Consider the following 143662-nt stretch of genomic DNA (forward strand, 5'->3'; position numbering starts at 1 on the left):
GGTACACACTGCTGCCTCGCAGTTATGTTGGTAGCAATGCAACTAAATGCTTTCTTGTAAATCTTTAAATGGCGTATGATGGAAAACAAGCAAAGCATTTTAAATTTAAAAAAAAGATACATAAGTCAAAGCTTCAGGCATAATTTTGCAAGCTATATATTGAAAAGCATCTTTATTCACAACTATTACTTCTACTGACATCAGGAAAACTGCACACAACTTGATTTTTTTAACACAGGAAGTCTGTAGGATCTGGGTCTTACAAGTAAACAGTTCAGAGCTTATAATAATCCAAGTTTTCACTAGCCTTCCTTCTGCCTTACTCCTTACAACAGATCTAAACAACACATACTTTCTCAAAAAGACTTCTATGTGATTGGCAGGCCTGGTAGCATCTTCTGTCAGATGCTATTCTCACTAGCTAATTGCATCTCCTGGTTCTACAAACCTCATCATCTCATAAACCTTGAAATAAGTGCTTTAATTGTCAGATTTGCTCATAAATACAACAGCGAAATTATGAGGGACTGAGTTTAATGGAGTGATGGAAGAACATCAGCTCCAGGCTAAAAGTGTTTAGTAGGAGTGGGGCTGATGTCTTCAGAAAATCCATCAAATTCAGTTAGCTAGAGTGACTTTCAAGGAAATTCAGTAGGAGGTGGCTGCACAGGCAGTGTGTGTGGTGGTGTGTAGTCTACAGGAAAAAGAGAGATTTCATTACTGAAAGCTTATCCTTTATAATAACACCTTGTCTTCTTCCCACCGGTAAGATAGCAACAGCCATTCTCTTTGTGAATCTAAGAGTCTCTATCTGAAAGAAGGGTAGAAGTGTGCTGAGAGTTAGTCATTCTCTGTGGGTACAAAACTGGAAACTTTAATGTTCTCTGAATCGGTCGGTAGCAGAGCTGAGGAAAAAGCCAGGAGTCCTAGATGTGTGTGTACAGTTACAGAATTAAGATGAATTCAAAGTGTAAGTGAAAATTAATTAACCTGCTTCACCCTACTGCACAGTTTTTAAGAAAAAGAAACAAGATTACATCCAAAAAGCATGTGTTTCTTTTTTCTCACTCTTACAGTGCCCTCAGGATTTGTAATGGCACACGTAGGTCCCATAGAAGATTAAAAAGGGTAAACTGGAGGGCAAACAGGAAAGAACTTAAGTCAGCCCCAGTTTCAGAGGATAAAAGGAGTTGTTCTGAGGGGGGAAGCTGGAGGAAAAGTATGGTAAGAGTAGTATGAAGCACGGACCATGAGAAGAGCTCTTCCATGGAGGAACTGGGTGTTTAGGGGAGCCTGTGGACCTAAGTCTTCCAAACCTCCTTGCGGACCTAGATGAGGCTGGGTTCAGTGGTGTCGTTCGTAATAAAACACAAGTAAAGAGAGCTTATGCTTCTGCTGAAGGCAACCGTGAGATTGTTTCTCATACGTGCTGGGAGATGACTAGATACAGTTCTATTTTCGGTGCTATACCCCTGGCTGGGCTTACTGGCTGTGGGATGTGAGCGGGGCCTGGCAAACTCCCTCCTGGATGGGTGAGAACTCGACCAGATGAAGTGCTCATGGGCGAGATGACTCACACTACCTCATTCCTTCACTACTATGCAACTTGCTTTTTTTCCAGAGTAAGGTTTTCTTCCACATTCTTTCTGTGATTTTTTTCCCCCTTCAGCAAAGGCGCCTGCCTTTGTCGTGATTTCACCCTGAAACGGGCAGGGAATTCAATAACGCAACCTGGCAGGGTATCAAAGGTCCATTTTCTCAAGGGGAACAGGAAAAGGTAATAATGGTTTGAGGAACTGGAAAACAAATATGTCCTATGTAGGCCGCAATTGTTTCATCTAAGCGAATAAAAACAATGAGCTTTGAGCCCTGAGGAAACAGCGTGCGGCTCCAGCGGGACCAAAAATAGCCCGGGCGAGAATTTCTTCATTGTTAACCGCAGAATGGAAAAATAAGCTGTCTTTACGAGGCGGCGCGGGCGGCGAGGGGAGGGATGAGCCGCTGCAGCCCTGCAGCCCGGCACCGTGGGGCGGATCGGCGGTGCCGCCGGGCGGGCAGGGGCGCGGGCTGTCGGCGCCCGGCGGGACGCGGGGGGACGCGGGGGGACACGGCGAGGCCCCGACCGCCTCTCGCCGCCCCCGCCGCCGCTCGGGCTTCCCCCACAGCCGCCTGAGGGAGGCGGGATTTTTTACCCTCCTCGAGTCAAAGGTTTCATCCGTCTGCTGCGTTAATCGAGACCGGTGAGAGTATCAGTGCCAATTAGCTACGGCTCCTGCTGGTGAGGTGATCTCGATTCTCCTCCTTCACCGGCAAGAGTGACCAAAACCAAGTGCCGGAAGGTTCCTGTTATGGCTCACGTTATGGCTCCTATCTCCGGAGCGGGTCTGAGGGGAAGAGAGACTGCCCGGGGGCTGACACTGCAGCTCCTCAGCGTGCGTGGGCGACGTGCCCCTGGCACACCCATAATGAGACCTGCCTCGTTAGAGATCCCCCTCCCCAGACAGCTCTGGAGTTTGTTAACCTCTCCTCTTTATTATCCACGCAAACAAATTCTGGCACGGTACTGACAATTTAAGGATGGACACCTTCTACTAGGGTTAAGTAGGCAAAACAATTCATACACCGAAGGTGGGTAGAAAGGAAGCGTATTTCTTCGCTGGTAGCAAAGCAGCTATGCTGTACTAGAAAGGTTGAGACAACTGTGTGAAAATGGGGAAACAACCTTTTTGTAGCCGTCAAAATAGTCTCGCCATAACATATTTTACATAGGCATTCAAAATAATATAGGCAAATAGCGTGCTAGGTTTTTCTGAAGCTTATTGGAAAATGGTGGATTCCATTCAGTGTTTCAATCCCACTAGGTACCTGTCTGCAGTCCCAGGGACGTGCTCGCTTGTGTTACGGGCTTCAGTCCTTTTAGACTCCCAGAGGAGCACCATGGAGTCCAACGAGAGTAGATGCCGTTGTGGAGTAAGGGAAAGGCCCTGCTGGCATGAATTTGAGGTGGGCGCTTAATGAACATTAAAGCTGTGAGTGAATTATGTAGCTCATTCTATTGAGTGCTGGTTCATTGTTACCCCGTTCCCCATTAGCTTGCCACAAGTTACAGAAAAATAGATATAAAAAAAAAATCTGAGAATTACAAAACCTTTTATTGTGATTCTTTTTCAAATCTCCTCTTCCTGTAAAGCCAAGTGTCCTACTTGTTTTGAATACAAGGGTCAAAGCTGACTTCAAGAAAGATCTGAGTATTACTTGTCTGTCCGGGAACATTGTAGGTAGAGTCTTACCTGACACCTTTTAGGATCGAAGCTGAGAGTCTCCACTTCCCAGTGATACAAAATTTCAGATTCTACCAGCGGTGGAGCAGGAAGGCTTACGCTTAAGCAATATATATGTGCAGAATGTCCGTCATTCATACACTAACAAATCTCACTCTTACAGGCCCTTTCTGCAGCGTAGTTTGGAGGGAAGATACCACACCATGAGAAAGAAGGAGGCATGTATCCTCCAGAAGTTAATTACGTTTAATGTAATCTTTTGAAAACTATTCAGGTACCAATTAGACTCAAAGACACTCAACAGTCTGTAGTCTGGGACTGATCTGTGTAGGCTCACTCCATGAATCACGCTTCCCTCATTCTACAAAAGCTTCAGCTGTACAGTGAACTGTACAGTGCCTTGATGTGTGCAGGACCAGAACACACCAATTAAGACTGCCTATTAGGGAAAGAAAAAAAAAGTGAATAGATAATGCAAATTAATTCTGGAGTGTAAAGGCAGACTCCTGGAGATGGTTGCAATGGTGTAACATGAAATCCCTGCTCAATGGGTTGATGTCTCTGGCTGCCTATGGATCTGGTGCTGCCAGTACTGAGAGATGGCATCACAATAAACACATGATGTGTCTCTCTGCCCACACTAACTAAAAGATCAAAACAGAGTTAGGTCCATTTCCATGTAAGTACAAGGAAATCCCCTTCCAGTTGCCTTATGAAATATCGAATGAATACAGTATCATATTTGAGCTTAGTCACCAGGCATAGAGTAGACGCTATATGGGAAAATCAAGACAGAATATTTTCCAGTAGAGAGTCATACATTTGTTGAAAGAGGCTCCTCTAACTAATTCTGCTCAAGATTTAAACTGTGATTGCAAATAAAAGGAGACAGCAGGCAAATGTTGCCTATTCCCTCAAGACAACAAGGAAAAAAAACAATTACTACTGCACTGACCTAGTTGGTCTTATTTTAGATTGAGGTTTATTATTCTGAATAGTAAGTTAACCTACTAAATACAAATTAGAGAAAAAAGACATCAGCCTCAATCAACAAAAGGATTATTTTACTCCAAATGAAAAGGCTATCTATTTTATGTCCATAACTTTGTAATGACAGATTTAGCAGAGTTATGATTTGGGTATAAAGCTATGATTTGGATATGAATGCTGGTATCTAATGGATTTTGTATGTCTCTGTAAGTTGCAGGAAGAAAGTTTGCATCCATCTCCTATGGCTTGAGTTCAGATGCAGGATTCTTCATTTTTGTGCTGTGTTTCTGAAGCTATTCAAGGGTGGCTTCAGCAACCTGAAAACTGACCCAAAGGCTTTGTCTGACAAACTTAAAACCTAAACAAAACCACGGACTAGCTAATATCTTGTTTTCCATCTTGATTTTGTTATTTCCAAACAAAACCTCATTGCCCTCACAAACAAGGGAGACTTGGTCATTCCTTGGGCACAAGGCCTTGAAGAGAAGCCAAGGTGCTGCAAGCAGTGCAGAACACTCTGAGCAAGTGCTGCACCATACGCTGGCTGTGGCACTGAAGGATACTGTGCTGCTGCTTTGCTTTTCACACAAAACATAAAAAGGAAGATCGAGGCCACCAGCACCTATAAAGATTTCAGAAACCCTAAAGGTTTGCTGTAGTGTCTTTGGTGAACTTCAGTGGGAGCATTTGCATTGCACTAATCTCTATTCAAATAAGTTAAATTTTTGTTCCACGCAGTTGCAAAACTGTGGCACAATGTTGCCAGTGTGGCAGTGCGGTTCTGGTGTGCCTCTACAGGAGCAGCAACTCAAACAATGACAAATTAAACAGGAGCTATAAATGTGGCTTGGATTGAGATAATAGACAGTATGCAAATGGTAGTCATTACGAAGGCAAAGTTAAACGTTATTTCTGTTAGCTGTGTATCTTTTAGTGTAGGCAGAAATCTCGTTTGAAAGTCATCCTTTGTTTTATTTTTCTTATAGGGATGCTGATAAATGTATGAATGCTTTGCGTTACATGTGAAATTACACTGTGACCTGTAATAATAGTCATGTAATCATTGCTATATTTTATTATCAAAACAAATTCAAACTAAATTTAAAAGCCAAGTCTGTCTGTAAAATCTACTGGAAGCTCCCAGATTTTGGCCCAGATTTTCCACTCTCCAGTGTTTTCAGTCTTCTTTTATTTTCCAGGTCATCTGTTCTATGGAGAAAGAAGATACAGCCATCTGGGAGATTAGCATATATATTTTATGAAGCAGAGTAGAGCTCTCTCTTTTACTAACTCAGATGCTAAAGACCCAGATTTGCAGCCTGCCTGCTGGCTAGCACAGCACAGTTCATAAAGCTTCTGTTGCCAGTGGCTTACCTCTCTCCCCTGCATGAAGAACAAACCTACACTAAAGTGATGTTGGCAAAGCAGTACTGTTCTAAAGTGGGGAAAAAAACACAGTCCGGCTTTACAGCCATGCAGAGAGGCAATTTATAATGACGGAAGAATCCGCTTGTCAGTAAAGCTTACATTGTTTGAGGAGAAATTCTCAGCAATTGATCAAGCAACTCTGTTTACTGGCATGAGATACATCTCCAGAGTGGTGTATATGGTTATATCTGTGGATATAACCGTGGGACACAGCTGAGATATATCATCTGAAATGTATAAAAAACAAATGAGAGCATTAGTGCTGGGTTAATTTAAGATGCAATATAAATTACCATGGGATGTAAAAGAAGTGAGCTGCACTAAGCAGATGTGCCAAGGAGCTGCTTCTTAATCTTTTATACTTTCTTACTGTGCTAGTAGAGACGTGCTTTCATCGTAGCTATAGTTGGAAGTACAGTGGTTTTCTAGTACTGCGGTGTAGTTGGACTGTGCTGGTACTTCTTCTTTCTGGACATTCCTCTTCCTTTTTTTTTCTTTTTAGCATTCTGGTTTTTTCCCCTCACAGAGCACAGAGACTAGGAACCTAGAGTGCCAACATTTTGATATCCAGTGTAGATTTGTAACTACGGACTGGCACAGTGGTAACATGTTGTTATGGAGCTGCTAAGTCCAGTGAAAAGGGAGGAAAGGCATCCATTGAAAGCGAGAGTACTAGTTTAGTAATCTGCACAAACATCTGGAAAAGACAAGGCAAAATCTGAGATGATCATCCTACATTTACATGAATAATGGAACTGAATAAGCAGAGTACTTTCCATAGCTTTTTCAAACAAGGGCTGGGGATAGACTGGCCTTTTTGTTTATCCTCTAATAACTAGGTTTTTTAAAATGTAGATGCGAAAATGAGCATGAATTAAAATCCTTGGTCCAAAGTTCCCATTTTAGAGGAAGTTTGAACTACATTCAGTGTATCATCTGCATTTTGCAGATTAGACTCTCCTTTTCAAACATATTATAAGAAAATATATATCCAAACTTTGGGAAACACTTCTGAATACATGGAGTGTATATTCAGATACAGACTTTGAGAACTGGATCTGCTATATCTAGAATCTAATTCCCATTATTCAGATCTGCTGAATAATAATGGGCACATATATACAGTCTTATTAGAAAATGCGTAAGAAAAAACCTCCAGTGTAGCATTTAGGCTATATGTTCACCAGAAAAGCATGCACCATTTAAAAAATCTTTCTGTATCTCGCAAACGCTAAAATGTCATATTTCACAGACTGGATGCAGACAGTCTTCGATGTTCTTTTCTTCTGCCTTTTGCCAGTTACTGAAATATGAACTTAACATTTACTGGCTCTTCCTATTTACCTTGATCCTAAGAACAGCCTTCTCAATCTGGCCAAATGTTTTCATTCAGGAACCAGTCTCTGACATGGCTGGTAAAAGATGCCAAGGGAAGTCTGTGAGAATGGGGAAATCCTATCATGGCTCTTCAGAGCATTTCCCTGGACACTCTCCCAGCTCCAGGCACTGGCTGTTCTGGGCTTCCTGAGCCAGTCACACCGTCTCTGTAGAAACAAACACATCATTGGTGAAAAAATAAGGGGAAGGGAGAAAAAAAAAAAAAGAAAAAGAAAGATGTCTTTGAGAAGCAAAGCTGACTTCAATATCAAGGCGTTCCACAAGATGGCAGGGTTCTGTCTTGGCAGGTCACTACAGCAGGCAGCCCGAGCCTCTGCAGAAGTCATTTTTCTCCTATCATAGTTTTCACCATCGGTAATATAACTCTCTACTTTAAACCTATCAGTGCTCTATAGCAGTTATCAAAGTAAGTGTCAAACAGCTGAAAGGCAGGAGGCCTCCATTTTCTTATGTCTCACTCCAATTTTTATATTACAACTTTTAAAGCACAATATTCACATAAAGCATAATAATCCCCCACTGTGTGAGTTAAAGAAATCTTTCTTCTTCCTAAATAAAATTGGACAGAAAAGTATTGCATGCAACTGAGGCTGTTTTAACTAGGGACATTAACATCAGTCCTTCAGATTCTGTCTCAGTCATCTATTATTTGAACTCCAAAAATCATGAATACAGCTGTTTGTTACCCCGCGGCTTCATGATCAAGACAAGGTAACATAACTATGGGCTGTTGCTGAAAAAGCCGGGTCTGCTGTCCCTTTCACCCATCCTGTCCTGCTTCCTCACGTTGTGCTGGCTTTAACGACTGTGCTTACAGTCTTAACGCAAGTCAGATCAACCTAAAAAGCTGATTGAAAACTAGCTGCTTTTACTTGGCAGCTTAGCTTTCAGTTAGATACATGAGCTGAAATAACTCTACAGCCGTGCAGTCACTACTGCTGCAATCAGGAAAGCGGGTCAAGCATGTGACAAGGGGCAGGAAAGTCCCTTTCAGCAACAGAGTAATATTGGATAAGCTTACGCTAATTGTGAAAACACACCCTTAAGTAACCAAAGAATAGTGGAGAGGATGTGTCCTCAGCTCCACCCTCACTGGCAAGAGGAGATGGAGATACGGGAGAAAATCTAAAGCTCGTTTCTTACACAAGTTCAATTGAAAACTAGTGCTGCAGCATGCCTAAATCTTGCATGTGTCACATTGAAATGTTAGTTCCGACCTCAACTAGATATATTTTGCTCTTTAATTTATTTGTAAAATAAGGGTATTAATATACCAGCTCTTTCTAGGCAAGATATTTTTGGCTTCTGTCAGAAATAAAGGCTGTGAAGTTTGTGAAAAAAAGAACGGAACTAGAAAAATTCCAGTTCTCTGCAAGGTTCTCTGCAATACTTGTTACTACGTTTCAGTTGGGTGGTGGTTTTCCCAGAAAACAGACAAGCAAATTCAAATATTCTACAAAAAACGGTAAGGATTTTGAATGACCTCTTTAACTCGGAGCACGCAATTCTCGAGATCTTCATCATTCTTTTTAAAGACTAAACCCTGGTGCTTCCTAAGTGCAGCAGCATAGTGCTAACACAAGGATAGATAAATGGACAAAGCCCCACTGCACAAAATTGAACTATTAGCAGTTACTCTGTACATAAAACAGAACAAATGCCTCACCAGGGAATGGAGAATTTTTAGAAAATTCACCTTGCAGAGAAGCATTGTGTAACTCCATTTACAAAACACTAAAGGAAAACTAAGCCCAAGATTTCAATGTTAAGTGGGAAGACATCATGTGTGGTCAGGGTACCTGGGGTTCTCATTCAGCATCAGTGAGCTTCATTATGATGAAGCATGAACAGACTTTTCATTTCCAGTTTTACCACTGAAAATAGAATGAGGATTTTAAAGAAAACTGTAGTGAAATGGAAGGACAATCTCCCTTTTGTATCACCAAGTACGAACGGATTCTGTTTGCAGGATCTGGCAACCTTACAAGCTGTAAAAACGTTGGTAGCAGGCAGAAGGAATTTGTATTTGCAGGACCAAGAAGCTATACACACCGATGGCAAGAGTGAGCAATAAATTCTGCCGTTTCATTTTTACTAAAGGCCTTCAGCAGGGATGCACCCGTATTAACCTTGTACAAACCCCACGTAACACCTCTGCTTCAGGACGGCCTGACTGTGGAAGAATATGGAGTAACTGAAGACAAAGACCACCCCGGACCCTCCTCTGATGCCGTTTCTGGCCTAAGCCCCCGCTCCCGGCGACGACACCAGAGCTAGGCCGGCGTGCCGGAAGGGCGGCAGGCCCCGGAAGGGCGGAAGGCCCGCCAGGACAGGCCGCTCTGGCCACACACGGCCATCGCCCTAAACCCCGGCACCCACGGCAGACTCGCCCTGGCCCGGCACCCCTCGGGAGGCCCGGGCGGGCCCCCGGCGCGGGGCAGGGCGTCGACAGGCGGCCCGGCGGCCCTGGACGCCGGGCAGCGCCCTCGCCAAGGGAGGGCGATGTTAAGGAGCGCGCAGCGGCGTTTCCCCCGGGAGGGCCGAGCCGCTCCGCGCCGGCGGGGCGCTGGCAGGCCCCGGGCGCTCGCAGGCCCGGCCCGGCCCGGCCTCAGGTGCGCCGCCGCAGGGCAGCAGGCGGCGCCCCCCGCGGCCCCGCCCTCCGGCCGCCGGCAGGCGAAGGTCGCCCCGCCCACCCATTCGCCCCACCAGCGACCCTCTGCCGTGTCATGCCCCTTTCGCCAGCCAATGAGGGGCGGCGGGGAATGCGGAGCTCGGAGCGCTCGCTGACAGGCGCCGAGAGGCCCAATGGGAAGCGAAAGCTGACGAGGCGGGGGCCAATTGGGGGGACGCCGGTGAGTGCGAGACTGCGAGGCCAGGGGCTGAGCGGGGAGGGGGCGTGGCCAAGAGGGCAAGGGCCCTCAATCAGGTGAGGGCGGCGTTGACGGGCGGTAGCGGCGGCCAGTGGCGGCGAGGAGGCGGAGCCTCCCCTCCCTCCCCTCCCCTCCCGCCGCCGAAGCTGCCAGAGAGTCAGGTGGCTCCGGGATGCGCGGCCGCGGCGGCAGGCGGAGGCGGGCGAGGAGGAGGAGGAGGGGGGGGATGCGGCGGCGGCTCGGCGGCACGCGCTGCCTGCCCTCGCCTGTCCCCGCGCTGGGCTGAGGCGGCCCCGCGCCGGGCACCCCCCCCGCGGCGGCGGCACCTGCTGCCGGCAGGCGCCGGGCCGCATGAACAATAGGCGGCGGTACCGGCCCTGCCGCCCCCCGCAGCGCCCGGCTGCAGCGGGCGCCTCCCCCTATGGAGCAGCCTCGCCATGGAGCCCCTCACAGAGCTCAGCCAGGAGGGCGCGGGCGGCGGGGAGCCGCCGGGCGGCGGGCCGCTCTGGACCGCCGTCTTCGAGTACGAGGCGTGCGGCGAGGACGAGCTGAGCCTGCGGCCGGGGGACGTGGTGCAGGTGCTGTCCCGGGACTCGCACGTGTCCGGCGACGAGGGCTGGTGGACGGGAAAGATCGACCAGCGCGTCGGCATCTTCCCCAGCAACTACGTGAGCAGCGGCGTGCAGGGGGCCGGCCCGGAGCTGCGGGCCCGCTACCCGCCGCCCCCCGCCATACAGCGTAAGGCGGCCCGGGCCCCGGGGCGGGGGGGGGGGGGCTCGGCGCGGCCCCTCGCCGCCACCCGGCGGGGGGGGGGAGCCGGGGGAAAGGCCCGGTCCCGGTCCCCGCCCTCCTGTGGGCCTGGGCGGGCGCGGTCCGGCGGCAGCCGGGACCGGGGGGGTGGGGGGGACCCCCGGCCCGCCCTCTCGAGGTTCCCGAGGGGAGGCGGGACCGCCGCCGGCGCGGAGGGAGGCCCGGCCCGGCTCGGCCTTTCCGTCAGCCCTGACGGGAGCCGGGACCGCCGCGGCGGGGGGAGGACCAGCCCGGTGGGGGGGGGCGGGCCCCGCGGTGGCCCTCGGCACGGGAGCGGAGGGGGCTGCGGCGGCCCGGCCCCTCGCGCCCTGGGGCTGCCCCGGACCGGCGGCCCCGCTCGGCTGGGCTAGGCCCGCCCCCGCCCCGTCCTCCGGTCCGTTCTCTTCGCCACCCGCAGCCGCATTCCTGCTGCTCCAGTGCCCTTCTCTCTTCCAGGCTAGCGCTCCTCTCCGGGGAGGCCGAACCTAGCGCAGTGTTAGCGTTTCGCTGGCGCCGGGAGCGGTTGGGTCCCTTTGTCAAGCCCTGTGTTTCCAGGGGCTGATAAACCTTCACCAAACGGCTGAAGCTCCGAGGCGGGGCAGTCGTGGAGTCACCGAGGGCTTTGGTGACTCTCCCTTTAACACTATCCTTAAGGAGGAGGTTGCTGGGTAGGAAGCAGTTGCTTCCTGCAGTGTTGATTCACTGCTAACACTTGTTCAATATCTTCCTTTCTCCTAACCAAAAGCTTATTATTTTTGACTTAAAAATTCCTAAGTTGGCTTGTGTTACCAGGTTCCTCCGTAGCCCTTTGCCACCTTATGAATTCTGTTCTAAAATACCTGTGAATGAGTTTTACCCAAGTTTGGATATCTGGGCCTACCTGAGGGTTGCTTGGCGAAGTTGTGATGCTGAAGGCACGAACGGATTGGTTTGTTTCTGTGAGCTTCAGTGCGGTTTTGAAGCCTTTGTTGGAGCCAGAGAATAGGGCCATTTCATCTCTACTTTTTTTTTTTTTTTTTTTTGCCACTATGTACAATTGTGGAAAGAGAAACAGTGTGGAATGGTGGAATGACGGTTTCTAGATCCTGTTTATCTATCACTATTGGCAACTCGGGCAAGAATAAAGCTTTTTTCGGAGGGGCAGAGAAAAATCTTCAGACTAGTAGGCTTTTCTAGAAAGTAAAAGGAGTAAAAAAGATGCTTTGTCCTATCTAGGACGTATCTCCAAGGAATGCAACTAATAGCTTTTTTCTCATTCTATGTTCTGTTTGAAAGCATTTAGGTAAAAACTCAGTAGTTCATAGTATTGCCCTTGGGAATGTGAAGGGACTAGGCTGGGCAGTGGTGGTGCTTGCTTTCATGCTGGAACAGTATAGATGAATTATTTTTTTTCCCCACGTGCAGAAAACACTGTGAATGCTTGTTAGGTTTTGCCGTGGAGATAGTTAGGAGAACCGTTTCTACAGAACTTCTTGAAACCTCAGCCCCCCCTCCTGTTTTGACTGTTCAAGCGCAAGCTTTGTAACTCTGGATTCTCCTGCGTTATTGTACTTTCTATGGTTTGATAGTTCAGGAACAGTTACGGAGTTGCACCTTCCCCCTTTATCCTAGCCTTACCCTTCTAGTGCCATGACAGGACTACGCTACTTCTGTCAAGTCATCAACCATATGTTCATGATAGTAGAATTTATTGCCCTCCAATAAGTTTTTAATATGCTAAAGGAGTATGTTTCTTTTTTTAAAGAAACAATGCAATTTGGACAGGGGGTAAAGTTCGTTGCTGTTGAATTGGATTTTGAAGTTCAATGTCAGAAATCCCTTTGCAAGGAACGATACCCACTTTTAGAGCTGGTCATGTTAGTTTGATAGCTGTTTGGAATAACAGTCTACTGTTAACTTACTGGACTACGAAGCATTAAAGGTTTGCAGGAGTAATGCAAGGTGTCATTCCAGATGTGCACCTCGGCACAGAAGCTATTTTTAGTTGCTTTCCTGAAGTTTGTCTTCATGTTTGATGAAGATTTTGGAGTATAAGTCCTAGAGATTCTGCTTCCACTGAGAGCTGTAGTAGTATAGCTAGTAATTGCATGCTGTCTTTCAGCCATCCACATAGCGTGCTTGAATCTTACCTCGGTGGGGGTACCATGAATGATAAAAGTAGCCTATTGAGGCTGTCAGCGGTGGGCCAACTTGAAGGACCCTCATCTGCGCTATGGGCTCTTACACCCTACGGACTGAATTAAATAGCTTAATTGTATGGCATAACAAATGCCGATTAAACAACAACTACTTTGCAGTTGTCAACATGGCCACTGGTTCGTGGCGTACAGGCTCTGTAATTCCTTATCGGTCCCCAGAGCGATGATAGCACTCCAGTCCTTAATTCTAAGGCAGAAAATGCACGTTAAGCATTCCCGTTGCCCTTATGGTCCAGTACAGCATGTCTGCCAAATTAAACTGGAGTTTAGGAAAGGAGTTAGTGTGTTTAGAAAGGTGAAGAAAAACAAGTATTTTGTGCACTAACCTAGCTGTATAACTAAGTCTGTGAAAATGAAGAAACTAATTCAGCACAAAATACCTTCAAAGAAACCAAGCAAAACTTTTCTAAAGATGAGTTGTCTTTTTTCTGATTGAGCTACCCATGAGGGTGAGCTGGCCAGTCTGCCTTAAAGGAAACATACATTTTCAAAGTAGAGCTAAGGTCGTACTTGCAGATAAAACTTTGTTTGCAAAATAACTGACAGTGTAACACTTCAGCTTTCATCTGGGAGCATGAATCTCTCCGTTTGACGTCCCAGACTTGTTCAACTGGGCGTCCAGCAGGGGTCTGTTTTTCCTGCGGCGAAGCGGGTGACAGCACAGAGAAAGAGTTTTGCTTTTCACATCTTCGGCCTTCCTTTGCCCATCTCCTCCTGCCGCCTGTCGCCTTCCTGTCGCGCTTCTTTTCTGCACCAGCGGCCGGGGCGAAGCTCGGGCGGGGGCCCCGGGGGGCGGGAGGGGGGCCCGGGGCGGGGCGGGGCGGGGCCGGCCGCCGCCGGCGGAGCTGTCCCTTCAGCACCGCCCCAGCTGCCCGCCGCCCCGCCGCCGCTCCCCCGCTGAGCTGCCGGCCGGCGGGAAGCGCTCGCTCAGCGTGTCTTTTAACGCCTTCTGAATCCGTGAAATGCCCGAGGAGAACGCTGGTTGTGAATACCACCAGCATGTTGCGTGGCGGGAGCTGGGGGACGGTCTGTCGATCTTGCTTTCTGGCTTACGTTTTCGGTCTTTTAACTGACCTTGTCCCTAGGAGCAGCTTAAGTGGGCGTTCTACCAGTGCTGAAATTCTACTGACTGAAGGTGACAGGGCTCAGCATCTGATTTCTTCAGCTCTTTCATCAGTGAGAAATACCAGAGCTGCTCCCTTTGTGTATTCTCAGTGACAGGGTAGTCTCATATCTGGAGTTATTGTCTTTGCAGTCTTGTTCTAAAATTTCAGTGTTTCTGGTCAGAATCTACTTCATCTTTTCTAGTAATCTGTAGCTCGTGGGCATTTGAACAGCAAGGCTGCTACTGTAGGAGTGAAACCTTCTTTGTTGTGTAAATCCTTGATGTTCAGAGCATTACCCAAAAGATGTACTCGCAGTAACAGACAAATAAATTCTTTTTGTGTTCTGGACTGCAAAGGACCTCTCCTCCTTTTGGAATACTTTCCTGATCACTCTTCTGCCTTGTTTCCCATTAATCTTTTGTTCATGGAACACTAGGAAAAAGAGCACAGGCATCCTTATTACGCTAGCTAAGGATCTGCATATGTTGGCTGTACTGCATAGGAAGGTTGATGATATAATCCCTATACATATTCAACTCCTAGCTCATAGGTTTGACCAGCTTACAAAAGTAAGCCAGACTTTTAAAAATCATGTTCAGGGAAGATAGAGCTCAGTCAAAAAAAAAAAAACCCAAACCATTAAAAAAAAAAAAATCTGCAGCTGTGGACAGCAGAGTTCGTATTAACTCCATACAGTTTTGTGACCACGTCTGTACTATAGGCTTATACTTAGAAAAGACATTTGATTGGAGTAAGTAAAATATTTTACTTAAGCAGAATCTAACCTGCTCCCTTGCCTTGTATGACTATGTAATTTCTTTTAAAAACAGTGGAGAGTTTTATGTGTACAATCGGTAACTACAAAACCCAGTAATATAATACAGTACTCTGAACTAATACCTATATCAGGTAAGTCCATTACAGACTTAACTTCCTTTCTACTAGACAAAGCAGGGGAGTCATGTCAGCTTTGGCATTTCAAATACAGGAGAGTATTAAAAGTATTGGTGACTTTCTGCTTAAATCCTTGCATTATGGTGTTTTTCCTTTAAAGCTTTTAAAAATTTCTTTGACTGGAGTTGGTAACCACCAAAATATCAGAATAGCATCAATGGTATCTAACCAGTGGCCTACCACTACTGTAAATTCAGCTGTGTTAGCATGTTTTCAATGGTCAGTATGTGTTTTTTCCATTCTACATTAGTCAGTATTGGATGGGTTCTTTTGGCCATCTGTGAGCATAAACTATGTTTAGTGTACAGTTGTACAGGATATATTTTCTCACCGATGCAATTTTTTTTTCTGAATTAAGACATCTGCATCTGTAGATTTTTACTATACAATGCCAAGTAGCCACCAGTTACTGTGGCAGCCTGTAAAGTATAGCTGTGAGTGCATGGGAATGGAAAATGATGATTCTGTTATTTCATATAGTTTCTGTAATAAAAATGCAGTATGCATTAATCAAAAAGTGTTTTTCTGATTGCTAGCTCTGCATACTCAGTTTGTGGTCTGATCCATCTGTTTGTCACACTGTTGTCAGTAGTGTCAGAATTGGTTAACGAATCTCTTGTGGGGAGCGAATCTGCAAAGCCTGTAGAGGTGTGGAAGAATAAGTGTGATTTGGGAAGGACTAAAAGATTGTTAGTGGCGGTTGAATAAAAGACACGTAAGGGACAAATGCAGGAGCAGATGCATTTTGTGTTGAATTTTAGCTATGTCACATTAAGCACTGTATAGTGAAGTCAGTGGAGATTAGCCTGTGGGTGTGTTTTTCTTTTTTGGAATCTTGTACTGTCACTGAGGGCAGAAAATGAAGGGTTATCCTTAAGGGGGTGTCAGTGTTAGAAGGATTTAAGTGTGTTTAAGAGGAGGCTATTTTATTAAGTGTGTCATTCACCACCATTAGGTCTAATTTGTCACCATTCACAGTGAGTACTTCATACAGGTTTTATGATACTGCAAGATCTGTTTTACCATGTTATTTGGCAATGAAGGGTTGTCAGAAGGGACTGCTGCTTTCATTTGTATTGTTTTGGAGTGAAAATTGGCCCTTCCTCCAAGGGTAAGGGTGAGGCTGGGCAACACAGACCTTCAGCTGATGTACTGGCTGCATAGTTGCTAAATGTTTACGTCTTTTTTTTCCTCTTTCCCTAGTCCTGGAGATCGACTTCTCAGAGCTTGTTCTGGAGGAAATCATTGGCATAGGGGGCTTCGGAAAAGTGTATCGAGCTGTATGGATAGGAGATGAGGTTGCTGTCAAGGCAGCTCGCTATGACCCTGATGAGGACATCAGCCAGACCATTGAGAATGTCCGCCAAGAGGCCAAGCTCTTTGCAATGTTAAAGCACCCTAACATCATTGCCCTCAGGGGCGTGTGTTTGAAGGAACCTAATCTTTGCTTGATCATGGAGTTTGCCCGTGGAGGATCACTAAATAGAGTGTTGTCTGGTAAAAGGATACCTCCTGACATACTAGTGAACTGGGCAGTACAGATTGCAAGGGGAATGAACTACCTGCACGAGGAAGCAATTGTTCCCATAATTCACCGTGACCTGAAGTCCAGCAACAGTAAGTGCTACACAGTGAACAGCCAGGGTGCTGGGATATGTTTTTTCGAAAGAAATCGTACGAAGAGGGGAATAATGTTAACTTAGCGATCCTTTCTTGTGAACCACTGTATCCTCTAATTCAATCCCAGAGGGGTTTATTTTTCTACAGTATGGTGCTACAGACCACAGGAAACATGTAAATGCTTTCACTTTGTAGAAGCAACTTAAATGACTGGATGCAAAAGCAACTGTAAATGGAGCATGCTTCTCTAGTAGTTAATATATATATACAGTGTATCGGTTTTATTGGCATTTCAGCAGACTCCTGTAGGTTGGAAGGTCTTGTTGAACTTAAAATGTGTATTCTCCTTCCACTTTTTGGAAGGATAAATGCTCCTTTGGGAAGATAAATGCTCCCAAGCTTTCATTTTACTTGCTAGATTTTGCTGTATAGATGAGATGCAAGCCTGTTTTCCGTATGGGAGATTTAACCTGTCCCTGCTGAATTGGATCTTCTCTCTATCCCTCATAGAGCTGGAGTTGACAGAAACATTAACTCGGGTAAATGAAATATCCCAGTGGGTGCCCTTGTACACCCAGGACTTCAGCTGATGTTTGTGGTGCTTTACATGGGATGCAGCTGACCCATTAGAGCATGGGGACTGAACCTTGGTAGTTAGGATTCTGGAAATCATGGTGAATAGCTACTCTGTAATACTAATAGCGTTATCGTCTGCCACTTGGGTATTGTTTTTGTAGTGTGTCTGTTTTCCCAAACTTAAAATTGCCTTGAAGTCAAACACATGCATAGAACATTATTTATGAATGTGGGAGCAAACTGCTGCAGTGGTTTAAAGATCATCATCTCCTTTCCGATGCCTGCATGGAGCTGTTTAGCCTTTCTCTTTGCTTGTCTGTGTCTAGATGGCAAGAGCAAACACATAGTTGCGTGTTGGCTGCAGTGGTTTAGGTATGTGTGTTACTATGAACTCATTTTCATTTATGGCTTGAATTAATATGAACTGGGTGGCTGGGATGCAGGCAAATGTTCTCCTTTGCTTTGAGGGCAGTAACATCTAGCAAAGAGGTCTGACAGATGGCAGTTTTAATATCTTAAATAGATTCACTGGAGCTAGCATTAACCATTACAACACTGTAAATTTCCAGGCCTTGCAGAATCTTCCTGTGGTTTTTTTGGCCTCAAATCTTGTGGCAGTGAATTTACATAGTTCATTGTGAAGGAAAAAAACCCAACAAACTGGTATTACTAACTCTTGTTAGTGAGTTTGAAGATAGGAACTATAAGAGCTTTCAAATTGGTTTCTATAATATTATTCTTACACTATGAAAGTTTCCCTTTTTGTTAGAGTAAGGCAATCTTAATGTCTATAAAGATTTCCTAATATCTAAACCTTTCCCTTACAGACGGCACTATATATGGGCATATTGATAAATGCTATAAAATGAAGGATTGATTGGCTTGGTTAACGGATGACTGGCTGCATCTGTGAATAAGAAATAGTTGCCTTTAAGTGTTGGGCCTTTCCTCCTTACCTAAGAAAATATTTACTTGCTTGTTTTGCTAACAGGCCATTAAGACTTTCTTGCTTAATTTTCTAAGATAAAAAGCTGTTAGCTCCTAGTATGTCACTGTTTTATTCAGACTAGAGACTGCTAGTTGTGAAAGGGAAACATATTAAGCAGAGAACCAGCCCAACCAGTGGGACACCAGTGCACAGTATCACCAACCACAGATACGGATGCTAGAAAACATCTGTACTGTCAGCAGCAAGAGTAAATGTCTCTTGTCACAGTGAATCAGCAGTAGGTAGTTGTGCTGCACTGTAAATTATCAGTGAGAAGTTGAGGGTTTTGCTACATATATTACTAGAATTTTCCTCTTTTGGGAGAAAGCAATAGTAAAGGAAGAGGAAGAATGAGTGGGAATGCCTGTGGAAGGATTCAAAGATGTCCTGTGTTTGGAGGGGAGAGGTGGAGAATTTATGTGGTGATCTTGACCAAAGATACCATCAGATCTAGTACAGAAATGATGGGTATAGGAAAATTCTAGCCCAGCTAAGTCTTCAGAAAGCAGTATTGTATTTGGGAAACTAAATAAATGTAGAAGCTGATACTAGAAGGAAGGACTTCACATATTTTAAGGAAAATTCACTGTTTTGTAACTCTGTTTTGAAATAGGATGAATTAGTAACCTCAGGTATGGGCTTGACATTACAACAGCTGTTTACTTTAGTTTGGCAATATAGAGTTCTTCATTCTGTGCTGTGTGGTGGAAGAGAAATTTAAAATGCATACTATTTTAAACATTTGAAAATATATGTTCTTTTCTGGGTGTATCTATAAAGCAAGTATCATAAATATTAGATTATGACAATGATGTAGCTTTTGGGGGGGGGAGGGGCTGTTGGTCTTTTCTGTTTTGTGGTTCTTCCCCCCCCCCCCCCCCCCCCCCAAAAAAAAAAGTCTATATTACCTATACATGAAGGTAGACTTAATTCATTGTTATCTGTAGGATAAACAACTTTGGACTGTCCAAGTCATGTCTTTACTGAATACTCTGTCACTGCATTGTTGAAATCCCTTTTCCATTATATATAATAAGCATCCTGGAAATTCCCCTGCTCTGTTTTCTATGGAAAGCTTTTTTACAAGTTTTGTAAAGATTAGTGGACTAAGTATGTTATTGCATCCTGATTTATATATGGCTTGCGTTTTCTATATTTTTCTGATGTACTTAGTTTTCTCAATTACTGTGGATAATTGAGAACAGGTTATGTTGTTAGCTTTGTGCCTGTAGAATTACAAACTTGTAGCATTTTCTTTGCACAAGTTACCAGCCACCAACTGATAGGCAGTAATGTGTCTCTGGAGAAGGAACAGCTTCTGCTTGCAAGAACTTGGAAAAGATTTCTTTCATGTACTAAGCATCTACAAATACTGTAGACCTGTCATGGGAGCATCAGCTGTATTGATCTGCTGATTGGTACTGCCTATGTTTAGTAATAGATAGTGATTCTCATACATCTCATCTTGCCTTCAAGCACCAGCTGGGACCTGCACTATCCATCCGAAGCTGCAGGATGACTTAGTTTGGGAGTTAGGGAAAAAGATGGGGGAGTGGGAAAGAACAGAGTTGCCTTATTTAAAATAAAATTTTCTGCCAGAATAGAAGAAAATCAGAGAATGCCTTGCTTTCAGATGTCTGCCTATTTTTAGGCAGATACAGAATGCATAAGGACAGTACTTCATGATGAACCTTTTAAGAAGGTCATGTTACATTTTGAAGAGTAAAATAAATCAACTGGGCACCTTAATACAAGTCTGAGAACTTACCCCATTACATATGTATAAGGCTTTGAAAAAAAAAATCCTTTTTAATCTAAACTTATTGTAGCCTTGTGGACTCAAGTAATAGGTACCAAAACAACGCTCAGAATAGTTCTCAACATTTCTGATAGCATAGTGAAGAACATAAGGTTTTGATTGCTTTGGGAGGTAACTTCGCCTTGTATAGCGACTGAACTGCAGGGGATTATCTGAAGATTCCAGGAGGTGTCTGTTGAGATTCTCCTTGTCAAAAAGCACTGTCCAAACCAATTGTCTGTTTTCCTTTTAACCAAAAAGGTGGACATTTTTTCAGTTCCATCATTTTTCTTTCTCCTTTTCATTATCATAACTTAATGTTTAATGCTAATACATTTAGAGTGTAGGAAGAGTGCCCTGTACATTTTAAGTACTGTGTTCATTTGAGGCAGATTTTCATTGTAAATCTTGGAGGTTCTGAGGGCTCCCTGTTTCATTGCTCTGGGGATGCTATCAGGAAATGAGTACATAAAGATCTTTACAGAACAAATTGCACACCTGTGACTTAGAGACCCTGAAATTCTTTTGCTGGGTGTCAGTTCAGTTGGCAGTGAGGCTGGTAGGTGAGTGTTCCAGTGGCATTACCAACTCGCATGTCAGTCATATAACTGTACAAGAGAAAGAAGATAACCCAGGAAAGCTATTTTGTTCTGCTGTGTGAGGAGAATTTTTTTTTTTTTTGGCATTTGATTCAAGAGATTCAATTTATTCCATATGAAAATTAATCTTCTTAATCTGACAGAATTCTCTCTGGCTTCTTTTTCTTCTCGTGATCTGGTGATATTGGTAACCTTTCCCTCTGCAGCTGCATGTTGGTGTACCACTGAGCGTATGTTACAGAATTGGTAGTAGGCCTCTCCCAATGTGAACACTCCTAAATAATATAAATGCTGAGCTATAGAGAAAAAGCAACTAGGAATGCCCACTGAAGCCAACATCACTGTGTTTAGCATAGTTCTTAGAGTTTCCCTTTCTCTTATCTCTCACCTGTGACTTTGAGTCTCATTTCTGGCCAGAGGAAGGTGCTTGGCATATAATGCTTAGGATCAAAAAGGGCAGTCCTGTTGGTTTTAGTGAAGTATTGTAAATAATGAAGCTGGTCCTGTTTCTTTCTACTTGTCTGTCAATGTTAGATATGCCAGTATTGCTATAGGAATAATGCCAGTTAACTAATGCTGCAGAGAACTAGCAAAAGCATATTTGTTCTTTTTTTGACTGGCTCAGCAAAATACATTTGTTATTTGCACTACATTGAAAGATTTTGCTGAGGGTGTTCATGCCAGTTAGCAAAGTGCTTTATAAAAGTCACTATCTTTGTGTTCCACAGAGTGGCACAGAAGATTAGCAGCAAAGTGACAAGGCCAAGGTCAAAGAAAGAGGTAAGGACAGAGCTCAAAATAAACCCCAACAATTCTGATTCAGTCAAGTCAGTAGTTCTTCCCTTCTAGTTCTTTGAAGGTGTTCACCTCTCCTACTTCTTGGACCATCAAGGTAAGCTTGTGATATCCTGAGATATAGAAAGCTCTAGCTTTCTAAAGACTTCCAAACTCTGCTATAGCTTTGCTTATTTTATGCAGTTGTTAAGCCTTTTTCTGTTCGTAAAGATGCTAATAGAGCTGACTTTCACGTGGTCTCTGGACAGTTGTTCCTAGGACTTACAATATTCCTTGGTTTTTTGTTTTTTTTTTTTTTAATACAGCAGAATTTAGAAGCAGGGATTCCTTGCGACTAGTTCAAATCCAATCCAAGGACAACAGGACTTGAATGTTACATATCAGTCTTGATAACATGTCATTAGTTATCTCATTCCTTGTTGCAGTATTCACATCCCAATCCATTCATAATTGACACTCTTCTGTTGGCCTTTTCAGAGAAGGAAAAGTGCTTAATGTAAACCTCTTCCTCGGTCTGGTAATGTTGTAGAAGAGAGTTTTTCCAGGGTCTGCTTAAATTATGTTGGCAGAACAGTTTGGAAGTCTGCACTATTATTGCTGCTTCTGGTACTTCAGTCTAATTTGCTGACTAACTCTCCAACGTTGTACCTTCTATCAGAATGGATTTCCTTTGTCAGTGCAATTAAATGAGTGTGAGTAATGCTTCATGTAAAGTATAGTGAAACTATTTCAGTGGCATCTGAATGCTTTACACTGGGTGAATAACTGATCTGGCCTTAGTCGGGTGGTCCCTTGTCCTATATGAGGAAAGAGATAAAAATGTGAGATTTTGGTGGCAGGGGGACACAACAGCTGGGAGATGAATTTTGTGCAGATGTTTTTTGGTTCAGTTCAGGGAGCAAAATTCAGTAAACTTTTTTCCTTTTTCTTTTTTTTTTTTTTTTTTTAGATTTAAAAAGTGTATACAGTAGAAACCAAGCCATTCAAACAGCCTGAATATGCTCCTAAGGGTGATTAAAGGTGACTTTATGACTTTGCAGGTTCTGCCCTTAAGCAATTATCTGATTCTATGGACATGATATACGATATTGCTAATGGTGCATAACTCCTAGTTCTGGTTACTCTGCTTATTTCTCTGTCTCCCCAGCCTATCAACCTTAGTGCTGATACCCTGGTCACTTGTATTGTGGTTAAAAATATTCCAAATACCTATCATTTTTTGCATGTCGTAATACAATGATGAAATTCATGCCAGTAATACTACAACTTTCTGTTGAACAGAATGAAAAAAATATTTTAATTTCATGTGTTATTAGTTCAGAAGATTTAAATTATACCTGAAGGTGATGCTGATTTTTAAGCTGTTGAGACACTGGGAATTTACAGAAGTAGGGTGACAGTTTACTTTGTGTTTTTTTTTTTTCTCCTTAGCTTGTCTAAATTAGTGCAGCTGCTTTCCTTTCTGAGAGGATTGACAGATGCTTTCATGTTGCAGCCTTATTTTCAGTATGTTTTCAGTAGATTTCTGAGAGTTCCAAAATGAAAATAAATCTCCTGTAAATGGTTTGGTTTAGTTGCATATGAATTGATGTCTTCACTGTTAATTGCAAGTCAAAAATAGAAAGACTTTATGGAATAAGTTTGATGTCCACAAGAACACTTTGGTATTCTCCTGCCCACACCAAGTAGCAAAAAGGCAATTTCACAGCAATTTCACAAATGGAATTCCTTATCTTTGTAGACAAGAATGGAAAGAGTTCCTCTGATTTTTTTAAGTGAAATTGTGTTTATTACTTTTAAAAACCTATCTAATATCCTTTTCATGTCTTTGTGCCACTACATGTATTTTTCTGCAGGGTTCTTTCTGCTCCTAAGAAAAAAAAAATAACAGAGAGTTATGACACTAAGCACCTTCTCCAAATTGTGCGTATGGAACCATAGAATAGATAACAAGCAGACCTGAGCACCATCATGCAGGAAGTGTACCTAGGCATATGTGTGCTGCTGCCATGAATTCATCTGTGACAGAGCTGGGATAAATCTGTGTTTTTCTGAAATTTCTAAGGAGCAAGTCAAGAGTCAGAACAGCCTTGTTGTGGCATTTCTAGGAAGCTAGAATAACTTTTTCAGCTCTACTTTTTTTTTTTTGTGTTGCTCCCACCTCAAACTTAATTTGAATTCTGAGAGGTTTCTGTCAGTGGCTTCACTCTTGCTTTTCTCATCAAACAATTCCTTTCAGAATTTCAGTGCATCTGAAGCAAACATACTCACTCTGGAAGCATCAGAAGTTAAGCACACTCTTGCTCTTTGAAGTGATGATTCATCACCCAAGATGATTCCTTAATTTTAAGTAAGATCCCATTTTGAAGATGGTGCATATTCCCTTATGACAAGACAAGGAAAGCCTTAAGCTGTTGGAAAGAATACAGGATATAGCATGTGATTTTAAGTAGCTGCTTTTTGGTACACGTTTACTTTCTGATTCTAGGATAGTTTCAGTTAGATTGGTGTGACCTTGATTTCCAAAAGGTTGCTGAAGTTGACTGGCATATCTAATAATTGCTTCTTAATTGTCTGACTGCTGATGGAAAGGTAAATTCAGCCTTTCTCAGACCTGAACTTTTTCCAGATATGAAAAAGAAATAGTAACAGAACCTCATGCACGAATGTCCTGGTTTCAGCTGGGATAGAGTTAACTGTCTTCCTAGTAGCTGGTACAGTGCTATGTTTTGAGTTCAGAGCGAAGAATGTTGATAACACTGATGTTTTCATTTGTTGCTCAGTAGTGTTTAGACTAATGTCAAGGATTTTTCAGCTTCTCATGCCCAGCCAGTGAGAAAGCTGGAGGGGCACAAGAAGTTGGCACAGGACACAGCCAGGGCACCTGACCCAAACTGGCCAACGGTGTATTCCATACCATGTGACGTCCCATCCAGTACAGAAACGGGGAAGTGGGGGGCAGGGATTCGCCGCTCGGGGGACTGGCTGGGTGTCGGTCGGCGGGTGGTGAGCAATTGCACTGCGTATCATTTGTACATTCCAATCCTTTCATTATTGCTGTTGTCATTTTATTAGTGTTATCATTATCATTATTAGTTTCTTCTTTTCTGTTCTATTAAACCGTTCTTATCTCAACCCACGGGTTTTGCTTCTTCTCCCGATTTTCTCCCCCATCCCACTGGGTGGGGGGGAGTGAGTGAGCGGCTGCGTGGTGTTTAGTTGCTGGCTGGGGTTAAACCACGACAACGAAGAAGAGAAACTATCACAATGTATAAGGATTTAGAGTTATGTTGTTTGGTTTCATCAGTGTTTCTTAAGATCAGGGAGAAGAGGACTCACTCGCATAATAGCAAATCTTTGGGTCCCAGACTGCAGAAGAGTCGTTATGGTGGTAATGGCAGCATGGTGCAGCATCATTTAGGGTTCTCTTCAGAAGGAAGTAGCTCGAGGATAGACATCCCTCCTATGAGCTGTTCATGTTACTACCACAGACAGCCCTTCCACTCTGCTTTCTAAAAGCATTGTTCTATTACTCAAGCATTTACTATAACATCATTTTTTATTAAAAAAAACCCCAACCAACCCTCCCAAACCACCAAACTTTAGCTAATGTACACATAGATGACACATTAGCTCTGAAATCCTGTATGTGCTTTGAATGCTGTACTACTAAAGTCCTGGATGATTTTTAGAGTTACAAGCCAAGCTCCTAGTTAGCTGTATATCTTCCTCTGAAGCTTCATCAAACAGGCTTCTGGAATTTGCTTTGGCTGTTAAGAAATGTTAAGATTTGCTGCTTGTATTATAACTGGAAACCTTGATTTTAAATGTGAGCATGGCTTCAACCTTGCTGATTTATAGACTTACTGTTTAGATGTGTAGCAAATGATAGTCGTGTGCCAGTAGCTCCATTTGCTAGTGACAGGTAAGTATTTCTGCCACTAAGATTTTGCTTATCGCAACAATTGCTGTGCTTAAACTGGGGATTCCTGGGTGGTTCTTGGGGTACTATAAAGAAATGCTAGTATGGATAACTGTTGTAAAAATGGTACGTATGTGTAAGGACAGTGGAATGTATGTGAACGAGGCCATGTGGTCCACCTGCAACAAAAGTATTACAGGATTTCCTGTTGTTTCTCCTCTTTGAGTATGGGCCTAGGAAAAGATGTTAGAATAGTCTTGTTCAAGGATCCTGAATATAAGAAAAATCCCATAACTTTGATTAATAGAACTCGATATGCCTAATTCTGCTTGTTGAAGTGTTGACAGTCTTGCCCTTGCATTTATTGGTTTGCTTTTTCTTGTTTGAGGTAATCAGTCATATAGTGCGTGGCTTTGATGTGATTATGGTCATCTAGTAACTGGGGGAATATTCCGAATGCTTCATCAGGGTAATGTGTTGTCACTTACACTCTTTGATGACAGAGTAAGCTGGGTTAGAAAACTAACAGAAATCTAATGCATCAAAAAGTGAACAGCTTTCCGATAGCTTTACTGCATGAGCTGTTATCTTGCGTGGACTTTCATGTGCAACAGTGCAGGACTACCTTCTTTCTCAGCAGCTGGCAACTTGTTCTGCTCAGCTTAAGGTAACATTCTGCAATACTCAAGAAAGTCTGAATTTTGCTGTTGTCAGCTGTAGCTTGTTTGTTGATTGGGCATCTTAGAGCCTTTTAACATTTGTTCTGATTAATGGAAATACACCTCTCTTCCTTTTCCTAAGTTTTTTTTAATTAGATCTGATTTAAAAAAACCCCAAAAAACCAAAAAACAAACACCCCCCCCCCCCCCCCCCCAAACCACCCAAAACAAAAACCAAACACAAACAAACCACCAAAAAACCCCCAGCTTCTGGTGTGGTTTGTGCTGCAGCTCATGAAGTTTTTATGTCTTCCTTACCTTCTAGATTGCGGAGTACCAGCCTATTCCAGGAATGAATAGTACTTGGTGTTATTGGGTGTTTCATAGCGATGTCTTAATTGAAGCCAAAGCAAAACAGTTCTGTGCTACTTTTTTCATCATGAATTTCATGTTTCTATTTGCCTGGAAATGGCTCCCACTGAACCAGCACTATTATTAAATCTGTTTTCAGACAGTCTCTTGAGTGACAATTAGTTAATGTCGTTCATGTGATTCTACTCTTCCCTTTCCTTTTTTCATTGTTGCTTAATACACTTATTGGTTTGTTGCAAGCTTTCAAACTGATATGATTTGGCGAAGCACTGTGTTGGGTACAGATGTAATTATATTTTTTTCTGTGGAGCATTTAACTGATTATGAAGGGTACAATAATCCATGCCTGAGCTAGAAGGTTGTTCCAATGTAAGCAGTATGGTAGGATTTAGTCTGAAACCAGAGCTGAACAGCTCCATTCTTCCAGGAAACTCACCTGAGTGTTCTCCAGGAGCATTCAAAGTGTTTTGTACCAGATCACTAAAGCGGTAAGACTTTTTTCAGCTTGGCTAGGTGAAAGGATCGATTCTAAATATATCGTGGCTCTGGAGGCCTTTCCTATCCCCTCCCCCATTATGCATTAGCTCTTTAGAGTTACTGTACTGCACGGCTTAAAATCCAGGAACTGCTGTGCTGTCACATCCATCACCTCTAGGTTGATAGAAGAGGACAGTGGGCCAGCTTTATGGATTTGCTGAACCCTCATGTGTACCCAATAATTAAAAAGCTTTTGCTTCCAAGGTATATATTTTTTTAAATGTGTTGTTGCTGGATGGTTACTAATAAAGGAGAGAAAATATTTGCTTATTACTAGAGACAATATTTGTATTCTTTGTTTTTCCTTCTAAGATGTGAAGTTTTGAGTGAGTCTTAAGTTCTGTGCTCTACAGGATCTTATGCAACACTTAGCCTTCTGCACCACAAACAAATATTAGAATAAAGATGCAGTCCTACTGAAATGAACGGCAGAGTACCCAACAGAAGGTAGGTAAAGACTGCATGCGGAAAGCCCGGACTCAGTCCACGTGCAGATCTGTTAATCACTTTAAGTACTTTGAATGCAGGATCAAGAGCAGATTGCTTGTTATCTGGATACTTGTGAAGCAAAGCTGTGCAGGCTGACTATGGAAGGTAGAGCTAAAATTGCAAATTAGATTTTGGCAAACAGCTACAACGTGAGGTCTCATTTTGGAGCAAGTTTTTGAAATCCTTTCCCAAAAGCTTAGTTCTGTCCTCAAGGCAGTATGCCAGTATACTGCCAATAGGACTTAATAATTTAAAAAAAGGAACACCTGGCAAGCTCAGTCCCTTGTCCCCTTTGCAATAATGCTGCTTTTTTGACTTGTTAGGCAAACGGCAGACTTACTAGCTAGCTTCTGGCTCTCTGAGACCATGAGTCTCAGACAACGCAGCAGCATGAAGCAATATATTAAGGCTCTCTTTTTATCTAGCATCCCGTATTTCCCACCACCACCGTCTGACCTGAAATGCATTTTGGGAAGTTTTGCTTATTCGTGGGAGGGGAAAATGGGATTGGAACAATCATAGTAATTTCAGTGAAGCCATCTTCTATGCAAGAGCATTTTTGTTTGATCTATGGATACTTTTCTCTTTCAAATAAGGACTGTTCAAAACCCATAGGACTATGGTTAATATTTGCTATAACTATAGTACCTTCTGAATAAGAACCCTGAAGATTTCAGAATGCATTGCGTTTCTTCAGAGTACAGTGGAAGTTTTTATTCATTTTTCAGATAAAAAAGTATAAAAAGTAGTAATTGGACCATGCAAGAGGCAAAAGATGCTTATCTCATTTTTCTGAATTAGTCTCCATTTAAAAAATAAATCCACATTTGCATGAATTTCACAGCCTCCCAGTAGTTGAAAGTGTTTGGACTGGAAATAGATCTAGAAGGCAGTCAAAAGGACTTGGACAAAGTGAAGGTTATACGTAGATTGTGGGGAAATGGGTAAAAAAATACTGTAAACTGAAATTGGCTGTCCCAACTGTGAAATTCCAGGGTGTGTGTGTCAGGGAAGAGATTCAAATATAAGTGTAGTATTAATATTTTAGTGTTCATGGACCCCTCGGCTAGGAGTAGTTGTTCTCAGGAAGTGCCTTCAGAGCTGTCCTAGCTCGGATAACTTTATTCTGTGGTCTGAAAAACAAACTCTTAGAAAACATACGGGGTTGAGTGAGGAAATTCTTTGTTCAAGACAAGGTTTCCTGTAACAGATTGCCTTGGTTTTGGACACATTCTGCCATGGGTGGGTGGGAGAGTCTGGATCCTGTGATATTAATCAGACTTTTTTCTTCTCTGGCACACCTTCAGCTTCAGTAAGCCTTTAGCTGACTTCTGAAACTAGTGTAAAGAAATTTTTTGATAAATTTGGACTTGTTTGGAAATGGAAATATTCTCTGTTTCCTTCAACTCTTGCACTTGAGGCTTCTGCTGTAATGCTGGCAGGGAGAAGTTTAATAGTAGTACCTCCTCATACAGGTGTGGATTGCTCTTAAATTCTACCATGGAAAAAACTTGCAGCTTTTATAGCTTGAAACCCTGCTCATGTTTTGCATTTAAGGGTCTCAGAGTGAAAAAGCGTTGGTTTCCATAAAGGTTTTACTCTGTTCTTTTCTTTCTGTAAAGCTCTTGCACCTGGGATTTGATGGACTCAGTATCTGATACATCTCCTTACAGTACTTGAATTATCTAAATGGAGGAAGTGGATGGGCCGATGCTTATCCGCTATCTGACAAAACTTTTGCCATTTTGCATTTTGGTAAGTGAAGCCACAGTAAGCTGTTCTGTTTGCAGGATGGAGGAAGAAATAAAATGTGTCCAATATTTGCACCCACAATGAGTACTCAGCTGCAGCAATGGTCTTTCACACTCCAGCTAGGACAGGGTAAGCACTAGTTCTCTTTGTAGCTGCCTGTTGACCTTACTGCTGTTGAAAACAGTGATCATACAGTAACAGATGAGCAAAGGCCTATAGGACAACAAATCTGGTACTAGGCTGTTGTATCTATAGGTGGTTGAGTTGCTCTGGAGTGATGTACAAAACCACCCAATGCATGGTATTATTCTGGGAGAGAAAAGATGAGTTAGAGTGGTGTCATTCCATGTGAGTTTGAGTTCCTTTGCCATTTTTCAGCCTTTGAGGTCTTAAAGTAGTGGTTGTCTCACTTCTCTTCAATCTAACAAAATAAGAATAGGTATGGTGAAGCATTGGGACTAAAGGAGAGATCTAGTTGAGAGTCCAGATAAGAATACAGGAGACTGGGGAGGAAACTTCAGTAAGTCTGTGCAGGTAGTTGGATGCCTATTTAATGATTTAAATATTAGAATTAAATGTTTCTACACCAGTAAAATGACAAAAGTGACACTTATGCTATTTGTAGTCCTTCCTCTTGTCACTCACCCACCCATCGCTGTTGCTGCCATCTAGCTCTTGGACTGTGTAACCAGCTGATGTGGCTCTGAGGAGACAATAGTACAGCACAGAATAATGAGTAGGGGCTTTTGGGAATGGATGTGAGTGGGATATGCTTGCAGGCTAAATCCTTTTGCTGGAGTTTTTCCTCATGTCTTGATATGACTGCTTTCCTCATTCCTGAAATCTTGGATGGCAAAGCATTCGACCCACAGCAGTGCTAACATTGATGAAGACTAAAACAGAACTACTGAAGTGCACTGACACTTACAGGTATTCAGATATTTCCACCACCTTTGGGTTTTTCAGGCCTTCTCAACTCTACATCATCAAGTTGCTGTGTCTGTTTTGTAGCTGGCAGTCAGGGCCTTACCTGGGACCTCTACCACGCCCTCTGTTTCTAGGTCCAGGAGCTCCCGTTAAGCTCAGGCTAACTTGAAATACCTTCATAATCAGATTTTCTTATGTTTCTGGCAAACAAGCTTCTGATACTTTCTTCAGGTTGTTCTCCCAGCCTGTTTCAAAGCACCACTATCCACGCTAGAAACACTGTTAATGGTAGACGTGTCTATGAAGAATTGACAAATCTTCAAAATATAACAACAGAATGCATGAGTTAATGTTGCTTTGTCACTAGGTAGTAGCCCTGTTCTTTCATGGTCTGCCTAGAACTGTAGTATTTAAATAAAAGAATGGCAGGTAATCTGGCACTAAAATAGTGACTGTATTGTCTCAGTTGGGGAAAAGTTATACGGAAGTTAAATGTGAAGCCAGCAATCATCCATCAAGTCAGAGATATATCCTGGTGTACCAGAGACAACAAATCCAGCTTTTTTCCCCCTACAGTAGGGATCCTTCTCTTCTAGCCTGCTCCCTTCCATATTTCTTCCTGTATGCTTTCAGTTCATACTGCAGTCAGTTCCTCTCTTTTTTATTTCTCCCTTCACTTAATGATTGTAACCGTTTCCATCAGGCTTGATGTTCATTAGCTAATAGATTTCTGTTCTTGTGTGCCAGGTTTACTAAGTAGCATCATGGACAGGTAAATGACTTGGCGTGAACTGTAAGCTGGACCCTACAAGAGCCTGTCCTGGATTTTTTTGCAATTTCTTTTGTGTTTCTTAATACACATGCACATACGCTCTGGACTGCGAAACAGAGCATAAAGTTGCAATACAGCTGTTGTCATGAAATATGGAGGCGATGGGCACTTTGGTGGTTTACTGTTGTGGTGGTATTGCAAGGTAATTGTGCTTTCCTTGGTATTCTGTCGTCATCAATTTTTGCCTCAAGTCAGGAAATTCTTTGTTTTCTTTGTGTGCTGTATTGGGTTTGTGTCGGGGCGGTTTGGTAGCAGGGGAGCAGCTACAGGGGTGGCTCCTGTGACAAGCTGCTGGAAGCTTCCCCAGCTCCAAGTCAGAGTTGCCTCTGGCCAAGGCCAAGGCCAAGCCCATCAGCGATGGTGGCAGCGCCTCTGGCATAACATATTTAAGAAGGGAAACCTGCAGCGGAGAGAGGGGTGGGATGTGAGAGAAACCCCTGTGCAGGCACCGAGGTCGGTGAGGAAGGCGGGGGAGGAGGGGATGCCCCTGCAGCCCGTGGTGAGGCTGCAGGCTGTCCCCCCCAGCCCACGGAGGGGAGCGGGGGAGCAGACGCCCACCTGCAGGCTGTGGAAGGGCCCCACGCCGGAGCAGGGGGATGCCCCCCAAGATGGCCGGGACTCCGTGGGAGAGGCCGCCCTGGCGCAGCCTGCGACTGAAGATCGGCCCGCGGAAAGGACCCACGCCAGGGGAGTTCGTGAGAACTGCAGCCCGCAGAAAGGACTCACGTTGGAGACGTTCGTGGAGGACTGTCTCCCGTGGGAGGGACCCCACGGTGGAGCAGGGGAAGAGTGTGAGGAGTCCTGCCCCTGAGGAGGAAGGAGCGGCAGAGACAGCGGCGTGATGAACTGACCCCAACCCCCATTCCCCGTCCTCCTGCGCTGCTGGGGGAGGAGGGAGAGAAAATGGGGAGTGGAGCTGTGCCCGGGAAGGAGGGAGGGGTGGGGGAAGGTGGTTTTACTTCTCATTATCCTGTTTTGATTTGATTGGTAACAAATGGATTCCCCCCCCCCCCCCCCCCCCCCCCCCCCCCCCAAGTTGAGTCTGGTTTTTGCCCATGACAGTAACTGGTGAGTGATCCCTCCCTGTCCTTGTCTTGACCCGTGAGCTTTTTGTTATGTTTTCTTCTCCCCATCCCACCAGGGTGGAGGACTGAGTGAGTGGCCTCATGGTGCTTTGTTGCCAGCTGGGCTTAAACCATGACAGTGCTAAATAAATTGGGAATACAACAGCAGAGTAGTTGAAGAAGCTGAAGCCAGTACAGCCAGAAAATTTTGGTATGCCTGGCTGTTCATACTATTTTGTGCAGTAGACAGCAGCCCCTTTTCTCTACTTTCATATATAAAAATGGGCTATTTTTGTTGTGGATGATCACACTGTAGTAGTTCCTCCCTGAATGTTCTTCTGCTTCTGAAGTGATGAGTCAGCTTTTAGCACAAGCAAAGCAATGGAGTATTCTGTTCAGCGCTACGCTATGCAGATAAACCTAATCCTTTCTCTAGGCTGAGAAAGCAGAAAAAGGCAATTATACGACTGTATTTTGCTGCTTTGTCACTTAATTTTGACAGCGAGATGAAATGAGGAGCTGCTTCCTACCAGTTCTTTGATGTTACTAGCAACTGGATCAGCATGGATTAAAGTGTTTATTTTTCCCTGCTTGCTCTTTTCCACTACTTTGGCCCATTAGAGATTAAGAATGCTGTCCTAACTGTCCAAAAGTGTAGCTGAAAACTAGAATAACCTTCCCAAAAGAAACAAGCAAAAAATCTGACAGTGTTAACTGCCTTCCAGGGGAAGTTTGTTTGTAAGAGGAGGTTATAACACGTTTTTTGGCTCTGCTAGTATAGTACAAGCAGAACAGAGAATTAAAACAGCAGCTGTTCATTTTGTTGCCAAAAAAAATTTTCTTAATTTCCCTTGTGAAAACTTTCCTTCTGTGAAAGTAATCTACCTCTTTAAACTATCTTTTCATGCATACTGGAAGTAGTATGGTGCTGGATTAAAAATAAGAGGTGTATTACTGAGTTTTTATGAGTGACCAACTTAAAACCCAAGTAAAACTTTATCATGTTTGTTTTAGTGACCAGATTGAAAGATTCAGTGCAGATGGTTTATCTGTTTGTGTAGGGTAGAGGAGTGTGTTTTGAAGAAGAGTAGATGGGTTTGAGAAGAAGAAAATTAAAGGAAAGGGATAGAAATGTGTATATTCTGGCAGAAGGAAGGAGTTCCAGACCAATTAGTGCTTCTAGCATAATTGGAAAGAGGGAAAAACATGTTGTAATAGAAATAAGTTGGGTTAAGCAGAATGAAAAATATATCAACAATGCAGTTGTTTGTGTTGGAACACGATAATAAAAGTTGAGACTATTCCCAAAACGAAGTTTGCTCAGCAGTTTTAAACTCCTTACTGGTTAAGAAGCAGGAGTGATACGGACATATTAGATGAGCCCTCTTAGGGTTTATTAAACCCAGCCCTCTTAGGGTTTATTAAAATGTAGGTACAAGTAGATCAAAGGATATACGGCTTTATACCCCTATCTTTATCTTGTCATGGTGTATTTGTGCATCTAATCTTATGTCTTTCTGGTAGATGCAAGAGTAATGAAAATACAGCTGTTTAATATCTGGAAACAAGGTCCTCTGCAATAAGGCTTTGTGTGTTCAAAAAATATGTTCACCATTGACTTTTCAATTGATTCAGTGATCATTAAGGTGAGTGGTGCAAGATGCAATGAATTCTGACCTCTAGCTGCCTTTGGGCTAAGGGACAGTTTTACTTATTTAAGACTGATTTAACAGTAGTACCACTTTGACTTGCATTAGCTGTCCTACTAATAGAACAATGTATTTCTGAAAACTTAATTTAAAAGAAGTTCATAACACTGAGATAATCTTGCAACTATGAGTAAATTGGTTTTCACCAGATGGCTCTCTAACATCTGGTGTGTTGGGGAACTTCTCTAATTGAAATTGCTTACTTATACCAGACCACAGAGCTTCACGTGGTTTGAGTTTGGGCACTTAGCACAGATGTGCCTCTAGTCAAGAGAGGCTCCTGTAGAGTGTAATTCAGAGCAATGCTTGGAATCTCTTTCTGGAGAGGCTTTGTCTTTTCTGACTATGTTTGGAGCCTAGGAAGACAGCCTTCTGAGATGCTGCAAGTTTGTTTCATCCAAGCCAGCTTTCATTGTAATGATCCGTGAGCATAGCAGGAGGGGGAAGGGGAAAAAAATTCACCTTTTGAACATGTGAGGCTGTTGTAGGTGTGCATCTATTTCATGCATGCAAGACAGAATTTCATTTCTGTAGAAATGTTTATCACTTGCCTCCAGGGCAGCCCTTATGTAGTTTTATCTTATAGTTTATGGCAGAGTTAAAACTTGGCTAGCGTTTAATCTGTCAATTTTTTTTAGCTCCAGTCTGTATTCCTTCAGAATTCATTTGATCCTGTTTTGCCTGCTTAGAACTAACCAGTGGTTTGGGATACTAGTACAGGATGCCCGCAGTTACAGAATTTTAAAGCTGCAGGTTTCAGTGTTTTCACCACAGTGATTTCTCTTTCTGAAAGGACATAAAATAGTCCTACATACATATAGTCCCAATCCTAAACATGCTAGTGCAAGTTCATGAGTTGCGAGTGAAAGTTCAGTGTTATAAGATGAAGCTCCACCTTTGGAACTGTCCTTAAACGTCTTATTAGACCAACAGTGGCCTTAGCTCTGTCCTTCTATTAAGTAATCCTGCACTATCTAGTGCCCCACAGAGCAGGCATCTCCATAATGACTTGTGATGACAAGACAGAACTGAAGATCCAGTAGTAGCAACTACATGAAGGCTGAAGGATATAATGGTATCTTAGAAATCTTAATCAAGTTGCTTTTTGTATTGCTTTGAATACTAAGGCAGATGTTTTTGTCTTTCTAGTAAAGCATAATAATGTGGAATGGGGTGGAGTAGGAGGACGAGCTGACTCTGTCAGATACCATTGTGTCAGTCATACTTCAGTGGGTCTGTTTTTGTGAGGTCTATTTTCAGTACAAATCTTTGTTTAAACAACAGAAGCATCTGAGTTGGCCCTGGCTCTCAAAATCCTGCATTCTTCCGGATGTCACTGATATACAACTGTGACTCATGAAACTGAGAATCATCCCCTTTGGGATCTGTAATCACTGGGATCTGTGTACTTCTAAAGACTTGATTACTTTCAGTAAGAGCAACATTGGATTCTGTCAAAAGCCTGTTAGCTATTAATACACATACAGAATGGTACTTAAAATGGAGAAGGTATGCTGGCTTCACTTGACCTCAGGAAGTTGATTTCCATCACTTCCAACTCTGCTAGAAAAGCTGCTAGCTTGAATCACAGACAAGGATAAGAGAATCTTGGGTACATCATCAGTTCTCTGCCCCTGCCCCTTACTAAGCAACCATCATTAAATGGTGCCAGTATTGGCTGAGTTGGCTCCCAGTAATGGCTCCCCATTACTCTTTGTACAGATTGAGGCTGGAATGAGAAACTCCAGTTGTATCAGGAAAGCCTCTAATGACACTTCTGTTTCAGCATCTGGTGTTGCCTACTAACTGAAGAGTATTAGACCTGGTGAAAGATCTGGTTAATGGCCAGCATTCAGTGATCTGCAGAATGTACTGAAGATGCTCTTTGTAAACTCTATCAGTCTGCTTTGGCTCTGGCCTCTTAACTATTGCTTCAATAGTCAAAACAGCTAAATCAAACCATATCTTAAGCAACTGGACTTCTTGTGGAAATTATACTCTTCCACATTACTGCAACTTTGAAGAGGTAAATGCCAGGACTTGTTGACTAAGGATGATTCTCTGATAATATGGATCTTAATTGTCGAGTTCACTCATGGCAACAAAGACAAATTAAAGGACACTATTAAGAAAGGCTGTTTAGTAGCTGGTGTGGTCTTACAGCCCTGGGTGCAGCAGTTAGTAGTGTTGAGCATGATGGTAATTGTCCATGAAGTATCAAAGTCCCAAGCATAGGGTGTCCTAAGTCTTCAGAGAGTATGCTACCAACTGCCACCTATAGCTCTGAACTACTCAGAGACAACTGAAAATGCAGTAAAGTTAGTGATGAAACCAAGCCATGCAGTGCTGCCTTTCCTCTTTATTACTGCAACTTGTTTTGTCCTGAGCAGAAGCTAAAGCATTACATAGATGGAAACCTGTGTTAAAAAGTCCTGAAAATATAACAATGACAAGTTTTCTCATCTCTAGCAATACACAGTTGTTTGTTTACTTGCTGTAATGTCGGACAGTATGACTAAGGACTGCACCAGACTGAGTCTTGTCAAATGATCTTTGAATTCTGCCTTATACTGTTCTGCTAGTTAGTCTGTCTCATCATCAAACCAGTAAGTGTTGGCTTATTGCCTTTGGCTACCTTAACCCACCCCTTTGTTTATACGGTGCCTACTTCTTTCTCTGTACTTAAGGAAACTTTCTCACAAGAGTCTGGCATGAAAATATCCTTGATGCTTCTTGTAAGGCATCAAAGATGTTCTCAAAGAATATGGTGGAACCTCAATAGACATTTTCATTCCAAAGAAAAAAGACTGGTCTTCATCATAACCTAGGTAAGAGGAGGCCCAGTGTTTAATTTCTACCTTTGTATCTCTCCAAGCTCAGACCTAATGTGTCTTGACTGACTGTTGTCTTTCAGCACTTACAGTCTGCCTGGCCCTCAGAAATTAAAGTGGGGTCAAACCATTACCAGTAATGATTCTTGAGAGTCCTCATGGTAATAAAGTTCTTAATAAATTCTTAGTAGTTGAAATTACACATCTAAATCTGTATCTGGATGTCTGCTTGATCAAGGAAAAGTCTTGCTAGGAGAAAACAATGCCTATTTGGATCATATGCCTTTTTTGTCTCAGCTGGGACGACTTGAGATATGGAAGAGCTGTCTTGCTGGACAAAATTAATCTGAGCTGTAATTAATTTCTCAATATCAATGCTTATTTTCTGGAGGACAAGTTCCAAGTCTTTCAGGAGTATATGAAAATTCTGGATTATTACCCCTGTAAGCACACATGTGCGTGACACCCTTCACCTAAAGTTGCTAACAATTTTTAATGCTAGTTTAAGCCACCATGCTTTGCTTCGTACTTGCAGTATGCAAAGAGCATGGTATTGGTGATTTGCTATGTTAAGTTGTTTTGCTGTAGCAGTCAATTCTCAAAGCTGTCTGAATGTGCTTGTAAGACCCGGTTTACTTCATTGGTCCCTTTTGCAGACTGCCAGTTGGTTCCTACCCATGCTACTTAAGATCAGCTCTTAGCCTATGCTACAGAGGAAAAAGATGGTTTTGAGTTGTTAGGAGCAGTAGTATATAGCATACCTTCGTCTACAACTTGGCTGGCTCTGTGCATGCACACAGGAAGAGATTTCTTGCATGGGCCCTGCTAGAACGGGAAAACAGTGATCCACCACTAACAAACTGACACACATTCTGCATATTCCTGCTGATTCGGCTTTCGTTCTTCCCCAGTTGTCTGAAAACTAGGCCAAGTATCTTTGCTGCCAAACAGTTTCTCTTTTTAAGGTTGGGAATGTGAAAGATTGTCAATTCAATTCTCTACCTTTTTTTAAACCTCTTTATCTCATGCAGATCTTTTAAATCAACAGACCAGAATGAGAAGATTTACTGCCTTGGTAGATTAGCTGCATTTTTGGTGTAGGTGCTCTATATTTGTGTCTGAATTCTTTTTGTTAGGCTGATCATCTGGCCACTGTTAGCTCTGTCCTGAGTGATCAAATCTATTTAAAGATGGAAAGGTATGTTAACCCTCTAACTGTAGGAAGTACGTTGCTTATTTGTGTTTCATATTGTGGCACTTAATACGAGTGCAGAAGAAATAGCACTTGCAGAAGAGAACTTGCACTCAAAGTATTAAACGAGGCAATAACTGGTTGTAGATAAAGCTCACAAGCAAATGAGACCATGTTGATTAGCATGAGTAAAATGCATTTGCAGTGTCCTAGCAACCTGGCTTGTGTTCATAAAAGAGATTTTTAAGGAGGAAACTGAAAGGAATTCATATTTCACCTATTTACAATTGAAATCATTGAATCTGAGCAAACGCAAGAGGGAGAGTCAAGGTTTTTGGTTTGAAAATCTGACAGATGGGCTAGGGAGACTCCTAGAAGTTACAAGTGAGCCTGTTGATACTGACCAAGATAAGGAGAACTGAAACAGATGCTGGAGAGGTACGTAATTCTTAAAATTAATTTTCACAATTTTGGGTTGCAGGATTATTATCCCAAGCAGTTATTACAAGGAAATAGGAGGAGAGCCAAGGATGTAACTAAGGAATCAAGGACTTGCAATAAATCCAGCTCTTTCATTGTCCTTCTCTGTGGTCTTTTGTCATGGTAATTTACCTTACTTAGCCTACATCTGACAAAAGAACAAGGTCATGGATACAAAAGTTCGGTGTAGGTACTAATTATTTTGTTAGAACTTAATACAAATCAAGGTAATTAGATTTAAATAACCTCTTGCCAGGAAAGTATGTACAACCCAAGTGTGATATCTGTCTCTCTGTCCTGCTATTGAGCTCTTTCAGACAGAATATGATCTACCTTGTGAACAACAGATTTACTTGTTGCTCATTGTGGTTATGGAAGGAGACAAAAAAACCCCAAACCCTTTCTTGTTTCAAAGCTGTACTTTACCTTTACAACTTCACTGTGTATCTATATATTGCTGCATTTTAAATTTAAAATTAGATTTTATTATTCTGCCAGCTCTTTAGGCACAGTGGGTACATGCTAGAAGAAGAAACTTAGTACGTATTTTCTAGGAGGCTTTTCATTCTTGCAATCAATGAGTGACTTGTTAGCAATTTCTCTTAGCAGTTCTTCATCTCCTAGAAAGAAGGAAAAAAGTTAAGCTTCCTACAAGAAGAGGCAGAAAGGAAGCCTTATGTACCTTTGTTTCTTTTGGTGGCTCTGTCTACACTGAAGTGCGGCTATCAAAATACATATGCTTTTCTCAAATGAAGAGAATACCAACTCTAGGCCTCAAACTTCTCCTTCCTCTGCAATTAGGAAAATAGAGCATTCAGTAATATTAGAAAGGATTTTTGCAAAAGAAGCAAGAACGAAGAGCTTAACCATAAGTCTAGTTCATTCACAACTTGAGTTGGCCCACAGAAATCTTTAATGAGGTAGTATTTTGTGAATTTGAAGCCTTGAAGAAAGGGTAGCTGATTTTTTCTTTTTAATTGTCAGAGAACAGACCGTTTGTTTAACTTCAATAAAAGTAAATGCAGTATTTTAACGTTTAGATGTGTATTACTTATTATGCAGAAGGGTTCAAGTAACGCTTCTGGCATTTATTTCATGGGAAATCCCATTTTGATTATTGGAGGAAAGTATGAGAATGAAAGTAAGATATTTTTTACTTTTTTTTTTCCCCCCCCAAAAAAAGCTGTGTTAGCTTGAGACTGATATTTGAGTCTTTTCATGGACTGCTAAAAATGGCCCTGAAGATGATTTTTATATGTACTGTAATTATTTTTGCAATGCTTTTGCCTTTTATAGGTTTTGTTATGATCCGTGATTATTTGGCTGGGGGGTTGTTGTTTTGGTTTGGGTTTTTTTGTTGGTTGTTTTTTTTTTTTTTTGCATTGCACACACATACTACATAGAAAGGGAAAAAAACCCCTCTTGTTTTCTAAGAACCTGTGTCTGTATTGACATTAAAAACAGAGTAGCTCCATAATGATGTATTAGTGGCTTGATGCCTTTTGCTGTGAATTCATTGGACTAGTGCTAAGGCAAATATTTTATTCTTCGTGGCCCTTTACAATGTGGCTGAAAATCATTTCACAGGCTTATGGCTGTGTTAGTTATGGAGGTTTAGTGGCCTATTATATTCTGTTGCTTGATGTTACATTGCTGGCACAACTTGTGTGGTCACTTTACATTAAGATAAAGAGGATAATGAGGTGCTGCTAAAGCCGAGTGGATACTTCTGGCCTCTGGTTCACACTTATTTCACAGTGGTGTGACAGTACAGCTTTCTGGGTAAAGAGTAATATATGCCTTATACCAAAGCATTCTTGAGTTCTGCTGCAAGGTTTTTGAAAGTTCTTGGGTGTAGACTCCTTTACCACTGAAACACAGTAGAAACTTTGGCAGCTTAACTAAAAAAACAGTTTCATAATGATGGGGGAGGGAATCTATAACATAGTGCTGTATATGAAGTCTTGAATTGGGCATGTTATTACTGATCATCAATCTTTTTTTTTTTTTTTTTTTAATTGTGACTTTAAAAAAAAAAATCTGTGTACCTAGAGCTTCCACTCCTAACACATTTACATGAAGGGTATATCCAGCCTGTGTGTGTATCTGGATTTTAAAAAAAAGTCCTCTAAGCAGTTCAAGAAAAAAGATGCTATTACTGGCTTGCTGAGAGAGGATTAATTAGGAAATGTCTTCCCTTATCTGGATTTCTAGAAGTTACAGTGGTTCACTTCCTCTTAGCAGAGAATTATTTTACAGAATGACGCTAGGCACTATATTAAAGAATTATGTTATTATCTGTTTGTTCTCTGGGGCTTGGTATTTTGGTTAAATTTGAAGTTATTTGCTAGACAGCTGTTCACTTGTGAGGTGAAGGGATCAGCTTGAAATAACTTGTAACTGAGTGTGGTATGTTTGAATAACTAAAAGTCAGGGACAATCTTGAAATTTGGGAGATCTCCAGGAGGATCTTTTTTGCATAAATACTAGCTTTACTCTGCATACCTTTTATATTCCTTCCCCGCCTCCCCCCCCCCCCCCCCCCCGCTTTTCTCCAGTACTGATACTCGAAAAGGTGGAAAATGGAGATCTGAGCAACAAGATATTGAAGATCACGGATTTCGGCTTGGCCAGGGAATGGCATAAAACTACCAAAATGAGCGCAGCTGGGACATATGCCTGGATGGCTCCTGAGGTCATCCGCTCCTCCATGTTCTCCAAAGGCAGCGATGTGTGGAGGTATTGATTTGGCATTAAGTGATTGGATACTGAAGAGTAACTAGACCTGCCAGGAAACCTCTTTTATGTTTAAGAATGAGTAATGGTGAACCGAATTAGAATCCAAGTCTTAAGAAAACTTTATCCACCAGCTTTCCATCTGTCAGACTCTCAGACTACTTTGTATTAATTGTAAACTTTTTTTCACTGTAGAAAGTGGTGGACCAGCTCCTGCATGCCTCAATTTTTGTTGTTCTGTAAACTTACATTCAGATTATCCTGAGATTCATAATCCTAATTCCCTCTGTTTTATCTAAACCAAACTTTTTGTGCTTACTTGGCTATTGGCTGACATAATCAAAGGCCATAAAACAATCTGTAAAGTACTTAAAATTACTACTTTTTTACTGTTTTACCAACACTAAGATCATTTTATGTTTTGGTAGCAATCTGTCACTGATGTACATGTACACAAACACACTGTACCGAATCGAATTCCCTGTGCAGTTTCAGCCTGAATACAATGTTTTTCAGTTTCATAATAATCGTATTATTTCCACCCTTCTAGTCTTTCACATAAAATAATAAATCTCTTCTCTAGGTCCATCTGAGTATGTAATCCATAAGTAGCAATTTGCAAGTATATATTGTCTTTTCCATTCATGCACTGGGATTTTTGAGAATAGGAGCTGCTTTGGTGGGGAGGAGTGTAAGGGTCAGCCCGTAGACTTCCAGAAATTGAGTATGAATAAGACCATTAAGTGAATTGGTAAATCCAGAATTTAGTAAGTACCTCTAGGACAGTGACTTTTCTGGATGCTGTGTGACATGGATGTAGTACTGAACATCTGAAACAGATGAATTATATGGAATTTTGTTTTTCCTGTGGGGAGAGAGGTATTGAAATGTCAGGGTGACTTTGTCTTTACAGGAGTAAGATTCTGTTGCTGGCCAGTAATGCTCCCACACAAGTGTGTGCATGCTGTGAAATCTGTCAGGATAAAGAAATATCCCAGCTGGTAGAATTGTCTGGCTGTGATAGCAGAGATTTGGTGTATGGATTGTCATTTTCCCTGTCCAGTTTTGTTGATTAGATAATGTATTGCCTTGTGATAAGTCTGTGAACTTGTATTTTGCACACTAATGGTGTGGATAAAATTCTGACTCTGTAATTAAATGTGATAGCCTCTGTAGTTAATCTGAGATGAACTGAGCAAGAACAAGGCTTTTATTCTGAGTGAAGTCTGGCAGAAATGAAAACCTCAAGGCTGTGCACCTTTTCTGTGCACATGATGACAGTACTGGTTTGTACACAGCTTGTCAAGCTCAAACCTCAATTTGCTCTTCTCTGAAACGGTGCCCGGAATGGCCTTTAAGGGTAACCTGGGGGAGAGGGAGAAAGGAAGGGGGAAACAATTTCCCTGTGATTGTAACTTTACTAATCTAGGCACGCTGTGAACAGATCAGTAGATGTTCTGTACCAGTATGACCTCATTTTTAAAAAGGTAAGACTGAATAGGTCAGTTGGTGATTTTCATGAAGGTAGCTCAAGTAAGTGCCTCTCTACCTGGGCAAAAATACCAGTTTGGTTATTGACTTAAGGACTGTGAATCACTTGGGACTTAAGGATTGTAAATAAATTATTTGCTAGTTTTTCAGAATACTGTATTTCTATTTTTAAGATTCCTTCATCACTTTCTCTTTTTATAGTTACCAGTCTTCCCTTGAAAACAGGTTGAGTTCCTCTCAGTGCTCTTAAACAGAGGGTCATCACCATTAAGAGAGCTGTTATCCTGTTTCTTAATAAGCCTTCTCTCTCTGGTGGCCAAAACCTTGAGTCACAGTTAAATAAGCTGAAAAGAACATGGTGTTTGAGGCATGTATGCAGAGGACAAATACTTGCCAGTGCGGTTGCTACTAGTGTGTCAGTGGTTGTAAGCACTGGGTTTTACAAAAACAGTCATGGACATGTGTAATAAATCCTGTTCCCACCCAAGGATGCAACTTGAAATTCTTAACAGGATGAACTTTTTTATCCTATTAGACTTGCCCCTCCTCTTGTGCACTTCAACCTCTTGGTTAATCACTGGAGTCGAGGGAGCTTTTTGCCTGACAACTTTCCAGTTAGTCTGTGTGGCATCCACAAAATTGGCTGTGTCTGTCTCTAACATTCACAAACCCTTTTATTTCAACACCTTTTCTTTAAAGCTTATTAGAATAATACTGCTGGCTGAATTGTTGCCTAGCCTTTTAACAAGAATCTTGTTCTGCTTGTGTTTTTGCTGCACAAACAGGTGAAGATGCTTGCCAGGACTGAAATTTCCTGAGTCAGTCTTATCTCATCATAAATAACTGCCTCATGGAATTCCTTTCAAAACATATATTAAGCTCCATTTAAAAAACTCGATCTGTGGTGGTTGTTTTTTGGGGGGGGGGTTTGGGTTTGGTTTTTTTTTTTTTGTCCCACTCTAAAGGAGTGTTGGCAAAGAACTTACAAGGCTGAGGAATGCTCCCACACACTGGTGTCTATCACCAGGGTCTGGGCCACTGTAAAGCTTGTTGATAATAACAGTACTTAGTATATCTTGCTAGTGAAAATTTGTTGCTATGAATTTTGCTGTGCTGCACCTGCAAGCTTTAGATATACAGCAGAAACCTTGTGCTTATATTGCACGGAGGACAAAGAAGCTACGGTTTTATTTAAATATGTCAGCTCCTGTAAATCTCTTTGTGTTTGAGAGGGGAGTTATGTATTTGCTTTGGATTTACAGGAGTGAAGCTGAAGCGCAGATATTGCAGCTTATCCAGTGCTGTACAGCAAGCTAATGTTAGTAGGCATATAATTCAAATTTCCCTATCATTTTAACTGCTTAATTGTATTTCTTGTTTGCTGCACACTTCATTTTTGACTTGTGCTTCTTAAAAGACAATCATGTTGTCAATATGATTGGTGTGTGTAATATAAAGCCACCATACAACCTTCATCTGAGTTCCCTGTGTTCCTCAATTTAGATGCTTTTAAGATGTAGCTACTCTGAGACCAGTGAAATAATTAGGAATTTAATTTTCATTTAGGAATGGAATACAAGAACTACCTAAAACCATCTGATTAGCAGATCAGGATGTTTCAGGCATTCAGTGGTGGGTGTAGGAACTTCAGTCATTAGAATATTTCATTTGAATCAAGTGTTGGTAAGCACTTCCATCCACAACTGACTGCTTGCAGGCTTCTGTAGTCACCTGTGTGTAATGAAGCACTGGCAAGACTTCAGTACCTGGCAGATAAGTGTTGACTAGTAATATTGGTAGAAGCTCATGTGCGAGAAATGTACGCAACTGACTGTGAAATAAGCAGGAAATGTCATCTCTGGAACTGCCAGTCCAATAACATGCAAAATGCTGACTGTTAATAGCCATTAAAATGTAATGAAGTTTTCTTTCTCAACAAAAGTAATATTCTAGTATCTGTTGTTGCTGCAGTCTCCTTGTTGGGCTGATAGTTCCTTTGTTAGGGAAAGTGCTGAACCTAGGGAGGTGGATAAGAGGAACCTATGCTACACATGCCATTGAACAATAACAGTGAGAAGAAATTACTGGTTTTTTTCTAAGTTCACAGACTTTTAACGAGGGAGTGGCAAAATCACATGTGAAATCATGCAGACCTCCAGCTTCCCTCTCCCTGAAAATCCAGTGTGGAGGATTGAACCTGATGTTAAATGGCTTAAGGGATTACTGGATCACTGAGAGATGGTTAATTATTCATAAAAGTGTCAGTTGACTTGGTCACATGGTCTGTGTCACATGATTCATTTTGCAATTAAAGTCCAAAAATTAATACTGGGTGCTGGAAAAATAAATGAACTTGATCAGTTTTTCTTCTTCCCTGTGGAGAATGAGGAGAGGCCCTTGATTCTTTCTTCCTAGACCTTTTTTGTATAAATCTCTTCTGTCTCTGGCTTTTTCCTTTGTAATTCCCAATCCCCTGCTTGAGAGTTAATGGAAAACACTCTGTTCAGCACCTGTCTTGCTGTTTAATCACTTGAGATGATTGTTGTTCAAATGACACAAAGCAGTGTTTCCCTAGTTCTGTGGAAGCTGTATTCTCAGCAATGAACTGTAAGTATGTGAGGAAGAGGTGGCATTCAGTTTTGTCAGAAACCAAGTGACCTTTCCTGCAATATATACTTCTAGTGTCACATTAGAAGACACACCAATCTGTCCATTGTGTTTTAAAAACTACACTGCAGAAGAAATGCTTTGAGCACATCAATAGTGCTTTCCTAACCATTCAATTAAGAGAAATATGTAATACATGCTTTATCCAGCACTAGTGGTAAAGTAATAACACAACTCTTTGGTAGTTTTTCCTACCTTTTGATATCAACACTCACAGTCTCCAAACTGAAGACTAACATGAATGATCAATCAGATTTAGACAGACCAAATATATATTCAGTCCAGGATTCATTTTCTTTGAGTGTCTTCTGAATCCTAGAAGGCCAAAAAGAAAATGGGAAATCCTTAAACTCCTGTTCATTTTTTTTCAAATGAGGCTCTTGAGACAGTAAGAAATTGAGAACCTTTATGGGAAGAAATAATTATGATTATCGTTATAATATCAAGAATATGAATTGCATAGGAAAAATGCAAAAGATTGTATAGGTGAAAAAATATATTTTGCTTAATAAAGTAAACTAGCTGTGTTAGCAGCAAAGGTGGAATCTCTAGTGACTGAAATTCCATATCTAAATAGAAAAAGTAGTATTAAGACTGTCCAACTAAGGTGGCAGCAGTTACAATGGATGTTAAAGACTTGGCAGGGTGGGGGAGAGATTGCAAGAGTACAGGTTGTGATATAAAAATTTTGATTACTCCCAAATTGATAGGGCAATTGTTGCTTTGAAACAAGAAGAGATTAATCTTTTAGCTTCAGAAACGACTGTTTCATGGAGCAGCTATTCAGGGAGCTTTTAAGCAGACAAGCAGTTTTTCATTTGGTCTTCAGGTGTGCTTAGGAGGCCTTCAAAATTGGTCAAAATATATGTATGCTTAGATTCAATATCTTTGCAAGAGCAGTTAAGAAAAATTAGTCCATTACAGTAGTGTTTAATCTCAGAGAGATTAATGACAACATTGAGGAATTTTGTGTGAAAACGAAAGGGGAATGTGCAACATGGATATCTTTTAAGGACACTAGGTTAAAGCTCAGAGTGAATGCATAAGAAAGACTTTAAATGAATGAAGAAGATGATGTAGAAAAGACTACTGGAAGACATCCTTCAAAAAGTTGAACCTGTATTCAAATGAGGGAAAATTAGGCATGGACTTAAGTGCTGACAAGTTCAATGTGAAACACTCAAGAAGATTAAAAGGGTTTTGAGGAGAGTCTTGCGAAAAGCATAAAACCAGATAAATTGCTTTCAAATGCAGCACAGGTGAGAACCCTGCAGAAGAACATACAGCTGAGAGGTAACCAAGATGTAAGAGTGCAAAGATGATAAGGCTATAGCAGAAAAAACTTAGTAAGTGACTTGTGTCTGCTAGAAAGGAGCAAAGAGAGGCTTTTTAAGATGAAAATTTCTCTTTAAGGGAGCCAGGCTGGAGGACATCTCCTACTGAAGTACTGTCCACAGAGGTGTTAAAACTGACTGATAAAATGAACAGTAACAAATTGCTGGGATTTACAGTAACACCCAAGATTTCTACAGGAGTATGAGAGCACCAGCTGAGTTAATAGCTGTGCTGTGTAATCTGTTGCTTAAAGCTGCCCTAATGCCAGAAAAATGGAAGGCAGCAAGCAGGATGACAGGTCTTATAAGAGCTTCCTGAGGATCAGCAAGTCTGATTTTTCAGTTCTTCTAAATGGTAGAAAGAGCACTAAAGAGCAGGGAGCTGGTGGAGTATGAGCATGTCTGGGGAAGAGTCTGCTTTTGTAGAAGGAAATCGTATCTTGTGAAAAAATGAAAATTCTTGAAGGAGTTACTGAGTATGTGGGCAAGTGGTAAGATTGCTTATACCGTATTTGGATTTATAAAAACTTTCAACAAAATCTTTCATCAAAAGCTCTTAAAGAAAGTAAATTGATGTGGGAAAAGAGGGCAAGTCTGTTTCCCATCGCTTAGTCAATTCTTAATTACTAAAGGAATAAATCAGTTTTCATGGTGGGGAATTTTGTGTTCAACATAATCATAAGTGATTTAAAAAAGCAATAAATGGTTAGGTAACATTTGTTGATGATACCAGATTATTCAGGATAAGAAAAATTAATCTACTGCAGAGAGCTAAGGAAAAGTTTTACTACATGGAATGATAAAATAGATGAAATAGTAATAAATACAAAGTAGTACCCATGGAAGAATTTCACATGTACAATGATGGGCTCTAAATTTTACTATTATGATTCAGTAAAAAGATATTGGAGTTAGTGTGGGTAACCTAGCTCATTTTGTAAGGAGTCAGGCAAGTGGCAAATTAAAATTTAATAGGAAAGAAATAAAGAAAACAGGAAATACTGTGCCTCTCCCTATATCTTTAAAACTTTACGTGGTTTTGGTCATTCCAACAGAAAATGTCAAGGTCAATGAAAGATATGAAATGGCTTCTGTTCAGGACAGTAACTAGATTAGGATTTAGCTAGATTAGGATTTGGGGGGCTAGAAAGAAGATGATTTAGGCAGGATGTAGTGGGAGCCTGTGAAATCATGGATGGCATGGAAGGAGCTAATAGGGAACATATGTTCACTCTTCCTTGTACTGAAAGAACTACAGGGAAGCAAATGAAATTACCAAGTGACGAGCTCAAAACAAACACACACAAGAATTTTTTGGCAATGCATCATTAAATTTGTGGAGCTCACTACCACAGACCATAGTGCACGGTAAATGGGTTCAGAAGAGAATAAGACAGAACAATGGAAGAAAAAACCTGTCAGGTCACTAAGTATGAAGAAGCTGTCTCTGGCTCAGGTTTCCTAGAAGCAGAGAGAATATTCTGAGGATATGTTGTTTGTTGTATGCCTGGAGGGAGAACAGTCCTGGAACTACTTCCATAACTTCAGAGTTAATTATTTTATAGAACATCTTAAAACCAACTTAATTCCAAAGAAGTATTTTTCACTTATTTTTAAAAATCGCAACCCTTCTTCACATTTTTGAGAGTTTCACTGGGTTCTGGTTTGAACTTTACTAAATTAGTTAGAAGATTTATATTAATGTTTTTCAGATTGTTCCCAGTTTCCAGAGAGAAAATGATCTTTGCCTAAAAGGTGAAAATGGCATCTTCAGTCATATTTAAAAAAGCAGGTGAAGTAAGGCACTTCACCAGCTTGACAGCCATGATGAGCTTGTCCAGAAAACTGTAATTTCTTCAGTGTACCAGGCTCACCCTGATAGGTTCAGGTACTTTGTTGTTGCTTAACAAAGAATGTGTTAAGTCAAACGCCTATTCTCGTTTCTGTTTTCTTCCTGGTAGTTACGGCGTGCTGCTTTGGGAACTGCTAACAGGAGAAGTACCATTCCGAGGAATTGATGGTCTTGCCGTAGCATATGGTGTTGCCATGAATAAACTTGCCCTTCCAATCCCTTCCACGTGTCCAGAGCCTTTTGCCAAGCTCATGGAAGGTAAGCCAGCTGTGGTGTGAGTATGGTTTGTGCTGTTTCTAGAGTGCTGTTGAGCATTGCCTCCTTGTGTTGGTTTTGATACCTAAGAGCACAGATTTCTCAAGTGGCTTTATTCAATGGTGCAAGTTATTATGGGAGCTAGACTTGGCTGTTAGTGTGCTGTGACAGTTACTCTATGACAAGAGTAGTATGTGAAAGAAGTTTCCCTGCTGCTTTTTGTCAAGTGGCTTTATAGGAAAATGGGGGTTATTGCTGTCATCAATCTAGCTTGTTGTGTTCTAGTAGTGAAGACTCACCAACACCAAAACTTCACATATTTTGGTCTAGTTTGAAGTCTTCAACTTGTTTTGAAATTCATAGCTTGAACATCTTGCTAGGCAGTGTCAGATTGATTTGGAATGAAACTTCATCCTACTGACATTTCAGGGAGAGGGTTTAAATGTGGCTTTGACATTTGAAAACAGCCCAAATTTTCAGTCAGAATGATGTGATTTTCTGCTTTGTGTGTGCAGTTAGTTCATGCCCAAGGTGGGCTACATATGGATGAAAGAAATATAGGAGTTTGTCATCAGAGCTGCTGTGGTTATTAAAAATGATTCCATGAGGTAGCTTTTGGGGTGTACCTATGTGACCTGCTCTGCTGGCTATTGCAACTACTTACATATCTCCTGAGCTTCAGTTGTTCCTTCCTCCCTCCTTCCTTCCCTCTCTCGCAGTAGTACCTTTAGTGTTTTTTTCAGTGCCCCTATTCCCAAGGATTTCCAGGTGTTTATATGTAATAAACATTTTTACACCTATCTGGCAGAAGGAAAAACAGGTAAAGAGAAATCAAACGTATTTTATAGTCTTAGTGAGCAAAGAATGAGTCTGAACGTAGAACTGTTATTCTATGGCCTCTGGTGGTGTTTTTAGCCCCAAGAAAGGAACTCGATTCATGCAAGAAAATGTTTCTGATGGATTACTCTGTTTTTAGAGTACTTTTGCATTTCTCTGGTCTTTTCTATAGGTTACAGGCTTCAGTTAAGTTAAAGTAGAAAAACTCATGTACTGCTGTGCTAAAAAATAAATATACTACTGGATAGTAAACAGCAGCAGAATTGCAGGTACAGTAGCTTGGAAGCAGTTAAAGCAAGAAACTGCATCTGAAAGAGTTAATGGAACTACCAGCTCAGTGTTGTGCCAGGGCAGTTTATTTTGACATGGCTCCCTAAAACAAGGACCCTGGATTTCTTAAATATAAGTGAGGTATCTGCTGCTGGGGTTAAAAATAATGCCCTCTATTGGGAAAGTCAGGTAGAGGCATATGGCCTGCACTTGAACCCAGCAGCACAGGGGTGAGCACCCACATGGCTTTGGAACGCTTGGCTTCTCCATGTGCAGGGGGAAGAAGAGAACAAGAAAACAATTACTTTCTGCTCCTTCACCAAAACTGTTTTTCAAATAGGCTGTTTCCCGTCTCGGGTGAACTCTTGTTCCCCTAATGCTGCTTTTACTTTTGAATTACTGCCCTGGTGGTCTTCACTGAGACAACAAAGCTGAACTTTCCCTCTTCACAGAAAAGACTTGTATGTTACAACTGTCCTCATTAGTGCAAATAATGGCAGATCTAGGCCTGGGAAAATAAAAGCCATGGGCCACCTGCATAGTTACCCTGTTCACTCATTCATGCATTTGGCTGGCTGCAGCATTTTGTTTTACTTTGGGTCATGTTTGCTTTGCCATGCTTCAAACCTGGGGTAAGGAGGCAGGGATTATGGCACTGACAGTCCAGCTGTATCACCCGTTGCTACTAATTGGTCAGCAGCAGGGGACCTTCAGAGCACTCTTTAACATCCTCAGTCCTCTATTTTGATAAGAGAAGCAATTTGAAATCCATACACACAAATGTGTTCCAGCTTATGCCTCTTGGAACCTGGTCAGATGCTTAAATACCAGCATCTTGATACTAGCAGTTTTGAAACCAAAGCTCCCAAATGCAAAATCTCAGTAACACTAAAATCAAAAGACCTGCAACACCAAGCCTCAGCAGCTGCACAGATTTTGTGAAGAGTTACTTATTTTTTAATTAATTACAGCTGCTCCTTGGTGTATTTCAATCCACAAAACTGATGAATGAATGTCTTTCAGGACATCACCAACATTTTTTTAGGAATGTTTATTTTTTTTTCCAACTGTAAGGTCTAGGAAACTTTAGAACATTTTTGTAACTCTTGCCTTGTGCTACAGTAATGTGTGTCTTGAATCCAGTGGCTGTTTAGAGCAACGATAGTATGAGCGTATCAAGAAAGACCAATGTGTTAGTTTCTTCCATTCATGCACAAAAGCTGTATTCCCTAGAAATATACTTGAATGCTAAGTTTTTCTGTTTGGTTCATCTCAAACTTTGGCATGGGGGAGTCTAGCAGTACTAAAGAGAATAAGGATGCTTGTTGAACAAGAACCTGTGTAAGTGCCAGTATAGGACAATATAGAATGAGAAAGTGATGTTTTCTGCAAGAGTAGAAATAAGGGTCAAGTAAGACGGAGGACTGAACAAGTAAGAATTTCTATTCAAGTGTTAAGTCACACATTTTGACTTAATGGCTTCTTAAAAACATGTTCTTAATGATTTCATAGCTTGAGATGTTACTTCATGCCATTTTCTATTTACGTTTGTTTTCAGTGTTCAATTCCCATCACCGTAAAATGAGTACCTTTTTGTACTATTGCTAGTTTAATTGCCTCATGTGGTAAGATGCGTACCTTAAATTCTGCATTTTTAGAACTCTGCAATTGGATAAGTCAATGCATTAGATTGTAAATGAAAAAGCTTGTTTATCTGTGGTTTCTCTTGAAAGCTAAAGAAAAAAACCTGATCAAACAATTTTCTCTCAAATAATAAAAAGGAATCCTTAAAAATAAGAAAACTCCAAATGCACTATTTGGTGTCATTATTTACTTGAACCTCCTGTTTTCACTCAAGTTATGCCCAGTCTGCTTTGCAAGAGGGCTTTTCAGCTCTGTGGAAGAGATTCATAATGACTCAGCTTAGCATTAGAGTTTGACATTAGAAGGAACTCTGACAGATACCCTTCTGCAGTATGACGGTTAACTCTGCAGTGTAAATGTGATAAAAGAACTGTTTGCGAGAGTCTTGCATAGTATCTCCACTCTGTGAGCACATACAACTTAAAGCAAAATATTTAAGTAAATTATTGATGATTTTTAATATATGCCTGAAAATGTAACTTTCTGTAAAATTAGTAAACCTCTGTTTTACTTGGCATATTATTTATGAGAACCTAGAGACCAGGTAGTTCAAGATCTTAAGTGATGTTGGATATTGTATAAGCATGAAAGCATGGATTTCATATTTGACTTATGATCAGACAATAGTCAATGCAAGTGGGAAATGGGAAAGATGGGGTAACACAGATAGTGTGCATGCCACTCTTAGCCACTGGGGATCAGTAAAGTACTACTCATCCTCTCAAACCTCCATACTGAGATGCTTAACAGTTGCTTGTCTTTGTCCTATTCTAGATTGTTGGAACCCTGACCCACACTCACGACCTTCCTTTGCCAGTATCCTAGACCATCTCACCGCCATAGAAGAGTCTGGTTTCTTTGAAATGCCCAAAGATTCCTTCCACTCCTTGCAGGAAGACTGGAAACAAGAGATCCAAGAGATGTTTGATCAGCTCAGAGCCAAAGAAAAGGTAAGTAGAGAAAAACACTCCATGCTCATGCTCTCTGGATTATAATTCTCCCATTTTGTAATTCAAAGAGGGATCATCATTTATGGTATCCCAGAGCTAATTTTGTATGTGCTTTACTGGAGCTTGTAATAAGTCCCTGAATCAATGGCAGGTTGATGCACACAAGGGCAGAATCATGAGTAAAATAAATATCTGCATCCTGAGCTGCTACTCTTTCTAATATTGTAGTGAGCTTTCATTATACACTGTGCAAACTGCTATGATGAATTGTCTTCTTTGTTTAGTGCATCTGATAACTATTTCACTGTTAGCATCTTAATTGAGAAGCCCAATGATAACTGTTAACAGTAAAAGTAGGAGGGGTAGTTTCAGCATATATACTCTAGCAAACATTGCAGCTTTGGTTCTGTCAGGTTTGTGTTTTCCAGGTTTTGAGCACAGCCAAAGTGGATAGACTGTAATAAACAGGAGTGCTACCAGGGGAGTGGTCCAATAACTGTTATAATTGAAGTCCATCTGGGTAAACAGCAGGAAACAAAAATGCTAGCAGGAATAAAAGGAATTGTGACTGTCAGCCTCAAAGAGTAGAAGTGAAAAAGCTGAAGTTTTCTTCAAGCATGCTTTCAGAAAGCACAGCCTGCTGCATCTATGTTAAGGTCCTTACAGAGACTGTCTTTACAGTCGTTGGTATGAAATACTGCAGTGGAATCACTAAAGTAATAATATTTTTCTAAGTGCATGGTCTCTTGCCTAAAAATAAATTCATAATAAGTAGCCAACTTGATTTGGACTCGGAAGTTGGGTGTAGGAGGTGGAGAAAAAGAAAAGGGGAACTTGGGACAGGGGAGAGAAGTCCTGCAACAGTACTTAAAACATTTCTATTCACATATAGTAGCTTTTGGGAAAAATAAAAGAGCTAGTAAGCATTTCCCTGCTGCTGTTGCATAGCGTGCAACATAGCATGTTCCCATGGCATAACCATGTTGGAACAGTTTTTGAAAACCAGAAACTTCAACAGACAAACAGAAGACTAAACAGTAGTAGCTAGACTGTGCTCAGGTTGAGTACTGTATTCCTGTGTAGTAATGGAGAAAGAGAATTTTATATCCTATTCACCTCATGAGTAAAATGTACCAAACCTCCACAGTAATGGGAGAGGTAACAACAACATTAAATAAAAAATTAAAAAACTAAACTAAAGTCTATCTGATAATTCATCTAAAGTTTAACTTGAATTCTTCAGTTTTTACCTTCTGCAGTAGAATTAGCCAGCTGGAGATAATTATTCTGAGTGCTGAATTCTTTTGTCCTTGTGGTGAGAGGAGTGCAGTGAGAAGACATTTTGAGATCTCAAGGACAATTTCAGTTCATTCATTTTGTCAAAAAGGGAAAGATTGAGAAGTTTGCCTTACGCATCTTTATGCATAAGGAGCAGCCATGCTTGGTGGAAAATGATGGGAATGACCTCCTGATGATGTTTTCTTCATTCATTTTTATGTTAGAGCTGTTTTTTGCTATTTTATGATGCATGAGATGGCAAGGTTATTTTTAAACAGTTTAAGTCAATGCTGAGGTTAACATAAGTACTTACGGAACAGGCAAGCAAGGATTAATTCTTTTCAATGTTATGAAAAAATCTTCCAAAATGGGTTCCCATGTGCATGGTACTCTCCAGTGGCTCTTGTAAACATGTTCATGTCAGATATCCAGCATATTTTCTCATGATGCTGAATTTAGGATTCAGTGCCTTTTCACAGAATTACAGAATGATTGAAGTTGGAGGGACCTCTGGAGGTCATGTGGTCCAACTCCCCTGCTCAAGCCGGGCCACCTAGAGCCAGTTGCCCAGGACCATATCCAGCGGGCTTTTGACTCCACGTCTCTGGGCAACCTGTGCCAGTGCTCAGTGACACTCGCGGTAAAAAAGCGTTCAGAGGGAACCTCTGGTGTTTCAGTGTGTGCCTATTGCCTCTTGTCCTGTCACTGGGCATCACTGAAAAGAGCCAGGCTCTATCTTTGTTGCACCCTTCCTTCAGGTTTTTATATAGACTGGTAAGATCCCCCTTCTCCCCACCCAAGCCTTCTCTTTGCTAGGATAAACAGTCCCATCTTTCTCAGCCCTTCCTCACAGGAGAGATGCTCCAGACTCTTAATCATCTTCATGGCCCTTTGTTGGACCAGTATGTCCATGTCTGTCTTGTACTGGAGAGCCCAGAACTGGACACAGGATTCCAGGTGTGGCCTCACAAGTGCTGATGTCCAAATTTTAATACAGATATGAAGGGCCTTGAATGGCAAGCATAGAAGTTACTGATGATTGTTAAAGGTGTTTTGGCTTTCAGCTGAGCCTTTAAACAGTGGCGCTAGCAGTGCGGTGAGCACAAGTCATTGCTGCTGTACTTTCAGAATAGGTAATGTTAGTCTTAACCCACAGGTCACAAGGTAGCCTTTCATTTCTCCTTTCTTATCTCCCTGCAGGAGCTGCGTACATGGGAAGAGGAGCTGACCCGTGCTGCTGTTGAACAGAAGAACCATGAGGAGTTGCTACGAAGGCGGGAACAGGAGCTGGCAGAACGCGAGATTGACATCCTGGAAAGGGAGCTCAACATCATCATCCACCAGCTGTGTCAGGAGAAGCCTCGGGTGAAGAAACGCATGGGGAAGTTCAAGAGGAGTCGGCTCAAGTTAAAAGATGGCAATCATATCAGCCTGCCTTCAGGTTGGTGACATGTTAGGCTGTGTCAGGTGAAATGGGAGGAACAGGTGAACCTGTAGCTTTCATAGCAACTTTCTACTGATACTTATGCTTTAGTATTGGATGCACTCTGGGAAAAACATGCCTCTTTGGGATCAAGAAACTAAATTTGATGCTCTTGTGGCTAGCATTCCCCAAAGTTCCAAGTATGAAGGCCAGAAGTAAATTTGAGATGTTACATGTTTGTTAGTCAATGGGTATATATGGTTCACAGTGAAAATGTTGGTGTTGCAGTTTAACACACTAATACTCAAAATGATGATCAGTTTAATAAAGGATGTACATAAAAAATGATGGAGGTTCTTGCTCTGGGAATATTTTACATAAAGCTGCAGCAGAAACCATGGTCTACTGGATTTCTTGGTGCAGGAATCTAAAAATTACCAAAATACATTGATAGCTGTGAGACTACAGTCCTACATTGCTAGTTCATATGTGAACTCATATTAACACACAAGTGACCTCTAATACCACCCTTCTGGAAGAAATGTTAAGTATTAGTGAGGTGTCAGGGAAGTCACTCCTAAGAGTGAAGATAGTGATTTTCAGAAATACTGAATCCTTAGCATTTCTGCTGTGGATTCCGTGTGGAGATTCAAATTTGTAAAAACAAAAGTGTGGATTTTGTAAATCACCTAAGGCTCATCATTACCTCAAGGATGATGGCTTACACTATATTCTTTGTTTTCTGAGAGAGATTGGCTGTTTAGAAGAACAATGATGATAAAATGTGCATGTTAACTATGCCTTTCTTTAGGACTGTAAACACCTATTGCTGGTGGTTTTGCTTAGCTTAAGAAACTGAAATAAGGTGAAAGGAATTTATACAGGGATATACTTTGGCATAAATGTGAGCCAACACATGGGGATCTATGTGTGTATGTGTATGTATCTCACACATACACTAAGAAGATATATATTCATGAGTGTGAGCACACATCTTTGTTCTGAAGTAACTGCATGTACGACAGGGTGATACCAATTAGCTGTAAAACTTCATTTCTACATAGATCCTGTAAATTGCAGTCTTTGAAAGTTACCACAAATTATAATTTCTTTTTTCTTATATTAAAAAAAGAATTTTAACTGTGTCTTTCTGCTTTTGTTTTGATTTTTTTTCTTTTTCTTTTGGCAAACAGATTTCCAGCATAAATTCACTGTGCAGGCTTCTCCAACGATGGATAAAAGGAAAAGCTTGATCAGTAGCTGCTCCAGTCCTCCTGCAAGTCCTACCATTATTCCCAGACTCAGGGCCATACAGTGTAAGGAGCTCAATGTAGTATTGAATTTGGGAAATGTGCAGTCTGTCAGCGTGGTAAGATGCCAAGATTCCATATCTAGGACAGGACTGTAAAAAAAATGTTCCTAAAATGTTTGCTTTGTGCCGTGCATGTATACATTTAGAGAGAAAGCGAGCTGTGTTGGTGATGGGGGAGAGTATTACCTTCTGTGGAGTCCAAACCTTACTTACCCAAGATCTTGAAATATTGCTGTTTGATTGTATAGAAAATACATTCCTTAGGTGTACAAGTTAATTTTTAAAACTACTAATTTGCAGAATATATCTGTGAAACATTATTGAGGTGGATTAAGTTACCATTGGAAGGAAAGAAAAACAAGGGTGGGCACTTGTCATGAAAACAGTGTTCCCATAACAAAACAGAATTAGGCAGACAAGCATGTATTAGAAGTATGAAAGGGATGTTAATTAATGTGTGGTGGTTGTATTGGATGTCATGACACTTGTGTGTCTGGTATCAAACTGGTGATTCTAAAAGAGAAACCAGTAATGGAATAAAGCTGTAAAGCCTATCTGTACTAATTTTGAAGGGATCTGATTGTTAGATCGGTGTTGATAAATGGTCAGAATTATGGGAAAGAAGCCTGAATGGATGTTTTAATTACTATTCCTGTTCCAGCCTGTGTTTTATTCTTTATGTTGCTGTGGAACCAATTCTTTAATTTGTGTATCTGTTTTTCTTTCTCATTTTCCACCATTCTTCCCACTTGTGAAGTGGCTCCTGCTGAAAGCAGTAAAACGTGGGGACGAAGCTCAGTCCTTCCAAAGGAGGAAGGAGAGGAAGAAGAGAAGAGAGGCCAGAAGAAAAAGGGACGCACTTGGGGACCAAGCTCACTTTGTCACAGGGAGCTAGGTGCAGGAGAAGATGGGTAAGAGAGGGCCTGGCACCAAACTGGTTTCCAGGTTCTAAAACTGGTTATGAGCTGGCTCACAGGAGATTTGCCTATCCTGTTGCAAATGCTTTTATGCTTCCAAACTTATTTGCTGTACCAGAGATATCAGAGATTCAGAACAGATTACAAACTGCATTGCATTCAGTCCCTTGCTAGAGGTCCAGCACTGACTGATGCTTTCACTGTCTGCTGTTACCTTGTTACATGTATTTGTAAGCAGTAGAACTTCTTAGCTGTGCAAAACTGTTTCTCTAGTAGCTTTTCTTTATTTTCAGGCTCAACTTTCTGTAGTTTCATATCACATCTGAAACTACTTGTCTTTTACAATTCTCAGCTATGCTTTTTCTTGTCTTAAATGCCATTATTTAAAAAGTATCTGGTAGAGCAGGGCAAATATCTTCTCTTCAGGCTTTTGAAAAGGACACGTACCTTGAGTGAATACATTCTGAAAGTGATTTTTGCAGAGATACAGGTTGTACCTCTGTTTCTATAGATTCTTGTTCTGTGGCTTCTTTTTTTTTCTGTCTGTGAATTATTTATACCAGGACTCCAATGGATTACTGCCAAAATGCTGCTTTAAACATAGGAATATTTTGATCTTCGGAGAGGTTTGAATGCCTTGTGATTTTTAGTGGCATTTGAAGCTTTTTTTCCCCTGCTAAATGGATACTTTGACTCTTGCCATATTTTTTAGTAGGGGAAAATAAAATAACTGGTTATAATTTATCTTTAATATTATGTGCTCAGGTGTGAAATTCCTGGAAAACAGATGTTTACATAATGCATCACTGTTGCAGCCCTCTGCAAGAAGACCTGGATCTAAGTGTTCTAATGATATTAAAATATGTTCTCCCTCAAAGGCACTCTTGACAAGTTAACAGGGCAGTGTGGAGGAAGCTTCTTCAACTGTTGCCTATGCTTTACCTATTCTCTAGATGAAGTATAGCATTCTACAGAATTGAAACAGATGTCACACTTTACAATCATTAACTATATAGAAGGGCAGGAGATCACTGAAGCGGTAGAAAAACACTTCTACCTTGAAATCATGTTGTTAGAATTCTGGGAATAAAGCTCTTCAGTTTTCTGTTTGCTACTGTGCAGTCTGAAGCAGTAACCATGGTTGCTCTTAAAAATATCCTGTTCTCTCTACAACTGAGATGTTCTATAGTATTCATCACCTTTTCCAGAGACTCAATACAGCTGTGGCATTTTGCGGAGTAACTGAAACACGATAGTGTTGCTGAGAGGGCAGTATGGTTAACGTACAATGAACTACTGCTTCTTGTTGAGATCATGCCAGACTGCAGACTTTAAAGGAAGCAGAGTTGCAGTAAAATTTGTGACTCAAAAGATAGAGTGCTTGCTATTTTTAGTATTTAAGTCTAATTTTAGAGGGTAGGGGAATAAAAATTGGGGTAAAGTGAAGAGCTAAACATAAGATAGAAGAGTCCAGTTCAAGTCTTCTTTGTGTCACTGTTCTGGTAGCAGCAGTGCTGCTATTCCAGCTGCTTACACGATGCTGTGATCAAGGGAACTTGAATCTCCATCTTTTTTATCACTTTTCCTCTGTTCTTCACAGGAGGTAAGAGGTAATTCCAAATTTATGCAAGAATTACACTGTGGGAATTGAAGTGAAATTCTCTAGCATGAGTAAACTGACCTATAATTAACATCAAGTAAAGGCAATCATGAAAAGATTATACAGTGATTATTCATCCTTCTGCATTTATCTTTGAGCATAAGGAATATACACAGCAGCAGAAGGTTGCTTGGCTGAATTGCTGAGACTGGATGAAGCTTTATGTTGGACTAGTGTTGTGACAGTTCAGTTGTGATCTCATGGTATATTCTCAGGGATATATGGTGAAGTCCTAATTGTCTTTAAACTTGGCAGTGATTAGTCTTAGGCTGTTACTGTGGCATGGGTGATCTTCACCCTGTTTAAGTTTTCATGCTGGTGGCATTACTGATTTTATGGAAGGTGACACTGGATGTGGGGTAGTCATAGTCCTTTAGCAGTTATCTCTTAAAATATTGTAAGCTAAATAGGGGGGAGCCTGGGAACAGACACTTTTTATTCATGACAGTGTTGTATTAATGCCTCAACATATTGTTACAGGATGATATTAAGACACTGGAGATGCCATCTTACAGTTGTAGGAAAGTTTTTTGCAATTTGCTGAGCAGATAAGCCTTGTCACCTTATGACTCCTAAAGAGAGGTGCTTTTTTGACTTCCCAATAGAAAAAGGGAACAGAGAAGTAACTCAACTGTAATACAACAAACAGAGTAATAACCTTCCTGTTATTTAATCTAAATAGATTACAGGTAAGAAGTCTCTAGGTTCCTGAATTGTCATTCTGGTGACTGAAATAGATAGTTTTGCTGCTAGTGCTTTCAAATCGTTCCACTTGCTCTTTCCTTGAACCAGTAACAGACAATACTGCTGTAGTAGGTATGTACTGTCAGCATGTTTTGAATTGTTTTCAAATGCACAATACTGGCTAATCAAGAGAATGTGCAGCTACCTTCTGCACAGGTCTTTGGGGTCTGCTTGTAATTTGGGGGAGAGAGAGAAGGAGCGAAAAATAAAAGGGAAAGATGAAGATTTTATAACCCTAAGGCAAACATAACAGGCCTAGAAATTATTCTGGTAGCTATTTATCTTTCTGTTCAGATTGAGCTGTGCTTTGTCAGTAACGGCAAACCTTCAGTCTGTTTTTTGCAAGGGAAGTTTGCTCTGAGAAGTCATAAGGAAGCAAACTAAGCTGATGTGTCCTGCTGTACAATAAAGGGCAACTCCCAAGACACTTTAGATAACTATGACTGTAAAGTGAAGGCTAACCTGAAGATTACTGCTGCCTATCACTGACAACTTTGCTATCTCTGCATATAGAGAACAGAGTATGTGTTTTCCTAGCTCCATTGAAATCTCACCGTCCTCAATAGTTGTCTACCCATATTGTAAGAGCTTTGACATTTACTTTTGGAGGTGATCATACTGCTAACATGGTTTTCACTCACCAGCTTTCCCTTAATATACTGCTTTATTTATAGTATTTATCCTAACTGTGCATGTTGTACACATGGGTAATTTAGATACAACATATATTATTTGGTGGATTGTGTTATATAGCTGAGTATAGTATGGAGGGAGTAAATCAGACCCATACACTGAATTGCATCTCTGAGGTAAAACCATGTGGTTGTCTGTCTTGACAAGTAGGATTCAGCACTGTGCTGTCTGGATTCAGGTTCATAGCAGGATACTGCATGTGCCAGAATGGTTAATGGGAGGAAAATGATGGACTTTCAAGGCAGTTGAGAACTGCACAGGATACTTCTAGTGTAATGCCTAATAGCATGGTCATCAACCAACTGAACATGTGATGAATCAAGTTTAGACCTTGTGACCTTGCTATAGCAATATAGTTTGGTGACAAGTAGGGCATCCCAGTTAGGTAGAGAACAGAGGAAAAATACATACCAAGGCGCAAAAAAAAAAAAAAAGGTATAATAAAACTTTGAAATCCTGCAATGGAAGCCATCTTAGAAATGCAGAGTGATTCTGGTGGAAAATAAGAATCATGAGAGAGAACTTCTATATGCTCATATCCTTCTTTCTCTGTAAGGGAAGGATTGTGATGAATTTTGTGTCTTATCAAAGAAAAATGCAAGTTTATAATGGAGCTGGAAGAGGTCTCACCTCCTAAGTTTTATGTTCTTTCAATAACGAGTTGATGCTCTTCTGTGTCCAGTTGAGAATTCAGACTATCCACAGATCTTTTTACTCCTTTTATTCAATTTCTGTTTATCCTAAGTGTATGTTAGCTTTTCACCAACACTATGATGTGTTTCATGTTGGAGTTTGTGGAAAGGGATCAGAAGTCTTCTGGTTCAGACTATATTGATAACTGAGCAATAAAAATTTGCTGAATGTTGATATGTCAGAAAGTTGTGCTGCTTACTAAAGTTGTTTCTGATGCCATGAAAGTACTGCAGGGAACAAATAGGATGATGGTAATGAATACCTAGGAACAGGGACTGCTACTAAACTCAGGTGCCTGGTGACATACCTTTAAACGCAGGTGACATCAAAGTAGGGGTTTGGTTTTGGGTTTTTCACTTGTTCGTTTTTGTGGGGTTTGCGGTATTTTTTCTGTAATTAAAAGAAACAATGACATGATTTATGATTTTAGTTACCTATTTTTCCATAATCTAGAACTTAAGCTTTTAACTGTCTGTACTTCAATGCAGTGTTTTCTTTAGAGGAGAAATATTGGGGTTTATAATATAGAGGCATGACTTCACTGTGTCCTGGTTTCAGCTGGGATAGAGTTAATTGTCTTCCTAGTAGCTGGTATGGTGCTGTGTTTTGAGTTCAGTATGAGAAGAATGTTGATAACACTGATGTTTTCAGTTGTTGCTAAGTAGTGTTTAGTCTAAAGTCAAGGATTTTTCAGCTTCTCATGCCCAGCCAGCGAGAAAGCTGGAGGGGCACAAGAAGTTGGCACAGGACACAGCCAGGGCAGCTGACCCAAAGTGGCCAACGGGGTATTCCATACCATGGGATGTCACATCTAGTATAGAAACTGGGGGGAGTGGGGGTGGGGGGATCACCGCTCGGGGACTAACTGGGCATCAATCAGTGGGTGGTGAGCAATTGCACTGTGCATCATTTGTACATTCCAATCCTTTTATTATTGCTGTTGTCATTTTATTAGTGTTATCATTATCATTATTAGTTTCTTCTGTTCTATTAAACTGTTCTTATCTCAACCCACAAGTTTTACTTCTTTTCCTGATTTTCTCCCCCATCCCACTGGGTGGGAGGGAGTGACTGAGCGGCTGCATGGTGCTTAGTTGCTGGCTGGGGTTAAACCACGACACACTGTCACAATGACTTTAGCATATTATTGTCCCAGTGAGTGATCTTTGACTTCCATTGTTCATTTGTATTTCACATGGAAATGTTTTTGGAGACATTTTCCCTTCTTCCTGCTGAGCACTTTATTTTTTACATGCCATAGTAGGTTTGCCTTGGTTTAAAAAGAAAACGTTTCATCTGATTTTTGTAGTGGTGCTTTCTATTATTCTGCGTTCATAGCAGTTGGTTATCAGCAGAGGTCTTTTGACTGCCATGGTGTAACAAATGAGGGAGGGACTTGTTGACTTTTTTTGTATTTTAAGGTGCTGTAAAGATGTTGTAAAATGTCTTGCTATGAGAGGACTTCAAATCTATGTAATTAAAATGGATACATGCATACCCTAAGTACATTTTTCTCCCATCTTTCTACTATTTCAGTCTGAAAGCTCTGGTAGAAGGATACAAACAGTGGTCATCCAGTGCACCGAACCTTGGGAAGATCCAGAGAACTGCGCCTGCTTTTCCAGGATTCACCAGCTTAGCAGAGATGGGTAAAGGAATTCCCTGGACTTCATATTCTCATCCCCACTTCCATTCATATTTGAATGAACCTCTCCTTTCCTGACCTTCACCTGGTGCCTTACAGCAATGGTTTCATTTTGGTCGTGTCTGTTTTCTTTTATTCTTTGTGAAGTAACTACTTTCTTCTTCTGGATTTTCTTTTTGTTCACACCTTTGCTTGTGCTTCTTATCTGTCAAGCTAACAAGCTTTGCTTAGTTCCCCTCTAGCTCCATGCTACCTCTCAGCTCCTTTCCTGTTAATCGTATTTAGATGTGCAGCATGGTTACACCTTCACTTGCAAGAAGAAATCCTTATAACTTTCCTACCTTTTGCTCCTTGCTCCCAAACATATAAATTTACTCTAGAAGTAACTGAGGTGTAGATTGCTTCTGAAATGCCATTCTGCAATTGATCCCAAATAGATTAATGTGTCACTAATTTCTTCCATTTTGATAGTGTTTCCAGTTACTTGTCTCAGCCTATCTGCTTTGGAGACAATAGTCTGTGAGTATTTGGCAATTGGTGAATGATGCTTGCGATGAGGACAGTTGCATCTTCTGAGGAGAAGCTTATTTTCATATATACTTGTAAGACAGTGAAATTTGCCAGTGAAAATGTTACATCCATGCAAAGTCTGTTTTCATTTGCTTTCCAGATGATGAAGACAGTGAATGTCTTAATGGGGAGGGCAAAGTGCACCCTTCACCTGGCCACAATCAGTCATACCTCTGCATCCCATTTCAGAAGAACGAAGACTGGGATGGTCCTTCTAGTGATGCCAATGAGGAGTCCACCCCTGTGAACTCTGCTACTAGTACCCCACAGCTGACACCCACCAACAGCCTCAAACGCAGCGGCTCCCACCACAAGCGATGTGAGGTTGCGTTGCTTAGCTGTGGAGCAGTGCTGGCTGCTGCAGGCCTAGGTTTTGATCTGTTAGAAGCAGGGAAGTGTCAGCTGCTGATTGAGGAGGAGCCAGAGGTGCCCAAGGAGGAGAAGAAGAAACGTGACAGCATCTTCCAGCGAGCTGGACGCCCACGCAGGAGCACTAGTCCACCTTCACGAAAGATCTTCAAGAAAGAGGATCCCATGTTGTTGCTAGGCGAGCCATCCACATCCCTCACCCTTCTTTCCCTGTCTTCCATTTCCGAATGTAATTCCACCCGGTCCCTGCTGCGCTCAGACAGTGATGAGATTGTGGTGTATGAAATGCCTGTCAGCCCAGTGACAGTCAAGGCTCCCTTACCAGCCATTACCAACCCACTAGTCAATGTCCAGATCGAGAGGTTCAAACAAGACCCCAACCAGTCCCTGACTCCCACACATGTGACGGTCTCTTCCCACACCCAGCAAAGCGGGCACAGGCGCACACCTTCTGATGGGGCCATCAAAGGGAGTGGACTAGTTGTCAATGGGTGCCCAACCAGTGGATGCCCTTCCAGTAGCTGTTTAACTGGAGCACTGGGAGCAGGTAGGTTTTCAGCCATCTTCCTTTTCCTCTTCAGAATAAAGACCCAAACAGTATAATTACTTGTTGGGAAGTAAACATGTTGCTTATTCAGCATCTGTTGTGATGGCCAGCCCACAAGAAGAGCTTATGGATGCTATCTGTACACAAATAATGAACAGAATAATGCAGTAATGGTCTGCATGGTTCCAGCATCTCTGCGCTAAGGAGCTCTCTCTGCTCCCCTGTGCTCTGTGGCAGAGCATATTATTGTTTCTTAGACAAAGATGGTACCAAAGTACATATATGGCACATTTTTAGCAGGTCTTCGGGATTCCATCTCCATTGCCTTTATACACTTGTTTGTATTGCTGTTACAATTTCAAAGTAAATTCTCATCTTTAAGGCAGTGAAAACTGGACCTCTAAAGCAGTTTGGGGCTGTGCCACTGTTGCTCTTACTTCTTTGTAAGCAAGAGGGATCTTCCTGGGTAGGTAGTGTTCTCACCGTTGCAGTCTTTAGGAGTGGCTGTGACTTGATAACTTAAAAAATGCTTTCCTGTTTTCTTGCCCTAGTAATTCAGAGAGAAAAAAAAAGGACTAGAATAATAAATTAAAATCTGATTTAATTAGACTTTTCCCAATGGTAAAACAAAATGTGAGGTTGTCTGTTGAATGGCAGTCTGCAGTAAAATGTAGGTTAATGCAGCTGAGAATACTCATTAAAATGGTATTCGTGAAAATTTAAAATTTATGTTGCATTTAAAAAACAAACAAAAGCCAAACCCCACCCTACCCTTAAATGAAAACAAACTAGGAAGCATCTGCAGTAGGTAGTGATAAATGGCTCTTCCAGGAAGCTGGTCCTGCTTGCTGCAAACACGTGTCACATATCCTGCTGTGCAAGGGTCTCCCTGATCCATTCAAGCTGTTAATGGGTAATGTGCCCTCCAAAGGATTTGGAGAGTCCTCACCTCTGGTAGGAGGTCAAATCCATGCTCTCCAGTCTGAAAATTGAAGAAAGCAAATGAGAGAATGAACAAAACTTGCTGCTTGTGCTAGGTCAGTGAAACAGTTGTCTTGCAATGAGTTAAGGACAGTGTAGGGATAAAGAAGCCAGTTATTCACTTCAGATTGGTGTAATCTTGAAGACATGGAATTTTTAGATTCTGAATGGAGGCTTTCTGCTTTGAAAATGTTTTCATGGTTTATATACAATAAACTAAGATCTGTTGGAACCATTTAGCAGTGACATCTAACATGTTTCCCTCTTCTCTTACGTTCTCTGTTTTGGATAGGTGTGTTAAAAACACCTAGTCCAAGTAGAGATCCCAATGAGGTCCCTCGCCTGCCAGACCCCAACCTTGTTTTTCCTCCAACCCCGAGACGATGGAATGCACAGCAGGACTCCACACTGGAAAGACCCAAGACATTGGAGTTCCTGCCCCGGCCACGTCCTGCAGCCAGTCGGCAGCGGCTTGATCCCTGGTGGTTTGTGTCACCCAGCAATGCCAAGGGTGAATCTTCTGCCAACAGTTCAAGTACTGATACTCCAAGCAATCTGGACTCTTGTTTTGCTAGTAGCAGCAGCACTGTAGAAGAGAGACCTGGACTGCCTGCACTGCTTCCTTTCCAGGTGGGTGTTCCTGTAGAGGAGCGGACACTGTTGGACATAGATGCTGAGGGGCAGAGCCAGGACAGCACCATTCCGCTATGCAGAAGTGAACTTAACACACACAAAGCTGCAGCATATGAACTCAAGCAAGAATTCTGGTCTTAGTATGAAATCCGCTGGGGGCAGTGAGCCCCTCTAAATTCAATCCTACTTTTTGCACTGAGAATGCACTTTGAAGACAGATGAGATGGAGGGATGCTACAGAGATCATATGGTGCTGCCTCTGCTGAACACGTGTTGTTCGACTGCCTGATTTTTGTCTGCAGTTGGATGAAACTTGACAACTCTGAGCTGCTGACTTTTGCTGTGGGGTTTTTCTGTAGTCTTCCCTGCCCTCTTATTGCAGTTTGAATCTGCAATGAGCTAAAATTATCATATCAAAGTCTTTGTTACTGACCTTGTAGGATTTGGCACTTGCAGTAAGTATATTGGTATCTATCCTGGTATTAATCAGTATTTTCAAAACTCGAATATTACACTACAGCAGACCCCAGTGTTTGATGTTTTCCCAAGGAATCCAGAACAGAAGCAAGTAAATATCTGGAGACTACTTTCTCTGAAATGTATTCAGATCATTAGATAGGCCTGGGAATGATGGTACCCCCACTGAAGGAGCAGAAGTAGCTATCTTGGACTCACTTGTCCTCTTTTGCTCATGTGATAGTGCAAGGTGGAACAGATTGCAGAGGAAGGGCATGGCATCTCCACTGATGGAGGTCTTTGAGAACAGACTAACTAGACTATTGGGAATGAGTAGGTGTAGTTGATCCTGGCTTCAAGGCAGGTTGGATGGACTTCAATGATCTCTAGAGGTCCCTCTCAGCCCTATTTTTCTATGACCCTGTGCTTTCAAAAAGATGAAGGCTTATGCTATGGCTGTTTACTCTAGCTTGCTTTTTTTCTTTCAGACTTTGGTTCCATCAGCTTCCTTTTCCCATCCCCTGTACCCCAGGCTCATAGTTGAGCTGCCTCTGCTTTGGGAAGGGAATTAGCAGCCACTCTTTCTTTAAAGCTGTGTTGGCTTGCAGCAGTAACTTCTGTGTCCCCTTGCTTTTTTTCTTGCTGTTCTTTCTCCTTTCTTACGCTTTTTAGGAGTGGCCCTTGAAACCCAAGACTGTTCTTATGCACACTGATACCTGTTTAAGGTTCTTTTGAAATTGAGGCTTGTTAGTAGTTGGATTGTGCAAACAGGAATCAGGACATCTGGATTCTGTTTTGTTTTGTCACTGACTCACTGTGTGACCTTGGGCAAATAATGTAACCTCTGTGCCTGAATTTCCCCATCTGTAAATAATAGGAATAATACCTACCTCACAGGGGGAGGGGTTGGGACATATGTTATAGGTATAAAGTCCTTTGAGATCTTTGAGTGAAAGGCACTATAGACATGTAAACCTTTATTCTTGTCCAAATATGTAAAAACTCCTAACTCTGGAGCAAGAACAGACCCCTGTCTTGAAGGAGGAAGTCACACAAATAGGGTGTGCCTATGCTCACGCTTTTCTGTACAGAGACTGCAGGTGTGTCTGTGCATCTGCAGGTATATCTTACTGGCTTTAATGAGAGCTTCACTCTTCCCCAGTTTTGGCATTATAAATAAGGGATGTGGCCTTTATATGAGTGTAATAGGGTAGTCTGCTTTATTGCAGGGTACAGCATATCTGTTCACTCTTTTTGTGCAGATCTGTGCTCATTTTGCTAATCTACTGACCATTTGGGTGCAAGTAACTGATTTGACAGTGCTGCCAACGCAGTGCTCAACCTGTTAGGGCAGTCCAGTCCTGTTGTGAAGGCAGTGTGGCCGAATACTTTCTCGCAGCTGTTAGCACAGAGAACCTGTGTGTTTAGATGTTTGTAACCTGACGTTAAAAACCAGCATGTGTGAGGAAGTACTGTACGTAAGGTTTTTTTAATTCTGTTTGAGGGCTAAAACCAGTATGTTGCCATTAGTCAAGTGCACCCCTTTTTTCAAGCAATTCTGGTATGTTTTCATTTAGAAAGGTCACACATTTCTTGTTTATCACGTTCCGTGAAACATGTTTAATGGCAGAATTACCTTTTGCTGCCTCCCCCATTGAATGCTCCAGAGCTAGACTTAATGATGCTACACTAGCTGCTGAAGCTGGACAGACTGTTGACTGGGTAGGCAAGGTATTCTGATGTGGGGCTAAGATACTTTAAAAAGAAAACTTACACTTCTGACACTTTTGTTAAATGTAGACTTTTAGCATTATTGATTTCTTAAGCGTTCATGCCTTTTGCTTTCTGTTTTTTGTGATCCAGAAACTAAAAAAAAAAAAAGGTAAACCCCACCTAAACAGATGGTTAATTTCGATTGTGGTATAGAAACAAACTCAAGGAAAGCCCAGTCAGAGGCTGTGTCACAGGCACTTAAAAGCAGGAGATTAAAACTATCTATATTTCATAGTCTCCCTTACCACTTTAAAAAGTCTGAAACAAAACTGGATCAGCTGTTCTGAAATGCAATGTTTTCTATCCAAAAAGTATTATTACAAATGTCATAGGAAGCATCATCTGCTCTGCGAAGATATTACCTGGAATAGCTCCATTTGAACAGAGATTTTTAAAATCCATTTACTTGCATGGAATGGGAGGTTGCCTTTCTAGGTCACGTTGTTTTAACTCAGCCCACTAAACTTCCTGATAGTTGGCCAGTTGCTTTCACCAAATGAACTGTAAGGTTTCTGTCAAGTTCCCAGCAGGCAAGACAGCTGTAAAGCCAAGTTGTTCTTTTGCTTAGGAAAGTTGAGGATGGAGTATCAAAACCCTTTCCCCCTCTCTCCCTTTTAGATAATCACTTGGTGAAAGTGGTGTGTAGCTGACCTATTAGAAGTGTTTTGCTCCAAAGAGCATCTTCCCTAACACCAAATGGATGTTGCTACATCAAAGGACCTGGGTAGGACAGATGACAGGGAGTCAAGGGTCCAGATCAGGGTTTCCAGTCTAGATATTTTCTACTATGAAGCTGGCAGAAAGACTACGTAGAAGCATAATGTTTGGTGTTTGTTTTCTTTAAACACTCCTTGGATGCAATTGTCTTAGTTGAATCTAGCATGTGAAATAAAATGAGGTAGTCTGAGCATCAACCCATAACTGTCTTCCAGTTGGGAGCCCTGTGGCTAACCTGAGGTATCAGGCAAGAGGAGTCTGTTGTAGAAACAAAGCTATTGGCTTTAGCAGGTTGTGGGCTATTCTTTGACAGGCAGAGTGGGCTTTAGCAGGTTGTGGGCTATTCTTTGACAGGCAGAGCGGGTTCTCAAGGCGAAGAGTTGTCGGGTGTTTTACCTTATGCATCCGCAAATGGTGTCCTGAGGCCCAGGGGCTATGTGCATGTTTAAGCTAGCTCATAACCTCTCCCTATACCCATCTATCCCATCCTGGCTTGATTTCTCTTCTTTTCTTAATCTGTTGGGTTTTTTCCTTCCCAGTTGTGGGAGCTGAGGTGCTCCGAATCTCCAAAGGAGTGCTTCACTTTAGTCCACTAGATACTGAGAAGATATGAGCCTGTCAGCTCACAAAACTTTTTTTTTTCTTTTTTTTTTTTTTTAACTGGTTACTAGTATTCCCATTTATCAGGGAGATAAAAATTTCAGAATATTGTTGATTTGACATACCTTTCTAGCAGTATTCTTGAGGAAGATGGTGAAAACCTTGCTATAAAAAAATTCTAATAAATGTATTCTTTCCTAAATATCTGAATAAGTTGCACTTTTTTTTTCCTGAGAAAGAGAACATGAGAGCACAAAATCCCTGAGCAGTCTGAAATATAACGACAAAAAATGGGGTAAAATGTATTACAGTAATTACAGGGCTCACAAAGAGGAAGTGACAAATTTTTAACTGATAGTAATAGTAGTAAGATTGCTGCTGAGAGAAATTTTTCTGGTCTAGAAATTTCTATGTATTTTCTTTTAAATAGTCAGCTGGCAGTATATATCACTAATTTATATAATAGATGTGCTGATTTAGGAAATAGAAAAAAGTTTGCCAGCCCTTTAAAATACGCTATCCTTGTAGCCTGTTTGTTTTTCCTGTAAAATTGGGGGGAAAGCACAGGGATAGCAACCAGTGCAAAAAATCACAAATTTTTTTGATAAATTTTTACTGGTTTCACAGAAAGTGAGTGTGGGACAGGTAGAGAGAAGACAGCTTTTGTGTCAAAACTAGGGTGATAATAGTTATGGGGTTTTTTTCTAATGCTGTTACTTCCTATGGACTGTACAATGCTCTGCTCTGCCAGCAAGTACATCTTACCTCCTTTCAATCCTTTTCAGAGGTGCAAATGTAACTTTTTATAGGTATTTTTTTTCCTTCAGGTTATTATTGCAGTGGGTTGATATTCAGTACGGAGCAGGGAACCTCAGTGAAAATATTCTTTTTGTAACTGTTTTCTAACAAAATGAGTATTTTCAAACTGAATTTTTCATTATCAATGTGGAAAGACCTGTTCTGGTTTGGCATGCTTTTATGATGAAGTATTTTTCTGTACCTCTAGGAATGGGAGTAGTTGCCTTCCTCTTCATAGCATGCTGTTATCTTAAGACTTTCTGGACAATACTGCATAGAGATGTTACTTCGATATTGCCATGAAACCGGATACTTCTCATTCTGTTGAAGGTGAGGCAGTAATGGTCAAGTAAAGAAAGGTTTTTGCCATCTGGAGTGTTCTGTTAAATACAAAATCACAGGAAACCTCCCATCTTGAGTCACCTTTCTATCTTGAGCTTAACTTTTATTTGAAACTTAATTCATCTCTGTGGGATGAATATGGGAGCTGGAGTCCCATTAGATGTATGGAACCAAATCTAATACTGTATCCCAAAATTCAGTGATAGCCTGTTACTTTTGTAAGTAATTTTAGGCTAATATTAATGGGCTTGTTTCTTTGGGGTTTTTTTGAAACCTTTCTTCTTGGAAAAAGTGCTTATTGCTTTCTAACCTTTTCCACGCATTTTGGAAATAGTCTCAAGAACTCTTACCAACTCTATGGCAAATAAGGAGGCTTATATCTCGCATAGTGATACAGGTCTTCCTTTTGGCTTCACTTTTTTAGTATGAAACAAGGACGCCTATGTTTAGAAATGAAGATTTCTGATCCTTATCCTGTTGCTGCAGAACAGTTTCTTAGCTTCCATATTTATAACTCAATCCACTTCAGGCTGTAATTTGGGTAAAACTGGACATTAAGAGTGAGGGTATAGGCATGTGTTAAAACCTATTTGCGAAAAAGCAATAAATACAGCATGCATGTGCAAAGAGAACCAAAACATACTCATGCTGTCACAGAGGATAACTTTCAGACTTCATAAACCTTTGGTTGATCATATTATTAAGATATCTTTAGGAAAGAATGCCTTCCTATGTTTTTCTATTAAGTTTCCTGTTGTAAGATTAGAATATGGTGCTTTGCACAGACAGTGGTATTGTATCTAGCTGGATAGAAAGGATCTTTAACCAGATTTTTGTCTTTTTTTTCTCTATTTCCAATACAGTTTGTGGTTTAGATTTTCCTTTTTTTTGTGGTTAACAAACAAGAGAGTCTTAAGAAGAACTTACGTTTACTATTTCCTCAGCCCTACTTTCACAATTTCACAAGGCAGTATGGAAATGCATTTATGGCTGCTGCTGCTGTTCCCTCTATTGAATATGCTAGTAGAAGGTCACATGCTGCAGTTAAAATGTGCATTTGCTTTTGGTTTTTTCTCATGCTCTGCTTTTTTAAGCAGCTTTGCCATTGGTCAGAGATGAGTACAGCTTCTGAAATTATCTACATCAGTTTTATTTTTGTATGTTAAAAATAGTCATTCCCAGGCTAAGAGGTGTGTGTGCTTGATTAAAAGGTAATTTACCACTGGTGACTAGGTGGTGTAGCTGCCAGAATTATTATTGTTCCTCTCTAACAAAGATCTCCCTTTTTTTGCAACTGGAAAGTCTTTAGCATTTCATTAATGTTTGTATACAAGAAACACATTTCATGTCCTTCTGTACATGAGTGAAAAATCTTTTTTTCTTTGGTTCTAAATGACCAGGAACATCATTTTCCTACTGCGAATGGCTTCTTGGACTGTTTGGTTTTTTGGTAGTGGGTTGTTTGGTTGGTTAGTTGGTTTTTTAAGCCTGTGAAATACATATGTATCTGTAAGGTGCGTCCTGTATTCCTAGGTGCCTTCTATCTCACATGCCTCCTTGCTAGGGCCTGAGGTTGGTTTTTGGAGGGAACTCCTGGTTGTAGTTTTCAGTACTGTAGTGTTCTTCATCACACATCAGGCCAAATACCAGCACAGTAAACATTTAATGTCCTCCCATTTATTGATGTGTGTACACCCCTGTGGAAAGAAGTACGCTATCACTGGCTTTCCTTATCTCTTGATTAGAATTCTGCCCCTATCCCATCTTTTTCAGTTATTAATTCTTGTTACCAAAGTACCTGGGGACCTAAGACAGAAACCAATACATGTTTTAGGTGTGCTTTGACCTAAAATGTTTCCAAGCTAGAAACATAAGATACAACTGGGAGAAGTGAAAGCGGAGGTTGGCAGGAAATAGCAAATAAAAGAGTGAAATTACCCTTCTTAATGTAATAAGCAGTCAGACGACAGAGGGGACTAGCTGCTTGGTAATCTCTTGGCATTGTAGGTAAGTTGGGTCCTAAAGAAGAATTTGAGGAATATGTAGTTACTTAATTTCTGGTTGGTTTGGTTTATTTTACCCTGAGCTACCTCATTTGTAGAGCTGGAATGGGAAGAAAGCGTGAGTTTTGGTAAGAAATGCTCTAGGTAGGCAGTTGAGGCTGGGATGATGGGAGGACAGAGGCAAACACTTGCATTTGGCTCTTTGACATGCAAATTCCTGATGGAAAAATAAAACCAGCAATTCAGTTTTAGAAGTTAAGATTATACTTGCTTTTACTATGTATGTCTCCAAAATAATAAATGACAAGGCAGGGCATTTTTTCTTGATGGTTTCTGACCTGTGGAAGAACTGATTGTCCACAGACCAAAAGGTGGTGATTTTGTATAAGTCACTACTGCTTTTAAAAGTGAAGGCCTGTTTTCTGAAAACAGATTTTTTAAAAATAAACTCATGTGCTCTTAAAATGGACCTACACACAATCCTGATTGTTTCCCTGTATTTGCAGTATTGTTTTCCTAATGTGTCAGATCCTAATACAGTCCTTATTGTATCTGAGTGCTAATAATGTGCAGACAGCCCAATATAGCTAATATTAAGAAATAATGACACATTTTTAGTGTGTAGTGTAGTGGATTTATAAGTTCAGCCTGAAGTGGGCTACCGTTAGATCTGTAGGTGATGGGTCAGATGGATGCACAGCTAGCAAAAGGGGGCTTAGAACAAATCTGCAGGAGGAATGCCAAAGTTTTATTTGCTTAAAATAAATTATCTGAAAAATAATCATGTTGGGGGGGAAGAAAGGCCCTTCATTATTCAGAAATACTTTTCTAGTATTTTTTCCACGCTCAAATTTTAGCTTCCAGGATAGCTAGTGAGAACCTACATTGTGTTTGAAAGTTGTTGGCTGAAACCCCAACATAAGACCAGAGTGACTGACACTGTCTCCCTGTTCTACCTTGATTGTTCCAATTTAGCATTTTCTCAAGAACAGATGTTGAGGTTGGGTAAAGCTAACCTCCTTGTCTTGAAGAGAGACATATAGGTCTGAGAAAGAAGAAACATTGTTCTAGCCATGTCCTGATGCTTTTGTGTCTCGCTCTCTTACCAGTAGAGGTTCTAATGGAGCAGGAAGTCATGCCGGTGTTTTTCCAAGCTTCATTGATAAGAATGCTGCTAACAGCGCATTTCAGTACAAGTTCTTTGGGAACCCTTGTACTTGGTTTCTCATAGAGTTTCGGAGCAACCCTGGCCTCTGATTACTGTTTGGCATAGCTCAGTTGCACACTGAGCTTCTTGAGTTTAACTACATCTGGAGGAGAACTGAGGTTCTTCTGGAATTTGTGGATGTGGCCACTTCTCGACTTGGGTAATGTGTTTTCTCCCAGGCCCAGTCTGTGTCATGAAATGAGTTGTCACCTTCAACTGATTGCCCAGATATTCAGGGTAGGCTTGTTCTTCTATCTTGCATGCTTTAGTGAGCAGCTCTTACAATGTCAACAGGGTTAGCATTTGTATTTGAATAGGGCAGCTAATACCTCTGAGCTGACTTCTCACACTGCATCTCAAGCAGATGTTACTGCATCAGTTCTGCCATTGCTCTGTTTTCAAGGATATCTTGACAACCATAACATCCAGAAATCTTAGACCGTAAAGAATAAAGCCACAGAAAAAAAAAAAGGGGGGGGAGGAAGAAAAAAAGAAAGCATACGAGCCTTTGCCAGTTGAATGGTTGAGTTTGGCTAGTGCTCTTTGCAGAGAGTAAAATCCATTCTTGTGCAACATAGGTCTCTTTGGGGGATGGCTAAATTCAAAGTGGAGAATATACCTAGATCCACTTAACGTCAGTAGGCACCAGTGCCCCTCATTTGGCAGTTATAATAAGAAACCATGTAAAGCCAAGAACATCTAGTAGTAAAAGTTCATATTTAGCGTAATTAGCTTTCAAGTTAAAAGGGAAGAGGCCTCAATTCAAGAAAGCTCTTCATCACATACTTACATTCCACTGACTTCAGTGATGTTTATCTGTGGGTCAAAATGCATGAGACCCCAATTCAGCAAAGCTCTTTTAATCTAAATTGGGGAATTGTCCTGTAGAGATTAATGGTGAAGGACCAGGCTCTGTACTTTGATTGTCAGAGGAAAGAGTTCCTTCACAAGCCTCTGGGTACACACTGGTTTGATTGCAGACTCTTGTGGCCTTTCCATGACTGCACATGCCATGCCTATTTGACTGCTAATTCTTACCATAAACAGGGTAAGCTTAGAGAATGTTTTCTGACACAGGAAGAAGGAGCAACAACTTCTACATTAGCAGATTACTAGCTGTAAAGGGGGCAGTAAGTGGTGCATGGAGGTTGTATGTGCAAATGTCAGTTTAACCTGAGGCCTTTTCTCAGGTGTTCTTTCTCATTTTAAAAATGCATCCCTCCAGGCTGGTGGACAGACCTGACAAGTTCAGCAGTGAATCAACATCCACCACTGTTACTAGAGTTCTAGGGTTCTTGTTTGTCAGCTGTTGGTGCAGCACTTTGTGCTGGTATATATGATTTCTTTGTCAGAAATTCAGGGCAAGCTGGAAATATCTGCGATATTTTGCCGGACTTAAGTTGAGAGGCTTATATGGAGTGGTCAGGGCAACAGTGGTGGAAAAAATCAGGGAAAATACCTGTGCTTTTAACAATGTCTCTTCTGTGGCTTTGAAAGTCCAAGAATTTCTCAGCCAGAGAATGTATTTCCTCCCTCTTTTTATAAGCTACTTCTTTCTTTTGCCTTATTAATTGTGGATCTGCTCCTGCTTCTATTTAAAGCCAGATGCAAAAATCAGTGACCTGACTTTCCTAGGTACAATGTTGTAAATCTGAAGAACCAGGTGAGTAGATTACTCTAGTGTAAGATCATGCCCCCATGTCTGTTCTTTTGAGGTATGGGGTAGTTCCTGCTTGTGTTGAAATCACTGTGTGGAAGGTGTTGGGTACTTCGTAAGGAACTCCAAACTCTGCAGGACTGGGATTCATCTTCAACTTAAGTATTTCAGTCTGTATTTGGAGACCTCTGTATGTCTTCTCTTCTGTTCATGGTGTTCAAAAGTCTCTTGCTACGGAAGTAGCACCTGAAGGTATGTTTTGCCCGAAGAACCTGCAATGAAGCAGTTACATTAGCAAATGGTAACGTACCCCAGAGTTGAGTAAAATAACGGAGGCCACCAAGTTTTTCTTGTTTGTGTGATGAAATGTTGTCAAATTAAGTGATTTGTTGGAGCCTTCCTTTAACTTCTGTACAGCAGTAAGCTTAGAGGAAAAGAAGATTGCATTATTTTTAAAAAAGCTTTATTTGTGACCCGGACTTGTTGCCTCTGACCCTCTTGGGCTTAAATAGTTAAATTATATTAATGTCCAGTTTGTTTCACTGTAGGTAACACATCAACTGAATACTCTTGTGCATAATCTACTGTATCTTTCCTCTGTTCTGTGTCGATGTATTATGTGTATTTGGATTACAGTTCTTTTTTGTATTAAATTATTTTATGTTATAGAACAATATTTAAGCGAAGCAAAGAGCTAATGAAAGTTGTTGGCGTTTTGGGATTTCTTTTCTCTTTGCTCTTTTTTTGGATGTACTGTAAATTGTAAACCAAGGATGCCAAGCAGGCTTGGTTCAATGGCTAAAATTATTGTATTACAGTGTAATGCTGATCTAGGCCTTGTCTCAACACTAGAGCACACAGACTTGAATAAAACTGTTATAAAAGTGATCGTCTTTAGGCCTTGAGTTCTTGGTTTTGTGCTTCAAATAATTTTGAGTAGATATTTAGAATAGCAGTGGCATTACCTTACTCTGAGGAATTCAGCATTTTTCCCAGTGTCACAAGAAGTTTGTTTTTCTTTGCTAGGTATCTTGGTTCTGATCAGCTATTCCAGCTCTGGGTCTTCCATAGGGTTTTTGAAATCTGTTTTTACGAAACCCTGGACAGCTTAGTATCAGTCTTGGCACACAGTACCTGTCTGCTAACCCCCTTCTGGCTTTTCTCTGAACAGGGTAATTAATTGCATACCATTTTTTATTGCGGTTAATATTTCTGTTTTGTTAGCTTAAGGTTTTTCTACTCTTTATTTAGTATCCTAGCCAGAATGTGAATCTGAATGCCTGGATCTGGAGCTAATGCAGTAACACGTTTTGTGCATGATGACATTTAACAGATGGTTTAGATTCACTTCTGATGCTGTGCCTTTGTCCCTGCTGCATCATTCAATGAGACACAGTTGCTTGAACAAGGATCTTTCCAAGCTGTCTTTCATCTGCTATCAGTGTGGAAGCCAGAACAACATGGTTTTGATTCCTAGGTTGTGTGTTTGACTCCTAGGTTGTGCCTTTGCTCTTCCCTGCCACCAAGCCATCATTTCACATTTCTCTGCTTTAAGAAATGTAGCTGCACTGATGGACTATGCACTACAAGAACTTAAGTTTCATAATTTCCTTTGAAAAGAGATTTTTCTCTAATGTGGGTATGTGCAAGAAATCCTACAGCCTTCCAGCAGATATGGAGACTGAACAATGCGTAGGTGGACTATCTTTAGTCGTATGTTTGTTCAAACTGCTGTAGTGATTTTTTTTTTTTGTGATAAACTGGGAGGAGAGTGGACAGGCAGTCAGTTAAATTTAGTCAGAAATAATAGCATGCAAAATGAATTGCCTTTTCACTTGTTTTAACAAAAGGTGTCTTGCAATGTTTTATCTTTCAAACTGTCTTTCCCTTCCTTCTCCCCAAATCCTGACTGCCTCAAGCTAAAACAAATATTTCTACCTTCTGTAATGTTTTGCAGAGTAGGATTCTCTCCTAAAAGAATCAGATTTTTCTAGCTGAATTGACTCACCTGTTACAACCACAAGGTTACCGTAATGTTCAAGCTGGCCTCATCAGAAACAAAAATCTGGATGCATCATGGCAGATAACTTTCCGCCAGCAAATGCAGCCTCTGCAGAAAATGGCAGAAACACAAAGCACTGGGGCAGAACATAAAAATAAAACTAGCACTTTTCTCAGCAGGGGAATCTAACCACTTCTAGCAGAGAGGGAGGATCCTAAAGGCTGCTAGGGTCAGCACAGATGCAGAATGAGCACACCAGCAGATGCTTTAGACTGACTAACTTTAGTTCTTCATTTGTTGATGTGTAGGCGAGGGTTGGGCATACAAATTCTATAGCGTGAATCTTATGTAGGCCTTTAGCTGTAAATACACTCAAGTGAGGAAATCATCACGTATTACATTAAGTTCCTTGGATGGCACATGCAGGAATAGCACATGTAAGTGGTGCTCTGAAATGCATACCGTGATGAAACTTCTCGTAGCCTTCTAAGGCTAAGCAGATTAAGGGGAAAGAAGGCAGGCTTTCCTATACTATGCGGCTGCAGCTCATATGATAAATTAATCTGCTGTTTCTGGTGAAATTTTGACATGCTTGGCGCTTCTTACATGGAAAAAAAGGGAGAGGCTGTCCTGCTAAAGCTAGCCATCATAAGAACCTAATTAATTGTAACATGAAAAGTTTGCAGGCGTATTGATATTGGGCTCAAGCAGACTAGGCTTTAGAAAAAATGTTGGAGTGAACATGGCAACAAACATCGGAGCATCTTAACAAGGGTTAACAAGCTTTATCTTCGTGTTTGGACACAATTGACACTACAGTTTGCTCTGGCAGGGAAGGATGAAACAATTGTGACTAAGGATGAGTGAAGCTCTGGGGCTTTCAAGTAGACTTCAACATGCTTTGTGGCTCTTTACTACTTAATCTGAAATCTTATTAAATGGCATGTGATTTACTTTCTGTTAAGTCCTCATTAATTTAACAAAGAACAAATCCAAGTGCAATGAAAAGAGGCAGGATCAACTGATTGCACTCCAATACAAAGTAGAACAAAACCATAATCGCTTTACTAAATATAACTAAAGCCTGTACACTTCATGCCTGCAAAATTTGCTTTGAATTTTATTCCTTTCTCCCAAAATCATGCTCTAGCATCTTAGCTTTAATAATAAAACATGGGTTTGAATATTCAAAAAAAAAAAAAAAAAAAGGCATGAATAGGGTTACCTGTCACAGATTGAGGCCAATATTAGAACCAGCTCTCATGGACGTGAATGTCTTATGCCATCGTGTTCTCCAACGGGACCCTGAGCCAGTAGTCGGAGAACTGGTCATCGTACAAATTGCTTACTGTTTTTGCAGCAGTCTGGCATGTTTTAATTTGGTGATCTTCCTGCAGTTGTATCTGGCTCTTTTAATTTTTTTTCTAGAGATTCCCCCAGATCTTGCAGGACCCAGTCAGAGGTAAAAGGATCTTCTTCGAAGCTGGTATGTGTTCTAAAGGGGAATTGTTCTTGAAATGGCTCATGATGGTGATGATGATGATTTGTGACTGGAGAAGCTGGGGCAAAGGAAGAGGTCTCAGACTGGGCGGGGGGTGGGGGGAAAGAGGCAAAAGGTGGGAGGCTTCTTTATTCTTGTCTGCCTGCAGAAGGGAAGGGATGGGTTGAACAGGAACCAGCACTGAGGAGAATGTGGGTCAGAACTTTGCTGGGATGCTACAGGAAATAAGGAGAAACCAGCAGAGTTGCTACAGAAGAGGAAATACCCTGACTGATAGCTGATCATGCAGCTGGTTTCCACCAGCAAAACAGAACTTGGGGTCCTAACTTCCAGTTGCTCTTGTCCCGAGGACTGCAATGTTCAGCACAGTCTCCTTTTCCTCCTTATCTTAAGACAGAGCCCTCGCTCTTCACAGGGGCTGCTTCTCTGCCCTTCTCCAAGACTACCCTCACTCACTCAGGTCAAACTTCTTCTTCCGATTTCAGTCTTCTTCCAAACAAGCAAACAGTGGTGTCTCTGGGCAGGAAGAGCGTTTCAGGCAGGCTCTGTAGCACAGCTGTAATTTCTGCTACGTCTGCGTTTGTTATTTCTGGGGTGGTTTCAGGACTATCTCAAGTCAGCACTGAAAGGATTTTAAATTCAGACCTGCCCAAGGCAAAACCAAATTCCCTCCTTAGGAGGTATTGCACCAGTAATGTTGCTAACTCATGAGCAAAACTTCCAGGTATATACATATATAGCTTTATTAATTTAAAATCTTTATTCAACTCACCTAGTAAAACCATCCATATAGTCCCACAGCAAGTGAAGGTTTTCTGAAGAGCCTGCCTATGCCATTGCTGGTGGTGGCAATTATCTTCGGTGGTATCAAGGTTATACCTGTAACGTTTTGGTTTCCTTAATTAAGTTTTTGTGTCAGGGAGCAGCAATGCCAGGTGCTGCTCTGTAGGGGAAGATGAACCGGAGCAAAGGGTGACAGCAGGGCAGTGGCCTCACCGATGCAGTCCCAGGGTACCCGAGCAAGGTGAGCAGAGCAGGTCCAGTGGCAGTAACCAGGGCCAGTCACAGTCCAGGGATTGCCTGGTAAGTCTGTGGGGATAAGGCAGGTCCAAGGTCAAGCCAGGAAGGTAAGAGTGGGCCTGGGTCAGAAAGGTACCTGGGCCCACACAGCCATGGTCATAATTTAGCTGAGGCAAGCATCATGGGCAAGAAAATGTGGCTACCTAGTGAAGTGGGGGAGGCTGTGGTGAGGTTTCTCACAGCTCTTGTCCCAGCAGCAGCATCCAAGGCCACACAGTTGTATCTCTGTGAGCTGGCCTTGAGCCCAGGCAGCCAAACCTGTAGAAGGGGGAAAAGAAGTTACAGAGGCTGTTGGGTACTCAAGGGGCAGTCACCTATTCGATGACAAATCTATTATAGTTCATAATTATCTTGGTTTGTGTTTGCCTAGTTCTGTAGTTCATCATTGTAATCAAGCGCAGTTAGAGGAAGAGAGGAGGGCCAGAACCCGGGAGCTTTCACTACCGCTGGGGGTTTCAGAACCGCGGGTTTTGCTGAGTCTGGTGGAAGAAGCAGCTCCTGCAGCCTCAGTGCTTGGTGTCTCCAGTACAAACAGCTGAGATGAAAAACCATTCTCTGCTGGCTTTCTCCTCCTCCCTGCAATTTTCCATCTTTCTAATCCAAGCTCCTTTTCTGCAATCAGATATCTTTCTCTGGAGCAGTCTGTCATAACTGTGTTTGCCAACCGATTTCTCACCTGCATGCAATTCTGACATTAGGACCACACTGTTCTTGCAGCCACACATCAGCTCTTCTGGCTTAGCCTGCAGTATTTTTCCCCCTCACAAATTACATGCAAGGTAGGGCAGCCTCTTTTTTCTCCCTGATTATACGCATACCTTTGAGCAGTGGTATTTCAAGCAATGTGCATCACTCTCCTCCTGCCTAGAGACGTGGATGAGGAATGAACATTATTTGTTTTTAATTCTGAAATGGCATCACAGCAACTTAGTCTTCAGGGTTCCTCAACTTAAACAGCCATCACAAAACCCATTGCCTACCTCTTGATCACAAATTCTTTACCATCCAACTAAACATGGAATAGATTTTTAAAAAAATGTTGTCAGACACTGCAAAACTGAAAGTGCCTGGAGAGCTGAGGAATTTGCTATAATAACCTGCTACTTACGCAAGTCCTTTCTGGACTTGTACCTATGCAGTCTTCAGCATGTAAGTGCTATCTAATACTTCTCCAGAACAACAGGGCTTTCGGGACCTGGGAGGGCCAAGGCAGAAGCTGCCATGAGAGCCTTTGAGCACCAATAATGTCAAGTATTGCATGAGCAACTGGTAAGGGTGTTGGAAAAGGTTTTCCTTTCCTCATCTAAACCATGCAGGGGTTGGGTAACCAGTGGCAAGCTCGTGCACAAGCTTTCTGGAATAAGAGCAGAGCTTTGAGACCATGTGGCTAAGGACATCCGAGGGCCCGACCAGCTCTGTGCGACTCCTGTTTTGTCTCATCCAACAGAAGATCCCCCTTGGGGCTGCATGGCGTGTCCGAACTGCCTCATTTTGATGCAGTTCTTCCCACTTTGGGCTCAATCTCAGACTGGCAGCCGTAACCTTGTGGCAGACCCTTTGTAAAGTTACTCTTCTCCAAAGGTTTTGATGTGCATCTGGATGCTGCCTGTATATAGTTGAAACAAAACCAGCTGAGAGCAAGGCACGCTGGTCAGCAACATTGCCATCAGCCTCTCTTTTGTGACTGAAGCACTGTGCAAACCATCACTTGAAGTGCCACGGACCTGGTCCTGTAACTCCTGCGGCCATTTTCTTTGCCAATGGGTCTGCTTCAGTTGGCTAGTATTGACTGCTGAGATCCACCATAGGACAGCAGACTGAAGCTGGGAGACCCTAGAGCTGGCTGAGCGCTTGGATTCACCTTCCCGACTTGTTTCCTATGCGGCTTATTACACCCTTCCTTTAACTGCTTTTAGAATAGGGATGTTTATTATACGCACCCTTCTCAGGAGACTGCGGCGCACAGTATACCAGCTATTTTTTTATTTACTCTGTGTGTGGGAGTAAACGTGATTTAGACCATACAAGGCTCACTTGCCTTTCTTCAGTTTTGTTTTAGCTGAAGTGACCCTTTGCTAAATTGACTGAGATGACAGCTGAGTGTTCTCTTGATGGGCCGTTAAAACAGAAGCTGTTCGGGTCTGGGTCCGGTGGTGACTGTGCGCGTGGGGAGGTCAGCCTCTCTGCCGCCATCCGGACAGGATCTGCAGGTCCTGCCTCCCACCCGCGGCCGACTCTGCTCGCACCCCACCCAAGGCTTTCGTGGGACAGCAGGTTAAGCCGCTGGGGTCCAGCAGACCCGGCTCCCGCCATGGGTGGGGTGTCCCTCGGGGGGGGGCGGCGCTGACAGCCTCTGCCCCCCCATCCCTTCGGAAGGGCATAGCTTTTCCTGTCCTTCCAGGGCCTTTGCCTGGCACCCGCCACCGTTATACCCAGGTACCTACCTGGTGGATGTGTCTAAGCTTCTCGAGGCAGGCAGGGGAGCGGAAAAGCAGCAGGGCTTGGCTAGAGGTGCCTGGTGACCCTGAAGCAGAGCCCTGGTCTGAATCACTCTTCTCGGTTATGCGTGCACATCACCAAGCCTGCAAGCAGTACGGAGCCCTCAGGAAGCGCAGCACACCTGCGTGTTTCCTTTGCTTGCTCTTGCCTGTGCCTGGGATAGCGCACGTGTGGGTATGAGCGCTCTTACTGCGTGGGTGGGACTGCCGGGGTGTCACTGGCAGCCGGAGTTTGACCCCGTAGCATCAACGCTCCCTCTGTGGGTCTGGAGCTCTCTACCCCCATCTCCGTTCTAATCAAGAAATCAATAAACTGGGAAACCACTCAGAAGCCCACACCTGGGTCCGGGTAGGTGTGCGGGGGGGCTGGCTACCTAGCCACAGGTGAGTCAGAAATGCACAAATTCTTCTTGGCATTCTGCTCTGTGTCAGTCTGACATCTGACCTCCTATCCCTCAAAGACCCCATTCATCCTCACTTACAGGTGGGTCCCTACCTTTGGCTTTTAATACAGCTCAGTGACTGTGCCACATAATTTGTTCTGTGATAGGAACGAACAAGGTATTCGTCCAGGTCCTGGCATCAGGCTGGAGTGTGAGGGACGTGTATTAAATTTAGAGTTAAAGGGACAGGCAAAATACATGGATTTGAACATGCAAGGTCTATAGGATTCTACAGTGGCTGTGCTAAAGCGTGGATTAATTTTATCCTCACGACACGCTGGGAAAGAGTCAGCACTTGATCTCCCTGAAAGTCACCATACAGCCTGGCTAGTTTTCTTCTTTTCTAGAAGGAGGGGTTTTGGTGAACAAAGTGCTGCTGCAGCTGGGAACAGCGCTTAAAATAACACCGAGGTGCCGGCTCAGATTGGTAGCCTCTGGCAGCTGCACTGGGGATTGCCAGGAAGAAATTGTTTGCATCCTCAAACTGTAGGGGATGTTCCTACCGGTGCAGAAATATTATTAATTGCAAAATGTTTTGTGCCATGACAGGCTCGTAAGGAGGTGGATTTACCGTAAAAAGGCAACCCAGGGTATAGGCAGCAAGTTTGTGCTGCTGTGAGGCTGGATGACTCAGGCTGTGATGCTCTGTGTCCTGCTTAAGAACTTGAAGGGCAAAATTTGCTGCAATGACTGTTCCATTTCAGCACTTTAATGCCCGAGAAAATTTACCACATCTGCGTCTCAGTGCAATGCTGTGTCAGTGACAGGCCAAAAATAAACCAGTTTCTTTTATTGCATGGGCATTAGACAACGTGGCAAAGAAGCCTTGCTCGGACAGGTTATTGGGTTTAATTTGCTTCAGGTCACGTGGTAACCAGCACCCACTCTTAGGCACCAAGCACTGGGTGGCCCTGTGCTGTGTAGATTTTGGTTCCCCTAGTCAGTCACCACACAGAAGCCACTACCCCATTCAAGACCTGTGGTACACCTGAAGGATGTTTTATCTGGGCATTACAAACGGGGCATCGCACAGACCTGCTCCCAGCCCAGCCACGCAAGCGCTTGGTAACCCTTTGTTAACGCACATGACCCTCAGTTTTCCTCCCTGCAAGAAAAGGGCTCCTGCTCCCACCCAGGAGGCTTGTGAGGACAGAGACTTCTCTGTGGGAGCAGGAGACATATTGTCTGAAGCCCTTCCCTTTGCTGGTAGGTGTGATGGGTTTTAATCACAGCTGATTACATGCTCTCTGTACTGCTAGTTGCCTCGCTCCTGGGCAGAACTGAAGGACACTGCCCAGACAGGCTGACGGCATCTGTCCTAGGGCTGAAAGCTCCTTATCTCCAGGACTGTGCAGCAGCTCTGAGCAGCGGCAGAAAATGGATGTGAATACCATCGTGCCCATCCTGCATGACCTTTCTGGAGCTTGTATTAGAAGGCCCTGGGAACGTGCGTATTTTCTTTCCTGGTTTATGTTTTTAGTCATATTCCTTGCCCCAGTCCCTCATCTTTCAGAGTACTCAGCCTCTATTTAAAAATAGATTAAGGGTTTCTTGCATGATCATTAGCCAAGAAGCAGTCTCTGATGTGGCTCACTCGGTGCCAGTTCAGTGCAGATGAAGGGGAAGTGGGAAGAACCGCACTAGCAGGTGACAAGACACAAGGGGCCCCGCGGGTGTCACAACTCCCTTTCTGTTCAATGGACCTTGTCACCATCGTCCAAGATGGTTGGCGAAGGGGCAGGGCCGTTCCCAGGGTGTTAGGCCAGGCAGCGGTCTCGCAGCGGATCTGGGCAGTTCGCTGGACGTGGCACCAGGTGAGGGAGCAGCTCGGGCTCTTCGGAGGGTCACACAGCTGCGTACGGGCAGATAAGGGCTGGGAACAGGAGTGAGGCTTAAACGTGCCTGTGTCCCTGATGTCTCTGGCTGATAGAGAGACTTGCTGATTGTTTTCCTGTCAGGATCCACATGCCTCTCTGGCAGCTGAAAGATAAAAGGGCTTCTGTGGATAGAAAGGAAAACATCCAGAGCTCCCATCTGGGTTCTGCAGCCTGAACCGCACCAGAGCAGGGCTCCACAGAGAAGAGACGATGCTATAAAGGATCCACGCGAGAAATCGGGCAGGGTGGGGAGCTGCGGGTGTGCGCTCACTCCCTGCACCTTGCTGCCCTCTCGTCATCCGACATGCAGCTTGTGCAGAAATTGCATTTCACCAAGGGCTTGAATTTTACAGCAGGCATTCGGTGACTTGCCAGCACGCAGCTAGTCCCTTCAAAAGCTGCAAAATGCTGGCTTTCTCAGGTGCTACTGGGCTTTCAGTGTTTCCTGCAAAGCAGCCTTACACATAGGTTGAGAGCGAGTGGTCAGACAGAAGGGTGCCTGCCCATCCCAGTCTGGTGACTGAGCACCGTGAAACCCTATGTCCCGTTGCTAACTCCGGGGAGTGGTGAGCTCCCCACACACTCCCTATATACCCTTCCTCCCCTCCTCTTGCTTGCCATTCCATTTCCCAATTCCCACCTGACCTTCTTGGATGTGTTTCCAGGGCCTCATCTGCTAGCACTCAGTTTTGCAGCTTATGTAGCTGTGCCTTTTTCTGTATTTTTCAGCGGATGAGCAGATGAGATACTAATTGGTGTAGAACACATCTATTTCCAGCTGAACTGACTTTCTGTATTTATAGGCGCCAATCACAGATTGGTAACTAGGTACAAAATAATAACTAAGGTGAGCATATGACCATCACAGAACGGGGCTTTGCTCTTGCAGCTGCTTACGTTTGATTCTGTAATGGCTTTTCAGATGTTTTTTTCTTCTGTTTCTCTCTATCAAGGCTCTGCCTTTTGTCAGTTTTGTCGCAGGCACAGGCTAAGGCTTGTGCTGATTTTGTCTGGCAGCGAGCATCATGATTCAAATGCAAAATTATGTGCAAATTATGTGCTTCCAGCTCCCCAAAATCTCTTCCTGTCCCTTCTGGTTTCTGTAAGTTGTTCGCTGGCTAAATTACCTCCGTGAGCTGTGAATTGTGTTTTGGCTACCCTTCCACATCTTTGAGGTGGTTAAAGCTGTAACACATCTCAAAACCAACAACTTTTGCTTTCTCTAGATTCAAGGAAAGAGCCGGATAAGTGCAGATCCCTGAAATGTGTTGCATTCCTCCAAGGAAGGGAAATGCATGCACACATCTACTTGAGGACAAAGCCTCTGACTCAGCAAAGCCGTGCAGCATGCCATCGTTCCTGGCCTCAGGTACGGGAGCAGGTGGAGGCAAAGCAAAGCCACGTGCTGAAGGACGAGAGATAACTGGCATATGCTGCAGGCAGGAAGGCTGAGAGACGGCAGCAAAGCAACCCTGGCAGTAAGGACATGAAACCATGGCAGTGCACTGCCTTGACCTCCTTTCCAGCCGTGTGGCCCGAGGATCAGCAACAGCTGGCAACTACACAGAGTAACTGTGGGGCAGGCATTTCTATGTGCTCATTTCCTTTCCTTTAGATATGTGATGGGGAAAATGATCATCACATCGCTATCTTTCCTGTTAGAATTGCTTTCCGAACACCCACTACAGATGCCTCTGGCTGCAATTTAAATGAGTGTACATAATCACCAAAAAGGAGGAAAAACCCATAAGAAGAAAAATTTGAGGATGGAGGATGGGAGAAGGAAATGGGTAGAATCACCATTTTGGGATGAGAGTGCTGTGATTATGGGGCATAGGAAGTGCAGACCAACTTTTTTGTGTGTGTACTTAGCACCTTAAATCCAAGATCTTTGCAAACACTGTTTAATATTCCAAGCAAGCCTCTGCCATGGGTCATTCTACAGTTCAGAAACTGAGGCAAAAGGAGGTTAAAAAATCTTTCCCAAGGTGCAAGCTCTAAGCAGAACTGAAAGTAGAGCCTGGGAGTCCTGCCTCTTAATTCCCTTCCACGGCCACAGCTCTCTTCTTCGATTTTCTGCAAGTGTTTTTCACTTGAGGTATACATTAGCTTGCTCTCTTGGAAGTTGTTAGCAAGGGTAACGACATTAAAACAAAATGGCTGGATATCTCTAGAGGTCTACAGGGAAGCACAGGATGTTTCAGTCAGTAAGAGCAGCACTACCAGGAAAGTGATGAATGCTATAGCTAGGTACTGAGTAATGTAGCACAAGAACGAGCCTTTTAGTGGCACATTAAGAAGAAAAATGACATACAGAAGTTGAGGCTGTTTTTGGTTTTCGATAATTGTTTCCTAAAAAAATGTTGCATTCTACCCAGAGGATCAGTAAAACATTTTGTTGTGAGTTTTGTGGGCTTCAGCTAATAAAAGGGAAGTTACTGACAGGTGTGTGAGTGCAGAATGATAAAGCATTTCTCATGGGCAAAGCTTAAAGTATACAGCAAGTGTCAGCATCCCTCAGTGGGACTGTATGTTACACGTAGCATCTCTGAACTGGAGTGCTGAGCCCATGGAATCTGAACCATGTGTTCCCTTATGCATGCCACTGGAGATGATATCTGTGCAGTGTTTACTGTCCCCCCCTCCCTGTGTTGGAGGTGGCAGAGTCTCCTAGCCCTTCAGAGAAGTGCATTGGGCCTCCTGAGCCCACCAGACCCGGGGATTCAGCCGGCTGCTGGTAATCTGTGGCAGATATTGGTTATCTGCCACACAATCTGGCAGGCAGGGCGAGTGACCCATCCTTAACATCGGTGAGTCCTGAGGGGACGCAAATTATTTTGGGATCAGAGCTTCTTCTAGTTTTCACTGCATGTGCTAATACTTTTTAATCCTTGTTCTCACACACTCTGGTCATATAAAAGCAACCAAATCTTAATGCCAGAGGCTCTTCTTCCCATTTTGCCCTCTATTTTGCTCACATTTCAGGGGACAATCCTCAGAATACAGGAGATGCCTCTGGAAAAGTCAGTATTGGTACCTCTGCATCAGCATGTGTGGAGACAAGGAGGCACGGGCTGGGAGGTTGCCATAGGATGTATAGGGGGAGGATATAGATGGGTCTGAAGAACCTATCTAGGGAAGAACCATCATTTTTCATTTTTGTGCCCTCCAGGAGGCCACCTATATGCTTTTCATCCTCTTCCCACTACAGTTTGGCCATTTGCCTGCTGTCACTGACCTGGGAAGACCAGACAAGTCTGGGTTTAAAGTGTTCTTTTCAGGGCAGGTACTAGTCCGTCAGTGGTACTGGTACTTCTTACAGTAGCATGTTACACACCAGTGCTGATATCCTGGGGGCGATGCTCAGAACCTCTTCTGAGTAAGCAATACTTTAGATAAATTAGGTCGAACTAATGAGATTGGATATACTGGGAGGCAGAGAACTATCTAGCTGGGCATCTCAAATGCCCATTGCAAATATAGGCTGGGCACGTATTTTAATTGAGAGTATCTTCCTTCCTCAGGATTTCATGTGGCTGTAATCAGACCTGCATAAAGGACAAAGCTGGGTAACATCAGCATTTGAGGGGAGAGGAAAAGTACGCAGATATGAAATCTATGAGCTGCAGAAAAGGTAAGGAATCAATAACACGAGGTTTAGTGAAATAAATATAGTGTGATTGAATGTTTTCACTCCATACAATATTTACTGCTTGCAGTAATTTGTCCCAGATACAGGCCATGGTCTAGAGTTATTCACAGGCATTTGAGGATACAGCTTCTATGAAAGATGACATCCTAAATAAAGCTGTATTGATTCAAAGGAAAGGAATAAGCTTTACAGACATGAAAGAAGCAGGGAAATGCTGGTTGAGAAGCAGAACCTCAGAAAAGGATCTGAGGCTGGAAATAGAGTTGCCTGTGGATTAACATTGAATGCTAACATAAAAGGGAAAATAGCAAAATACCTTTTGGTGGAGAAAGGGACAGGGCTTTCCTCATAACCTGGGGAAGGAAAGTCCTGCTCTGCTCTACACCACTTAGGACCCAGCATAGCAGCTAAAGGAGGTGAATGATACAGGAGAGACAGACTTAAGTCACGAGCTATCATTGTAAGTTAGTGTCCTCCACTGATGGGGAAATGAGTGAGGGGACAGGAGCCCAGGCAACTAAAGGTGCTTTTGCCTTTGCGCATCGTATATCCTGGAACTGCCCTTAACCTGGAAGCTGGTCTTTGATGCTCTTCTGCACAGTGGCTTTCACTTTGTGAAGTACCAGGTGTTCCTAACAGCTACTCGGTGCTGATTTCTAAGTCTTGATTCCATTTAATGCCCCTCTGACTGGCATTATGGGGTGAATACATCCTTCTCATACCCAGCCTTTTTGCTGTTCTAGCTCCAGTGATGGACAAGGAGAGGAAAATAATTTCTGACCTTCCCTAACAGGTAGATGGTTGGCATGCTAGGCAGCATACTCTCCTATATAGGTAAGAAAGACAGGCAAGTCAAGACCCTGGCACAACTTTAAATTAAAGGTGAGGAAAGAATTATCTCACCTTGAATGGCAAGGGGAGGAAGAGATCCCCTATTTTCCTGGGCATATCCTTCTCTGCCTATGCCCTTGCCCTCTCTTGCCTATGTGCGTTCAACAGAGATGATATTCTGGGCCTCACTCCAATAAACAACCTCTTTGTATCAAAGAACAACAAAATGTAAAAGGTTTGGCACTCCAGTCATATTGCCTAGGGGTAAGACTGAGGGCAGAATGGGAATAGCTGAGCTGGTGAAAAACAGCCAAGGAGAGACGTGCTTCTCTGAGATGGAGAGCAGGGGCCATGCAAGAGACCAGGGATCTATTGGTGTCATTGGGCCCCCCAGGTCAAAACAAAAATTCATGAACTTAATCTACATGAGGGGAAGTCTGATGTAGAATTAAAATCAGTTTAAGTGAGGGAGCAAATAGCCAAGGAAAGTCTAGAATAGCTACACACTGAGCTTCAGAGGCCAGGATTCAAAAATCTCCTTTTGCAGATGGGATAAGGTTGAGGGAAATATAAAATACCTCTAAAGCGCATACGTGCCTGTGCGTTTATGTCCACACATGCACCCAAGTGTGTGTGTGAGTTGGGGGAGGCATCCACACCCAGCTCAGAACAGCACATCCATTCTCTTCCAAGTTTCCAAGAGGGAGTTATAGCTGGTGTCGCAGTAGCCACTAGAGAACAACCCAGAATAACTGTGGTACGCTTCAAAATTGTGAATTAAAACCAAAATAAAATTCTCTCCTCACTCCTAATGATATTAGCACTCCTAGTAACACTTGCTTATTATAGAATGCATTTCTAAAAAAGGCAGTTAACTTTTGCTGATTTTTCTGCACTTGTAGGGAATATCTGTTTTCAGGCTGCAAGACTTAATTTAGATTAAATGTGACGACAAATGAAAAAATTAGAAGTAAAGCATTTAGCTGCTTTCTGGATCGTGCTGCAGTAGTTTGCTTTCATAAAATGGCGGGTCCTCCTACAACTAAAAAGGTGCAGTGCAGAGATGATACAAGCCAAGACGAATTTACCATGTCTCCCCTGCTCCTGCTAAGTTGGTAGGGTTCAGACTGAACTTTGGAAGTAAAAAATGCCATCTATTCTTTTAATCGATTGTGGAAATAATACAGAGCATGAAATCTGGGGAGGAGGTTACAAACTTGATAGAAAGCCCAAGTTACCCCTGTAAGAAATACTCCAACAGTGGAAGGAGAGCTTGAAGACTTTTGCCTCAGGAAGGCTTAGGAAGGGCTCTGGCACTGTGCACAAGACGTGCAAGGGGACCAAAACGTTTCTGTAGGAATGAGGGGTGCTCTGAGAAGGAAGCTGTCAGGCTTTCTGCCCTCGAGGCTGTGGGCTGCAGCATTTCAGTAAGCACAGCCAAGCTATGATCCAACATATTCTTTTTATTGCAACAGACGACAAGACAGTTTTTCAGCAGACATTCAATTATTGCACGAAATAGATGGCTGAGCATAAGGGGAAAGTTCTCTTTTTAGATAAAGCTACTCTTCACTTAGGACCTCTGTAATCAGAAAATGTATTTGTAGCTGATTGATACTCCTGCCTCTGTGAGCTTTTTGCATCTACATCAGAATTTCAAAGGTACAGGCTTCTTAAAATATCTCTGAGATACTGGACTTTAATGTCAGACTGAAGTATGTAACATACTGCAGTGTAGGTAAATAATAAATAGCGCCTTTCCGATGCTGTCACCTTCTTAATAGGAACACTAAAAAAAATGGTGTTCCTTTTCTTCTAAATTTATCATCCGGCAGCAACTGCTGGGTGAAATCCACTGGTTATACAAGGAGTGAGAATTTACACTCCCACCATCCCTTCCTCCTCACCCTCCAGCTCCCCGGCAGTCGCTGCCAGCTTTCCTGTTCGCCCCGGGAGCGTGCCACCAGCCTGGGGGACGTCGTCCCTGGAACGCCGAGCTCCCCGCGGCAGAGTGGTGTGCCCACTTTGGCAGAGGCGGTGGGCTTGACAGACGCTTCCAGCCTTCTCTTAAGATTTGGCAGTGGCTCTTCCTGCCACACTGGAGTTGTCTCGGATTCGGAGAGCGATGTTGCCGTGCTTTGGAGGCCACATTGGGATTGCCTGCCTGTGCTGTTCCAGGTGGGTACCCTGCTCACCTGCTAACCTACCTCTGCCCTGGAAGAAGGTTCCTTATGGTTAGAAAAATGAAAGGATTAACCCCTTCTTGGTCATTTGGTTTTGTGCACCTTTCTTTCCACACATATGTTTGGGAGACAGGGGATGTCCAAAACCTCCAGGTCCCAAATAACGTTCCGTTATCTTCTCTGCAAACCTGCCAGGGCAATGGCAAACCCACAACTAAGTGCAAGTGTGGATCAGGATGATCAAGTACAATGGCAGTGCTGATCAAGGTAGATCAATTTTGATCCAAGCAAGCAAGCCACCTGCAAGCTTCCTATATTGAATAGTGAGATGTTTTAAGTAAAAGTCTCCAAAAAGAAGTACATGAGAGAAAACTAATGAGAAATCTTTCCAGTGATAGGAAATACAGAGGTTCTTGAATTCCTTCTATTGTTTGTGGGATTCAATGGTAGAAACCTGTGTAGAGCTTGCATGGAATTGGATTAGCTGTTTAAGGTATCTCCTGCAAATCAAATCAAACCAGATTATTCGTTATAGTTATCCTGCAAGTATATATATGTGTGTGTGTGTGCCTATCCCAGAATATACTGAGAATTTCTGAGACGTTAACAAAAAAATTCCCACTGCGAAGTCACTGTTTATGTTCAACCTGAAATATTTTGCTCACTGCTGGTAGAGCCGACTCATGTTGAGTAGCCAATCCTCCAGCCTCTACACCGTGTCAACATGGCTTTAGTAGTGCCACAACACAGATAGATACAAAACTGGCTGTCTTGTCTGCAGCCACCCTGAAAAATGGAACAGGGAGTTATGGCTTCAAGTGTCAAGGAAATGAAACTATTGCAGTATTTCCTGAGGGGGCATTATGGGCAACGGTGTGATGAGCCAATTTTCTGTTGTCTCAAAGGTGACTGTAAAAATGGCATCAGGGGGTTTCTGGTTTATTCTTTCTCGGTGTCACTTCCCAGTCAGATGTGTTCAGCCTGCAAGTAAACATTGCTTTGTATCTCAGTAGCAGAAAGGCATCTCAGAAGGTGAAAACTTGTTCAGTCTGTCTCTGACCATTACCAGCAATACAATTTCTACCGTTAATGCTTAGGTGATCAGATTATGGAGCTAAGTCAGGGTGTTGAAAAGCTAGGAGCCAGTTTGCTGCATTGCTGAGTCTACCTCTGTTTATCGCTGCTGTATTAATTCCTCTAGGCAGAATCTCACGGAGAGTTGTTTGGATTCTTTCCTATTTAAATACCTATGTGGGTAAGAGTAAATGGATGGATTTTCATCCTGCAGAGCAAACCCATGCCTGCTGAAGGGCCTTTTCTTTCTCTGATACCTAATCCTTTCCTTTGGCAAAGTAAATAATGAGACACTTCTACAGATCTGATTAAGCTCCAAGTCCCTTTTTAAAAGACAGAAGATCAATACTATTACTAAATCCATTAAACAGTTCTTCACACTTCAGTTGTGCTCTCTCTAGGATATATGAGAAAGAACAGAAGGGTATTTTGGCTATTATAAAGAAAATGCATGATAATGCCCCTTCTCATGTTCCACTTTGTCTCCCTGGCTCCAAGCCACCCGTATCTTCCAGGTTCCCCATCCCTTGAATCTGGCTCACATGCCAGAATTAGCCAGAGACCTGGGATGCAGGAGGGACTTTTGTCTTTCAATCCATCAGTAGTGTCTGGAAGTTCTGGTTTTTGTTTAACTCTGATGACAAGCGAGCTGAAGTAGGTCTCAGTTTCTGGTTTAGTTTTTGCTTCAGTGCCTGTTTTTCGCTGGTACACTGAAAGCTTTCACAGTCCCTGAAGGAGAATCAGAGCACTGCAGCTCTGTGCACATAAACAACAATAGTTTTGCAGCAGATTTTGAGGTCTTGTATCCATTTTCAAGCCAATGATTGACCATGTGTGAGCAAAGGATATAGCCTTAGGGACAGGAATGGGTTTTCTTCCCAAGCCAGGGCAGAGGGAGGTTTTGCTGTGTGACTTGATGAAGAACAGAGACTTGGCTCTAGAGCTGCCACACCGCAGGCTGGACTCTGTGAATGCTGGTATCTTTTTTCAAGCAGCTCTCTGAGGTAGAGAATCTCCTTCCCATTTTTAAAAAGTGTCACAGAACGTTTTGGTGTCCACAACATGGCACATCTGTGGGGAATGAGCTGCTCTGCCCATTCCTCCTGTCAAGAAAAACAGTATTGGTGTGACAGGACAATACCTCCCAGTCAGCCCTAGTTACTGCTTCTATAGTCTTACCAGAAAGGTCAAGTACCAAAAAAGCTGTGGACACCAAATCCCCTTTCTCTACCAGAGATGGTCCCTCCAAATCAGGTAGTCCTTGGATATCTCAAAGGTTAAAGGCAAAGTGTTACCGTAATTCAGAAAATGAAGTATGCAACGCGACACACATCTGTGCTTGTCTGTGGCCTGATGTCACCGCCAGCCAACCTGAAAGCTCCATCTGTATCCTGCTCCCCGTAACCACTCTGTAATTATGTCTCATTGTACGGCATTTTTGTTCAACAACTCGCTGGCTGTTTTTCACATCAAATGAATTATTCAGCAGCAGACTGTGTTCTTGTTTCTGACAACAGCAGCAACAATACTTCATGCTTATAGAGTCCCTTCAAAAGTGTGCTGGAAACATTATTTGCTGAATTCTTCCACACTCAGCAATAGAAGATGGGGCTAGTTCAATGAAGTGAGACATGAGGCTCAGCACAGCTCTCTGACATGGGCCAAGTAAAATAGAGAGCTGCAGAACTAGGAGAGAAGTCCAGCTTCTACAGCTCTACACAACTTTTCTTCCCCTCTGAGCTACTTTTCAGCAACATAGCCATGTGCCAGATCCTCAGCTACTTTAATCAGCATTATTTCCTTCAATGCCCTGGGGAGATATGGACATTTGTCTGGATCCAGCCCACGTTCTCAGGCTAAATTCCAATGGATTTCCCATGGATACTTAACATTTTTTTAGATGTCTTTAGCTCACTGCTGCCATCAAGAGTGGTGAGTGTTTGGATTATTTCCTCTCTGGGCAGAAGCTGAACCCCACCAAGTTTGGTTATGAGGACAGGCTGAGTTTGTATGTGCAATAAGCTATTCAGTGAAGGTGGATGCTGCGTGTTTGTGCCTGGCCACTTCACCTGCACTTCAGAGGTACACCTGGAACCTGTGCTTGCCTGAAGATCTCACATAGCAGCATACATCACAGGCTTTATGCCATCATTGATAGTCTCGGAGAGTCAGGGACCTACGTACCCTGCAAGCAATGATCTGGTCTCAGCAATTAACACCTTTTAACATGAACCTGGGCATGGAGCCCACAATGGGTAGGGAGTTCTAGCAGCATCCTACAGCCTGGTTGGATGTAACCAAGCAGCTATGGATTTGACTCTGCTCTTGCCACACACCTTCCGTAGAGTATCAGATTTAATTCAAAGCTGGCTTTGCCCTGGAATTAGATGTTCATTGATGTTAGGAGATCACTAACACCACTTTAAGCTTTTCAGAAACCTCTCACTGCTTGCAACTTGTGCAGGGCACGTTTCTTTGGTGTTCATTAAAGAAAGAAACACTGGAATGTGTGCATTCAAATCCCATGACTTACCAAACCAGGTCCTCTGTTGCACACACTTTCTCCTGTTGGGAAAGAGCAAACAGCAAGCCAGACATCCAGAATGTCTTTCTGGATGACACTGAGCTACTCACTACCTGTGAGTACAGGATAAAAATCTATGAAGAAGAGAATCCAAACCACAATCTTCACTGGAATCTGGACAAACATTGATTAACATTTTCCCTCTTTTTTTTTTTTTTTTCCTATCTCTCATCCTTGATTTTCATTTCTTCTGAGCATCTTCTGGTTTTCTGTTCATGGTCAGGTGCATGAGCTGCTAAAAAAACAAGACACCTGGGAGAGCTGGGAATTCACATCTATGGACTGCACTGCCTATGACCTCTGCTTAGAAGGTTTTGAAAGAAACATGTATTTTGGGTCTGACTGGGGGATGCTGGGGAAAGAACCAGCACGGTGTGGTGAAAACACACACTAGCTCTTGATTTTTGTGCCCTTGTTCTTCAGTGTTCCCATCTTGCTCAGGCATTATTAATCCTACTTGTTTTGGATGATCTGAATGTGCCTGACTCTGCAAGGTAACCTGAAAGAGCAGAAGGAGTTGCTTTGCCTGATGAAAGCCAACTGTGAGTGATGCTCCCAACAGACTGTGACTCTTAACTGTCAAGTTGTGTTTTTCTTAGCTGCTAAAGCACTGCAGGGCTTGTGCAGCTGTAGAACTTTTTAGCAATGCTACAAAAGTGGAACAGGTATATTGATTGTCCCCCACCCAAAAGCTGGTACTTGATGCAGAATCTTACTTTTGCTTTGTCTTAAAATTTGGCCACGTGTATCCTTTACAAAGCAGAGAGATGCAGATCTGTTCTTTCTGTGGAAAAAGAATTGTGATGTGTGATTTCCTGGAATCTAACTGTTTCTCAACCAAATAGGATGCAACTCAGTAAGCAGTGTTGGCTGCACAGACACAAAAGGACCTGATGGCAACACAGCAGAAGAAAGACTGGGATGAGTCAAAGCAGTCTGGGGCGAGACTTGAACATGAGTCAACGATGTCTTGCTAGTGCAAAGAATATATAAGTAGGCCTATCATATACAGGACCTCTGAAACAATGCTTCTGCTCTGTCTTGTGCTGGAAGGCCACACCTGGAGAACTGTCCTGCTTTCAGCACTGCACTCCAATAAAGATGTAAACCACCTGGAAGAAATACAGAGGAGAGTGAGGAGAACAAGCAAGGAGCCAGAAAACTTGCTGTGTTGCAGAAACGTTGATGGAAGCTGAAAGATCAGAGTCCTAGAGAAGAGCCTTTCACAAAGATCAGAAATTGCTGCAAAGTGAGAGAATTTTTTTTGGTCATATCTACTGTAGCTGAAACAAGAAGTAAGTGGTTTAAATCACTACAAAGGAGACCTAGTTTAAGCTGTAGTAAAAAGTCTCCTAACTTTCCGTCTATGAAGGCAGTGGCATTCTGTCATAGGAGGCTTTTAAGAACAGGGTAGATAAACATCTCGGGAGCAGTTTAACTCAATTTGACCTAATTGCCTTAAGGCAATGGGGTGATGTAGATGCTGTCTTGCAGATCTTTTCCAGTCCTATGTTCAGAGTTGGTACCTCCTCAGATTTATGGTATGAGATGACACGGCTTGGCTTCCTCATCATGAACAGAGCTGTGAAGTCCCTGCAGGGAATCTGCATTTATACTGGTGATGAGTGAAAAGGAGAGATCCTATCTTTTATTAGACAGCCATCTTTCATTAGTCAACTGAGTCCATCTGACATTGAACCACAGAGATGTAAACATTTGGGATCCCTAAAGCTCCACATCAGCCTCTAGACTAATAACAGGTGGAGTGGGAAATGGCTGTCCCAGAACACTGAAAATAAGTGAGATGTCTCTCAACAACAGCATGTGTCTTAGAAGAAGATGCATTGGGAAGAAAAATGGAGCTCATTTTATAATGGGAACCTGTACTAATGATGCTGTGGGGTTCCTCATTTTTTCTGTTGATTTGAATTCTGACTGTGTATGCTATAAATTATGGGATTTTCCTAACTGACAGCGTTGTATTCCCAGCCACAGATCTGAGAGTCAAGCTGTGGAATTACCTGTAATCTGCAGATTCAGACCCTATTCCTGTGTACAGCTTTTCATCTTCTTCTCTCATACGGAAATAATTTTCCAGAAGTCAATCAAAACTCCCAAACTGACAGCCTTAAGTCTGCTGAACAGCAGCTTGAGCTTGCCAAGTTGAGGTGAAAACTTAAGTTTGGGGTGCTGCTGTGACATGTTGGTTTGGCAATGTTCAAGGCAGGCTTTTCTCTCGGTCAGCCCTTCCATTTTTGCTGGGCCACTGACCAGATAACTAATTTTCTGTGCTTATATGAAAGCCCAGGCCTGTGTGATTGATACATCAGCAGGCAGCATTACCTGCCACAAACATTAAGAAGTGATGACCTGAGCCCCTCCGAATCATGAGAGCTCAAAAAACCTCATGGGTTTTTACGATTTTCCTGTTGACGTTTGGAGTTCTTACTACTCAGATTTTAAAGGGCTTTTAGAAACAGGGACCTACCTCTACCTCAGGATGACAGTGCAGTCCCAGCACCAAAGACTGGGAGAGTCAAAAACCGTGAAAGTTGTTAGCAGCGGGGGTGTGCCAGTCAGAGGTCAGCCCTGGCTTCATGAGCCGCCCCCGCAGCTTGCGGAGCTGATGTGAGAGCCTGGTCTCTGGACCGCAAATGGCTCACACATCCGTTCTGCCCGGCGGATGCTGAGACCTGGCTTTTTGTGAGCATCCTGGCTCAGCCCCCATATCTCGCTCAGCCAGAGGCCATCTAAAGGACCCGGTGAAAGGGCTTGCATCTTGGCTTGCTAAGGTTATTTCAGGGAATGGGCTTATGTGCTCTCCCTGAGTCAATGCTCAGAGCTTGCCAACAGGCAGCCGAGCCTCAAAGATAACCTACTGAATTCAGCAAGCTGTTGGTTGGATCTAATTCAGTCAGCAAGATGCAGGAGACCAGCTCTGAGTGAAGGAATATGCCATTTGCATGTGGCCATTTGTCTAACCAGAAGTTTGTAGGAGGTAACATGAAACAGCTGGGTTTTATCTGATGCCAAAAGATTTGCCGTAACCCAGTACTGCTGCTGTGTGGAGGAAGCCTGCAGGGTCTGCAGCTCTATCACCAGCTCTTTTCAGGGAGCTGATACCACAGTCCATCCAGTACATGACTTTCCCCTAGGGTTGTTCCAGGCCATACTAAGCTGCTTTCTTTGGGCTGCCATCACGAAATGAAAATAACACCAGCAGCCAGACTGGCTGCAAACATCCATTGTTGGTTAAGAAAGTGAAAATCCTTGTGTTTCCAACTGTAAATCCCCCAGCTGTCTTTGCTAAGCAAAATCAGCGACATGTTTAGTCCATCTGTTTCATTCTGGGTAATCTGAATATGTACTTTTTTCCCTAGCGACCATTAAAATACATTTTAATTGTAGTATCGCATGTTCAGCAACAGTTTCTGTCTAGAACAAGAGTTAAAGATGCCGCTGCAGGAGAAACAAGGTATAACTGCATCCATGGTTGAATCACTGCTGAAGCAGAGGCATTGACAGCAAAAGCTCCCCCCACCAAACTGGAACAGCAGCCTGCTTTATGGACAACATTGGCAGGAGGGCTGCAATCTGAAGTCATCAAGAAAATCAAACTCCCTTATCAGCCTTGGGAAAGAGCTCTCATTTGCTTTGGTTTAGGTCTCAGAATAACTCTGTCCCCAAAACACATGATGAAGGTGGGTTACCACTTCCAGCTAATACAGGTCTTAAAATGATGACCCTATGCGTGTTGTCCCTGTCCCACCCGCCCCAATGCTGCTGTCATGTGTTGAAAAATACATTAAGGCAAGGCAGTTGGTCTATCTCTTGGTTCACCATATGGAAAGCAATACAAAGGCAGAAGAAAGGGATCAGCATTTAAAGGTCCAGCAGACAGCCACTGCCTGAGGTCTCCTCCTTGTATCCTCAAGATGATATCCGTCTCACCTGTCCTCCCTTCATCTCCAGGGTCAGAGCTATGGTAAGGTCTGGTCACCCAGATGCCCAAGTCCTACTTGGCACAAGTCCTACTTGGGTCATGGATGGGAAGACTTGCTACCAGCTGCATCTTTTAATTTTTCTACCATATTCCATTTCTCTATTTCCTTTTTCTCTTGTGTTTCACTCCTTGTTGTGTCTCCCTGTCCTGGTTTCAGCTGGGATAGAGTTAACTGTCTTCCTAGTAGCTGGTACAGTGCTATGTTTTGAGTTCAGAGCGAAGAATGTTGATAACACTGATGTTTTCAGTTGTTGCTCAGTAGTGTTTAGACTAATGTCAAGGATTTTTCAGCTTCTCATGCCCAGCCAGCGAGAAAGCTGGAGGGGCACAAGAAGTTGGCACAGGACACAGCCAGGGCACCTGACCCAAACTGGCCAACAGTGTATTCCATACCATGTGACGTCCCATCCAGTATAGGAACGGGGAAGTGGGGGGCAGGGATTGGCCGCTCGGGGACTGGCTGGGTGTCGGTCGGCGGGTGGTGAGCAATTGCACTGCGCATCATTTGTACATTCCAATCCTTTCATTATTGCTGTTGTCATTTTATTAGTGTTATCATTATCATTATTAGTTTCTTCTTTTCTGTTCTATTAAACCATTCTTATCTCAACCCACGGGTTTTGCTTCTTTTCCCGATTTTCTCCCCCATCCCACTGGGTGGGGGGGGAGTGAGTGAGCGGCTGCGTGGTGTTTAGTTGCTGGCTGGGGTTAAACCACGACACTCCCATTCCAAAAACAACTCCTCTGCCTGGGAGACAGAACTTCTGCCAGTCCCTTCAGACTTTCAGCTATGGGTATCTGTGTCTCTTTCTCTTCTGTTCCTTTTTCCACCTAAACTGTCCTTTGAGATACTCTTGTTCTCCTTTCTCACCTAAACGGGATCCCAGGCTGTGAATTGGATCTGCTTTGATTGATTTGTCATGAGACTTCACTCAGGCTGGTTTTCACATTCAACGAAGCTTTCACTTCCCTTGGATATATTCTCCCTCCTCTTCCTCCTCGGGGAGCATGTGTAAGCAGTTATGTTCACTGCAGATTCGTGGCCAGATGAAAGCCTGCAGAACTGGGAACTCATCAAAGCAGCAATTGGTAACCGTTTCAAGACAGTCAAGTAGTCAGTAAAAACGTGTCAGGACTGGTTGAGCTAGAGCAGGTCCTGCTGTGGGATGGACCGGACAGCAGGACAAGGTCAGGCCCAGCTCCGTCTTGTACATTTCTGCCCTCAGGACTGCACCCCACAGCCCCCTCGTGCACCCACCCACACGCACACTCACATATGCATAGACTGAGGAATGCCTCCATAAATGCTGGAAACAAAGTCGCTAGTTGAGATGATTGAATACTAAATCTAGCTTCTGTTACTAGTAACCAGGTCTTTTTCCTTTCCTTTCAAAGTGATTTTTTTTTTTCCTTGGCAGAGTTTTTTATAGAAAGCTTTTCTGTCATCTTCAGTGCTCATATCTTGCATTTCAGATGTCAGTATTTCACAGTAGTCTACACCAAACCTTTACAGTACTGAGGTAAGCTGGGGTCTAATACAGAAAATGTACAGTTTCAGATTAATCACAGTTTTGATGTGTAGCTCTGACAATAGACAAGAGAACATATGCTCATATGCTTCTGTTAGCTCAGCTCTGGGGAGAAAACAGTGTAACGAAGAGAGTACACTGGTGATTCACCCTTCCTCTGACCTAATCTCCCATCGCCTCTGTAGGCTGTGGTGGGCAACAGGGAGCTCTCGTGAGTGCTGCGTATGACGGGAGTCTGGGCACGTGTAATTGCTGCAGATCTGGTGGCACTAGTTGTGTGAGGATCCGTGTTGGCCCCAAAGCCCCAACCAAATTCCTGTTCTTATTCCCTAATGCCCTTGCCAGTTCCACCTGGCTACGTTATAGGTTATTTCCTCACCAGTGATGGGGAGTTGCCAGCGGTAGCTATGAGCTGGCACAGGTTCACAGCCGCTGGCAGGCAAAATGGGGGAGTGAAGGGGAGCCCTCTGGAAGGAAAGAGAAGTTGTGAAGTTAGTTTTGCAGAGCTGCTGCTATTTATAAAACCTGGCTGGCGATAAAGGAAGGAGAAAGGCTGTGGGTAGGCCCTGTGAAGTCAGCCTGTCTTGGAGACACTGCCATGGTTGAATAGTGCCATACATGTTCCCTAATCTGTCCACGTATCACAGCAGATGCTTTCCATAGGATAAGGAGTGAGCATGAAAGTAGGGCAACAAGGTAATTTCCTGGGCACTACACAGTCTATTTCTTTCCCGATTCCCCACCACAACTGCTACTGAAAACAGTTGCTGTAGGCACAGGTCTCTGGGCTGAACAGAGTTTGAGGTGGCCCCTTGCTGTGACAGAGGGAGCATCTGTCTCTGGGAAGCAGAAGAGAGGGTTTTTCCCCTCCCTACCTCTGTGGGACCACTTACAACCCCTTCCACTTCACAGGCTGCTAACTAACTGCCTCAAAGTCACATAATGCCACAGGTTTCCCTTCGTGTTCTTACCAAGTGCCCATGAATTTACCTTCCTTCGATTGTAGCTGTGGGAGGAGCCAGGAGGGTGTCTTGTCTTTTCATCACCTTCACTGAGGCAGCATCCAGGCTGTTGTTGGTGTGGTAGTATAGCCTGCAGCACTTAGTAACCGAGGAACTCCTAAGAAGATCGACTCAACAATCTCTGGAAACCATCTCGTACTAGCTGCAGCAATACTTAGTCCTGCTAATTGGTTATGCGAATCCATAAATAGTATTAAGGAACCTGATAATTTACCACGCCCTCCCAAGAATCCCATCTGGGTGGCACATTGGCCCACCACTGTTCCTCCTTATTTAAGTAACCACTGCCCAAGGCTCTAAACTACTGTGCAGAGTAAGGAGTTTCACAGTAGAAACTTGGGAGGAACATCAGTGTGCTTCAGGGTACAGAAGGAAAGGTGAATAAATGAGCAGAGAAGAGTAGTTGTCAACAGGTCCTGTGTGAATTTGGTTTGATTTCCCCTTCGCCCAGTGCACACCCTCCCCTTTTCCTTCTCCTGCCCCTTGGAAAAAGAAAAGAGAAAGGGTATCATCAAGGGATTGAGCATAAAGAAAACAATGCAGACAAAACTTCTGGAGATCTCATGGGAAGCATCACAAGAACACAGCCGCTCCTGGGCCTGCTGGGCTGTAGTTTGGGGAGAACATTACACAGATGAAACTTGCAGAGAAATTCTGGGAAAGCAAAACAGAGATGCACAGCTGAGGGGGTTGCTCTGCACTCAAGATCCTCCTCTTCATCTTACAGGCTCCTGGGTTCACTAGCAAGCAAGAATAGCCAGACCTTTCCCTTCCTGTCAGTTCTGGAAACCAGTCATACCCTCTTCTTAATTTAAACAAAGTCTTCTCCACCCTATCCAAGCCACTTTTACCAACTGCAACAGTTAACACATATTTGGAAAAATTGTGCAGCCAGCATGTGTTTGTCTTCTCCTCACACTTTCAAAAATGATTGTGCTGGAGGAAGGAAGCCTCCCCCTCTTTTGCACCCTCCAGCTGGAAAATCACCTCTAATCTTACTGCCTTTTTTCCTGCTGTGTATCCTGCCAATTAAAACTGTGTCTTGTTATGAACTGCAAATAATGTGGCTAAGCCTTTGGTCAGGTTTTTTCTAGTTCAAGTCTCATTCTCATTCTGCCCATGAACCTGGGTTTGGCTTGTATTTTGCATCCCATGATCAGCTCATCCCTCTCTCATTCCACCCTCAGTTCCTGCTTGCTGTCAGCTTTCTTACTGCCCTGCCTGACATCTGCCATTTTGTTCCTGCTGTTTTTGTGATAGGCAAATGGGCTCACTTCCCATTGCACTGGAGACATTTTAGCCCTGCTGGGTACGTGGAGGGGCCTGTGTTCATTCCCCTATGTACTGCATGTTGAGGACATACACATATACCACTTGGCTGAGCTAAAGCCTTGTTTGCTTGTTTTGGCTTCCAGGATGTGTATTCTCACATTGCCATTTGACTGCTCCACAGAAAAATACCATCAATTTGTAGTGGACATGACCACCTCCAACAGAGTGTCCTTCTCTGTCTCTCCAACGCCCTACAGCAATGGCTGGGTAACTTGGGTAGGATTGGGTGGCCTCTGCCCAAACTTCCACATCTGGCTAAGGACCACTCACTGAAAAGGTGTGTAACTCTGCAGGGTCTTTTTGTATACATAGACCTCTTTCTTGGGGGCTTGCTAGGTTCTCCCCTTTACGGCCAATCCTTATTGCATTCTTCTATTTCCTCTTAAGGCAGCTCTTGGACAAAACCACAAGTCTCTCCCTTGGGTATTCTTAAATTAAGCAATGGCCAGGGGATAAACTTGCCCATGGTCTTTCAGGGCCTTGCTCCTCTAAAGCTGAAGAGCCCCGTGATGTGCTAGATGTCAAACACGCCTTCTCTTTCTTTCTGCAGAAGACAAAGCCTTTTAGGAAGTTTCCAAGGTTCGTCCCTTCTCCCCTGACACATGCAGTAGAAGTGGTGATGTGTCTGCACATCTTTCAAATTAAACTGCAAACTCTGCTGGGATGTTGGATACTACAATGCAGAGCTGGGTACTATGAGGAGAATGCAGTCCACAGGAGCTCTGTTGGCTTTGGTGGCATTGCTGCTGTCTCTCTCAACATGTGGAGGGCCAACACCTGGAGTTTTGTTCATGTTTCAAGCTCTGTGTCACTGTGGAAACATATAGATGCTACATAGCTGGCAAAACAGTCCCTGACTTTCCTCTTTGGTGTGAGTGTGCACTGTTTGCAGGTACTCTGAGTGTCAAGGTACGTAAGGACAACCATTTTCTGCAGAAAGTAGGTTGTTGTGCAGTACCCGGAGGCTCTCAGATCTTTTTCATATGCACATTCACAAACCCCCCTCTTTCCCCCACACTTCACAGTGCTCCTGGAGTGAAAGAGGCCGAGGACTGAGGAGACTGTACTTTGGAGTCTGCTGTGCCCTTTTTATACTAATGTATACATGGGACTGAGGCAGTGACAGTATGTCAGTGAAGCCATTGCAAGGGCTAAACTGTTTCCAGACAAAGTGACAGCTCATGGACCTATGTCTCCAGTGACTGGAAAATGCCCTTTCTCTTACATTAAGGTCATGAGTAACAAGCCTGCCTCTGCTTGCCTGAGCTTTCCTAGGGCAGAGACTGTTTGTGTAGGTGGTGTCCTCTCCTCCTGCATGGCCTGCAGGATGAATCCTCATTTCACTCCTAGTGAAGAGACACAGGCAGCTGTGGGATGAACTGTCATGAGCAATATGAAGTAGGGGGGAGCCACCCCTATTTGAATTTGCTGCGCGCTGTGATGTATTTAGGATATGAGGACTGCGTGCGCCCCAGAACCCGAATCTTCTTAGCTCTGTGTTTTATACAGTACCAGGTATACCTTACATGCACCCAAGTACACCTCTGCTTAACTTTTTTTTCTGGTCCAGTTAACAATCACCTACAGAATTTATCTCATTTGTCCTCTTTGTCTTTTAATTCATTTGTTGTCCTAGCAGGAGCTGTAGCCTCATTTATTGCTTAGACATGTGCAGTGGTGGGCAGAGGTGCTTGGTATTTCTGGCACAGATGTATGAACCATGGGCCATCTGAAGAAGGGGACTGTTCTGCCTCCAGGACGCAGCCCCTTCCTTCAGAGTAGCTGCACACAGTGCTCCCAGTTTTGGGAAGCAGCTGCTTTCCACCACCCACCTGAGGAAGACGAACTTCTGGTGCCATCCCAGGTAATACAAGTTTCACACAACTGATGTAGGTCCACCTTATCTCAGAGACTTATATGCCACTTTAAGATGTTCTCTTCCCCACCCCCAGTGTGGGCTGGATGCGTCCCTGAACTAAAGAATACGACTTGAGTTTTTTCAGGGACAATGATAGAGATTTGCCTTTTCTCTTGATGTTTCTCTACCAACCCTTTCAAATTTTGGCTAGAGAAAAATGTGGCGAGATACCACAGCTGGAATGTGGGATGCCATAGCCAACTGTCTGCAGACACCATGTCCGCTGGGACAAAAGCACGCAGCACCTGGCTGAACTTTGTCTGTTCAGCTCTTTGTGTTTCAGTTTCCATGTTTCAGCTGAGGGCCAAGTGAAGTATCTCACTTCACACTGACTAAAATGGGATGAGAGCACTCATGTACATTCTGCAACTGGGAGCAGGTCCCTGTGGGCCACTGATGGGGCAGTCACACTGGAAATGTGTTTGTGGCACTTACTTACTGATCCCATTACTGGTAGTTTCAGAAAAGGACCCTTCAGCCAAGGAGCCTGAGCTCTTAGAAGTGATCAGTCTGCTGGAGGAGGTCTAAACAGGCCCTATGGGCTGCTGAGATAGGCTCCAAAGCTGTTGGTCCTGCCCTGTTTGTCAGCACCATGTTCTCCTACAAAAGAAAAAAACAGGACACAGGAAGCACCAACACAAGGTGGGAGAATCAAGACCTCAATCCAATGTACTAATAATACTTAGCACTGTACAGCACTGTACTGTTACTTACAAACATTAACTAATACATCCTCACAACACCCCTGCGAGGTAGGGAAGTATTATTATCCCCCAGTGTACAGATGGGGAAACCGAGGCACAGAGAGGCTAAAAGTGACTTGCCCAAGATCACACAACAAGGCATTGGCAGAGCCAAGATAAGAATGGAGACGTCCCTTGTTCCCCACCCCATGCTGCCCCCCACTAGACAATGTTGTCTCGACACGGGGTACCCAAGAGGTCCCTTCGAAAAGCAATGCCTGGACTTGTTGCCTATTAATACTTTTTATTTGCCTTTAATGAATTATTTCACAGTTTCTCCCTCACACTGTACACCATGCTTTCATAGTCCGTTCAGCATTCTGTGGTAGCCCACAGCCTTCTCCTCCGGCACCAGGACAGCTCTGCAGGGGGTTCATAGGGTGGTCTGTGCTTTCATTAAGAGGATGTTTAGAAACAGTTTTCACTGGCATTAGACTGGGAGCATGTGAGCTCTCACTGGAGACCGATAACACACACTGGAGAAGCAGGCAGAGGGAACTGATGGTAAAAAGGCATTTGTTATCCCCTGTGAAATGACCAGCGGCTCTCTTGGTTTCTTAGCTCTTCCAAGCTCCAGTGATTACTCAGAGCAGAAACTGTTTGTCTCCAACTTGCCTGGTCAGGAACTCGTCGTTCTGGGGGTTGCTTCCCTAATAGGTAACAGGCAGTCAGCTCAGGACCAGAAAGGTCCCCCAGCATTGCCTACTCCAGGTGTGTGACACTGTCTTGGAACAAGGCTGGCTGTAGCCGTTGTGCTCTCCTGCCACGGGGAAGGGGTATTACCATGGTTGGCAAGCAGCCATATCCAGCATCTAAGTCTCTTTTTTTTTCAAAACTGGGATTCAATGAAGAGCAAGGGAGAGTGGATGGATGAGGGGATGAGGATGAGGCAGAGCAAACAGGAAAATCCACCAAATGAGCTTCTAGGAAGGAAATGTTCCCCCTTGGGCACTTCAGCTGAAGCAGCTTCATTTTCACAAGGCTTCTTTCTCTCTCTGGGAACATCTGCTGAGCTTCATCTCTGTCAGCTGGATATATCGTATGACATTGGTATCTGCAGGGAAAGAGCACACACATACACGTACAGTGGTTACAACTCCCTGTGGAAGACAGACACACTGCACCTTCATCCTTGGTGTATCACTTGGGGAGCAACATGGCTCCAGCACTGCCTGCAGGAACGGTATCAGTTGGAAGGGGCTCTGAACCAAACCCTGCAGCTTTGGTTTTGGAGAACCTGGTCTGATTTGTGCTCGGCATCCCTGTTGCTCACGATCTTGCCTCAGCTAGTTTTTACCTTCTTTCTGATTACTCTTGGTCAGCACAGTTGAATTCACACAGTTTAAACTATCCAGGTCATTCTTGCCTGTTGTTGTGGCTGTTTGATTGGCTTCCTTTCCCTCAGTGCCTGCATGCAAGCCCCTAAAGGCATTTTGTGTACAGTTATGCTCTGCCTTTTCACCCTCCTATTCCTTTTACAGCCTCTTTCACTCTTCTCACATTTTTCCATGATGAGTTGAATTGGGAAGAGCATCCTTCATGTTCTCTTTGTACCCTTGCTTTCCTCAAATTTCATATTTGGAAGTCCTTCCACCATGACACTATCTGCATTTTTGTCATATGCCGTATGCGGCATACTGCCTTGTCTGTCCTGTCTAATAAAGTTCCTAGGGGCAGAGGACCACTGACTTATCCCTATAGAGAGCTGTGAGATCCCAGCCCTGTGCAGGTGATAAGCTGAGCCCTCTTTTTCCTTCCAGTATTTCAGTGCATCAACACAGCACAAAGAAAATGTGAGTTTTGTTTTACCTCCTGGTCTCAGCAATGAGGAAACCTGTTAACCCTGAAGCACAGGTTCATCTAAATGAGTATGTGTCTCCAGACAGACCCCATGGTTCTGCAGTCACGGTCAATCCTTTCTCAAATCATGTTGACTTACTATCATGAGGGTGACTTCCCAGGCACATGGCACCTGCACAGTGACAAAAGCCATGCGGTATCAGAAGCAAGCAAGCAAAAAACTAGCCACTTTCACTTAGGTATTGATTGAAAAATGGTTCTTTGCTCACAGCCTTACTCAGCCAGCCAACGAGGGCCAGCTTAGTCCCTTTAAGTTATTAGATCCTCAGAAACCAATCTGAAGTGCACTGCAGTCCACTCAGAGGGCAGTCTTGTCCCCTCCTTATCCAAACAGCAATGTACTCCACACCAGCTAGGGAAATGAGAAGTGCTTGAGCTTTCAAAGAGGTGAACAAATTACTGCTAACACATCCAGCCCTAGCAAGTGTGGGTATTGCACCCACCAAAGCAGCTGTGGGTGCAAAGTTTCCTTTAAACATGAGAAGAGGACATCTCTGCTGTGGCCTCAGCCAGACTGAAACAGCGGGAGATTGTCTTCCTTTCATGCAGAGCTCTGCACAAACATGCCATGGGGTAGCAGCGGGCTGTGGCAATGCCGTTGTGACTTCTCAAGCCGTCTCTGGTGAGGTGGGTCTCCCTGCTGAGTATTCTGCAGGTTCAACTGCACCATCCTTGTCAGTCCAGAGGGTGGGATTCAGTGATTAAGTTACTTGCCCCATTTGGGGCATCCTTCCTAAGCCAGTAAGTTCTGCTGTTGCTTGCGTTAGCCAAGGTGCACCAGCATCCCGGGCTGTTCATGCATTAGCGTTTCACACCAGCCCAGCAAATTTTAAAGCAGCTTTTTTAAAAACAGAACTGGTTTTAGTTGCGCAGCCTCCCAGAGTGAAGAAATTCAGGTGAGGCGGTAGCCCTTTATTTTAGGCCTAAAATAAAACCAGTGCACGTGGCAAGCAGGTGGCTAACTAACTCCCAGCAGCGTAGAGGCAGGGCACGCAGCCCGGCCAGAGTCCTGCTGTGCTGCCTGCACCTCACCGCAATCTGTCTGCTCCGTGCCCTTCTAGGCTTCGATGGGCTACGGTCCGGGCACACGTCCCCGCTGCTGAGGTTCACGCTTTGAACATCTGCCTGGTGCAGGTGATAAGTGATAACTGCGTAGGCGTGTTAGGAAATCACACCTGCCTGGGCCTGCAGGGACTCCATGCCTGGCTGAGGGGGCGGAGGTGGGTTCAGTGCATTAATTGGGTAACGAAAGGTTGCCAACTCCCTTTGGCTTGCGGGTAAGGTAGCTAGCTGCTGATGGCACAGCTCCACTCACCTGGGAGATTTCCACATGCCTGGGAAGCCGGGGGCAAAATAAGGTGTAGCCTTATAGAGGGTGGGAGATGCTCCCATTGTGAGCTAGTTATAAATCTCCCAGGCAGGATTTGGCATGCTTTGCTTCCTTTTTGAGGGCCGCTATTTTACCAAAGAGAAATAATGAGAGCAGCACTCTGTTTACAGAAGTCGAGCCCTGTCTTTGTCAAGTCTTTTCCATCAAATAGAATTGCACCACACTAGCTCTGCCTGCAGAAGTATTTCAAAGCTACATGTAAATGTTAATGAAGAGAAGACTCTCACCTCTCGGTGAGGAAGAAGTGATCCCCTTCTGCTGATGTGGAAATAACAGGTAAGGACATCTCAGATGAGGGGTTAGCCATACAAAGAGAGGCTGGCAAAGCTGCAATGGGAACACGTCTCCTGGCTCTTAGGACCATGCCTGTGTCCTTGTGGAGACTGGCCTCCTGCCTTTTTAAAGGTCATTTGTTTCTCCCTGTGGCTTCAGAGACCAGTTGCTTATCTGCTGTGCAGACACCATGGCCTGGGTTTTTTTCCCAGGACTTCTGAGTTGCAGGGGTTCAGGAAGGCAGCTCCTGAGCTCAGCTGTGAGCCCACTCCACGCAGCATGGGAAATCTGGCTTGTATGTGCAGTGCACGTGCTGTCTGAACGTGAGCTTTCAGCGCAGGGCCAGCAGAGACTAACTGCAGGTATTTGATATTACCAGGCCCGCTGATGGTCCAGTCTCAATCTCAGTCAGTACATACCTCGACGATGTGGGCCCACCAGTGGGAAAGAGCTGAAGAAGGCTTGAAGGTAAGGTGTATGTTTGGCTGCCGATCCTGCACCAGCCCCTGGACACAGAGTTCATGGAGGGCTGCATGTATGCTTTGCACAGCTTAACAGCAGCTTCCCTCTCCCTGAGTAAGGAGGGTTATACAATAATCTTGTGTTATTTCCATCTGCTTTTCTGATTTTTTTTGTTTGGAGGTAGCATAGGAAATCAGGCCAAACCCAACCCTCACCCTTGACAGGCAGTAAATAGCCATAAGGGATTTGCTGTGCTGACAGCCCTTTAGAACAGTAAAACTCCTTGCTAGCTAATTCCTCTCTACCATTTTAAAATCTCCCCCACCAAAGAGAATAACTGCCAGTGATTTGTGCCAAAACCATTCCTTATTAGAAAAAAAAGAACACACAGAACATGACTGTAATAATAACCAACTGCTTTTACCGGTGAGCCTAGTGAAATCTCAGATAAAGGAAAACAACTGCGTTTTGCAGATGGAGACACTGAAAGTGGAGACACTGACTTACTCCAGGTCACATAATAATTCTCGATAGTGTTACCTGATTCCTACTGCTGTGTTTTAACAGCCACATCCTTTCTTACTGTATGTATTCACTTCTTTCCCCCTGAATACCCTTCAAGTTTTCCCTAGTCATAAATAAAACAGTGGAATAATGGCCTTGAATGGACTAACAGTAACAGGGAAGAGTCTCTGATGCAGAACTGAAGGCCAGACCTGTTTTTTGTATACATTAAGGGCCTTTGGGGACACTTTCTGATATGTTTTTGCAGCAAGCTGTGGTATTTGAAGCTGATGCTGTTGAATAAATTAGTATTTATTTCAAGAAGCAATGAGGGATACCAAATAAATAGTATCACGGGGGGTGAGGGGTGGGGGGGGAGCACAGAAATACATATTTAAAAAACAAAAGCAAAGCGGTTCAGCTAAAAGGGCTTTGTCACATCTGAGCCTAGTCAGAACCTCAAGGTTAGGATAACTTCTTATTTTCCACTGTTTTTCTCTTGCATAGGCTTTTCCATTTCCTGGTTCTGGCAAGGGCTGAAAGCAGAAGGGCACGCTGTAAACTAAAATAGGCTAAACTGAGCTTTTAAGCACATTTGCTCAGGGAGTGTGGGGTGCACAGCTGTGCTGTCAGACTGCCTGGAGCCTGTGGCCAAGCGTGGCAGATGGGACCAGGCACCCTTATGGGAGGTGGAAGAGGAAGGAGATCCCAGCACAGCCCTAAGTGCACCCTCCCTGGTGCTCCTCCAGGGCACAGCCACCGCAGGAGCCCTGCAGGGCAGATGCCTGTGGGACATCAAGCACAGCCAGCTCCGACGGCCTCCCCTGCCTGCTCTGGTTCCATGAACATCAGCTCCACCGTGCTCTGCCAGGACCCAGGCTCGCTCCTGTTTCACACCCAGTTCTCACCCTTCCCTCTCAGGTTCAGGTGGAAGAGCTGCTCTGTGGGTTTTTTTTTTTTTTTTTGCACATGGCTTCTGTTTTGCTTTCTTGTGATCCTTTAATTTTTTCTTTGAGTATTACAGAATTCCTTTCTTTTAACGGAAATGGTTTAAACCATAGTGTGGTTTTATCTCCCTAGTACTATTTGAAAAATAAAAGCACCATCTCTGCGTCATGGCCTTCTACCTGCCTTCTGAGGTTGGGTAGGTTAGCATAAAGGTGGTTGATCTGGCAAGGCTAAGTTGTTTGAATACATAATTTCTTTACTGTCCCAAAATGAATTGTTGGGTTTTGACACATGGATGACAGACATTTTGGCTGATTTAACAGCAAAAGTTGAAGCATCCTGATGAATGCTTGGTAAGTAAATGTCTGTCTCTTTGATCAAAGTAGAATACTAATTCTTTACTGGGATGGTGGAAGGCATGGCTATTGAGGATTACAAATAGTCTTCTGGCTTTGCTAAGGGGAAGAAGCTTTTTCTCCAAGAGTCAGAAAATGTAATGGTCGGGATACACTCTTCCCCATCCCACTTTCTTCTTCAAAAATAAACTAGGGAGGGAAAGAGAGGCAGGATCCCCTCCACACAGATGGCATTCCAGCAATACTGTCATCATCCAGCTTGTGCTGCAGCCTTGACAGTGGTTAATCTTTAGGCACTGCAACCTTGCTGCACTACGGGAGGGTGCTTGAAGGGGAGTACAGCTAAGCATACAGTGAGTCATGCTCATCCCTGTGGAAATCAAGACAATCAAGTCAGGGACAGACTAAGTCTCGGGAAAAGAAATGCAAAAGGGCTCAATGCGAAGCCACGTCCCCGCTGCCCCCCATACCTGTCGGCTGGCGGGATCTTGCCTCTTTCAGGTAGTAGAGGGCCTTGTTGAAGTCACCCAGGTGGTAAAATGCCACTCCCGATCGATAGAGCGCCTTGAAGTTCTCGCCTTCTTTCTGAAGCACTTTGAGGCAGTACTCCTTGACTCGCTCGTAATTCACCAGCTCGGCCTGGAGCAGGCAGGCTGCAGGGGATGGGGATGATGGGGAGACAGACAGACAGACAGGAGATCACTAGTGCTGTATTTCTCCCTGCTCCTACAATCTGCATGGGGGAAGAGAGCAGCTTAGGTGAGGGAAATGACTCAGACCCATGATTCAGGAAGGGTGCAGTCATATGGATTGTTTGCCAAACAAACACGATTGTTCGCAATTTAAATACCAACGCTTCTGTTTTTGGCATTGTGAAGTGAAGGGATTGTGATTGCTCCTGGGGGGCCGGGGGAGAGAGTGCAAGAAGGTAAACATCCCTTGGCAGAGTGGGAACGCCGTACAGTCTCGTGGCAGCAACTGGCTTCGTTTGTAGTAAAACTGCTTCTCAGACTGAGGGCTGGAGCTCAGGAAAGTACAAAAAGGCAGTCAAACAGTTATCTGACAAGTTAAAAAGGAACTAAATTGGATCAAATTTTGTATTCGGCTTAATGCAAGGCTGTTAGATTTACAAATAGTATGTAATTGTCTTTTATCCAGGAGGTCCTGTATGGAGTTTCGCTATAGGAATAACAAAGGGCTCTGCTCTGTTGGAATGTGCTGCTAGCAAACCAGAGGTACCTGGAGTTGTAGTACAGGGAACAAACATGCTATGCTATCTGCTTTCTGCAGAGTATTGCAACACGAGTTCATCCTGAGAGGTCAGCTCTGCTGACTTCCTAAAGGAAAATGTAAACACAGTGAAGAAACAGCATGCTGAGGACTCTGTGCGCTGAAGGACAATTGTTGCCTAAATGTCAAGGAGCTGAAGAAAATCCCCGTAGTGAGTTTCCCACAACTGGGAGTGAAATGAAGGGGAAAGGGGGAGATCCCAGAGGCATGCTTTACAGCCCTGTTCGTGGCATACTGTAGTGCTTACTCTGGGGGACTAAACTTCATTAGGCGTATTGGGCGTTAAGAATGGTTTGGGGAGCAGTGAGAAGAATAGGACATGGTGCAGTCACAGCCTTTGGGGAAATGAAGAAAATTGTGCTGTCCACAAGCCCACCTGGTGCTGCAATCCAAGGCAACTTTGGGAATGACACAATTTGGGGAAGGGGGAAGGAAGGCAGGATGCCGCTGCAAGGACCAGTTCTGAGACTGGCAGTGTGAAGTGCCAGGGCATGGAGAGAAATTTCCCATGGCAGGTGGTGTTACTCAGTGTGTCTCTGGCAAGGAGGAGACTCACTGCTCCTGCAAATCCCGGTCACCACAGTTCAGGTGTCACCAATGAACAGCCAGCCTGCACTTTTTGCATGGTAACTGCAGCCTGCAGCTGAGAGGATACGATGCTGGGTCAGGAATATGATAGAGTTCTTGATCCCCTTCCCCTGCCCCCCTCAAGTAAGCCCTGCTCTGTATCTCACTTCGTGTTTCACAAGCAGGAGGTTGGCTAGATGACCTCCAGAGATTCCTTCCAACCTCAATTAGTCCTCATTAACACGGGCAGAATACATTCCTAACCCAAGTACACATTTAAAGCTTAAATAGCTAACTAGGAACAATTAACAGGCTTTTACCAGTAGAGAACTGATGGTACAGATGTGTTGAGCAAGGACTGCAGAACTAGCCCCACTGCTGGTATGCTTGGTTGAGTGACGCAGTAATTACTAACGAGAGCTTTGTCCCATTTGCTTTAATGATGGACTCTCAATATATTTGAACAGCTCCTGCCATTAAAGTGCACAGGTATTTCAAAGGCATCTGGTTACTTGCTATTTGATTGCCAGTTAAAAACACGTATGTTTCTAAAAGCTTAGCAGCATCTCCTTATCCAGAATTTGTCCCTTCCTATTTGTCAAACATTGATTTTTCTCACTCTATTTCTAATGGAGCTTGAAGTGACTGTGCCTTGTTTTCCTTTATTTTTCAAAGCTATTAAAAAGATGGCTGTGTAAATTTACTGCTGGCTTCAGAGCCCTGGAAACGGGATTGCTTTGTTTATCTGCTGACCAGTAGCATGTACAGCAGTGGCAGTCGCTTTCTGCACACTGCCAATCTGATCCAGCCTTTCACGTTCTCTGAAACTGCCTTTCAGAGCAACTCAGGGGGTGGATTTCAGTCTCTCTGTTCATTTACTACTTGGTATTTCCAGTTAGTCATAGAAATGATTCTGTGAAAAATGACAGGCAGTCTATTCACATATATTAACTCAGTAATTCCGTATTGGACTTGCTTCATGGTTTGGTTTAAAAGAAAATAAAAAGTCTCCCACATCCTGCTAATTCATAAACCCAAATGGGCTTCCAGATATCCAGCTGGGTCCTTTCTGTGACTCGCACTCACAGTAAAGATTCTGCAGGGCATCCCTACTAACCGTGCACACAGCAGAGAGAAGTCGGTACCACATGGCTAGCAGGAGATACGCGTGTTTACCCGAACAAAGCAAGCAGATGGATGCGCAGGAAACAGTTCTGCTGGAAGAGTTGGCCATTTGGAGATCCAGTGCTGGAAGCGGCCGTTGGAAATGAACCTGGAGGGAGTATCTGCCTTATAAATATTTAGAGGTGCGTGCTTTCAGTTCTTGGTGGACTGAAATGATCTTAATGGACTGTGATTCAATGCAAATATTGAGGCTGCTAGTAATTCAGCTTTCAGAAATGGAAGGGACATGGAATCCTTGTACTTCCTACCTAATTCAGTCAGGGGAGAATTGTTTTGAAAATGTGTTGTTTTCCTAAACAGACATGCACATCTCTGGCTGGCAGTGTTTGTTTACCACATCAAACACCTCATCACCCTCCTTTTCCATTCATAATAGGCCCCCGGTGAATCCTTCTGAGGAACAGAGCTCACTCAAAGGGACCGAATCCAGGGGTTTATCCAGCTCCTCCTCCTCCTTTCTTGAAACTCAATGGGCTTGATCCTGCACAGCACCATCTCTAGTAGCTCCCTGGTGATTAGAAGGGTGCCCTTTACTTGCAGATGCAAACCTATAGTCACCCATTCCCTACAGGTCTCATTGCATTGTAATACAGCATCTGGTGGCTACATCTCTCCAGCTCAGAATGCAGGGTGTCCTGCTTCCCTGCAGCATGTGATGGTTATCCATCATACTCGATTATCATTCTCAATTTGGCAGCTGATTTATTGTGTCAGCTTAGGCAATAAGTAACTCCTAATTTTTAAAACCATGTATGTCACATGGTGATGAAGAATCCCTATCTGCTGTAAAATAAGCCGATTTGAAACTACTGGGTGAAATGTGCTATGGGGAGGGGGCGAAGGTTAATGCTATTAGCTCCAGTGGAGGGGCCCTGTCCATCACGCTTCCCAACTGACTGTTGATGTTTAAGCAAGGAAATAGGAAGTTTGGCTGTTTTTCTTCATAACGGGAGCGTTAAGCCCAGATTTCTAAGTTTTAATTTGTGGGCTCAATCTATGCCAGCCAGTTCCATGAGCTGCAACAATTTGAGAGGTGCAGTACAGACCTGGTACCAGTAGATAACTGTACCGTCAGAGCTAATTTGTTTGGCCCTGCTCAGCAGAAGGTTAGGCAAAGCAAAGATTAAGCACGTGTAGAGCCAAAATACATCTATGCCTTTAACCTTTACCAGTAGCTGTGGTTAGCAATGGTGGGAAGTCTTAACTAAAATCCCAGCTGTTGAGGGTTTTGGATTCTACTTTATTGCACGCTGAATTAATTTTGAATTCCAGAGTATCTTTCAGGAAGATATCTATGCTTGACAGGTGCCAGTGAGAAAGGATCCATGACAGCCCTTTTCTCCCAAAGGTTAATTACTTTCATTGTTTAAGAAACATCACTACGTTTCTATACTGATTTTTTTGTTTAGTTGCAATTACTAGCCACACTTTGCTACCCTGAAAAGCTTGTGTTTCCTTGTTGCATTGGTACTCTGAGACTCTGATCAAGTCACCATTCCATCTTCTCTTTAACTGCCTGCATAAATAAGTGCCTGGAGTCTCTTACTAAAACCCCCCATATTTTTCAGCTTTCCCCACTTTTATAGCTGCTCTCTGAGCCCTCAAAATGAAGTTCAGCTGGAAGTGCTGTCAGCTAGCATCTTACCAGAGAAACCTCTTCTGTGTGAATACCTCTGCAGGTTATGCAAATAGCTCATTTTGGCCCAGACTTTTGGCTTCTAATTTTGGCTGAGCTAAGAACTAAGTCTGGAAGTAGGATGTACAGGTTTTAACATGGAGATTTTGAACAACAATATGAAGAGCCTCGCCTACCTGACAATTTTCACCAAAGGTTAAATCTGCATGCCAGAACTATCCTCCAGACACAGTTTATACCAGTGGCTAAATTCCCGCTGTAGGCAAGGCTCAAGACCTATCTGTGTTACAGAACACTTAAAGAGAGTGAGCCAAATCACTGCGCAAACAATGTTAGCATATCCCTACCCTGTGGCATGTTCCTTGGGCTCAGCACACTGTGTTAGTCATAACAGGAATTCCATTTGCTGCTGTTCTGGGAGATGAAAATGCCCTTGCCCTACAGGAGTATCTTGGGTCACAAGTTCATATTTCACAAACTCCTGTCTTGTTTGCAGTTTGCTATCACCCAGGTGAGCTGGTAGTGCTGCCTATTTTTAAGATTGCCTTGTGCCTTCTACTGTAGGAGAGAGTCCGCTGCTTATAACTTTGTTGGTCTTTTAAGTTTTGGGGCTAAAATACTCTATGTGTGATGTCTGCCTTTGATGTCTGCTTTTGGAAAACATCAGCCAAGACTCTTCAGGTATTTCTGAAAAACAGGCTAGGGAAACATATCTTATTTTTTCCCTTGTTAAAGATCTCTGGTGACTGTCTTTGGATTTGTCTCATGCCCTCTCATCATTTGGCTTTGCAAACTGAAATCTGGCAGATATCATTTGTGTCAAGCAGGTGCCTTCTGTTATCCCTGGGGTAACCTATAGCTGGCCAACTGATAACCTTCTGAAAATAAAACCAGTATAGTACTGCATATAACCTTCTGAAAATAAAACCAGTATAGTTCTGCATATAGTACTCAGCAGAGTTGCTTTAGAATCTGGAACCGAAATCCTTTGAATATTCAGTCCACCCTAGGCACAATCCGATCTAGGAAAAAGCGGGGATTTGGAAACTTAGAGAGCAAAAAAATTCTCTTATTGGCTCACTGGTCACAGGAAGAAAGAGGAGCAGAAAGTGGAAACCAAGCTGAGAGGGGTTGTCTCGGTTATGTCAGAAAGACGTGGAGACAGATGCTTGCAAGGGAAGGAAACCGGGGCTGAGGGCCGTGTGGGGACAGAGGCACAGAACTTTTGGGGTGGTGAAAGGGGTGTATGAGTGGGGAGGTGAGGTCTATTGAGGAGGGAAAGTCTGGGGGGAGAAGTGGAGTTAAGAGTTTGGGGCAAGGTGCTAAGGATGTAGAGACGCAGTGCAGCTAGCCTGGGAACCAAGAGGAGCATTTACAGCAATGAAATCCCAGCAGAGGAAACCAGTCTCCCTAGGCGTGTATGGCAGCAGCTCCTCTAGCAGATCACTTAACCACAATCACATTCTTGCTCTGAATCATCTTTTTCTCTGCTGGGTATACTCACCAAGGGATACTAACTTGCAATGCTGAAAGCTAGCCCTCGCAAATACTCCCTGGAGACTGGAGCAGGTGTCCTATGCAAGAGCTAATAGCAAGTCACGTGGTTGAACCACTCTTGTATACCCATGCAAAAGGGTCTGAATCCAAATGACACTTGTTTTCCACCCCTTAGACTGAAAAAAACAGCCTGTATTGATTTGTTTGGTTGCAAATCAGAGGGAAGTAGCTAAACCCATGATTGCTTAAACCTGAACTGGATATTCCCTCTTTACTGTATTTATTCTTGACTCTACCACTGCAGTTTAAGAGCCTATGTGGATTATTACTCCTTAGCAAGTGCTAGGTACTCCAACCACTGCAAACTCAATGTGTATTTCACAAACTGACAGTGTCATTCCCAGAAATAACCACAATTAAACCCTGCAAAATACTTTGCTTTCTGATATGATCTCGCCCCAAGTATAGCAGCCAGCAGCTCACTTAAAATCTGTTTAAATTGCAGGAAGATGGTGCATATTCTTGCTCTGGTTCTACTCTGGAAAACATATGACTGATGCTTTGATATAACTGCTTCGGGGTTTTATTCAGACATTTGATTGAGACCTTTATATATCATTGAACAAGCTTTGTTCTCATATCTCTTTAAGACTTGAACTAATAGGGCAGACTTAGGAGAGTCTCATACTTCCATTACTTCAGAAGGGTTGGCATCCTTCATGGTGATGTTCTTCCTCAGAAAAGAGAAAACATGATAGTAATAAGATCTGGTTTGAGTTAAGTATTTGGGAAGAAAAATTATTGGAATATACCCCCCCCCAAACCCAACCCAACCCAAAACCAAACCAAACCAAAAAAAACAACCAAGAAACAACCCAGGAGGGGGAAAAAAAAAAAAGAAAAAATGTTTGTCTTGGAATAGACAGGAATCTTCTAACCATGCTACTGATGGAAGTATTATTAATCTCTGCATGCTGCAGTCTCTGTAAATGGGATTTACTAAAAGCACATGGAGCTTACAGTGTCCACTGGAAAAATTAAAAGGGATACCATTACTACATGAGACTGAAAATTTCAGCCATGTCTTAGTAATTTAAATTATAATTAAATTCTAAAAGAAATCAGGTAAAATGTGACATAAAATTATGCTGAAAATGTAAAGGGTTATCTTAGATTAAAAGTCACCTTGGACTTAAACTACTGTAATTGTAATGTACAGCATAAAAAGACCTGGACTACCAGAATGCTTATCCAAATTTGTCTGAAGTTGAAGTTACTGATCCTGAGCATGCAGACTGCGCAGGCTACATGTGGATGGCACAGCCCAATTTTTAACCTATGTTTGAACCTGTGTTAAATTTTCAGTCCGGATTGGCACTAAAAGGAGCCATATAACGTGTGGGAATGTAAGAAGTCTACACCAAGGGAACAAAGCAGAGGTGGTAAAGCATCTATATCTGCACTGAGCTCCATGTGTGCTGTGCCTTTCAAGAATGCAACCCAGCAGTCCTCAAAAGAGGATGTTTAAAGCATCTTTTTTTCAGAGCAATGCCACATGCAGTTTCACTACTAGGCTGAGACACTAATTAGGATCTGCAGTTTCCAAACAATCTCTTCCATGAAATATTTCTCTTCTTTCTCTATAGTCCAAGCTTGCAAACAAAGAGTATTTTCTGGCTTCTCACCAGTAAAAAGCTAATTATAGACAGCTTGATAATGTCTGGCAATAATCTGATCAGCTGACTCCTAGTTCCTGGACAACCTTAATGGGATGAAAAGGGAATATCAGAATGACAAGTACACCTTTCCAGCCAGTGGTTCTCATTTATGCCTCTGCAGGTACCAAAAAGGCCTTAACATGCCCGTATGTTTCTGCTTGTGGGGAAACGTGTGGAAAATTAAAATCCAAACTGTATGACAGGTTGTCTCTCTCCGTAGGGAGGGTTTAATGCTAAATGAGGTGTGGATCCACAAATGTTTGGAGAGCCCAAGGAGAGCCACCTCTTCCAAGCTGCCTTCCCCTTCTTCTTGGCCCGCCTCTCAATTTATAGAGAGATACCAGCTGTTCCTCCCCATCCTCCCTTCTTGGCCATGCTTTCCTTCCAATACATCGCATGGTCTCCTTCAGTTCTCTGCTGCTCCTGAGTCCTTCATACCTCTTCCAGAAGAAAGACCCTTACTTCACTGTTCCAATTAGCTTTTTTAGGAGAAAAAGAGACAGTAGTAGTGACTGAACTATGCTGATCCTTCCACCATCATGCACATGAAGAGGCACCCAGCAGTTCTCAGAGGAGCTGCTGAGCCTGTCAGACTTTTTGTGGCTGGCAGCCCACCCTAGGACTCTGCCTATTGCCATCCCTTGGAGTCCACAGGGCTGGTAACAAGGAGATAAGTAACAGCTAATGTGAGCTGTCAGAACAAATCAGTTTAACTTCAGTCTGAGATGGGTGATCAATCTTGAGGATAAAGGAGAAACAGTAGATGTTACGTATCTTGGCTTTTACGCTAGTCAAATGACAAATTTTAGTGACGTTTTCTTAAGCAAATTGAAGGAGCACAGTCTAAATGAATAGACTTAACTCTGTTAAAGTGAAAGACAATATTAAGTAGGGTTCTGCACTGATCTGTCCTAGGCCCCATGGTATTTAGTATTGTCAATAAAGAGCTAAATGACAGACTGCAGACTGCCTCGTCAATTTGTAGATAACACCAAAATGTGAGGAGCTGGTGTATGTTGGAAGACAGGGTAGAATTCCAAAGGATCCCCACAAACTGGTGGTGTCCTGATAAAAACAGGGTGCAGTTTGACAGGGGCAAGTTAAAGGTCCTACAGTTAGGCAGGAAAAAAACCGCACTGTGTAAGTACAGCAGGGGAACAGTTGGTTGGAGAGCAATTCAGCTGAAAAGGATATGGGGAGTGAAGTGGATCACCAGCTAAAGTCAATAAGGCTATACTGTTAATGAAGAAAAATGCACACCAGCATGTATGAAAAGAAGCAGTTTGCAAGACGTGAGAGTACTGTGTCTCATTTTGGATGCCAATCTTGAAGGAAAATGTGGATGTAATCCACAGGAGGATCCTGACAGTAACAAGTGGTCCAGAGAAGACAGAAGATAAGACAAACCCTCAAGGAGACAGTAAGGGAAGATAGGCTAATAGTGTTCATACGTGTAAAAAGAAAAAATCCCAAACTTTGTAATGCAAAGAAGGGTATAACCAGGATACAATCTGTTCTTCTTGTACTTGGGAAGTAAGAAGAGGGCTTACATTTCAGCTAGGAAGTACTTTCTAGCAGTGAAGAGAGTGAAGCATTGAAAGAGACTGCTTGGGGAAGTTGTGAAGGTTCCTAGCTTTGCAAGTGTTTAAGAACAGCTTAAGCAAATGTTACCTGGGATATGTCTTATTTGTACCCTTGTACCACGCATGGGTATGGATAGAAGACTCTTGAACTGCTGTTCAGCTCTGCAGTCCCGTTATTGATTGTCCTGTAACAAAGCATGGAGGGTCCTCAGTTCTTGATGGCTGCCATTAGTACTAATTCCTATGAGAAGGTCCTCTTGGAGGATGTCAGAGCAACATCCTAGCCAGACATGTGAATAAGCACTTAAGTAACAGCAGGCATGAATGATTTCTGCCTTTGCCATGTGTTTATGTTCCCATATTGCAGACTTTTCTAATTTTCAAGAGTGCAGTTCTTTAGAAGTGTTCATTATTTCTAAATGATTCTTAAGCTACTTCAAGGCAAATTTGTGGTGATTTATGCTTCTATTTTGTCACAAATCCGGTGATACAATACTGCAGTTTTCCTTCAAAGGGCCAAAGCTTTGAAAAGCAAGGAATTTCAGCAAACTTTTCATCTGATCCTCATAGCTTCTGTTTTGAAAGAGTATTTTGACCTACCAGTTCCTGTAGTTACTGGTCCTTCAAATCAAAACCAGAGGCTTACTGAAAATTCTTAGTTATGGTAATATTAAAGAAATAGTTAAAACCTAGATGCCAAGCAAACAGTAATTGTTTTCTGAAGCCAAAATCTGCCCCTAGCTGTGTACCAGCAAATCTTTATTCTACCAAAATAAAGAGCTTAAGGTGGAGATGATCTTCATATTGCATCTTCTAATCTCCATGCCTTTGATCTTCCCAGCCAGGAGAGGTAGGAGCAAAGTCCTAGCAAAGCACTGGTAGAGCAAGAGCTTCAGTCAGCTTTTAACTACTAGATCATTTTGACTCTATAATATCCATAAATACTAGCTCCTCCTGCAGCCACTTCAGAAGAGATGGAAGTCCCTTCTGTTTGTTTTTGCCAGGGCTGTTATTGTTGATCTGCCAGGTTAAACCCCCTGGAGGTTTCCTCCTCTATGACTTTATATTTAGCTAGTAATCTTTGACCTATCTTTATCTTTTAAATCAGTACTCATCTAGTCCAGTCAATACGACTTCAGATATGTTTGGCCTTCAGATCTACTGTTCCAGTTGCTATTTATTCCACCGCCTCTTCCTTGCTGTTTGCTTTTGTTCACCTTGTGTTGCTTTACTCTCTCACTGTGGCACCTTCTCTACATCGTACCCTTTCCTCCTTTGGCCTCCTGTTGCTATTGACACCCACTGGAGGAATCTGGTCTCTAGAGTCGTTTTCACAAGGGAAAAGTACATAGAACTTTATCAGAGATTAGCCACATCAGATGGTGACAACCACGTAGTAAGTGCCTGGAGTTCAACAGCAGTCCAACCCTAATGAGTGCTATCAAATATTTTATGATTCTTACCAGAGTATATTACACAGTGACACTAAGGTCTTAATGGAATGGTGGTTTGTTTTTTTTTTAAACCCATCTGAGACAAGGAGGGGATTTCTGTAAGTAGGGAGACGCTTTGGAGGAAGTGATGGATTTCAAGCTGCCTTCTCTACTGAAGGGTAAAGCATCCTTTGCTCATAGTGGTTCAAACAACTGACAGCAGTACTGTGAAATGCAGCTGGAACAGCTTGAAGGCTCTGAGATGAAGCCACTGACAGTTGTGCATGCCACGATTGCCTCAAGCCTGGCTTACTGCGGCATGTTCAATTTGGGATGAAAGCTAGCACTTTATCCTGTACCACAAACAAGGCAGGATGACGTGGCTGCGTAACATCTGTGTGCTGTGCCCTGTGGTGGCTCACAGTTCACCTCCCAGGACATGTGAAAGAGCTGACAACTGCAGAGTCCGCTAAGGGGTGGAGAGCAGGCTGTCTCCGGGGCCACCTCCTTGTGTATTCATACCATGTATAATTGATAGGGACTGAAATGCTTTTGGTTTTTCCTTGAACTCTCCCTAGCTGAAAAGACTCATCTGGCAAGATGGAGAGGTCAAATGGGGAGGAACATTTCCTTCATTAAAATAAGAACCCATTCACATGTTTTATCCAGGTCCAGTGTAGCCCAAAGCCTTTCCATTTTAATGATGTTTTGAAACAGAGAGAAACCTTTAGGGCCTCTGTGGGAGGGATGGAGACGAGAACAACTGACAGAATCAAAGAGGCAGAGGATGCTCCAGTCAACTGTTTTCTAACTAACTGAAGAGAGGTATAAAACAAGGCTCTCAACCTTATCCTTAAAAATGCACTAAACAAACTTACAGAGAAGAGTGGTTTGTCAGCAACAGAGCCAACTAATGCTGGCTGTGTCACCTGGCTGTGCTTTGACAGACAGTGTAAAGTGAGCTTAAGCATTACCCTTTTGTGTAGCTGGGCCTCTACTGTCCTTGCCTCTTCCCTGCCCTCCATTTATACCATATAAACTTAGCACTATTGAGACATCAAATCTAGTTGGCCAACAGGTTTGAAAGTTATTGAGATGGGACTGACAAGCAGAGCGCAGAAAACATACGTGCTTATGACTCATTTCCTTTGGAAATCAGGCTGAAAACGAATAAACTAAAGACCAGAGGGATGATTCAGTATATTATTTGCTTGAAAAAGTCAGGGTTTGAACTGTGCAGGAGCATAAGCCAGTCTTCTAATAAGATGTCTTCTCTTTAATATAAGCTGTGGCAAAGTGCTTCAGGTAAAGATCTCAGATCATTCCCAAACCCTTCATAAACTACGTCTGTGCAATGCATTGCTGGCAGTGGAAGAATGAGGTAGGAGTGTGTGTCTGATTTGGAGCACGTGGAGGGTAACTTCCACCCCAAGTAGACAGTAGCTTGTTTTCAGGCATCTGGAACACTGGAATCGTTGTACTGAATCAGGCCAATAATACAATTCTCTATCTTGACTGTGCCTTTTCAGTTAAGCTAGGGAAGGTGAAGATATTGTGAAGAATTATGTGGTGGCTAAAGAAGCTGAAATGGGTTCTGCTGACAAGTATATTGGTCTGTAAATAGAGATCACTAGTAGCATACCTCAGGAATTAATTTCAGAATTGAGCTTGTTTAGTGTTTTGTTAATACCCCTATGTAAAAGTAGGAGTGCCCTACTGACTGTGAAGTTGGAAGGTACTGTCAAAAGGGATGAGGACGACAATGTGATATAAAAAGAACTACATGACCTGGTACACAGCAGTGAATTTATTTGGGATGGAAGTTGGTAATACAAAATTGAAGACCATGCTCTTTGGGACTAAGAAGAATTTTTGCTAGACTTTGTGAGCTCATGAGCTGGAAACAACCAAAGAGGAAAAGGATGTGAATAGGCTAGCTGATCACAGGATGACTGAGTCATTTATGTGACACGGCTATGGACAGGGAAATGAAAATCTCGGGGAAGTTTATTCATAAATCCAAACCAGTTAGCAGTGGTTCTCAAGCATGAAAATGTAATATTTGCTTTACAGTTTTTATCCTATCTAATACAGCAGTGAACATTCTGATTAGTTATGTTTCTAAGCTTTCTTTTCTAACCTTATTAGGTTCTTTAACTCCATGATACCTTCTGGCACTGTACTCCAAGTTAATCAGCCCTGGATTTTAAAAATTATTTTGTATTAATCTATTAATTCAATTTACCCCCCCACCCCATGAGCAAAGCTCCTGAGCTGCCTCAGTTTGAGCTCCATCACACTAGTTAGAGAATGTATAAAGGAAAATGAATACATTTTCTTTGTACTTCCAATATAGGTGAGGGCCTTGTGCTGCTCTGGTTTCCTTGCAACGTGAATGCACTACTGTGTCTTAAGCAATTAATCAGTGCAAAGCATTTAAGAGGATAGTAATCTAGGATTTGAATTATACTAGTATTAAAAAAATATGGTGACTAAAGGAGCTCAGGCTTAACTCTGCACCACACTGTTTGATGAGAGAATCATTGCTACAGGCATGGGGCAGAGATTCTGATTTGATTCTTTTTGAAGCACTAGACAACAAAAAAAGTACCTTTGCACAACAATGGTTAGGGCTGACTTATGATGGTTTTCCAGAGCATCATAACAGACTCCTTCCCTCATCGTTCTGCTTCTGCAACACCAACTGGGTGGGGTGATGACCCCCCCGGGCAGCTCCTGTCTGGGAGAGGCTATGGCCATTCCATGGATTTGTTCCCTGGAAGCTGGATGAAACGTAATCTTTCTGGCCTCTCCCTCTCTGGGAGCAGGATTGGGTAGAGGAATGTGAATGCTCACAGCTTCTTCCCTGCAGTTGGTTGAGAGATCATTCTTTATATCGTAAAGATGCTTTTCGTATCAGGGTGAATTTGTGGATTAGATGGTGACCGTAGGGATAGCACAGCATACCGGAGGTAGATGTTTGTTAGTCACGTCAGCCCAGGAATAGCCAAAGGAAGCACTAAAGGTCTGACATAACTTCTCAAGTCCCCGACGCTTCCTCTGCTTCTGGTTTGCTTCCGGGAGTAAATTTCCTCTCCCACACACTACACTGGGGAATGTGCAGGGCAAGGATACCCCACTGCTTGTTTTGTATTCTCCTCTCCATCTGCTTCAGGTAGCAGTAAACAGCTCTGCTGCCTGGAGTCAAGTCTTCCAAGCTGGAAAAGACCTAAGATAAGCAGCATCCAGCTGCGCTGATCTGAAATCAGTCTTTGCATGTTAGGCTAAGCCTTACAGATGCATCAGACAGGTAGCAAATTTCCACCACTGCCTGATTAGGTTCTACCAAGAGGGCTGTGAACCCTCTTGCTTTACAGAATAAGGTGACTTACAGCAAGGTAGATACCTCACTTGAGTTTCCTGAAGTTGGAAATGAGCTGTTCAGATGTCCCTGATGTGGCCAGGCCAGAGTAACACCAGAGGCGTGAAAACTGACAGCTGTCATCAGGGCATTACAGGAGCTTTGGAATCAAAATTTGAGGAATACTAGTTTGGTGGCTCTTTGCTGGCTGACCCAGCGGCTCCTTTCCAGCAGCTCCCAGGCAACTAGATCGACGGCTAGATTAGCAGAGTTTTGCTGCCTGCCACTCTGATATGAAAGGAGTTGCTGTTGCCATCGATGCAGAACAATCTACATGACAGCCCCCTAAACTGGCAGCAAGAAATGCAATGGGCAGTGTTCCTACTAAAGAAAGAAAGGGAATACTGAGCAGTGGCTAGAAAAGTATTTGCTTTAGTAGGGCAGAGATTTGACCTGTCAAACACGGATGCGTTGGAGAAGGAAAAATGCTGTAGCCTTGCAACCAACAATCAGTGCCCTGTGTCCTGAAAGGCTTATTCAGCAATGTAAGGATGGTTGTTCTCTCCACCTAGGGACATGTACAGAGATGCAGCTCCTGCCTTGCTGATGGTACATATGAATGAATAGGACAGAGATGTCATGATAGTCAGGAGCTTGGGACACAGGACTTGTCAGGCAATTTGGGTTCTTCAGCAAACAGATCCACAACTGGTAGAGGTGCAAACAGCAGGAGATTGCTTTTTTCCCCTGACTCCTGTCGGGAGGCTGTTGCAGAACCATTCAGGGGTGGTGACTTATACAGCCTAAGGCTTTCAAGATGAGCATGTGCTGCTGTGATGGGCAAAGTTGTGATCATGGCTACACAGGACAAGCATGTGTTAAAATTCATGCCCCTGATCAAAAGAGTTGGTAATTTTACCAAGGGGAATGACAAAGGGTGCGAAGATAGACACAGAATATAGTCACATGCTTGCACATGTACACGCTGTTGTAGAGATGTGCTCTTCCTCGTTACACATAAATTGGTAAGCAGCACCAACTGACTGGCTTTCTGTAGGTGTCACAGCAGAGATGGGCTTTGAGGGGAGCCAGGAAGGGAGAGAAGCTCCAACCTGCACTAATATACCGCAGGTAAAATCAGCTCAGAGGAATCGGGTGCAACCAGGTGCTGTGGGGCACAGGATGAGAACAAAGGGGATGAGAGAACCTTGTTGGCAGAACAGAGATGGGGGAAGCCCAGGAAGGGACAAAACTTTGTCCAGGAGGTCTAACCTAGCTGCGTTACAACTGGGAGAGCTAGTAGAGGAATTCAAAGGGTAAAGACACGGACTGTGTAAGCAGCCCTGACTCCTGAGCTGAGAAACATGATGGGAGAACTGGGTACACAGGACAAAGCCAAGGAGAAGCAGATGGTGCTATCCAGCCTATGAGCCTCAGGGCAATGGCACGTCAAGAATTTTGGAGAGCAGGGAGAAGGGAGTGGATTTTGAAGTAAAGATCATGACATCATTAGCTATTGCCGATGGATAGTAACAGATGAGCTCTGGCATGTCAAGCTATGACAGCTAAAGATCATTGCTCCCAGCTGTCGCTTCTGCCATGGGTTATCACAGAGAGAAAATGTGACTTTGCCCAATTCGTTTCCATGAATTGTCTTAGTATTGTTTCTAGCGGTGTCCTGAACTCCGAACGGCTATACTGAGACAGACTTGTCTACTCCAACCCACCTCCAGTGGTTGCCATTCGCAGCTGCCTAGGCAAGCACATAAGAACAGAGCAAGCTACAGTGTCCTACTACCGCCTCCCAGCCCCACACAAGTGAGCGTGCCCCAGCTGGAGTTACCTTCAGCAATTCCAGCAAAGCTTCCAGAAACCGCGCTGACTCTACAACCTTTGTTAAAGAGAACAGAATAGTAACGCTCCACGCCACCCCAAGAAGATTTACCTGCATTCATCGATCAATGTCCTAAGCTTACTGTTTCCCATGCAAGATGCAGTGCAGGGATGAACAAAAGGAGACAGATTCCTCAGCAGCCATTAGTAACAACTTTCTAGTTAATGATAGTTAATATTGACTCTTTTTCAAAGCATTTTTAACCCGCAGTGTTAGTCACTGGTATGGTCGCCCGAGTACGCTGAAAACAAGGTTAATAAACAGTTGTTCGTTCTGTATCAGTTTCTCATCTGTGAAGTGAGAGAACAAAGAAGAAAATAAATAGCCGGTAAATTTTATCAAAACTTCATGATGTATTTTCTCCCTTTCTTCATCTTTTTTCCTCAGTTTCACAGTCTTTTGTATGTTATTTTCTGTGAGATGGCACAATGTCAAGAAGAAACAGGGACCTGGCAATTTAGACCTCCCCTTTTATTTATACTGTTTACTTTTACCGTTCTTTTCCTCACAGCAGCTCCTTTATCAGGTGTGCATTAGATCTCATCCTAAAATCCTAATGTGAAAATTTCTGATGACCCTCCATTCTTGGAGCATCAGTTACACTGCTCAGAGGACACTCTGGGGATGTGCTGCTGAACTGAAGCAGTTCTAGGAGAAAGGGTGGAGAAACAGGTCTGGAGTTGGGTTAGAAATTTCTGGGTCCAAGCCCAAGTGAACAGGAAGAAAAGAAAGATGCTCCACCTGCTGAACCATGCAGAGGTGGCCTAGCTCCCAGAAAAGGAGGTAACCATGGAGCTCACAGGTGTATTTAGCAATAGACTGGGAACCAGCTTTCATTTTGACACTAGCTTTTATTGAACCAGCTGAACCATCTTCAGCACAGCACTGATGGAAACCTGTGGAGGTGTAAGAGGCTGTGACTCATTGTGGGACTTTTGCTGGAGGAACTCTAGGACGGCATTTCAGAAGAGGATGGAGTAAAGCTGACAGGATGTGCTACTACAGAACTCTCAGAAAACATACCAGCGTTCTCAAGGTGGAGAACAACCGGTACTCTTCAGGTAAACAAATTAACCACCGCTCTGTTCTTGAAGAAGCTTTGTGATTTTTGATACCTCCTGCTTCATCTCCCATGGTAAGCTGTAGCTAGACGTGGATGGATCTCAGCTCACCAAGACTGCAGCTCCTCTGGGCAGTCTGGCCAGGGGATCTATACCTTCTCAGTACTGTGCTTCAGGCAAATGGTGACAAGGTCACCTGGGACAGGCTTCTCCTCATGCAAAGGGAATTAAACATGTGGTAGACGTGGCTGCAAAAAACCCCCACCAGAGCCTCAAGTTTTTAAAAGTCTTGGGAAGAATAGCGACATATGTAGAGGAAAATGCATCTCCTGCCTCAGCAAGAGAGATGCTGTCAGACGTGTATCACTTAAACCAAGTTTGGTGGCAGCTCGCCATCCTTTCTCTTCCTCCCTCCCGCCCCCCCGGCATCTGGATGTATTTCCGTCCCATCCTCTCGATGCACAAGAAACTCCCTGAACAGGGAGGATTTCGTTCTCCAAAATAAAAGGGAATAGGTAAATACTGAGTATTTCTAAAGAGTAATTCACGACAATGGCTTCAAACCCCACTTCTTTCTTAAATACATGTCAGGGTTTGGGCTTATCACTAAAAAGCCACACATAGTCATCTGTGTTTATTGTCTGCTGCAGTTGCACCTACCTGGAGCACTAATTGCATCAGGCCTGTGAAACAAGATATTCCCATGCACTCTGGCTGGGTAGATCTATCTAAACCAAGAGTGTCGGGAAAGTCCCCCGTCAATCAGTGAAAGTGCAGACCACATCCCGCTCTGTTTGCTGTTGTCTCTCTTTCCCATTGCATGGCCTCCTTACAGAGGGTGGTTTTTGTTGATGCAGCAGATAAAAAAACCTTTCACATCAAGCAAGAATCCAAGACTGCTTTAACACCCACAGCACCATGTGTCCTGGTAGAGTCTGTACTTGTTAATGGCTATATACTGGGATGGGATTTTAGCAGAGGCTCCTGGTGAGGAGTTCTAGTGGGTGGTCAGTGGAGACAAGTTTTACCAGCTTTTCTCACGTTTGGTTATATTTTTACTTGGATTAAGTATTATAAGTATTCTTATTTGGATTTCTCAGTGGGACTACTCACCAAAGTCTGCGCAACTGGTGACGGCTGGAAGTAGTACCTACACCCCAGCCTAGAGCCCGAGGGTGCTAGGGGGTTCCTACGCTGCTGGAAGTGCCATGTTTTGTGGGACTGTTGCTGTGACCTTTGCAGTCGTGAATGGTACCAGTGGCAAGTTTCTGCCAGCGTAGGAGGCCAAACCTCATTAACCAGGCTGAGATGTATCTTGGATTGCTACATTTTGTAATATACTGCCAAGACTCCTATAGTAAACTAAACATACCTGAATGGGGATATAAACACGTTACATTTAATTTACATTCATGTAATGAACAAAGCCTTCCAGTACTCCCCAGAGGTCATAAACGCAGATGGATAAACTGAGGTTCGAAGAATGGAAAGATTTGGTGAAGATACCACAACTGGTTAGCGCAGAGAGGGAGGATTAGAAACCCAGATCCCCCAGTGCCAGTCCTCATCCCCAGTTCTCTCCCTGGTTCCGTTTCTCCTGCCAGGATTAGCTCCAGCATTTCTGCATGCTTAGGAAAACCAGCAAAGGTTTGCTTATCACGCTGCAACATTCCCTCACCAGAAAAGCTTAAAACTATGCTTACCCTTAGCATTTTGCTCCTTTGGAATGACTAGGACTTGTTTCTCTCTGCAGAGCAGACATAGTCCTTTTGACCCTGTAAACTTTTAGGCAGTAATGCTGGAATAAAATAATCATTGCATTTAATGAGAGTAATGGTTGCATTTGTAGTAGGTAAATGATCCCTACCTGCATGCAGTACATAAAGCATTTAAGCTTCTTCTAGATCAAAGATGCTATACCGTAGGAGTGGAAAGGAGACTCAGACCTGAGGGATATTTGGCCAGTTTGCTTTTCCGCAGGCATTCTTCATACATTCCTCTTTTTTTAAAAGAACACAAACCACTGACTTGGAGGAAACTCAGTTGAATGCACCATCAGGATGAGATTGTGGTCCCTGTTCTTTATTTTTCAATAGGGCTAAGAGAGGCAAAAAGAGGTCAAGTGACTTCCTCAAGGTCAGAGACTGGCAGTGAGTCATAAAGAAGGGACTGTTTGCCTTACAGCCCTGCATTCATTCCGCAAGGCTCTATGCTGCTGGTAGGCTTTTTCTTTGCCTAGCCTAGCAATTTCTGGGAGCCTTGACCATGCTGCTGCTCTCACCTCTGGTGACATTTATTAGACAGACTTATGGTAAAAGGAAGGGGTATCGGCAGACCCATGTAAGAACGCGGCAGCACTGGATTTTGCAGACATGAGGGGGAGTCCCTTGAAGGCAAAACTCTGGGAGCTTAAACCAAAGCCCAGATAGTAGCTTAGTGAAAGAAATGTGAGCAGCACTGCCAATGGCAAGCGGTGAAAATCCTAGGCCGATTTAAAATATTAAGAAAAAAAAAACCAAAACCACAAGAATTTAAAAGCCAGTAGATTTGGGATCCTTTGAAATGGGCTAAATAGTTTAGGTTGTGGGGGTGCCACATGGCTCCACAACAGGGGACCTTAGAAAACCCACCGAATATTGTGGGGGTCCCGTTAAATACAAGAGCTGCCCACCCCACCTCACGGTATGAGAATTGCCTGTTGAAGGTGCTCTACAAAAGAAGCAGAGCTAAACAAGAATCTGTATGCACGTTTGTGCCTAAATTTACATTCTGCAAGGCAACAGAGGCACGGACAACAGTTTAGTGTTTGCCCACATGTTCTTACTCATGTAATCAGTCAGATGATTAAAAAAAACCCAACAACCAACGCCAGCCTTCACCCATGAGATTGTCCCAAATCCCCTTTGGCTGTATGTTTTGCACCTACTTATTTGGCTAAGTGCATATTTACCTCTAGTTGATGCTCTCCTCTGACTGGTGCACTGCATCTAAACAAGTAATTATTTGTGTGTGTGCATCTATATTTGTGATGCAAAACACCTCTGACAGGTGGATGTGTGGTGGCCACATGAAAAATGACAGTGCAAAAGCAAGGTGGGCTTCTGAAATGCTAAGCTTAAAGAGTAAGCGGAGGTGCTAAAAGAACTTGATAATAAGGACACTCAGATGACAGCTGCTAATGCTACCGGGTATACATCAGAGCTAAGTGAAAAACTGCTTTCTCTAGAATTGACTGCTGTTATGCTCTCTGCACTATGCAGATTTATTTATTTTAAAAACAATTCTAGGCACTCATTCAGTGCTCAGAAGCAAAACTCTCTGCATCTCCTCCCCTCCCCATGTCAAATAACACTGACTTCAACTCTAACAGCATGCGCTGGTGCCTCTGCTAGAGCCCACTGTGTAAAGAAATTGGTGGCTTCTGCTGCACCACACTTAGACAATAATGTCCCACTGCTGCACCTTTTGAAGTTGCTATTAGAACGGTATACTAATTATTATGACAGTTCTGGGGAAACTCCCTCCCCCCTCTTCCCTTCCCTTCAGACACAAATTCACAGATCCTCCTGCTAGAATGGGAGTTCTGGGACTGGGCTAGGAGTAGCAACACTGCAATTCCAGTTTAACTGCACACTCCCCTCCCCAACATGCGGGGCACTTCTTTAAAATTGCTTGCAGACAGCCCAGCAGACACACCTGAAGCTACGCATTTCCGAGGCAAATGCTGTTCTCTGCTCGGTGCGTGCCATCTATTGAAAACATGTGACAACCATCTGTGCAAAATGACAGCTTGACCTGCTGTGAGGTTATCCCAGGAAAAGCACTGCTTGCAGCTCCAGGGTTAATTATACTCATCCTCTCTTGTGTTCACACTGGTTAAATTTAGGAAAAAAATCTGTTCAAATCTAGGTTAAAGAATGAGCATGTTTCTCACACTGTCTGATTGCTACTGCTGACAAGATCAAATACAAGCAACGGTGAAAAAAATTCCCCGCACAAATGCAAAACGGTAAATAAATAAGCCGGACAATGACTATTATGCAGGACAACTCCATCAGCAGGAGCGGACACATTTCTAGCAAGTGGAACCTGTGTACTCAGCAGAAAGTGCCACAGAAGCAAATCCCATCCCTTCCTCCCACTTCATTTACCTTCTACCTACCACGTCTCATTGGTATCTAGCAGAGATATTGCCTGCGAGTACTTTTTCGAGCCCAGGAACTCACCAAGCTATATTGTTCAGAGTATTACGGGCTCTTTGTATAACCCCACCAATCTAAATGATCCTTGCCAAATACAATGGATTTTAATAAACCTGTGAACAGAAATTTGGAGAGAGGCATAATGACAGCTGTGCAATTATGGTATCACTCTGGAATCTCACCTGCCTCTCCCTCCATGCCAGTTCAACAGGCTTTTGAAGGAAGAGTATTTGAAAACGTGATGCAAGGGGGCTAAATTGTGCCCCCATTGCATCCCCAAAGGCATGTTGAGTACAACAGATTGGCATGGATTAAGACGAGAAGATGCTGGCTTGGTGTTTCAAACCATTCGCTTTATTCTGCGTCTTTTTTAGCACCAGACAACAGGAAACAAAGCTACCCAACACTGTCTAGGAAGCCAAAAGCCGAGCGATGGTGACAGCTGACACACTAATGTCCTGATTTTCGCCATTTTTTTCCCCCAAGGATATGAAGGGTAATGAGTGACCTTTCATCCTTGTGGAAAACAGCAGAGCTTTATTAACGTTGTTACTTTGTGCACCTTGTCCAGGTTACGAACGCTCTCTTCCCGGTAGGTACCTAGGCACAAGTTTTTGTTTTAGAGATGCTTTCAGGCTTGGAAAGAAAGAATCCATGCGCTGCTAGGGACCAAAAATCACCCAAGCAAGAACTGCAGGATCGGAGGTTAAGCTCCCTGAAGTCAACAGGAGTTCTGTCTCTGTAAGGACTTCAGAATCAGACTACAAAGTAGTTAAACCTCCCACCCCTCCCCTCCATCTTCCTGCAGCACTTCTTCTAAACAGATGGCAGAGAGCAAAGGGAGGGATGGTCAAACGTCTACTGACCACAGCGGTGACTGGCAGCTAGCGAAAAGCCAGTATTGTATTTGCTTTCAACTTTCACTGCTACGAGGCCAAAGAATTCTTTTTATATCTAGTACTATTTGGAGCCATTGCAGCGGCACCCAAACCCTTCCCCTTCCTTATATCAAATGTGGCAGAAGGAGTCTCCCTCTCTCTCTGTAATACTGCTAATTACCGGCGCCAGAACCGGAGCCGTGGTGAGGGGACTGAAGGACATCTCGGGCTGAGGGAAGAGCGCAGCATGCAATCTTGGCCGGCTCACCAGCCACAATTTCTGCAAGTCTGAGCCTCCCACGTACGCAACGCTGCCTTATCACCTGTCTCCCAGGGGAAGAGGGCGCGGGGATTAACCAGCGGCGGCCGGAGCAGCCCCCGGGGCAGGGCAGGGCCGGGCCGGGCCGGGCCGGGCCGGGGGGGGCCGCAGGCGAGCGGCCTGGCCGGGCGCCCCCTCCCCAGCGCTGCCGGAGGCGGCCGGGCACCGGGCCGGGTACCGGCAGCCCTTCTGTGCCGAACGCGAGAACAGAACCAGAAATGGAAGACGACGGAAGGAAAGGACGATGAAATGGGCAGAGAAGGGAGGCAGCGCTGCTTCGCGGAGGGGAAGGGAGGTGTGCGCGTCCAAGGTGGGGGCACCCCGCCGCCCCCCCGCGCCCCGCGGCCCCGCTGACCTGCCAGGCTGTTGTAGCAGTCCACCTCGATGGCCTCCACCGCCTGCCGCTGCTCCTCGCTGAGCCCGCCGGCGGCGGCGGCGGCTGCGGCGGCGGCGGCTGCGGGAGGGCGCTGCCCGGCCGGCTCCTGGCTCAGCAGCAGCAGCAGCGCCTTCAGCTCCAGCAGGGCGCGGTGGTACTTGCCGATGGCCTCCCGGAATTTCTTGTCCTTGTAGCACTGCGCCCCTTCGCTCTTGAAATCCAGCGCCCGCCCGATGAGCTCGCCCGGCTCCGCGCTGCCCGCCGCCGCCGCCCGCGGCTGGGCTCCCCCCGCGGGGCCGTGCCCATCGCCCGCCCCGCGGCCGCCGGCGTTCAGCTTCCCCGCCGCCGGGCTGGCCCTCTCCATGGCCGCGGCGCCGCCGCCCGGCTCCCGCGCCGCCCTACGCGGGCGATGCCGCGGCGCCCGCCGCCGCGCTCCCGGCCTTGCCCCCGCGCCGCTCCCCGGCTCCGCCGCTCGCTCCCATCCTCCGGCGGCCGCCGCTCCTCCTCCCCCGCCCCGCAGCCCGCGGGGCGCCCGCCTCCGCCCGCCCCCGCCACCAGCCGCCCGCCGCGGGCACCGCCGCCCCCCCAGCACCGCCGCGACCCCCGCCCAGCGCGGCGCAGGGCTGGGGGGGGCGGCGGGGGCCCGGCAAGGGGCGAGTGCGTGCCCGGCGCCTCGGCTCCCCGAACCGGCCGTCCCCACGGACACCCCCCCCACAGCGCTCTCCCTCAGACTGGGCTCCCTCCAGCCGCCGGTAGGCGAGCCCCTTCCCCTCCGGCGCCTTGGGGTCTCGTGTCCCCGCCCGCGGGCTGGGATCCCATCGCCTCCCTTCCCCTCCTCGCCCCAATTTCCCTTCTCCCTCGCCTCTCCCAGATCCCACCAGCGGCCGTCCACCGCCTACGCCCGCTCGTGGTCCCTCAGGGTGCGTTGGGGTGCGCAGCCCGCGTCGCTGGGCAAACAAGCGCCAGGCAAAGGGGCCTGCTGTGCCCTCTGCATCAGGGCAGCAAAACGAAGGCCCGGCAACTGCCCCCGCACCAGCCCCTCGGGGACTTCGACTTTCCTGAACCCGGTTTTCCCACGTGCTGCTGAAAAACGGGTCGACGCTCGCTGGTGCCTGGAACGTTTCCCGGTTTGGGGGTATCAGTGGGGAGCGGCTCTCCTCGTGCAGACAAACGGCAGAAGAACCGCTCTCAGCACCAGGCTTGGCTTCGTTCCGCCAAACACTGTGTCTGCATTGTGCGTTAGAGCAGTTTGGTGTATTTTGGGTGCATTGTTGTGCCAAGATATTTTGTAGGTCGTACCTCAGGCTTAAAAATGAGAGGATGGATGAAAATATAGTTGGGGTTTTTTTCTCAGTAATGTACTGGGAGGCGTCTTTTCATTAGCCGTGTAACTTTTGCGTGGTAAAGCTGCAGCTGTGGTACAATGTGTTCAAGCTTCCCTCTGCAATCAGGAGGACATTTTAAAATGGAGTCTGAAGTTTCTCTCTGAGGTATGTCCAGCCTAGTGTGATGGCATGTGGTGGTGCAGCGCTGGGCAAACTGGGATAGCTGTGCAGCACAGCTCCATGTAAAAGTATTAATGCAGGTCTGGAACTGGTGCCTGGATAATTCCTTGTTAGCAGGGTTAATAAGTTGGGCTTTATGCATCAGTAATGTGAGTCTGCTGCTGCTGGGTTTCTGGACCTTGCCGAGGTTGTGGTCACAGTGCGGTACAGTCATACACCTACTCACTTGCATCCAAGAGCCAGAGCCTCAAGGAGAAGCAAATAGCATTATGCTTGTGCTAAAAGTATAATTTTGAAAGTACTTGCGTGAGAGATATTACAGCTAAGGTATTCAGCAATGATTACATGATTTCAAGTGCTTTGATTTCCAGGTGCCCTACAAGACACATCTTCAGGAAATCTTACTTTATGAAAATGAATGGTCAGCATTTTCAGGTACCTTGAGCCAAGAATAAGATCAGTTACAAATCTTGCTCAAAGTACGTGTGATCTAGAATCAGGAAATCCCAGGGGGTGGTGGTGGTGGTGGTAGGTATTAGTCTCAGTAGTTGGCATGGATTTGATGTGTGGAACCTAAAAATTAAGGAAGGAAAATTCCTGCTGGGTCTTTTTTTAATCTATCTATCTGCTAGTCATATTGCACAAAGTAAGTTTAAGTAACTTCAGTGGTTTTGTCGTACCGTGATTGATTGCTGTTCGGGAGAATTCACAAGGACAATGTATGTCTCTTGTGCTGGAACGCTGACTTTACCAGAGGAAAGGAGATTGCCACAGAGGTTTAGTTCCTCAGATTTGAGCAGCTGCAGAAGCAATCGAAGAAGGCCCTGGTGTCTTGAAGGGTGGTGCGGCAAAGTGACATTGGGAATTGATGTTGCTTCCCTCTTTGGGAGTTTGCCTGAGCCCATGGACATGCGTGGTATAGGGGGCACCGAGACATAGGTGACTTTTCCTTCTCTCCCCTCCCCCATGCATTAGCCTTAAGGGAGTTTTTGAGATGTCTTCCTTTGGTTACTGGTCAACAGCGGCTGCCTGAAACAAGCTATGCAAAGCTGAAGTTTTCTTATAGAAGAGTCTGGCAGTGGTCACTGCCAATACGGGTGCAGATGTGGTCAGGAAAGGTCACAAAAGATTGACAAAACTGGGTGCTCCTTGCATTATGAACTATACTGACTATATCAAACTGTGCCTTAGTCCCGAATGTTGCCTAAGCACCCAAATGAGTTTTCCATCTTGTAGTTCTTCCAGAAATGTCCAAGCTCTCTTCCTGACAGATTGCTGGTGAATATGAAGAGGAATGTCACAACTGTGTAAATCCCGAAATAGACGATAACAGAAGTGTCTAAATGATTGCTGTTTGTTGGCCAACTTAGACTTTTTGTTGATACCAAACAGTATCCCTCAGCTGAGAGCTGGATCTCTCAGCCAGAGAATTTAAAGCTGCCGTAAGATTTGTGCAGGATGGCTGGCAAGGGTCAGTTTAGTCCATTGTCTCCTTCCTCCTAGAGAGGAGCTAAGTAATGTCTTGGCTGCACTAAAATATTTAGGAAACATCACAGCGTCAGTCACAGGGTCACCACATTGACCGTTCTTGTAAGGGACCGCTTTTGTTTGTTTCTTTTTCGAGGGGAACGTGGTGATTGAGGGAAAACATGAGAAGCTATCACCTTTCCAAGTCAGACAAGATTTGTACTTGAGAGAGACCTCACATTTCATTTAACATACAACGTGATGTCCAGACCTAGATTTCAGCTGCCTGGGGCCCACTAGACTCCCAGTACAGCCTTGCAAATGGTCAGCACCTCTAATGATACCCAGCTTGAAAACCTGACAGGAACCTGAGAGCATCAGAAAGAGTAGGCTTACATATTATATAGATATACTGGACTGTGAAATAGTCATTCAGATAAAATGAAGCCAGTTTGCAGTCATTATCTGTATGCCATGAGATGAGGTCATGGTATTGGTCAGTATTAGCTGTCGTGCCTGTCTTTTGTCCAACGGTGAGGTTTTTTGTCCGTAGAAGCAGAGCGTGCTTATCTGTCTCATTCTGTAATAGATGGGGCGTGCCTGTCTGTCTGGATGCCCCTAGGTGCCGTGTCTAAAACTGCCTGGGTGTGCCTGTCTCTCCTCCTCCACACTGAGATTTCCTTAGCACGTTCCAAAAGCGGACATTTGCATTGCTCTATTATTATTATTATTGATGATGATGCAATGGTCACATGCTTCGTAGGGATATTTTAGGATCTGTGACTCACTAAACCATAATTTCCTGCTCACAGCTTACCTGAAGAAAATTGTCTTTGTGGGGTCCTGTTCATGGTTGGGAGATGTGTTCTTGGGTGAAACTGTAAATATTGAGAAAGATACTGGACACGTATCTGTGAGATCTTCAGACCTTCCTCTAGCTGTGGTTGTTTCTGTCTGCCCAATAGGATGATTAATTTACAGGCAGGTGTAGGACGGATTCTTTGCATTTCAGGACAGTGCTATAAGGAAAGTAGAAAGGCTTCTGAGAGCTAAGGAGGCTGGGCACCTGGGCTCTGGTGATGCATTTTTCCAGCTGGATGTGAATTTGCTGTAGCATTTATGCTGTTGGGTGAGATTTTTATAAATTGAAACTTTAAGGGCCACTATGAGGTCTCAAGTCTATATATACATTCAAAACCAGATACCAATTTGGAAAGGCCTCAGTCCAGTTCTCCTTGTGCATTCATCGGCATTGATGGGACTGTTGGCCATGTGAGAATTTTTTCATCAAGTCCTTCATGAATAATTATAGGGGCAAACCACAAGCCTCACCCCTTTCTGAATGGGCCAAAACCAGGTTGTGATGCAAATGGTGTCAAGCCCTTGTGAACGGGAGAAGAGATCCCTCACTGCCTCCGTTCAGCTGCAGAATTCCCAAGCTGCAGCGAGCTTCCAACATACACAGCGGCTGCTGCTACAGTCTGTCACCAGCTTAGTCAATCAACCATTATTTATTTCCAAATCATATGTAAAGCTTTGCACCGTGGCCTTTTGTCCATGCACAGGGAAAAGAAGAGACAGAAATTCTGAAAGACCTGGGAAAACAAAAGCAGAGAAGCCTCTGAAATCCTTTGCTTGGGAGATTGTCTTATGTAGTTATATCCAAGGAAGAGAGGAAAGGGAAATAAAATCATATGAAACAAAAGGTTGCCACCTTGGTACAAATTCCTTTGATCTCTCCATATCATTTCTTGCAGTCAATAATTCCTTTTAGCACAAGAGATCCTTTGTTTGCAAGTATTCATCAAATGGAATATACTTCACTTAGAGAGTATTGTGCATGTGTTTTCTTCCACGGTCTGGGTTGCGTGATTGGTCAATTGATCCTGCGGGGCTGTTTGGTGCTTGCTGATTGCCTGGTTAATCGGGACTGCAATGAATTTCCCAGGAATAGCATACAGTCAAGGAAGAATAGTCAACGGAAATGTTTGCAGGCACATAAGAGTGCCTCTGTGACCAGCCATTCCTTGGGCGTGTATGAGCAGCATCTTTGTCACAGAAATGTTTGCTGATAAAGAATATTAAGAGGTAGATGGTTAAACAGAAGAGCTGTTCAAAATTAAAATGACTGTTCCGAATTCTGTTTTTAACAAACTGGATTCTTTCTTTTTCATAAAGACGATAACACATTGCGGACTACGAGGCTTAGCCATGGAGACTAAAGGACCCTGGATGGGCCAAATCAAAAACGTTTATCATCATCACAGTGTTTCTTTTTTGCACTTTAATTAAAAACGAGTACTCTGACTTGCAGAACGGTCGCACTGAAAGGGAATGATGCCAACAAAGTTTGAGAAACACTTCTAATCTCTTAAAATCAGTTGTTGACAGCCTATCTGCAGGCTGCAGCTATAATCTCTCAAGTGAACCCCAGTGTTCTGGGAAAGCCCTTGCACATCACTCAGGGTGGACTGAAGAGCAGCGAGGTTGATTCCTCTGTTGTGTGTGAAATGAGTAGATTTGGAAAAAAACCTAACCACATCTCTCTTATCAGGCAGATATTGAGAATTGCAAAGTAGGCACTCCTGTATCTTTCAGCCCTCATTTTTCCTCTCTCTCATCTACCAGCATCCAAGGCTGTCCTAATTCTGAAGGCACATCTATGCCAGGGGAAGGAGCATGGTGTGAGTTTTTTGAGTCAGCAGTGACCTAGATCTGACTTGAGAACAATGCTTTTACTGCGACCCTGAGGAAGCAGACCCTCGCTCCATCGTCCCAGTTACTACTGCCGCGGGGAGACCTGCAGAACTGCTTAATGCTATGCCATGACAGTATGGGCTCGAGTTACTGGGCATCAGCTGCTCCACCACGACTGGCAGGGTGCCTGCTCTGACCCTTCCTGAAGGTGAAGACACTCGTTCCTGTCATGCTGAAAGGCTGCATATTGTGCAGCATTAGTGGGGAGTGAGGACTGCACAGAAGCAGTTGCTGCAGGGCTGCTCCTGTCTGGCATCCTCTTGCTGCCCAGGTAAATGGCAAGTAGTTCAAGGTTAGTAAAGATCATTTAACTCCAAGAGGTGGACCAGGTGTCACTTGGCGTTCAGATCCGTACAGGAGTGTGGAGTAAGTCAGTCACTTGGGTTTGAGTCTAATCACACAGTATGTGAGTGTAACTGGAAATGGAATTACTAAACAACATAAAAAGAATCCTAAAATGCACTGACTCCCCATAAATCTTGAATTGTGGGCACTCAGAAGAGAAACGCCATCCAGTGACCACCAGCAGTAAAGCCTGCTTAGTTTATCTGTCCACGTCAGGGCTGTTACCTAGTCTTTACGTCATGCTTGCACCTTCAGGATCAAGCAGTGATTGCAACGGCACCCAGGATAAGTGCATATTTATCATTACTTGCCCATTACCTACGTAACTAACACCAGCACCCCTGGGTTGAACTCACACATAATGGCTGTAACTCTCATTTGGCTGAATTCTTCCATGGTAACATATAGACAGACATAAACGTGCCTCTAACTACCCCTAAGCTTGAAAAAAAGTCTCTCTCTCAGTTTTGTGGCTCAATCTCTGTTTATGAGATTAAAAATGAAGCGTGGGAGCAAATGGGGACACTTGTGCTTCTAATTGCTTGCTTTGTGTGACAGCCAGATAGTGTGAGGCACAGCTATTCCCAACCCTTCTTACAGCTGAACTGCAAGAGGAAAACTGTGAGCACTAATTTTACAGAGCAAGCAGACCTGCTAGAGAAGCGGCTGCCTTTTTAATATCTGTTCCAGTGACGTGCGAAGGAGTTAAGATCTCACAACAAGCAGAGCTGTCTGGAAAGTTCCTAGTTTGGCGACATGTTTGAAACCCAGGGCTTCCGTGAATTGTCGCACACGTGGCATCCATTTTTATTGTCTTATGTCACGGGGCAGTCTTCGCTAAGGCGAAGATTCGATGCCTACCAACTTCGTCGTGCCTGATGGGTACCAAACCCTGGCCTCTGGGAAGGCTCTTGCTGTGCTGGACGTGCCTGACTGGGCTGATGTCAAAGGGAAAGTTTCTACTGCTTCCCTGTCTGGTCTCAAAAGTCCCTGCAGGTTGTCGATGGTGATCAGATGAGTGGCCTCCAAGGAGAAACAGGCTATTTCAGGAAGTGTGGCTGATGATGCAGTAAATGGTACTCTCCCCTAAGAGAGTACTTAGCCACTCTGTCGGCAGACTGGCAGGCCCTGCAGCTCAGTTAGATACGCTGTCTTTGGAGGAGAGGTGAGATGAAGGTGTTTTATGTTCCTGACCTTTAATACGCTTGTGCTGTTATTGAGTTTGAAGTGTAAGCTGAAGGGCCTAGGTCAAATTTCAGTGTAAATGCATTCGCACTTGCTTTTCCAGTTGGATATAATTATTCTGCTTGCTTTTTTCTCTCTCCTAACATGCTGAGGGTGCTGCAGTGCGCAGCTAAGCAGATGGCTCACTTCATCCTAGAGACAGATCCATGACTGAGCATGGGGATTCTTGTAGCTAAAGAAGGGCTTGAGTGAAACCACTTGAGTGAAAGCTGCAGTGAAAACTGGAGATCTTTAAGGTTATTTATCACATGTATGGATGATCTGCTCACAAGAAAGCAGAAAAAGGGAGAAAAGCTCTGAAAGAGGAACACTTCTTGCTGCGTCCCCAACATTCATCATCCTGCAACTTGTGGGGTTTTCCTGAGGACATGCAATCCCAGATTTGCTAGAAACAAATTTGTGAGGTCTGGGGAGTGCAAAGCCCCAGGCAGCATGGTCACAGGCTTACCATCTGTGCGCGATCCTAGTAGTGTCAGGCCTGCAGTTCACACATAAGGTTCTCGGCTTTCTTCTTTTGTTGCAAAAATGGTTCTGTTCCCCATCCAGGCAGATTTCCAGGCCAGACCTCATCTCCCAGGACACTGCAGTGATGGAAGGTGGCCAGTACAGTGTGGTAGCAGTATAACTCTGTGTATACTGGGAGCTTAAGTGAACCTTAAGTGAGGAAACATCATTGCTTCATCCTGCAAAGAGAAGAGAAATTCTAATGGCCCTTGGTCTATGAAAGCCTTTCAAACTCATTTAGAGGGGCCACGTGATATTGCAAATGTAAAGTCCCAAGTGTGGACACATAGAGATTAGCACTATCACTATTTAATGGAAGCTCACTGAGGATTGCACTGCAGAAAATGTATTTATTGGTTCCTGCAACACACTGTTGTCACATTGTTATACTCTTTGAAAAGGTATTTCTTTCCCCATAAGGTGTTGTACACAGCATATATTAACAAGATCACACTGAGGAGAGTCCAAAGAGCAGTCTTTATGGCCCTACTTGTCTGCACACAGCTGTCACAATAATTTCTTAGCCCTGAGCAGAAGTGTCCTGGCACCTCAGGAGAGGAAGGCTTCCTGACGTTGAGGACGTTCTGGCTGCTGTCTTGGCATTTGAGTTTTCTCTAATGTTTTGAGATTTTTTCCTTATTGCTGCCTGTCTTGGGCCTTTTCTGTGTCTTTTCTATAATTTCCTAATTCACTTCTGCATTTTGTGTGACAGTGAAATGTTCTGTGGCCTGGTGGCTTGGCTCCCAAACATCACTGACAGGCAGTATGTGAAGACTTTTGATGAAACGTCCTTGGTGAATGTAAAAATGCATGTCCTGCATACGTATACATGTATGTGTACTTACACACACAGGAATTAAGAGTCCTTAGCTAAATCAGCAGCAATGGGAATACAATCCAAAGGCTTTGGTTCTTAAAATAAACAGTTGCCATTATAAAGTATCATCTTCAGCATTACTCTCATGCAGCTCTGTTTGGGCTATTTCTAAATTAGGTCATCTAAACTGTGGGTGAGCTGTAACATGGGTCAGTTTTGCTCCGGAGGCAGTATCTTGTACAAATTGTGTCCCTCAGGTAATATAAGGTTAAATGACATAAAGTTTGATGCTTTGTATATGACTGTTAGGGCAATATAAAATACATTTCATCAGAATACACCAGGTAAAAAAAGGTAGGTTCAATGCAGTGTTTCCAAATTGCTCAAAAAAGAGAGCCATTGCAAGCTGTATTCATGATCCTCTTTCCCTACCCTGCACTTGCCTTAGAGGATCAGTGTATGAAAATCATTAAAAAATATAGCACATGTTGTCAGAGAACTAGGGAAAATTGCTGCTTTGAGCAACTAAAGCTGGAAATTCCTTTGTCTTGGACAGCAGCTATGAGCTTACTGTCTTGATACATCAATAATGTGTTTCCTTCTTCATAATCTCTTATTTTAAAACTTTAGTGTATATGATAGGTAGTATTTACTAAAAACAGAGATATAGTAGTCCGGATTAATGTTGGAAGTGGAGGCTGGAAGTAATTTTTTACTCCAGTCCAATGTTTCTGTAAAATACTGCGT

At 43.5% G+C, this 143662-nt stretch overlaps 2 protein-coding genes and 1 long non-coding RNA gene across 5 annotated transcripts; 1 reads left to right on the plus strand and 2 right to left on the minus strand.

The window, feature by feature from the left end:
• Positions 1–5216: 5216 nt before the first annotated feature.
• LOC128140222 (uncharacterized) lies at positions 5217–9364 on the minus strand. The gene is made up of 3 exons (XR_008234651.1): positions 8897–9364; positions 7044–7243; positions 5217–6396 (listed from the first exon to the last, which is right to left on the minus strand). It is a non-coding gene; the product is annotated as an uncharacterized LOC128140222 (long non-coding RNA).
• A 759-nt stretch (positions 9365–10123) lies between these two features.
• Positions 10124–76098, plus strand: MAP3K9 (mitogen-activated protein kinase kinase kinase 9). 3 transcript variants are annotated; one of them, XM_052782313.1, is made up of 12 exons: positions 10124–10705; positions 16218–16631; positions 40715–40895; positions 48346–48494; positions 52017–52192; positions 54671–54911; positions 56087–56209; positions 56963–57116; positions 62449–62561; positions 63228–64043; positions 65317–68894; positions 68936–76098. In XM_052782313.1, exons 1-11 carry the CDS (start codon positions 10405–10407, stop codon positions 65796–65798), a joined length of 3150 nt encoding a protein of 1049 aa, XP_052638273.1. In that variant the 5' UTR covers positions 10124–10404; the 3' UTR covers positions 65799–68894; positions 68936–76098. The 3 variants fall into 3 exon arrangements, with proteins under 3 accessions (XP_052638273.1, XP_052638274.1, XP_052638275.1); XM_052782314.1 differs by having other exon boundaries at positions 65317–66112; positions 70210–76098; XM_052782315.1 differs by lacking the exons at positions 16218–16631; positions 40715–40895.
• Positions 76099–105382: 29284 nt separating this feature from the next.
• TTC9 (tetratricopeptide repeat domain 9) lies at positions 105383–134778 on the minus strand. The gene is made up of 3 exons (XM_052782316.1): positions 134255–134778; positions 111746–111928; positions 105383–106536 (listed from the first exon to the last, which is right to left on the minus strand). The coding sequence occupies exons 1-3, from the start codon at positions 134637–134639 to the stop codon at positions 106457–106459; spliced, it is 648 nt and encodes a 215-aa protein (XP_052638276.1). The 5' UTR covers positions 134640–134778; the 3' UTR covers positions 105383–106456.
• Positions 134779–143662: the final 8884 nt, after the last annotated feature.

This window comes from Harpia harpyja, chromosome 3 (assembly GCF_026419915.1).
Source record: "Harpia harpyja isolate bHarHar1 chromosome 3, bHarHar1 primary haplotype, whole genome shotgun sequence".
Lineage (NCBI taxonomy): Eukaryota > Metazoa > Chordata > Aves > Accipitriformes > Accipitridae > Harpia > Harpia harpyja.

Excerpts from the sequence above, each read along its gene's own strand:
- MAP3K9 (XM_052782313.1), top strand. The coding sequence starts at position 10,405 with ATGGAGCCCCTCACAGAGCTCAGCCAGGAGGGCGCGGGCGGCGGGGAG. Across the intron at positions 56,210-56,962 it reads CAGACTCAGGGCCATACAGT|TGGCTCCTGCTGAAAGCAGT; the intron begins GTAAGGAGCTCA and ends CCACTTGTGAAG. Across the intron at positions 57,117-62,448 it reads CTAGGTGCAGGAGAAGATGG|TCTGAAAGCTCTGGTAGAAG; the intron begins GTAAGAGAGGGC and ends CTACTATTTCAG.
- TTC9 (XM_052782316.1), bottom strand. The coding sequence starts at position 134,639 with ATGGAGAGGGCCAGCCCGGCGGCGGGGAAGCTGAACGCCGGCGGCCGC. Across the intron at positions 111,929-134,254 it reads CTGCTACAACAGCCTGGCAG|CCTGCCTGCTCCAGGCCGAG; the intron begins GTCAGCGGGGCC and ends CATCCCCTGCAG. Across the intron at positions 106,537-111,745 it reads AAGATCCCGCCAGCCGACAG|ATACCAATGTCATACGATAT; the intron begins GTATGGGGGGCA and ends CTTTCCCTGCAG.